Source organism: Barbus barbus, assembly GCF_936440315.1.
Source record: "Barbus barbus genome assembly, chromosome: 48".
Taxonomy (NCBI): domain Eukaryota; kingdom Metazoa; phylum Chordata; class Actinopteri; order Cypriniformes; family Cyprinidae; genus Barbus; species Barbus barbus.
In genome coordinates this window covers 9,794,142-9,911,604 of record NC_136726.1, presented here as the reverse complement: position 1 = coordinate 9,911,604, position 117,463 = coordinate 9,794,142, and the positions used below count along the sequence as shown (strand labels likewise).

The window sequence follows — 117,463 nt, the reverse complement described above, 5'->3', positions numbered from 1 at the left end:
CTTCTGAGACCGTATGAAAAAGGGAGATGTCTTAGATCTTCTTTTAAAGAATTGCTGGCAGTTCCAAGAACTAGATATAAAACCAACGGAGATCTAGCCAGCGAGGTCTCCAAAATTAAGGAATAGTTTGCCGTGGATATTAGAGCATCTGAATGTTCGTCTTTTTAAATGTTGACTGAAAATGTACTTGTATAGACGTGCCTTTAGTGTTTTGTGATGTCTTTTGTGTATTTTGGGTTTGATCTGTTTCGTTCCCTCATATATTGTGTATCTCTTCATGAATGTATTTTCAATGATTGTGTTTTTATATTGTGTAAAGCACTTTGTGCGTTGTAGCTTAAAAGTGCTATATAAATAACATTTTACTTACTTCATGGAACCAATGACAATAAAGAACCTTTAATATTTTAGGAGTGAGCTGATGTCCACAACAACCACAAAGTATCACAATACCTTTTCTCTACTTTGCACCATATATTTCTTGATTTATCTTTTTAAACCAACACATTTTTTTTTTTGTTCATTAAAAAAAAAAAAAAAATTTTTTCATTCTACTATCTATTTGAATATTTTATCCAATGGTCACATCTCATTTTGGCAGTAATAAAAGTTCTAGATTCTCACTGAAACTGTGAAAATGTCAAAGATTGTGACTTATATCGTGGAAATATCAGAAATATCATGCGGTAAAGCAACAGACAACTTCATTTCAAGTTTTTTTCAAATCAATTTTTGTACATTATTCATTCACTACATTCAGTGCTCTTCCAGCACATTTATTGGCAGGTCGGAATGTCATGTGACATATGCTTTTTTTCTAGTTCGGTTCAGGTAATAAGGTGTCTTTGACACCATTAATGGTCTTTTCTGTGTGTCTCAGTCTCTGTGATAGAAGGATAGGCAACTCAGGTAACTAGGTAACTAGGACTTCCATTGTATGGACAAAAGCAGTTGATGGTCACAGAATGTTGATTTTGGGGTGAACGATTACTTTAAATGCCACCTTCACTTGTATATACTATATGCGTACCAGATTTCCCTTGCCCACCCAGTATCCAAATAGCTTTACACTATACCCCTATACAACCTAGGGCCATAAGTTTGTTTTGAATTGCATATAGTTATCACCTATAAGAATTTTTTTAAATAATTTTGATATAAGGAAAGACGTCATTTCAGTTCTGTAAAGGTTAAAACACTTGCATAAAAGCTCATGTAAAACTAAAACCTATGTTCATAATGTATGAAATTAGGCACATGGTCAATAAGGGGGTAACATTTATATTTGCATTAAAAGCTTTAGCTGCTACTAAATTAAAAAACAAACACTTTCAAAGTGAGATCATGGTTACAACGCACTCAAACTGTAATACTGAGGCTGTCATGAATTATTCAGCATCACTGCAATAATATGGAGGCCTACTGTATATGTTATAAAATATATTTATGCTCTGTGTTGATTTGCACTGGCTACTAATAGCTGCTCGCATTAAATTCAAGGCATTAATGTTTGCCTACAGAAGCACCACTGGCTCTGCACCCCTTTACCTAAATTCATTACTTCAGACTTATATGCCCTCTAGAAGCTGCATTCTTCAAGTGAACGACGCATTATTGTGCCATCCCAAAGACACACAAAAACACTTTCACAGACTTTTTCATTAACTGTTCCCATCTGGTGGAATGACCTGCCCAACTCAATCCGAGCAGCCGAATCCTTACCCATCTTCAAGAAACGGCTAAAAACTCATCTGTTCCATCTTTACTTGACCCTCTAACTCTAGCATTCTCTATTCTAATTTTATTTGATCTATATGTCTTATTTAAAAATAATAATAATAATAATTATCTGTACTGCGTTAGGCTAACCAAGACTTGTAATAGCACTTGCACATTGTTGCTCTTTCGTTGGTTTTGATTGCTTCTTATGTCCTCATTTGTAAGTCGCTTTGGATAAAAGCGTCTGCTAAATTACTAAATAAATAAATACATTTGTTTACATTTTAATTTTAATTCTGCTGTTTTCTGGTATTTTGATGTTGTTAGACATAATTTTACTCTTACATTTAAATAAAAAGTAAGTAAGTTGAATAATTGTCAAATTAAGACATATAAAATTATTAAAAGATATTTATTATAAATAATAATTATAAAAATACATTTAGAATGCTATATTCCATGGAATATCACATTTAAAAACAACAACAACAAAAAAAACACACATTTTATTATTATTATTAGAATTAGTAGTAGTAACATTTCATTCTTGCACTTTCATTAAAATGTGATTATTAAGACATGTTGGCTGGTCTTCACTGTAGGCAATTTAAGGGGATAATTCACCCAAAAATGAAAACTAACATCCCTTTGATTTCCGTGGTATGGATACAATACTATGGAAGTCAGTTAGGTAAGTTGGAAGTCAAATTATTATTTTTTTTTATATATGCATACATACAGTATGCTGTTTTCAATATAAAAGCAATTGTAAAGATACTTAGGACAGAGTTCTCCTATAGCTGGAATGTTGCTGCACTTCCGACAAGCCCTTCTGTCCTAAACAGAGAATTAGAGAGGTCTGGATAAAAAAATGAACAAAATGCACAGACACAACTCTGTCCAATTTAAGGAAAACATGAAAGACATAACATACTGCTGATATAATCAAATATATAGCCTACAAAACAATACATGGGCATAGTGAATGCATTAAGTCTGAATTCAGATCCTTTGAATCTTCAAATGAAGCCATATCACTCCAGCAGTGGTTATACTTACGCCTCTCTTATGAACGTCTCTTGTGATATTCTGTCATCACTGCCTCCTTCTGGGAACTCATTGAAATTCTTGATGCCAAGTGTCTTCAGTGCTTTTGGGAACCATGTTGTGCGTATACAGAGTCAGACCATTAGTAATTCTTATACTCATGAATTGTAACAAAATAACTAAAAGGGATTGTTCACCCAAAAAGGAAAATTCTGTCATCATTTACTCACCCTCAAGTACTTTCAAAGCTGTGTGAATGTCTTTGTTCTGCTGAACACAAAGGAAGATATTCTGAAGAATGTGGGAAACCAGAGCAGTTCTGGGGCACCACTGACTTCCATAGTTTTTTTTTTTCCTACTATGGAAGTCAGTGGTGTCCCAAAACAGCCTGGTTACAAACTTTCTTCAAAATATCTTGCTTTGTGTTCAGCAGAACAAAGAAATTCATACAGGTTTGGAACTACTTGAGGGTGAGTAAATGATGACAGAAGTATTGAGTGAAATGTACTGTAAAAGTAGCAGTGCATTCGGGTCATTATCAGGGTCAGTTGTTTCCCCATGACTTAGTACTTATACAATAAATCGGATACTTAACATGGTCACATTATTTGATAGATTTAAAGGAATAGTTCACCCAAAAATTAAAATTAGCTGAAAATTCAGTGACAAAATTCATTTTTTCACTAAAGGAAGTGTTATTATGGATTACGGACTGGAATTTTGGCCAGAAGTAACAGGTTATCATTAAAATGCCATAATGATGGATTTGTTTCTTAGAAACACGCTGTTTGGACTCTCATTCTGACGGCACCCATTCATGGCAGAGGACCCATTGCTGAGCAAATAACGTAATGCTAAATTTCTCCAAATCTGATCTGATGAAGACACACATTCATCTACATCTTGAATGGGCTGAGGGTGAATACATTTTCATTGTTGGGTGAACTGTTCTTTAACTTTATATAAGTAACGTAGAACAAAAATTTAAATAAAACATTCTTTTTATTTTTAAATTTGTTCATTTGAATATACACCGATGCTCAAGTCCATATTTGATGCCATTACATTTAAATAGGATATTTATTTGTAGAAACAATTGCTATTTTTAAAATGAAAACTATCATGTTTTCACTGCCTGTAGTGATGATGCACAGATTATGTATGCATTTGCCACTCTGTAATCATTTAATTTAAGAAATTAAAAACTTTAATAAAATGTCTTTTTTTTTTAAATCCTTACATTTCTATGGATACAATTTGCCTCAATCAGCATTTGTATAATATTTATAATATAATATAATAATCAGTGAAATTCTCAATTCAAAAACATTTTTTGTTGATAGTTTTTACATGTATGTACATGCATATGACAAACACTTTTATTCAAATAGGGTGCGCAGTGCGCATGCGCAGTGGAGGTGGCAAAAGTCAGCGCCCTGCTGTAGCAAGAGTTACAGAGGAATTTTATTCATTATCATGAATTATTAATAATATCCTAATAAAACTGAAGTTGTAATGAAGGAAATAGTCGTAAAAGACGGAAGCAAATTATTATTGAATTTCACCTCACTTTAATACCAAGTTACTTTTAACGGAATCAATCGACCAAAAATGTATCAAGTATGAGTTTTACAAACTGTAGGATGTAAGCTGGGAAAACGAACCATATGATAAAGATCCTTTTTTATTTTTTGCATGGTGTGTTTCTTTTAATTCCTACGCATATGAAAACGAGTCTAAAACGAGCACAGTAGCTTGCATTGCTTGTGGAAAAAAAGTTTCTGAGTATAATTTGCCTTGTTTAACCACTAGAGGGAAGTGTTTCTTCAGACCTGCATGGGATAAGTTGATCTAATGGTAGAGCTTGTAAAGGGGAAGTAGGCTACACGAAAGTGTACATTGCAGAAACTGAGCATTTCTCCCTTTATTCAAAGGTATTGATATATTATATTATATTATATCAGTATTATTTATTTATTTATTGCATGCTTTAAGTTATGAATTTTCAGGGTGTAAGAGGCACTGAAGTAGGGGGAAAAAACACCCTTAGTAAATAATTAGAAAATGCAGTTTATTCACCTACACAGAAATTAATATTAATAAACAGTTACATACAAAGCTGTGTGTATAAAAGCAATGTACATAAAAAAACAACATTATTGCTATGTTAAAGTAAATGAGGTGCCTACTTTCAGATAAATGAGGCCTACAATTAATCAGATGCACATAGAACACAAAACCAGCCCTAAATGAAAGAAAACAAGTTGACAAAAAGATTGAATCCAATCTGATAATATAACAAAATGAGAGATTTATAAGCACTTTTTGAGGCCGGGTCATTTTTGACCCGGAACACCACAGGGTGTGACTTTTTGAAATTTTGTACAAAATAAAAGCATTTAAAAGCAAACCTCATGATTAAACATTAAAGTACACTAGTGTGATAAACAGTGCAATTTTTTTTTTTTTTTTTTTTTAATATTGTGAAAATTATTCATAAAAAATTATTTTTCACTCAAAAAACGAGGTAAATGAGGCCTACGATTAATCAGATGCACATAGAAACACAAAACCAGCCCTAAATGACAGATAACAAGTTGACAAAAAGATTCAATCCAATCTGATAATATAACAAAATGAGTGATTTATAAGCACTTTTTGACCCGGAACACCACAGGGTGTGACAGGAATACAGCAAAAACTACTGGGCATGCGCACATCAATATAGCGTAATTGTTCTCACACTGTATTTTTGAGGTTTAGGGTCGGGGTAGGTGTAGACAGTAATAAAACACAATCTACTAGGTAGACAATTCAGTGTATCGTTAGCTTCCGGTTTTTGCTGTATCCCTTCTAGCCACAACCCCCATATTGGCACCAAACTGTCATCGTTACCCCTAGTTAACCACACCACATTAATTTGAGAGCAGCACCACTTAATGGTCAAAAGTAATAAATCATTAAATAATATTTCTAATAATTTAATAAAAAAATATTTTTAGCCTTTTTGGGTAAAATCATCTTAAAATGTCTATATATGCTTATATGCTATATATGTCTATATATAGGTCTTAAAACACAGTCTTGAACCGCATTAATTGCAGCTATATTTGTTAATGATTTCTTAACAGGGGAAAACAGTTGAAATACAGTTAACAGTTTAGCAGCTAAAAACACTTTTTATCAGTGGAAACAGTATGCATGCAAAATATATGCATCCATAATACATCTTACAACAAAAATAGGTCAAGTAATTAGTAGCCAACATCAATAACAGAGATGGCTTTACTGTTGTTCTTTATAGAAGTGAAAAATGCTCTAAAATAGTCTAATTCTTGGAACAACTGACATATTTTAGATTGTATTGTCAATCCAACTGATATCACAAACCATTGTATCAGATATTTAAATATTTTGTGGACAAACCTCGAAAATAATTAATGAAATTTGAGACCAAAATGATTTAGTATACATTGAACCGAAATTAAAACATTAAAAATGGTTTCTGACTTCTCTTAACAAATGATTTGAAGTTTCTACAGGTCGGGTAACAAGCTGGATGAGTGACATCATCAGGCAGCGACTCTGTACTGCGCATGCGTAAAGCGACGAGTCCTTGGACACAGCGAGTGCTGTAGGTGAAGCTGTCTCGGGAGGGACGTACAGTCAAAATGCAGACCTGGAACCATCTATACCGCACACTCGCCACGGTAAGGACTGTTTATGTTGTTCAGGACATTGTACTTTGGATATATCCATACTACGTTAGAATGAAAAGAAAACACTAGACAGAAATGCAATGTTATTACTGCGTAACTTAGGCCCAACATACTCTCATGTCACCGTGCACAGTTGTCAGTCCATAAACACCAACAAAGAGGGCTGAGTTTGTGTTTAGCTACATGAATGTACTTGTATTTATATATTTAATCTATCGAAATGCATATTTACACAACTACGAATTTGATCTGTGATCTCTGGTTGAACTTGCACTTCATTCTGATTTAGGTACACACTAAGCCTTTTTAGACATCATAAGTATGTTCAAATACAATACTTAATAAGCCGCCTACATAGAATATGCCAGTGATGCCCAAAAGTGCAGTCTAGGTAACGTTAGACAGAACACTAGATTTTAAGACAAAGCCACATTTAGGGAACATTTAGTTTGGAAAAAGAAGTGAAAACATATTTTAAAATAACATTCTTGGTTATGCATTTGCTGTCTTGGTTTTTACTAACTGTACTAGACTGTGCAAAAGTAACCAGCAAATTAGATCAAATAAATATTCCTTGTGCCTTTTGTCATTGAATGCTCACTGTTAGTGATTCTTAGTCTAAAAAACTAAATTGTGAAAAAAATGTCTAGATTTTATTTTTCAATTTTTTATATATATATAAAAGTTTTATTTCAATTTTAGTTATTATAATACTTCAACTTATTTTATTTCAGTTAGTGGCCAAATTTTATTTTTTTTATAATTTTCAACTTTTTTTTTAACCTAATATCTATTTGGAGACATTTAAGGCCTGCCTTTATTGCAACATAATTATGCAACTGTTTAATATCTGTGATTAACTTTCTTTTGCCCTTTATACAGTGGCCGAGAGAGCTCAATGCGCTGCAAATAGAAAAAAAAGAACTTCGTCAATTTTACAACACACGTGCTACAAATGCTCACAACACAAACAAAGAAAGAAACGCACTGCATATAGAAGAAAACAACTTCATCCGTTTGACAGCAGGTGCTGCAAATACTCACAACACAACCAAACAAAGAAACGCGCAGATAATGTTTTTTGTTTTTGTTTGTGTTGTGAGCATTTGCAGCACCTGCTGTCAAATTGTTGTTTTCTTGATTTGTGGTGCTCTTTCTATTTGCATTTGTTTTCTGAAGTTGCAGCGCATTTTATCCCTTTAAATGCTAACAATTATTTTTCTATTTTTGTCTCTTTCTCCTTGGATTATTTATTTTATTTTAAAGTGTATTCAAATATTTTGTTTGTCATTTGTAATCATTACAATAGAGTATGGAGAAGCAATATCTGTATAATAAATATATAATTTTTGTACAATACAGCGAGGTCAGCATCTCCCCTCCAAGCTGCATGGAGCCACAGTCTTGTCGTTGAGAACGTATGCTGATAATGCACCAAGTGAGACGACTTATAATCATTATATTTATAAACATTTAGTGATGACCTTTAACAATAGACAAGCTAAATGATATGAAATGCACTAATATGTAAATCTATATTGAAACAATCATTTGTTCTGTCAAAGTTGATGCTGATGTCACAGTTGTGGGCTCTGGGCCTGGAGGATACGTCGCCGCCATCAAAGCAGCTCAGCTTGGCTTTAAGGTACCATTTTGACACCCAGATCACAGATACCATCAGCTTTTCTTTGACTGCGTTGGTAACATGCAAACTTCTTTCACAGACAGTATGTGTGGAAAAGAACGCGACCCTCGGAGGAACGTGCTTGAACGTGGGCTGCATCCCGTCAAAGGTTTGTGAATTTAAAAATGCTTTTCCAAAATGCTTTTAACTTTTGCTTAACTTGATTTTTGTTTGTTTTTGCTTATTTAAGGCTCTGCTAAACAACTCGTACCTGTATCACTTGGCACACGGGAACGATTTAGAAAGCAGAGGCATTGAAAGTAAGTTCAAGTGTAAACATGTGATATGGGACCACATATCGCATGTTATTGTGTCAAGGATATGCAGAAGCCAACAGATTTGAATGAGGCCATTTAATAAATTTGAGAGGATTTTGGGGCATTTTTATTTTAAGTCTGTTAGTAAATCTGTTTCATCATGATTTCTTCTACATTAGTTCAGGGGATCTCGTTGAACCTGGAGAAGATGATGGCACAGAAGAGCGGGGCTGTCAAAGCTCTGACCGGAGGAATCGCACACTTATTCAAACAGAACAAAGTGAGATTCAGTATTTCGTTTTCTATTTGTTTTAGCTGTATATCCAATGGTAACGTGGTTGTAGATCAATACACTTTTTAGAGCCATACTACATTTTTTGCAATCCCTAGGTAACTCACGTCAACGGTTTTGGAACGGTAACAGGCAAGAATCAAGTTACCGCAAAGACTGCAGATGGAGAACAGGTCATAAACACTAAGAACATCCTCATCGCTACTGGATCAGAGGTCACCCCCTTCCCAGGCATTGAGGTACATCAGCGATAAACAAGAACATAAGCTGCTGATGATTCATGGGCAGTGGCGGCTCGTGGGTTTTAAAACAGAGGAGGCACACTAATCAGCCTGGGGATCCCTGCCGATTAATATTATTAACATATTTGCGTAACCACTTTAAAATGGCTTTTTGGTTGCTTTTAGTCAGAAAACGTAAAGAAAAGGACTCGTACAGCAAAATAATATAATTGCACTTACCTGGCCTATCACTTGAAGCAAACATCCATCCCTTCTTAAAAGTCTGTATTATGCCATTTAATTAAGCCACGACTGCTGTAGCCTATATCCATCTTAGGCGCGTTCTCCCTTTATTTTTAATTTGTATACACTGTTTGAAAGACAGCTTGGTAAATTCAATATCGCTACTCATCATAAGTAACTTACTTCGTACATTATCAACGCAGCGGGAGACGTTCAAACTAGTGCTGTCAAAATGTGTGCGTTAACGCAGACAATTAATTTTTTCAGATTAACGCGTAGCCTAGGGTTGGCCACCCCACTCATAACTGCTGTTTCTGTCTGTTTTTTTCTTGACAAGAAGTCCATTTATTCAGTCGCAGAATGTCTTTATGATCAGATCAATCCGGAGACGTTTCAGACGTGCGCTCCAGCTTCACTTCAGCTGCAGGCGCGAGTCAAACAAGCGTGGAAACGGCGTATGCTGTAGTCTGTGTCAATTCAGATCAAAGCGCGAAATAAACTACGTGCATGCAATGTTGTGGTCAGTTAAGGCATGAAGTTACCAAAAAGACGATTAAAACTACCTGCCTTAAAACTGTGCGTGCATATAATATGTTATATGAGTTACATTAAGAACATGTCTCAGAAATGGTTTTCAAAACTGTCCTGGAGAATCCCAGCACTGTCTCCCTCATCTAACACACTCGATTCAACTTGTCAGCTCATTAGAAGAGACTGAAATGGGTCAGAAAAGGTGATGAGAATTTAGAGAAAATACGATGCGTGTCAGATCCCCGTCACGTTCAGCAGCAATGGTTAAATATTAGGGGAATTTTTTTTTTATAGGGAAATCAGTATTACTTGGTATCAGTGATGCTGGCCTTCAGTCATAAAAAAAAAGATGCGTTAAACAAATATAAAAATGTTGTTTGTACAATTTGAATGTGAAATTATTGCAATATAAAAGTATATTTTAAAAACTTTAATGTTATGTGGGATTAATCGCAGAGAAAATGTGCGCTTAATTAGTAAAACATTTTTAATCGATTGACAGCACTAGTTCAAACTAATATCACGTCATTTATGTCTCTATGGTGATTGGTTGATACCAGAAGAGAGGCTAGCCTCCCTTGCGAGGTTTCTTTTCTCAACACTCCTCAGCGCTGAAAGTGAACACTCGATGGGGATTGGCTATTTTTTTTTTATCCCAACGGAGGCACGAGAACTCGGCGCTACCCCGACTTTTTTTAAACAATGTTGGTCAGGTGTGTTTGATTAGGGTTGGAGCTAAACTCGAGGACCTCGAGGGCCAGAGTTGAGGACCCCTGCTCTACATGTCCCACCCACAGAAACCTCAAATCACATGTGATTTCTAGGGATGCACCGAAATGAAAATACTTGGCTGAAAAAACGAACAAAATGAAACCCTGGAAAACGTTTTTTTGCATTTTCTCCCCCCATGTATTTTGTATTTTTTTTTCACCATTGTATAAATTAAATAGCCAAAATGTGCTTTTTACTGTTTTGTCTTGATTTTCAAAGAAAATATCGATTACAAAACAACAATTTAAATTGTGAAATACTTGACATTTTAGCAGACATTATACCAACAAAGCACAATTTAACTTAAAATTAATTATTTATTACTGTACAAATAAATGCAGCCTTGCTGAGCAGAAGAGACTTCTTTTAAAATATTAGAATATATTACAGATCCCAATTTGAACCCTGGCGCTGCAAGCTCACGCAGCGCTGTTTGAATACATGCAATCCGTGCATGTATTATAAAACATAACAGAATGCAGTTTATTTAATTGTTTAAGGCCATTTCACAATTTCAGTCATCATACAGTAACCAGCAACAACCACACTTTCCTCTTCTCATCGAAGACATGTGATGCAGCACTTAACAGTCTCTCGCTGTCGTTGCTTGTAAGGATTTTTGCATCTCAGTTTTAAATGCTTCCACACTGCCGACATGTTTGCTGCATTAGTGCGTGCCTCTATTTGATCACGTCACGCCATTGTTCGGTACAATTTAATCTGTGTTTTCGCTTGTTTGGCTGAACACCGAAAGAGCTTTTTTTGCTATTTGTGGCCAAATAATTTCGTTTGCTGAACATTCGGTGCATCCCTAGTAATTTCAGATGTCAAACTGGACGTGTCAATAAGCACTTCTGTTTGTCCTGCACGACAATGCATCATGTGAATTTGCCACTCGAGTTGAAAGATGCGAACGAGGCAAATATCTCATGTTCGTTGCAATCACATCGCCCAATTCGCATCTATGCATTACATCATGTGTACTCTATTTGCACAAATAATTAAATTTGCTTTTTGTGTGCACACACCTTTTAAAGGGTTAGTTCACCCAAAAATGAAAATTCTGTCAATAATTACTCACCCTCATGTCAGTTCCAAACCCATAAGACCTTCATTCATCTTCGAAACACAAATTAAGATATTTTGATTAAATCTGAGAGCTTTCTGACCCTCTGTAGGCAGTAATGCAACTGTAATGTTCCTGGGAAAAGCATTGTAAGCTTAAGTTGATCGTAGCTCCATTGGTTTCAATGGGTCTACGCTGTACTTAAGCTTACGATGCTTTTGGGAAACGCAGCCTAGAAACGTAGCAAGGACATCGGTAAAATAGTCTATGTGCCATCAGTGGTTCAATCGTAATTTTACGAAGCTACGAGAATACTTTTTGTGTGCAAAGAAATCAATAATAACATAATTTATTCAACAATTCTTCTCCCCGAGTTACCGTCTTCTGTCATTTTGGAGAGTACTCCAGAACGCAATCAGAGTTGTTTACGTTCAGTAGAGAGTGCGCACATGCTGAACGGAGGGTCAGAGAGCTCTCAGATTTGTGTTCTGAAGATGAACGAAGGTCTTACAGGTTTAGAATGAATTTTCATTTTTGGGTGAACTAACCCTTAAAGCTTCTCTTGTGTTGACAGCAGCCGGTTTATAAGCGCTTCTTCTCATTAATTAAATTTGAGTCTTGCAATGAGGCTTGATAATTGCAATAAGCCATTGTCGTTTCAGGTTTTTACTTAGTGGAAAAAATTATTTGTAACCAACCGTTTTCTTGCTTGGTATGCTGTCTTGTATAATTATGATCCTCTTTTGATAGGTTGATGAAGACACCATTGTCTCGTCCACCGGCGCTTTGTCCCTTAAGAAGGTTCCAGAGGAGCTCATCGTGATTGGAGCTGGAGTCATTGGCGTAGAGTTGGTGAGTCGATGATTGAGGTGTATCATTCCATAATCAGCATAACACTGATCTAAATTGCTTGTTTGTAACATTTGCAGTCTGATGATGCTTCTAAATAGGGTTACTGGATAATGGAGATCCATTCTGTTTGTTTCCAGGGGTCCGTATGGCAGAGGCTTGGTGCCAAAGTCACAGCGGTGGAGTTCCTCGGCCACGTCGGCGGAATGGGCATCGACATGGAGATCTCCAAGAACTTCCATCGAATTCTCCAGAAGCAGGGGTTGAAGTTCAAACTGAGCACCAAGGTCATGGGCGCCACCAAGAGACCTGATGGCAAGATCGATGTGGCGTGAGTGCAGCATTTATTCATCTGCTGTGTAGAACTAATTCATCTAGTGCATTTGCCCATTTTGATGTTTCCGTTGGTTAGTGTGGAAGCTGCAGCTGGTGGCAAGAGCGAGACGCTCACCTGTGACGTTCTGCTGGTGTGCATTGGCCGCCGTCCCTTCACCAGTAACCTCGGCCTTGAGGCTGTCGGTATTGAACTGGATAACCGTGGGAGAATCCCTGTCAATGGTCGTTTCCAGACCAAAGTGCCCAGGTATGGAGATTTAAAAATGAGTTTTCTTGTATGCGTAGCGACCGAGAAGTCCTAATATGCTTTGCAAATCTCTTCTAGTATCTATGCCATTGGAGATGTTATAGCTGGACCCATGTTGGCCCATAAAGCAGAAGATGAAGGTATCATTTGTGTCGAGGGAATGGCAGGAGGAGCCGTCCATATCGACTACAACTGTGTGCCCTCTGTTATATACACACACCCTGAGGTCGCCTGGATCGGCAAGACTGAGGAACTGCTCAAAGAGGAAGTGAGTAGACTCATTATTTTTAGCACACCTTTCTATTTAAATTGCATGTCATATCAAACATTTTCTTCTAATATACATCCAATAATTGCCTATTTTCCAGGGCGTGCCGTATAAGGTGGGCAAATTCCCCTTCGCAGCCAACAGCAGAGCCAAGACGAATGCTGATACAGATGGACTGGTAAAGATCCTCAGCCACAAGGACACAGACAGGATGCTGGGAGCACACATTCTGGGAACGGTAATGATGCTTTTGCTTTTCCTCTGTAGGAGGTCATTTTTATTTTCAAGTACATAATTCATGTATTCAATTTTCATTTTACAGGGGGCAGGAGAGATGATTAATGAGGCTGCATTAGCTATGGAATATGGAGCATCATGTGAGGATGTTGCAAGAGTGTGCCATGCCCATCCTGTAAGTGTCCTGAATATAGTCTACGGATTTCATTCTACTTTATTTTTTCTTCTTTTTCTCATAGATTCCTGTAATTAATAGACATTCTGAGGAATGAGCACATTAACCTTGACCAATGTTTTTTTGTTTATTGTAAAATATTAAAAATAAAATATCAACATTAATAATTAAATAATTACAATATTGTTTATATATAAAACAATTTTGCATAATATATACAATTTGTTTTATAAAAATATTTATTATTATTATTATATATGTATTTAGAGACACTAGGGCTGTCAAAAAAACAATGCATATTTGTCGCATTTTCTTGAGGGACATCTATCACCGTTGCACTCGCATGTCGCACAAGAAAGCCGCATGTTTAGAAACCCATGTAAGATTAATGTAAGTTCAACTTTTAGAAAACATGTCTCGAGACTTTATGGCGGTTTTTCTGCATCCCACTGCGTCTCATGTTTTTAAATGAAAAAATTTTGTGATTCGTTTTCGGTCCTTAGTTTTAAACTATGCATACATTCATGATGCTTTTTGTTTCTAATTGTTTAAGCAACGTAATTATATATGGTTTATAAACATTATTTTAAATCTTATTTTTTTTCCCAAAGATAGTCATGTTTTTTTATTGCTATGAAGAAACATGCATTAGTAATATTTTGCTCTGTGCCCTCTTGTGGCCTTAGGAGAGAAGCCAAAAGCTTTTTTTCCCCCTAACAGAAATTATTCCTTTTAAATTCGAATATTGGTAATATTTTAGTACAAAATTCGAATTTAGTTTTTCAGCCAATTTGACAGCCCTAAGAGACACATGCAAAAGCAATGCACAAAAATGTATATTATTATTAATTGTAACATTATTCTTTTTTTTTCCATGTTAACCAAACTTTCTCTTTTGCCCAAAAATTGTCTTTTATATAATAATTTTATTTTTTTTACATTTATATTAATCAAGCTTTTCCTCTTTTCCCAGACTGTATCAGAGGCCTTCAGAGAAGCTAACCTTGCTGCTTCGTTTGGAAAAGCTATCAACTTCTAGATTTTCTTCATATGCATTTGTATATAAAATAATCTTCTGCAATTTTTTTCCAAAAAGTCCGCACAATCTAGAGTTCTTCAGTCTCTGGGCTTTCAAATGTACCCTTTATGCATACATCCACAATAACCCTGTAAATCACTTAGTCTCTTATTTAAATGTCCTAATAAAGGAGTTTGGGTCTTGTGTTGAACTTCGCCTGACTGAGAAGAACATGATTTGGATTTTATAAATCAGTGTTGTTCACTGTTGGGTTATGTGTAACACATCTCATGCTGGTGGTCATAAATAGTCTCCTGAACACCAAAGCAATAAAATGGACTTTGGCTGTATTGAAACACACAGGAGATGAATAAAGAGGAACATCTTTATGCAGTGTTAATTCTTGCTTTCATTAGGGAGATATGCTTTGAGCACAGTCTAAGATGTATGAGGATTTGAAAAGATAATTTAATGCACTTTGTGATGGGTAGTTGAAGGAATGGTCTGGGTTCAAAATATCTAAAGAATTTGTGGTATGTTTGAACATTTTTGAGCACAATTTGAGCCATACAAAACAAAAATCCCCTTACCAGTGACTGCAAGTACATATAATTTAGTAATAGAATTTCCATTTTCGGACTGTGTGAAGAACTGAACTTTTCAGATGATTAACTGCAGAAGTCATTTTTTATAGGGAAGTAAACGTCTATAACTGTATTCTTCAGGTTTACGGTAGTTCCCATAAAAAAATACAAATTTTGCCTTTTTTTTAGCATTTGCATCAGCCAGTGTCAGCAAATAATCACATATAGTTTACTTATTAAGACGAGCATATGTTAAGGCAAGATTTGAGGGAACACTATGCTAATTATAAAATGAACATATATAATAATTATTTAGCCTGTATAAATTCAAAACTCCTTCAGGCCACCAGAGGTCAATGTCTCCTGCACATGGAGTAACCAATTATGGTCTATGCATGTTGAACATTTCTTTGAGTACGACAACCAGATAGTGGCCAAAACTTGTCATCTTTTCAACAGTTCATTCTTGTATAATTTCAAACCTACATGAATTGTGCTTGTGCTATATTTCCTAAGAATAAATGCTAATGGGTTTGTCATTTTCCCTCCCTAATTTCAAATTTGTTTTAAGTTTCTAAATACATTCTGGGGACAATGAGTATGTGTCTACTTCAGATACATCATAATAAATTAATGAAGAAGGGGCCACAAAAGTGGTCACTAATGGCTTCAATCAGTTTGGATGAACACACTAAATCACGTCCGCTCAGACCTTTGTTGTCACAAAGTGAAAGCTGTTGTGACCGAAAGCAGAAAGGATGGGAGGCTTTCGGATGTATTGCCTGCTGTACCTGTTATTCCTGAAAACTATTCTCTTTGTTCCTTTTGTGATCTAAAAAATAAACAGATTGGGTTAGAAACTGAAGTTATCCTTAAAGGAATAGTTCACCTGAAAACAAAAATCTGCTGACAATTTACTCACCCTCAGGCCTTTCAAAGTGCAGATGGGTGCCGTCAGAATGAGACTCCAAACAGCTGATAAAAACATCACAATAACCCACATAACTGCAGTCCATCAGTTATTGTCTTGTGAAGTGAAAAGCTGCATGTTTGTAAGAAACAAATCCATCAAGACATTTTAAACCATTACTTGTGGCTAAAATACGAGTCCTCTTGTTGCTTTCTCCAGTGAAACAAGGATTATTGAAACTTGACACTGTTTAACAGATGGCGATAAAACCTGTTTTAAAAACACTTCATTTGACACATTTCTACGGAAGTTCTAAGCGGCCATGCATTATTATAATTTTTCTGTCTTGTTTTCTCGTGATCTCGACATAACGAAAGTTGTTTTGTGGTTATCACGACTTAATTTTCTCGTGATCTCGACATAACGAAAGTTGTTTTGTGGTTATCATGACTTAATTTTCTCGTGATCTCGACATAACGAAAGTTGTTTTGTGGTTATCACGACTTAATTTTCTCTGTGTATTCGGCATGAGAAAATGCTATAGAAGCAGCATCATCGCAGCATCACTGATGATCGTATTCGCTTTTACTTTGATCAGGGACTCACTCAAACTGAAATAATAAAAATAAAAATATGGTATAAGTACCATCCCAAATATTGAAGGTGTCGTGTGTGTGACCGACTACATTGATCCATGATAGAATACTTTTCATGCATATTCATACTCGGACATTTTAGCTCTGTGTCTGTCAGTGATTGACGACTTACACATAAGTGTTCGACGCTTGAGAAGGAGGCTGTCGGGTCTGCAACTTTATCGTCGAAGACAATATAGCGACCCTGATTTTCTCTCGATACCTACAATTACGTCGTGAGAAAAAGTTTTTTACGTTGAGATCAACAACTTTCGTTATGTCCAGATAACCACAAAATAACTTTCGTTATGTCGAGATCACGAGAAAGTTAAGTCGTGATAACGACAAAACAACTTTCGTTATGTCCAGATAACCACAAAATAACTTTCGTTATGTCGAGATCACGAGAAAATTAAGTCGTGATAACGACAAAACAACTTTCGTTATGTCGTGATCACGAGAAAACAAGACAGAAAAATTATAATAATGCATGGCCGCTTAGAACTTCCGTACATTTCAGTGCCCATCCTTCCGGTTTCATTATATCGTGAGTTCATAACTTATTTTAGTTTTCTGCAGGGGCTCATAAGTTGGTATAAAGTGCATAATTATACTGAATATAAAATGAAAATAAATAAACGGGGTTGCATAAAAGTCACTATAAAGCTTTGGACAATTATCAAATCAAACACTGCAATTTAATTAAATGCATATTTTGTTGCACTGTGCTTCAGAGTGAAGTGTGGCACTGTGTTTAGCACATCCATGCACAGCCAATGTTTTCAGCATCTCGGTTCTCAGTAAATGTAGTGAAATTCTTCTCAAATTCATCATGTAATGTGCATTTGTGGACCCAACTTGCGCTGTTTTCACTTTATTTACACACTTGTAAAATTTCCAACATTTTTCAACAGAACTTTACAGCATTTCATCAGGATTCTGTCAAAATAAAAGCTTGATCATTAAAATTGTTGAAATGCTGAGGGTTTGAACATTTAAACGTTTGAAAGCGAAGAATTTAGGACATAAATATCATATCTAGACTGCCTTTACATCACATTAATTGTGTAAGCAGCTTATAACTATTAAGCTCTATTAAAATTTGAGTTTTTCCATCCCACTGATTTCAAGCGTCCACACAAAGCTATAAAAGGTTTCAGGAAGTGGTCTAGTTAGTGGTCTTCATGTAGCCTACATATTGCTCTGTGGTCTGATTTCATTTCTGAAAATATTCATGAGCAAACCATCAATGTAAAGTGAATTATTATGTGCTATAGTCAGGGTTTAAATTGGGCCGGGGCCGTCCGGGGCCTCCAGGACTCGACTTTAACGCTTCATTAATGCCAGACAAGTAACGATTAAAATATCACTAACCTCATTTGTATGTCACTTTGGATAAAAGTGTGTGCTAAATTACTAAATGTAAATTATATATATATATAAGCTCGATACCATAGAGCCCCCCCCCCCCCCCCCCCCCCCCCCCCCATAATAAATCCCAATTTAACTCCTGGCTATAGTGTACAAGTGTACATCTAATGGCAACATGATGGTATCTAAGAGCTGTAAAGCTCACACACTACTTTCAGATGATGGGAGGGTATTAAACTCTAAAGAAACTCAAGTCAATAAGCTAATTGCAGATAAACATGTGAAATATGTCACCTCCTGTTAAAGTTCAATTTAATTCAGCTGCTTTTAGCTACTCTATTTTGCTCGTTGGTTTATTTTTAAACCAGTTTCAGTTTCCTAAATTATGTTGAACATCAGACCAGACCAGCTTTTGAGGATTTTCCAGTCACACAAAACAGGTTAATCTTAATGTTTTCCACATACATGACCATTCAGTAGCAGAATTAGAATTTTAGTCATGGCAAAGGCTACTTAATGGGGTCCACAGGACAATTAGTGTGTAGAGATGGGACACAACCTAACACTTAGCCTTCTCTCATTTTTGTGTGCGTACATTCACTTGGGGGTTCAGAATATTAATTTTGTCTAGTACAAATATGGGGTCTTGTTTCATAAAATACAGTGTACACTTTTTTTCACCCTGAAAGAATGGAACACGTGAGGGACACGTTATAACATGACAAAACACATCTATACAGCATAGTTAAAAACAATGTGAACAAATAGACAAAGATTACACAGTTAGAAAAATGCAGAGCTGCACACACACACACACACACACACCCTTCCCTCTACGCACAGGAGATACAAGCCAGTACATTTCTGATTATTCAAGTTCTAACGTTTTTTTCCCCCTCTATATAGTGTTGATTTGGCAACAATAAAAAAGTTGAGTATATTCAGTCCTTATGGTTTCCGCACACCCTGTTCATGCAGACGTGATACGTCATGGACGACTTTATTACTGTAATAATATCCACTGTACTGTACTGTTTTCTCACTGGTGAATGAAACGTGCGGTAATCTGACACCGTTGCATTCAATCCTCTACCAACGCCATCTTTCATCGAGTCAATGGTTAGCCTCTGGTCTGTCGCGTTCGTGTGTTTTGGAGGAGGTGGGGCTTTGGAGAGTGATTTGCAGGGAGGGTGAGATCTTATGCTTTCAAAGCTGGCTTGCTAGCCTCTCTGAAATGGCCTACCCTACCTTTAACGGTGCATTCACACAAAGCATCGGCGCTAATACACTTCTCATTAGGTGTGTTTGAATCCATGCGGCGAGAGCAGAATTGAAAGTGGAGATCTTAAGTCGGACACTTTATGCTTCCTCTAATGGTATTTAAATAGTATACAGTAGGCAAATGTTGAACTTTATTCTTGTACAGATGGTGCTATTGCTTTATGAAAATGTCTCTGAAACGTGTTTAATTCACCTCATCTGTGATAAAGTATGCAAACACAGCGCAAGCATAATGAGACCGTAGATTCTGGAAACAGGACCTGTGCTGATAAGAGACACTTACTAAAAAGTAGTATACTTCAAGTTTATTTTATTAAAGTATACTTAAGTAAAATTCTAATATATTTTAAAGTATTCTTTATGTAGTAAGTATACAACTATCAGTGTACTAGTAAGTGTACTGTTTCAATACTTCTTGGGACTAAATTGGCCCACTTTCTAGTATATAAATGTATACTTTTAAGTATACTTTAAGTATAACAGTAGTAAACTTTGAGTGCACAACTAGTTTACATCAATGTTTTTAGCTTGTACTGCAACTATACTAAAAGTGCACTTATAGGTATACTGATAGGCTAGTTTACTAATTAAATACTTGTAGTAGCATTTTTAGTTCACTTTGAAGTATAGTCTCAGTAAACTACTAGTTTAGCAGTTTTATACTGCAAGTATACTAGTAAGTTTTCTTTAAGTGAACTTTACATCATACTTTAAGAGTACTACTATGTTTCTATTTAGGTATTAATTTGTATATATTTTGTTATATGAATATCTGAACATACAAAACATCAAAATAAAGAACAGGGTATCTGCTTCTAAACAAAAACATTGTATTCTATCTTCATGCATTCTTTTTTTAAACACTTGAATGTGAGTAAGTTTCATAAATAAAAAATAAAGAAATGAACAACATTTTGAACAAAAAGCTGAAAAAAAGATTATGAATTTGTAGATGGAGTCGATCAACACCCCAAAGCTTGACAGTCATTATTACCTCTTCATTGGTCGACATTTTATTCCATAACGTTACACAGTTTCGATGCTGTTTTAACATGTGGAAGCATCTGTTTTGGTTTCTTCTTCACTTGTTTTATTTATTTATTCTGTACAGAAGATGTGTACTAGCGCCCCCCACCATATAACAATGAAAACACGGATTCTCGGATTAACTCAAATATATTTGAACTTTTTCTACGTATGTCAAGTATACTTAAATGTCATTTTAAGTATATTTCTGAAAAGTAGACTAAAAGTATACTGTCCTATTTTTTTGTTTAAAAGTAGTATACTAATAGCACACTTGAATGAACTTCTTTTTCGTAAGGGCGATAGAAGTGATAATTCACATAACCACTAGTTTAATGTGGCAAATGTAGCATACTGAGAGTATACTGTGTGTATTACTAGCACAGAAGTGTGTTAGGCTAAATTTGGAATGATCTTTCTAATCTGATTAAATGAAATGAAGCAAAATGTCTAACATTTATACAGTGACTCACCTTTCGTAGAAGTTGTTCAGGAAACCTAAACCAGAGGATAAACACCCTATACTTAAAATATGATGCATAACAGATTAAAAGCTCCACGCATGGTCTCACATTCAAGTCAAGAGTCCAACATTTAATCATTTTACAGGCAAAAAGTTCACTTTAAGAATGAAAATAAGGGTGTTGATGAGCACTCTTCCAGCCTAGTGTGAAGTCATTACGTGCATTAACAATGATGTGAAACAAGTCTAATGTGCTTCTCGTGCAATGTGTGATCACCTTTGGACTTATTCTTCTGTATCTTGGTAATATTTATAAAATGGAGAGCATGTCAAAACAAATACCTCTTTCTCAAGAGCTGAAATGAAATGCCAATCATCAAACTGCCAGCAGCGAATTAAAATTTGGGGTGACACCCAGGGAGGCCACTCAGATGCCAGTGGTGTCAAGTGCCACCCAGGACACCCCTCTGGCTCTGCTAGTATGACCAACTATGTAAAAACTAAAACGTTCAGGTTTTGAATACAGCTGCTAAATGTACAGAAGTTAAAATACCAAAACACTGTGGAAATGAATCATATCTGGAACAAAATGCTTAAACTTAATTACACAATAGAGCGGACACCAAAAATAATATAGTACACCACTGTCTAGACATATTAAAAATGTCATACGAAAACACCCTTTTCAAGTCACATGAAACGAGCCATGGCCACAAACAATGGTAATATTTTCCAGAGTTTTTCCAGATATTTTACATGTTTTTTGTTTTTTTACAGTGTTCAGGTTAGAGTCTTGACAACAAGTGACTACATGTGACATGTAAGGACATTTCTGTGGTTTAAAAACAACCACAAGAGTATTTTGTGTTTTCTGTGGAAACTCGAAGCAGCATGCAAGTAAACACAAGGCACAATGAGTCATGCAAATGCAAAGATTTGGGAGGGTCGTCTTTTCAAGAACTTGTCTAAACTTAATTAAACAATACAAATATCACTTATGAATAATATTTTAAAAGAAGTGTCTTAATAACCAGTTATAGCCCCCCCCCCCCCCCCCCCCCCCCCCCGAAACATCTGTACGAATAGTCCATAGCCCCACCCACAATGCACGCCATAGCCCCACCCACAATGCACGCCATTGGTCGATTCAGCCCGCTAGTTTTATGTAGATGCTTGTCATTTAGCAAGTAATATTAATGTATATTATTACTTTAATAATTATAATATATTTTCTTTAAATTATTATAACATTATGGAAGTTTTTCTTTTACAAAATATTTGTTTACTGATTGACATTTTCAGCTAATGGTGGTCTGCAGGAGTTAAAAGACTGGCTCAGTCTCTTGCTCCAGATGTCAAAGGTGCTCCAAAAGCAGCGAGAGACCAAACCTGGAGCATTGCGATTGGCTTGAGATAAAGAAAATATTCCCCTTTCTGGATTCCTGTGTCTCCCTGTGTCTTTCTGTTCCTAAAACCCTTTTCAGAACATTTATTAATGGAATTATTGGTAAAGTCCATAAATGAAGTGGGTTTTTTGTGTGAATCTTTCACTGTTTGTATTGTTACCAGTGAACCATTAAATTTAAGTGTCTTCCAAGCGTGCGTAGCTGTGTTTGTGCATAAAAATAACAGAGATTTCAAGTGCTATACAAATTTAATTACATTAGTTTTGCTTATTTAAAGGAAATACATGTGCACAAAAATAAATATAAAGTACAACATAACCGAGCAATTCATATCTAGGCTTAAAAGTCACACACTGGGAGGTATTTAACTGTAGGTGAACATGATTCAGAGAGTGCACAAAAATATTAATAATAAAATATTACTTAAAGCAACAAAGTGTCCCTTGTATAATATGATAAAGAATTAAATTTTACATTGACATGAACCATGTGTTATAGAATTAAATAAAAAATAAAGAGACATTTCATGCTATAAATGGCAATATTAAATGTCTGCAAGACAAATATGTGGTTTTGCATAAAACGACATAGCTGCAGAAACATATTTGAGTGAACTTGTTAAGTGACCTTGTGTTTGCCCACCACTCCCAGAATTCCTCAAGTCTAATTACCACCCACAATTTCTCAGACTTCCTGAACAACTGTATGGATATGAAAACTTAAAATATTTTCTCTTTCTGTTTCTCAATTCTTGGACAACTAGCACTATGCAGTTTGGGGGAAAAGTGCTTAAAACAATACAAATAGCAGAAAATAATTATGAAAGTAAGCAAGTGCTAACATGAGTGCAAGACATAATCATTAATAAACAGACACAATCTCTCAAATTAATCTACACGAATGCGAGGAAGTCGCAGTTTTCCAGTAAACAAACACTGCATAAATTACTGTAAAAACATGACCACTGTGCCCATTCACAGATCTAGAATAGTATGTTTAGTGTGCACCTAATTACATCACATACTGTATGGGACTGTGCAGACTACAGTCCTTGAACGCAGTGCTGAACCAGTTAAATTACATTAATAATAATAATAATATGTTACATTTATATAGCGCTTTTCTAGGCACTCAAAGCGCTTTACATACAAGGGGGGAATCTCGACAACCACCACCAGTGTGCAGCATCCACCTGGATGATGCGACGGCAGCCATAGTGCGCCAGAACGCCCACCACACACCAGCTTATTGGTGGAGAGGAGACAGGGTGATGAAGCCAATCATTGTATGGGGATGATTAGGAGGCCATGATGGTCAGAGGCCAATAGGCAAATTTGGCTAGGATGCCGGGGTAACACCCCTACTCTTTTTCAAAGGACATCCTGGGATTTTTAATGACCACAGAGAGTCAGGACCTCGGTTTAATGTCTCATCCGAAGGATGGTGCTTTTTACAGTATAGTGTCCCCTTCACTATCCTGGGGCATTAGGACCTACACAGACTACAGGGTGAGCACCCCTTACTAATACCTCTTCCAGCAGCAACCTAGTTTTTCCCAGGAGGTCTCCCATCCAGGTACTGACCAGGCTCAACCCTGCTTAGCTTCAGTGGGCAATCGGTCTTGGGCTACAGGGTGATATGGCTGTGATTAAGCCATTTAGTGCACAAATCAGAGCAATTTAAGGAGCAAGTGTAAGCACTTTAAAGTGCACGTCTGCAAGTGTGTAATTGATTTTATACAACAATCCGATAAACAAGTTTAAGCAGTTTTGCTCCACAAATGAAAAAGTTTGAAACAAAGTTCTGAACACAAAATTGTTGCTCGTCCCTGAGCAACACAGAGTACTGGCGTTTCATTCCTCAATAAAGAACATTTTTGAATATTTTGAGCATGTTTGAATGAATCAGTCATTGTTCTGTTTCTGAAAGAATTAGCATTTTTTAACAAATTGGTTGAATGACTGATTCAATGGCTCACTCATGATAACAGTCACTTGTTGCCATCTATTGGCCTATTATATTATATAACAATATTGGTGAATGTTTTAAAAAGCATCTTGTGACCTAGAAGTAGTGCAACATCTGACATATTTCGTCTTTATTTTACTTCTCAAGCTTTTGTTTGTTATTACAATTCTAAATCCTAAAACTGTCACGAGTATTTCCAATTTCTAAAGATAAAAGTCCAAATTTTCATTGTGGTCTCAGACTTTGAACCGCACTGTATACTTTCAACAGCCACTCAACAGATAGCAAGCATATAATTGCGAGTTCTAGGACAGATGCTTTCTTTTACTTCAGTGTTATCTTGCCTATAAACTTCACTTGATAAGACCAACCACTGGCACCTGGCAACGTGTGACTGATGGTTTTAATAAGCTTACAGGTCATCAGAAAAGCTTGAAGACAGAAGCACTGACTTTTATATAACTACCTTGACCTTAAAGTGAGCGCAGATAGAAGGCACTAGTGACAAATGCGGCCATTAACCAGTCCTGGGCTCTCAGCTTGAAAGCACCATTAGAAGGCTCGGAGAGGTTGTATTCTCTTACAGTTTTGGTGTAATCGAGTTCGTGGGATGTACATTTGTAGTTGCCATACTTGTCATTCATCATGGCTGGAATGAGGTGGAGACATTCTGATTGGGTCTGTTGGCATGGGAGGCTCTTTTGATTATGTTCCCATTTGTAAGTGGCATGATTGGAATCGACAGGACAAGAGAGGTAGAAGGGAACGCCAGTGTGCACAGAGTGTTGAATCCTTAATGGAGCTGCCAATGATTGTTTCACTTCTCTTGTGAATCTTCCCCCTTAAAAGACATTCGTTAAAGATACATGAGACAGTTTTGTCTTTTGTCTTAAAAATCAAGCAAAAACTGATACGCAAAACAATTGGATTGATCTTATACCTGATTTTTGGTGACATACTTTAGTGAGTCCTTCAGCAATGTTTTGTATTCCTCCTCTGAAACACAATCCAAACAGAAAAATCGATTAAAAAATGCTAGAGTATACAATAATCAAAAAGCCACAATATATAAAAATAATATAGTATTCCTGAACTAAAACACGTAAAACCCTACCTAGTTTGTGATGTGCAGCCTTGTTCAGTCCAAGCGCAGTATGGATCACGGGAAAGGACACATTCTTCACAGGAAGCATTGTAGTCTCGACATCTCTGCAGGTCTAACACGGACATCTGACCAGGATATCCTACAAACAGCTTCCTCTGCAGACAAAATCAACAGTATTTGAGCGTGCAACAGAAACTGCAGACACTTTCTGAAATGTCAACGTGATCAACGATACACAAGGCTGCTTGATTACCTTCTCAGAGTCGAGTTTCATTGAATGTACGGGAGCTGAACCATTGCACAGATGCGTTTCAGAGATGATGAATGCTTTGGAGCCATCTTCCAGTATCTTAAGGATCACTCCATCGTCTAAGAAGAACCAAGACATCAAATGGCTAAGTAAGACTAAGGTGTCTGACAGAGCTAACGGGAGCATTTGCAGTACAATACTAAGTGCAAATAATAGAAAACATCAACTCACATGGTGTATGATAGGCACTTTAGACTGTTTTCATCAAACATGCTTGATATTTTGAGCCAATCAGCAAGTGCATGATGCCTAGCGTTTAGAAATCTGTTCAGAATTTATAGTCATGTAGTGTATTCGTAGTAATATAAAGCTTATAGTATATCTCACTCTAAAGTGATCATATCATTAGAAAACAAATTTATCTTGATCTTTTGAAATAAAATTACTCATTATTCTCTGAAAGTACGATGTTTCAGTTCGTTTCAGAACTTAAAACTTCCTCCGGAGTCCAAAAAGACTGTGGTTTCTGGTTGTGTGTAGCACCTACTGCTCTGCATATCCTTCTGACGGATCACATTGTTATAAAATTTATAAACATTTCAGCATAGGTTGCTGAAACAGCAACTATTCAGTAGCTTGTAGTTTAATTTTAAGCGTCAGAAAAAATTTGGAAAATTGTTGAAAATTAACTGTTTTTTCCTTTTTTTAATGCAAAAAAAAAAAAAAAACTTTACTATTGTTATAAGCAGACTTCAGTGAGAAAATAAAACAGAACAAAAGCCGGTAACAAGGGAAGGGTTTCTTTCATCAGGAGTATTGTTATTGTCTCTGGTATGAAGGAAGTCACAAAGCAAACATCAATATGCAGACATCTGAATCAATACATCACATGCAAATTAGTGCTGTCATACGATTAATTGCATCCAAAATAAACGTTTTTGTTTACATAATATATGTGTGTGTACTGTGTAAATTAATTATATATATATATATATATATATATATATATATATATATATATATAAATACACACACATGTATATATTTAAAAAATATATTTTACATTTATATATTAAATATATTTATATATGATATAAATATATACATGTAAATATTTTCAAAATATATGCAGTATGTGTGTGTCTTTATATATACAGTACATAATAAATATACACCGTACACACACACACACATATGTAAACAAAAACTTTTATTTTGGATGCGATTAATCGTTTGACAGCAATAATGCAAATATACCTGTTGCAAGCAGAAGCACATTGTGCATGCTGTCATCTGAAGCTTGGACTCGGTCAATGGCTATCTTGGTGAAGTTCTTATTGCTTGTGAAGAAAGGTGTTTCTTTTTCAATGGGATGAATCCAGTTATTCATCTCTGGATGGTCTTTAATGAATTGAAGGGTAGCAATAGGAATGGAATAGCTTTTTTTGTCACACTGGAAAAGAGGGAGATATATCTGTTATAATATAATTTCAGTCAGTATTGTTTGAGGTCACAAGTTACAATACAAAACAAAAGAGGTTACAGCATTGCTATCAAGGCCATGGCAAAAATAACTGCTCATTTACTCAACTAGAAGAGGAGATTTAAAATAGCTATTGTGAGGAAACAATAGCCTTTGTTTCCCAACAATGGCTATAATAATATGAGCAATTCACCTTTGGCTTAAATGAGTAAAATGATTGAGGAAGTTGTCGGGCATAAACAATACACAAAAATAAAGCTCGGAAAAAATGTGTATTGAATGTAATTGTGAATTGAATACATTTACATTTACATTTTACTGAATAGGCTTCAGCTGAATCAGATGTTACTCAGATTTTTTTTTTTTTTTACATTTTAATGCAAAAATATGATGATCCCAGTGCGTCAATGTCAAATTTGAGTAATTCTAATTATTATTTAATTATTTATCCATTGTCATTTTTATTTTTATTTAATTTTTATTTATATTAAATAAATAATTATCTTAACATTTATTGTTACTATTTATTTATTTTAATTAAGAATTTATTTATTTAAATTATTTTTAGAATTAAGTTTTTCTCTGAACTTCAACAGACCCCAGTTTGATACAGAACATGGTTATTTTAAAAATGGTACCACAGCACCAGTGGAGCTACTCAACTCATGCTCAAGGAAGTCTTTTTGTGGTGTATGTGAATACTGGGAAACCCAGAAAACTTCCGTACATTGTTTTACCACAGTGGTCAACCAGTAAGCATAATGGTCAATGGATCATAGTATAAAACAAAAAGATACCAAACAAAGAAAACAGTGATTTTTTTTCTACCCAAACAAAATGAATATTTGATAAGACAAGAAGTTTATTTGGATTATTCCGTGTATGTTTTTGCTCACAGTTCCTGGTCTCGGGGTGGGAATGGCCTCAGCAGCACCTCTGAAGATGGAATGCTCAAAAACATCATCAAGCTTTGCCAACGAGTACATGCACACAGCAGTAGAGTTCCTATAACAACATTAAAAAATGGGTGAGATAATGCATTTAATTTCTGAGCAATCAGTGGCACCAAGCAATTGCAAAAACAATATGAAGTAACTAACACTTGAGTAAAGTTTGTGAACAAACTTAAGCTTCAAGTTCAAAAGTTTAGATAGATTACATAGATGTTGATATAGCATGTTGCTATCATGATTTAACATGTCGCTAACATGTTTTAACATGATTAGCTAGCATGTTTCTAGCATGATTATCATGTTGCTAGAACATAGTGTGACGAGTCGGCTGCCTCCCCCCTTATTATCATCACCACCCCGTCCCGTATTCGCCGCCCTTCACCAGGCTCCCGACGAGAGTGGGTGTGTGAGAGAGGAGGGGCGCTGAACAGCCAGGGCTGGCGGCGTGTGATGAGGCGCACCTGATGTGAATAGAGGCTCATTACCGCCGCTGTTTAAATGCCGAGCTCGCCTCTCCTCGAGAGACCGGTCTCTTCCCCGTGCATGCACGCTGGTGTCCTCGTGGGTCCAGGAAGGGAGCGTTGAGGGATTCCCGCACCACCGGAGACGTGAGCTGCCGGACCCGTAGAGTATGGATGGAATTCCGCACCCGTTTGACGGCTGACGGGCTAGGATGCCGGGCCGTTCTATCCCCCGGAAGCGCCGCGGGCAAAGGATGGATGATGCCGCTCAGAAGAAGCCGCCGACCCACGTGACCCGGTCCCGAGAGGGGAGTGCGTGCGGCCACCAGACTCCGCCCCTTACCTGGACCCTTCCTTCCCGAACACTGCCCTCCTTCACAAGCCCGTAGCACGACGAGAACACCAGATTCCCTGTTTTATTTTGGACACTTTACCCCCTTTGGACACTTTATTTTGATTGTTTAATAAAAACCTCTCCGAGGCCTGACGCCACGCCCACTGTGTCTGTCGTATGCTCCTCCCGCCACAATAGTTATCATTTTTAATGTTGGTAAAACATGATTTAGCATGTTGCTAGCATGATTATCAAGTTTAGGATGTTGCTAACATGATTTAACACGATTAACATGTTGTTAACGTGTTTCTAACATGGTTACCATGTTTTAGCATGTTGTTAAAATGAATTAGTATGTGTTAGCATGATTACATTGTTGCTAGCACATTTCTAACATGATTTAGCATGTTTCTAACATGATCTAACACACTGTCAGCATGTTTTAGCATTATTTTGTTAGGCACATCCCAAATTGCGTACTTATGCACTATTCTATGACGTTTTGTAATATAAATACTGTGAGTAGTGTGTTCACACTGAAAATTCCAAAAAGAAAAAGTGCACTTTAAATACCAGGTTGATGCGCTTAAATAATGGAAAAAACAAAGTGTGGAATGTTGAACACTTCATGCACTCAACTGTCACAGCTTTAATTACATAGTGAAGGGGGCTCTAAGGCTCTGATTATGAATGACAAAATAACCTTATATAATTCATACACTACATGGTTGAGTTCATAGTGTATAGTACGTCAGTTTTTGTTAGTGTAATTTAGCACACATTTAGCATGTTTATCAATAACATATTTTAGCACATTGATAACATGATTTCTCAAGTCAACCTAATTATTTCCTTTTTAAATCTCAGAAGATAATGCAGTGTTTACCAGCTGCTGGAGAAAAGTGCATACACTCGTGAATCCCTCCAGTCATCAGCATGCTGGATGAAAACGTCCTGTAGGCGGTTGAAGTACAACGACTCTCTAGGAATCCCACACACAAGTCGTGCCTTCAGAAAGGAGGTCCAGATGTTCTGGAGCAACAGCTTGGGACCACCCTCGTCGACCTACAAGAGATTGACGTTTTTACAGGTGGACAGTGTTCTGCCATCAACAGCAGGTTAATGTTCATCCACAAGCCCTGGAAGGTGTCTTTATTTCGTGGCACTTCACACAAAGAGCACAATTTCTGTGACTCAAGCTTTGTTTCTAGAATCTGATTCTTTCCTGCAGTCATGTTTTCTGCTGTAGATGCTTTCATCTAAATTTGCTGATAACAATGGTGCTGACAGAACTGTGATAACTTCTTATCGAGTTGGATGCCAGGAAGGCTCGAAAGTGCTAAATTTGAACCACTACGTGAGTCCTCACATTTTCACCTCCTGAATAATTAATTCATGGAAACCAATCCGTGACAATCCCATGACTTTATAAGATAGATCCATTCATCTTCCTTGAAGCCTTGAATCATGTGTAGGATGATAAAATCAATGTTGAAGGTCACTTTTCCACAACAATGGTTCTCTAAGACTCGGTGGGTTCGTGTAGGAAGCCTCACAAAGAACATCTTTCATACCTAAATGAGGAACATACCTTACACACTCTGGCCACTCTAGATATCCAAGGATCAGCCTCTGGACTCGTGTCCGAGTTTTTCTCACGGAACAAGACGTATATCTTCTCATTCATGGAGTCATTCTTGCGCTGTGCCAGAAAACTGGAAATAAAAGTGGGTTCTGTGGGAAAATATGAATGAGTCATGAATTATTTCCTTACTCATTCCACATTTTTAGTCATATCACTGAACCCCAACTTTATTTTCATACGAGAAGCCTGATTTACGAGAGAAACAAGGGCTGTATTTTGATAGCTGCAGCTTGGGAGGCAAAATGTTCATTAGTCAGCAACTGAGCCACTTGCTTGCTCAGCCCACACTGTCCACAAACATACTTCACAGTCACTAAAGTGATTACTAAAGCGAGCTTACTAATTAAAGCATTAGACTTAAGATGTCGATTAAGCAGAGCAAGATCTGGGTGATAATTCACCCAAAATGAAAAACTGGTCATCATTTACTTGCTTTCAATTTGTTCCAAACCTGTATGAGTAGCTTTCTTCTGTTGAACACAAAAGAAGTTATCTTGAAGAATGTTGGTATCCAAACAGTTTCTGACAGCCACTGACTGACTTCCATAGTATTTTTTCCTTCCTATGGAAGTCAATGGGGACCTGCCACTATTTGGTTACCAAAACTATTTATACATAAAATAAGTATTCGTATATATAAATTGAATGTTTTCTTCTAGTAATTTTAGTGAAAATTGTGTGATTCAACCAACCTGAGACCCATTGATCATACATCCATACGCTGGTTCGTTTTCCAGCTTTTCTGCGAAACTGCAGCAGGGTTCCATCGCTGTATAGAGGAGCTGCTGCATAGAGATCTCCATCTTTATATAACCAAAGAAAGCCTTGGTGTTACGCTAAATAAGCAACTACAATCCTCCAGCTGATTCACAAAGCCTAAGCAGATCAAAACATTAAGCAGCTTGTGCTCCCACATACCTGCCACCAGCGACAAGGAGTTTTGTGAACTTGTATGAGGTGAGATGCCCGTGCCGTCTACAATCTCTGTGGAATGATTGCTTTCTCTGGGAAACTTCAGGAAAGAGACATTATTAGATATCAGAAATATGGCAAGCCATTTGAACATTTATTCATTTGCAGGATATTAATTCTAGATAATATAGATTATTCTAGACTATAAAATTTTTTGATGAGATGAAACAAATTTTTTGCTATCAAGAATTTGTATATCTGTGATTAATAATGCAATTGTTTATATCAAGAATTACTGTTTTAATATAGGAAATGTAATTACCGATATCAAAAAGGTGTTTTGATATAACTGAAAATCAAACTGTTAATTTTCAAAATTCATATCCTGGGAATGATTAAAAGTAAATTGTCTTGCCATCCAGTGATAAAGATTCTCATTCACATATTTCGCCATACAAATGAGAATCGTCACACATAAATGACTATTTATCACTGTTTTCATAAAATTTCATTCTAAACTTACATTAAATTTACAATATGAGACCACACGGCTGCAAAAATGCAACTTTTAAAGTCAGCAAATGTGAGGTCTGAAACACGATTGCATATAGTCTAATAATGTATAAAAACGGTTTGCTGTGTTTTAATCTGTTTTGAGAAAATGCTAATTTTTGAGAATTTTCTGTACTGAATTTTCTCATATGGTGTTTTACCCATATTTTGAATTTTGCATTGCAGTTTTTGTGTTGTTAGGTTAAAAGAAATATCTGTAAACTTAATGTCATGACAGAATAGTACCAATACCTTTTCAGTTTTCTTTCTTGCAGTGTGAGTTTCATATGAGCACATGCTTCAGTTGTCAATCTAGTGACAATTTGGCATGTGCACGTAAATTTGTAAATTGTATGAAATTTAATAGAAAATGAGGCATATTGTGAGCAATAACAAACTGCATGTCATTCAAAATTATACAAGCAAGTTAAAACTCAAATAGAGAACTACACTTATTTCTCAGTATTCTCTTACTAAAAAAAGTATTTAAGTGAAGTGAAGTGAAGTGACATTCAGCCAAGTATGGTGACCCATACTCGGAATTCGTGCTCTGCATTTAACCCATCCAACGTGCACACACACAGCAGTGAACACACACACCGTGAACACACACCCGGAGCAGTGGGCAGCCATTTTATGCTGCAGCGCCCGGGGAGCAGTTGGAGGTTCGGTGCCTTGCTCAAGGGCACCTCAGTCGTGGTATTGAGGGTGGAGAGAGAGCGCAGGACATTCACTCCCCCCACCTACAATCCCTGCCAGCCCGAGACTCGAACCCGCAACCTTTGGATTACAAGTCCGACTCTCTAACCATTAGGCCACGCCTTCCCCGTAAACCACAGGCAAACCACAAGGCAACATTAAGCAGAAGCTTTGCGTTTCTAAATATGTTCTAGAGACCATGCCAAAAATGTTGCTCTGTATATTTATCTCTTACCAGTTTCCAACACGATGGCTGTTCTCCATTCGTCCCACATACAAATGTGAAGTCTTCAAATCTTTCAATTACTGTCACTATATTTTCACAGGAGCCCTGTATAGATGGAGCAATATCAGTAAGACTGTCAAACTACAAAACTTTTTTTTTTTTTCTTTTTTTCAACAGAATTATTAAACTCACCTCACATCTTGGATTCAGAGTAAAGTTCTAAAAAACAATAAATACATTTTATGAAAAATTCAAGAGATAAGACTGTGTGCACAATTATGTACCTAAATGTGTATAAAGCAACCATGGGGATTATTTTTTCACTAATCAATCACACAATTAACATTTAAATTATTTATTGCAACCATAGCAACAGACTGGACTTGTTGTTTATGGAAATAAATCTTTCATGAACACCAGAAACAGGTCTTTTCATTCGCTGGCACATTAAATATGGACACAGCTGTCTGTGTGCATCATTGAAATCTATCCACAATATATAATTTAATTTACTAAATACAACCACTGCCAAAAGTCAGAACTCTAAATTTAATCTTAAATTTAATTTTGAGTTACTTCTCCAATTTATGATATTCAACCGTGCTTTATATTCCATATATTATATTATTTTATATAAATGTATTTTTTTTATAAATGTACAATTATTTGAATAATTTCAACAAAAATGTCATAATTCTACAGTAATTATAAATACACTGTAAAATGTCACATATCATTTAAATATTAATGACCAGTTCCAGTTTAGTAATCACCTCCAAAATCTGACGGTTGTCTACATCAAAATATAGAACATGATTTATTCCTCCTACAATCAGACTCTTTGATCCTTCCTGGTGGAATAAGACTGTATGACTATAATTTCTGTTGTATGAAAGAGGAGCATCATCTGGGGGGGAAAATGAACAAATCTGGGTTAAATTATGTTCTCTAGTAAAATATAATATGTTTAGATATGGTCTCATGTTAAAACAATTCAAGTGCATTACGGAATAGACTACGTGTGCAAATGTCTAGTGTAAATAATTAGTCTGATTACAGAGGAAAGATGTAGGCTATTTTAACTTACCTTGTTTTAGAGTTAATCTGGGATTATAAGAGCAAAACACGCAATGAAAGCACGCTCCATAGACAAGCAAATGACACGCTAAATTTCCCTTGATGTGGACCGAGAAATATTGCCGTTTTAGGTTCATAGTCCGACCGTCCTACACAATCTCTCCGCTCCACGAGGACTTCTCATCTCCGCCGGTCTCCAAGTGAACAAGTAATGAGTGGGCGTTGGCCACTAGGGGACGGCCGCGGAAATGCATGATAAAGCTGGTTTACAGAAGAACACGTAATGTGTCAAAATGGTATTATTTACTTATTTCTTATTGAACGATAGCTCGGTTTATTCTAGTTATGGTTTCATGTTTGAAAGCATCACAGTTATAATATGTGTCCGCTGCGATTTGTGGACGGTTAATTACATTTCTGTTTTCCATGTAACGTTATAGCGAATGCTAATCTTTTAGAGTACTTTTTAAAGGCTAAGCAATAGACGTACACATTCATAATAGACTCATTTTGATGATTTCTTTTATTTCAGAGGTTCCGATTTTGTGGAGATCTGGACTGTCCAGACTGGGTCCTTGCAGAAATGAGCACTTTAGCTAGAATAGTAAGTCTAACGTTAGGTGTTATGTTGTCTGTCTTAACAATTTCTGCTCAAAACTTACCAGAAGTGATTTTCTTCATTGCTGTTCTTCACAGTCGAGCGTCAAGATGAAGCTTCTGTGTGTGCAAGTCATTAAAGACCTGCTTGATGAAGGCATCGATGTAAGACAGCACTGGACACAGCAGTCATGTTAGAATGGCTACTAAATAGATATTCCTCTAACTACTATATAATTATCTGTTTTCAGTATGACAGAGTTTCAAAACTAACCTCAGATGCAAAGTTTGGTGAGTAAAACCTGGTTTCTGTGTCATGTGATCTCAGCAATAATAGTAAAGTGTGAAATGAAAATGATTATAAATCAAGTTAGGTGCACTTAATATAATTCTGGCCAGTACTGATTGCTTATTTTTTCCTACGTTATGGCTATAATGTATATTAAATATAAAAACTAAAATGAGTCCGTCTAATACTTAAACATGCTTTTTAGTAGAGTGTCCTGCTTTAAATGATTCTAGGATACTCCGAAAGTACATTAATAGACATGTTTAAATATAATTTTTATCCTGGGAAAATATTAGAATTTTTATCAAGTATAATTTTGAAAGATTTTATATGATTTTGTTTGTAAAAATGATATCGTTCAACTTAATTTATAAAATTAAGTATTGTTATTAAGACTATTCTAAAATGTATTATTCTTGAGTTTGCCATGAATGATTTGATGCTGATATGGCAAATAAATAAATAATAGTTTTAAATTATAGCCTACAAGTGAATTTAGGCTTCACAACATTATAATATATCTGTAATCTGTTGAAAATTAATATTTGAGATTTGCTGAAGATATTAGTGTTTTTTTTAAATGAATTGTAAGTGAACATTAGATAATGTTAAAGGTAATCTTCTAAATGTAAAAACTGAAGAAATGAGCAGCACAATGAAATATCCATTATATGCCTTTTTAAAAGGGCTTTTTAAATAATTTACTGATATTTATTGTAACTTATTCAATATTAATTCAATATTATGCAACCTACATAAATGCATTGTCTGTCTATTTTTATTGTATTTTTTCCCCCCAGAAAGTGGAGACATTAAAGCCAGCATAGCAGTGCTGAGTTTTATTCTGTCTAGTGCTGCTAAGCATGACGTGGACAGTGAATCTCTCTCCAGTGAACTACAGCAGCTTGGCCTGCCTAAAGGTAAGGATATATGCTTTATCAACTTTTTCCGAAGTTATACTTAAAACTCAACACATTTACATGTCCGTTTATAGAGCACACCACCAGCTTGTGTAAATCATATGAGGATAAACACATCGCTCTACAGGAAAAGCTGAGGGAGAGCAGCCTGCGCTGTGAGTATTACCAAAAAATAGAAGAAAAATAGAAATACAGTCCAGATCGTGTAATATCCTGATGCGTGTCATGTGTCAGTGGGTCGTCTGGAAGCGGTGAACTGGCGGGTCGATTACACCCTGAGCTCCAGTGAACTGAAGCAAGTGAATGAACCCACAGTCCAGCTCAGACTTCAGTCTCGGGACCCCGAGACAGACTCCACACAGACCACCACTGCCTCCATCACTGCGGACAAGTTCAGAGTACTGCTAACAGGTGACTGAGCCGTAAAATGAATGTATTTGAATTGCATATAACATTTCCATCCTTTCAGTTTAAAGTAATGAACGCAATGTGATGAATATTTATCAGTCATACATTAAACTAGTAACAGTTCTGTAATAGTACTAATAAACTGAATGTGTTGTAAAGCAATAGTTCACTAAGAAATTAAAATTAGATACATTTTCTCACTCTCAGAGTTTGATTATCAGATCAGATTTGGAGAAATTTAGCATTACATCACTTGCTCACCAATGGATCCTCTGTAGTGAATGGGTGCCGTCAGAATGAGAGTCCAAACAGCTGTTAAAAACATCACAATAATCCACAATTAAATCAACACGACTCCAGTCCATCAATTAACATCTTGTGATGTGAAAAGCTGCTTGTTTGGATGGAAATGTTATGCAATCCAAATGCATCTTTAATTTAGAGTTAAGCATTTTTAAGTGTAGGCTGTATTGTATTATGCAATTGTTGTAAATTTCCTTGTTTTCTTTTCCAGAACTCAAACAAGCACAGACTATGATGAATGCACTACAGTGAAGCAGTCAGCGTTTGTTGAATAATATCGCGGAAATGTGCACAGAAATCTGTGCTTCTGAGAAAGAAAAGAAAATGGTTTTTCTAACAATGTATTTTGTATAGCTTTTCATGTTCTGATTAGTCAAATGTGGACTGATGTTGCTCAAATTGAGCACAAACTTCAAAAAGCGTCTCAATCAGATTTATTCATTGTTTTTGGACCAAAAGTCACTTGGAAACTTAATTAGTCACTTGTTGATCAGTGTTATCCAGAGAATCAACAGCCCTTAGTTATTTATCTCACCTCATGTATTTGTCTACGTTAATGTCATTTGTTAATGTATTGTTTCTTTTTCATTAAAAAAAAATTGAGAGAATAAACAAGATAATACCAACAGTTCAGTATCATTGCTGCATATTCAGAACCCTTAAAAATACTTAAAGAATTTATTTTGTTTTGTTTTTTGTTACGAATAAATGGGCATATTATGGGGATGGCGTGAATTTAAGTTGTGAATGCATGCCATTTAGAGTTTATTCCAGTTTAATTCTTAAATATTCATTGTTATGGATATGTTGTGTGTGATCTTTGCGAGAGAATGCAAAAGATTTGAAAAATATTTTTTCCTCCCACCCGGAATTTTTCTCACCCACCCCGAAATCTTTCCACCACCATGAGCTTTTAGGGTCTCCATAGAATGCCCACAAGCTCCCAGAGTAAGAAAAAAAATAAAAATAAACTAGAAATAAACTACAACTCCCATGATCCTCCCGTGTCCGTTTCATAAGCAGTAGCATACCGCGCCCGCGTCAGTTTCCTGATTTTATATCAAGCTTGAGGAGCAAAGGTGGGTTGGTGCACGATTCGCTTAAATTAATTTAATCATCGATTTGCTGAACATGATCCGACTTTGCTTTTGAGCACGTAACTTAGCTATGCGACAATTCAAACTTTGCATTTAGCAATGCATATAAGTTGCTTAGCACTAACAGCACACTTTCATAATCTTGAGCATCGTTCAGCATGAGGGAAATATTTCCTCAAAACTAGCAGAGAACGCTGGTCAGATGCTTTCTTTTTCATTAGTGTACACATTCATATAGGAGTATGAATGCTATTATTGTCTATGCTGTAATTATGCTTGCTTATTATTTGCTGTTTACTTTAGTGTGTCTTAATACTTTATTTCCTGAAGTTATTTCCTGATGGTTACTGAAGTATTTCCGCCTATTCGATTTTTTTAGACAAATTGTAGTTACAGAGTTGCTAAAATCACAAGATATTTAGTTCAAACTTGGATTGAAAACAATTTAGTTTGACTTCCTGAAGGTTAAGCACCTCTTATGTATCACAGTTTTTTGTTTAGGCCTTTTTGTGTTCCTGGTTCTCTGTAACAACATCTGAAACCTTGCTGTCTCACGTTTAGGTTTCTGACACCCCATCTTCATTTCCTGCTCAATAATGCCGGAAGGCCCTGAACTCCATTTGGCCAGCCTGTATGTCAACAGGAAGTGCGAAGGGCTTGTGTTTAGTGGAGCCGTAGAAAAATCTGACGTGAATAAAAATCCTGAGGTCCCATTCTGCTGCGATGCCTACTGCATCAAAGCCCGGTCCAGAGGAAAAGAGGTCATGCTCACCCTTACGCCCATTAAAAATGATGACGACGGTAAACGCAAGGTCGCCAAGCATCAGTCCCAGCAGTCGATGGATGTGGTTATCAGATTTGGGATGTCAGGGTTTTTCCGCTTCACCTCAGTCGACGATCTTCCAAAACACGCCCACCTGCGCTTCTACACGAATGAAAACCCACGCAGGGTGTTGAGTTTTGAAGACACCCGCCGATTTGGCAGCTGGCATCCAAATGGGACCTGGCAAAAAGACAGAGGGCCTTGTGTCATGACTGAATACGAGAGCTTTAGGTGAGAGAGAAAAATTAATTGACAGCATTTCACAAAACATTAAACTGTAATGGTGCGGTCATATTTACCATTATTAGGTCAATTCAATAGGGATTGGGAGTTTCCCATCAGTGCAAAAAGACTCCCCTCCTTTAAGATTTCGCCCATTTTCACTTGAATTCACCACCCTGACCAACAAAACGCTACTTTGTTCGAAAGTGAATTCGTCATGTGCTGTGCTATATATACATTGCTGCACTGCAGAGACAATGGACCTTTTTTTGCATGCAAAATTCTGCTTAAATATTGCTTATGTGATCACACTTAATAGTCATATTGTACACATTAAATATTCAATAGAAATTAGTAAAAAAAAAAAAAAAAGTTACGTGTTTAAATATTGTGCTGTACAATTTGATTAGTCTCCTGTTCTGGTTTGACCAGCACAGCTCGTATAATGTTACGTCATGGAAATTAAGGTCAATGCTGATATTGGGCAAAATGCGATACTGGTTTCGTATTTTTATCCTGTTAACGGCAGAGTTGCAATTCATATGAAAAGGTTGGTTTACAGTGTTGTCAGCTTAAACTGTGTATTTAAATATTTCAGGGAGAAAGTTCTTTCAAATCTGTCTAACAAGGCATTTGACAAACCCATCTGTGAGGTGCTCTTAAATCAGAAGTATTTCAACGGGATTGGGAACTATCTTCGAGCAGAGATTTTGTTCAGGTAACACACTTTCTAATGTTTCCCAGATTTGAATTACTAGAGATGCACTGGTCAGCTGGCCATCAGTTGGAACCAACAGTTTTTTGCTCCTAACATTGCATTCGATAAGTCTTTTTCTCTCTTTTTTTGGCCAATCTATGTCATTTCCCAAAATTGCAAGCTGTCACATCTGAAAAGTGAAAGTTAATTGCGAAGGAAGTGTAAATACATTCAGCACAACAAATTCCATTTTGTTTAGGATTGTCATTTAATTTTATCGTAAAATTACACATAATTTGATTTCAAATAAAACAGCTGCTATAGAATGGAGGACCCAACCTGCAGAAATAAATAAATGTAATGACAGAAAAATAAATAAATGACTTGATAGCAACAAATATAGTAATAATGTAATCTTGAATTTATTTCTTACTACTTTTTCCCTTTATGTATAATCTTCTGAATTTTTACATTTATTTTTATTCATTTTAACTTATTTACTTATTCTTTCATATATTTTTATATTTTATTTGTTTTAGTGCTGTCAAATGATTAATCGCGATTAATCGCATCCAAAATAAAAGTTTTTGTTTAGATAATGTGTGTCTACTTAGTATATTTATTATGTATGTATAAATACACACACATGCATGTATAGATTTAAGAAAAATGTTTATATATTAAATATATTTATATATAATAAAATATAAGAATATGAATATATAAATGTATAAACGTAAATATTTTCTAAATATATATTGTATGTGTGTATGTATGTGTATATATACACACACACACACACACACACACGCATAAATATACACAGTACACTTACATATATAATATAAAACTAACAAAAACTTATTTTGGATGCGATTAATCGTTTGACAGCACTAATTTGTTTATTATTTATTTTTAGCTTCTGCAGCTTTGGTCCTCCATACTATAACACCTTTATGTTTTACTCATTACATAAATTGATTGCATAAGATATTTTAAAGGATTTTATATATCTAGATTTTATGTAATATTACCAAGCTGAAGTCAAACCATTGTTTTTGCTAAATTTTAAAACAACAAAAACAACTTCTTATTCTATATTGCATTTCTTGTTCATATACACTTTCATTCTTTCTTGTCTGTTGCTTGAAAAAAAAAAAAAAAAGTGCAGTCGCTATCGCAATCAGCCCAATTTGCTTGTTAAATGTGAATGGCAATCGGACTCTACAGGTACATCTAAAAAAATTAGTTATTTCCAAAAGGGAAACTTTCATATATTTTAGATTCATTACATGTAAAGTAAAACATTTCAAAAGTTTTTTTGTTTTGATTTTGATAATTAGAGCTTACAGCTCATGAAAGTCAAAAATCAGTATCTCAAAATATTAGAATATTTACATTTGAGTTTCAATTAATGACCATCCCTACAGTATAAACTCTGGGTGTCTCTTGTTCTCTGAAACCACAATAATGGGGAAGACTGCTGACTTGGCAATGATCCAGAAGACGAACATTGACACCCTCCACAAAGAGGGTAAGTCACAGAGGGTCATTACTGAAAGGGGTGGCTGTTTACAGAGTGCTGTATCAAAGCATATTAAATGCAAAGTTGACTGGAAGGAAGAATTTGGGTAGGAAAAGGTGCACAATCAACAGGGATGACCGCAAGCTTGAGAATACTGTCAAGCAAAGCTGATTCAAACACTTGGGAGAGCTTCACAAGGAGTGGACTGAAGCTGGAGTCAGTGCATCAAGAGTCACCAAGCTCAGACAAAGGGCTACCAAGCCACTTCTGAACCAGAGACAAGAGTAAGATGAGAGACACCAGACCCAACAATGCAGATGACCTGAAGGCCGCTATCTAAGCAACCTGGGCTTCCATTACACCTGAGCAGTGCCACAGGCTGATTGCCTCCATGCCACGCCGCATTGATGCAGTAATTCATGCAAAAGGAAGCCCAACCAAGTATTGAGTGCATAGAAATGAACATACTTTTCAGAAGTCTGACATTTCTGTTTAAAATATCCTTTTTTTATTGATCTTTATGTAATATTCAAATTTTCGAAGACACTGAATTTTGGGTTTTCATTATCTGTAAGCCATAATCGTCAAAATTTCAAGAAATAAAGGCTTGAAATATTTCACTCTACACAAAATATTGACCTTTTTCATGATATTCAATTTTTTTTAGATGTACCTGTACCATGTAAAAATCATAAACTGCATTTCTAAATCTCAACTTTAAGAATAAAACCACATTGTTTAGTTGAAAAATCCGTCATTGTTTTACTTAATTGTACATGAAACCTTTGAACTTTTCCTCTCTTTGATGGCTAATCTAATTATGAGGAAAAATAACCGACCCCCCCCCCCCCCCCCCCCCCTATTTCTTTTCAGATTACAAATCCCTCCGTTTGTTAAGGCACGGACAGTTCTAGAGGGACTTGTGCTAAAAGACGAGGATAAAAAGGAGGTCAAAAAGGTGCTTACAGTTGTAGAGGTTAAGGAATTTGAACTACTTGTCTGTGTCAGTGTATTAATTGGCACTTTGTTTGGCATAAATCATCGCTTGGTTCTGTTTCATTTAGTCAACAGATAAAACCAGGAAGAAAGGGGTGAAGGCTGAGACCCCAGACCTTCTTTCTTTGTGTCGCACTGTTCCCTTGGAGGTGGTGCAATTGGGTGGGCTTACAATGCAATCCATTGTGATTTATTAACTGATTTTGCACAGTTTCATGCAAAGATGTGTGTATCATCATGATACTTACATACGTTTTACAAAATCCCACTGTCAGTGACATTTAATTTTTAGTTTTAGATCAGTATCCATGCATCTGCTTTTTTACTTCATGTTTTATACCTTAAGGTGAAAATGGTTATGCTCCAGCAAAGAGGAAGTATGCTGTGCTTCAAGCTTGGATGCAATGTTACTGTGTGGATGGAATGAACTCATTAGGTGACCACAATGGACGGACAATTTGGTTCAAAGTATGTCCGTGTAATTCTCTGCAAATCTTAATTCTAATCCTAGAGACACATTTAGAGTTCAATCGGATTCATTGCTTGCTTTGTTTTAGGGGGATCCTGGTCCTATGGTGCCCAAAGGTAAAATCCCGCTATAATATAAACAGATGATTGAATGTTAAAGTCACGTGTACCTAAAAATATTCCTCCATTAGGTGCCAAATCTCGCAAAATTGTATGGAAAAGGCAGATAGATGATCACGATTACACTGATTCCAAAGTGAGATGTCATTACTTTGCATTTCTGACACTTGAGTTCATGAACAGATGCAAGAACTTTAAACATCATCTGTTTCACTCTAGAAAGCCAAAAAGACACACACTGACAGCACAGCAAAAGCAAAACCTGCTAAGAAAAAGGACAACATAAAGGTAAAGAAAGAAAATGCAACCTCCAAAACACAAAATGCTTCAAAAAGACAGAAAAAAACCACGAAAAAGGTCAACGCAGCACCTGCAGATGAGAACAAGAAGCCAAAAACTAGAGGAAAGAGAAGCTCAAAAGGTCAGAATCTCACATTCACTATTTATTTGGCTACTTTCAGTATTAGTATTCAGATCCTGATTATACTGCAACGTTGTCCTTTCTTAAGTTCCTCCAAAGACTGGAACTAATACAATCAAAAGCCAACGTGTGGAGGAAGTGATTAAAACTAAAAGGAATTCTGCAACCTGCAGGAAAAGCGCAACAAAAGGTATGACTTCGGTCTTTTAATACAGAGATCGACTGTGCTCTAAGAGTTGTTGTACCTTCTGATGTTAATCATTCTCTGGATTTTATTTTAGCAAAGCCACAGCGGAAAACAAGTGGCACACGAGGAGGCTGTTCCAAATGATTTTGCTCAGACTAAATCATCAGAATGATTTTGAGCAAGAGGTGAAGTCAGCAAGCTACTGTAATGGACCAACCAGACTTTTTATATTCAGTAATGATTTCATAATCCTTTTTTAAAGTAAACAAGAAATATATGTAATCAAATATATAAAAAATATATATATTTTGTTGTGTAAAATGCCTGCTTGGGGCCTTATCTTTTACTTACTTACTTACTTTTTCTTAAGATTTCATAAACAAAGAGTTGACGGGGGGGGGATGAACCAAGTAATCCATGTTAAATCTTACACTGAAATGTAGTTATTTTTTATAAAAAATAAAGATTGTGTGAAAAAACTTGAGAGTTTAAAACGTCAAAGTGTGTATGAATATCATAAACCACAATTTTCCAAAGTGATATCAGATACTTGGGGAAAACAAGTGATTCAAGTACCATCATAATCGATATGCAATTAAATGGATCACTGTATAATTAAGAGAAGAGATCTGATCTGAAAGGGTTTGAATGTTAAGGATATTCTAGAGGACATAGGAATACTGGAATCAGGACGCTCCAGGAGATCACAACTGTAAAGACAATAACCTATGAGAATAGTGTTCTTAACAATACAGCAATGTTAGTATTAATTGTTTACTCACTGCCACGCTTCTTGGATTGGAAGGGAAGTTGACAAAGAGACGCACAGAGGCGAATAAGTAGGGCATTTTCTCTGCTTTCCGCCTGCATGCGACAAAAAGGAAACTGTTTGTACTGAACACAGTGGGCAAAATCTGTTAGGAGAGGTCACTGACAGGAAATTTCATGAATGGGCACCTGTTTTATGGTCTCCAGGATGACAGCAGGAGAGTTTACAGAGAATGCACTCCAGGGTTCAGCAATGACGCCATGAAAGGCGTAGAGCGGGAAGTTCAGGTTGTAGGCGTACTGGATAACTGAAGCATCCTGAAAGAGGCCTTTTCACATGCATTGGTGTTATTCATGGTTGTCTGAAAATGATTTACAATGGTTTTTAGATCCAAGAAGATAAACCAACCTGTGTGTGTCATCAAGGCGTAGGTAAAATCATGACTACCCATATCTGCGTTGGCATCTGGTGCTTTTGGAGCACGTAATCTGTGGAAAAATGGTGATATTAGTCAAAACATAACACATTTTAATGACCTGTCTGTACTTGTGTTTGAAAGATACTGCTGTGTTTGTTCATTCTGTGCGGGTAGCTTTCAGGGACAAGGTCATGATGTTTTCATGGATCGAGTATCCATATTTTGAGTCATTAAGAAGAGCCACGCCAAAGCCATGCTCAGAGAGATCAGCCCATTTGTGTCCCCACACCTATAAATTAAAACATAAGTTCATACATTATGTAAAGTTTTCCAAAAGAACATAAAACCACAGTTGTTAGGAGGAGACATGGCTGGGAAACATGGGAGAAACTGCAGTGTTCACCACACGGGAGTATTGGGAAGTACAGTCTATTGAATTAAAAGAGACAATTGTCCTATTGGCTGGTGTTTTTGGCCTAGAACGTGCATGGGCATTCATTGAACCAACTAAACAAAATGCAGTTTTTAGCCTGATTTGAACTAAAGAATCAATGTTTATCATGTGTTTTTATCAGTGGACAAGTTACTGAAATGTACACTTGGCAAAATGTGTCCCAAACAGAGTACTTGTGGACTTTAGCTTTAGCTACACTAAGGGTGCTTTCACATCTGAAGTTCGGTTCATTTGTTCCGGACCAAAGGCAAAAAATTATACATTGTAGCTATTTTTAGCCGTTTTGGTTCCTTTTCACACCACACTGTTTGCTCTGGTCCGAACCAGCTGAAACAAGCCAAAATGCAGTCACGTGACAATATCCGCTTCACTTGTTGGCTAGATGTGTCTTTGAACGCATTCCCTAAACTGCTTTTCGATTGGTCAGAAAGAGCGTGCGGGAAAATTCCAACGGTGCTCCCGGAAGTAAACAAAGACAGGAGTAAAATGCAGCAGACAGCACACTGCTATTACATTATTATTACAAATTTCTATGAGGCTCCCCACCTCCTCACAACCCCAAGTTTGTCCGCGACCTGTCATGCTAAACTGTCAACAAACACTTCCTCATCCCATAATGCACAGTGCAGCTGACTACGGCAGCTGGTTTAGTCCAAAAATGTGCAGTTCTTTTTGCAGTTGGGTCTGTTTGAGGTCGGATCGCGTTCTCACCACAAATGAACCGCTCCAGGGTTCGTTTGAAAGCGTGCCGAGACCACCTCTTCAAGGAGGTCTCTGTACGCTTTTGGTGCGCACTCGAGTGCGATTTCTGCATTCTCACCTGCCCAAACGAACCACACCAAGAGGGAAAATGAACTCTAGTGCGATTCAACCGAACTAAATGAGGCAGGTTTGAAAGCACCCTAAGTCCATCTTTGTGGCCACCATGTTCCATTCCCAGCCCACAGTATGCCCACGCTTGCCCCAGTGTGCCCACACCTAGTCCACAGTGTAGACACACTAGGGCTTTCACACCACATACAGTAGTTCTAGGAACTAGCCAGCAGGATGGTTCCTAGAGAACCAATTTCCTTCTCAGGCCATTTTCCTGGTTGCATTCGCAGTGGCAGCAGGAACACTGAAGTGGCTGACAGCGACGTCTTTATTCATGCCATTTACAAACATCAACAACCAGTGAACCATTGGGGGCCCACACAAACCAGAGTGGGCCCCCAATAGTTCACTGGATGTTGATGTTTGTAAATGGCACACTCAGCCCCCATTTTAGGCTGTCCCACCCTGGCCCACAGTGTGGGGCCCACACAAGCCCTGTATTTCATGCCGGTATCAGGGCCCAGAGCGGGCTGCCCATATGTGGCTCAATTCTCTGCACGCAGTGGGCCCACATGGGCCCCAAAGGGGCATGTTTGCTAGGTTGTTGTGCCCTTTGCCACGCCCACAGTGGTGAGGACACAGTAGACTATAACTTGACTACTACTACGATGACAAGAACTACAAGGATTGAGGGTAAAATTTGTATAAAAAGGATTAAACCAAGTACACACTACCTCAAAGCGAGCCCAGTCCCAGGATGTGTTTCTATGAGTGGGCCTCTGCAAGTGTCCAAACTGGATCTCATAAGTAGCATTTGGGCTGCGCACCTGCACAGGGAACTCCACCTTCTGAAACTTATGTGACTCTTCCCAGTCCACCTGGAAACAAGATATCCGTTATGCTTCACCAAGTTTCTTGAGCAATCGGTAGATTAAATATCAAGCATAAGATGACAATCTTTGCTACCTGCGTGTTGAATTTGATACAGGGGCAGCAAACATCCAGAAGAATCTCCTGTCTAATAGTGCTTTTTCCGCTAATTCTTAGCGAGAAAGCGACGCAGCCCTGAAGTCCCCCTGGTCTCACCACTTTGGCAGGCTCAATGACCTCAACTGCAGGCTTCCTAGTAAAGTAGTATTATTGCCATCAAGATTATTACATTAATTTGGGTTCATACGGAGTTCATACACACATGGTCAGAATTGTTGGTACCCTTGGTAAAAATGATCAAAGAAGGCTGTGGAAATAAATCTGCATTGTTAATCCTTTTGATCTATTATTTAAAAATTCACAAAAATCTAACCTTTCATTGGAGAATAAGAATTTGAAATGGGGGGAAATTTCATTATGAAATAAATGTTTCTCTCTAATACACATTGGACACAAACTTTTATTCAATACTTTTTTAAACCTCCATTTACCAAAATAGTATAGGAGTTTTCTTCTATAATGACTGCTGAGGTTAGAGAACATCTGACAAGAGATCAGAGACAATTCCTTCATCCAGAATCACTCCAGACTCTTTAGATTCCCAGCTCCATGACAGAGCTTCTTCTCTTCAGTTCACCCCACTCATTTTCTTTAGGGTGCAGGTCAAGGAACTGAAATGGCCATAGCAGAAGCTTGGTTTTGTACACTGTGCCATTTTTGTGTTGTTTTTGGATTATTGTCCGGTTGGAAGATCCAAACATTGCCCATTATAAGATTTCTAACAGAGTCAGTCACATTTTGATTTTTGATGCTGGACAAACAACATGTAGTGATATAGGTGCTGTTTGATAATATTTTTAAAGGTTTTCTGACCCCAAAGCTCAACCTTTTTCTGCAATTCTCTAGCTGTGATACTTAAAGAGTCTTTAGCCACTCAAACTCCCCTTCTCACTGTGCATTAGGACGATATAGACACACGTCCTCTTCCAGGCAGATTCATAACATTTTATATTGATTGGAACTTCTTAATTATTGCTCTGATGGTGGAATTTTCACTGCTTTAGCTCTTTTCTTAAAGCCACTTTCTAATTTGTTAAGCTCAATTATCTTATTCTTTGGTTTTTCTCATTGTGATGGCTGATTAATTTGGAATTTGGCCTTTGTTTTCCCTCCTATTTATATTTCTGTGAAACAGGAAGCCATGGCTGGATAATTTCATGTTCACAATCACGCTGGTGTGCTCAAAATTGTGAATATGAATGGGAATATACTTAAGAGATATTTTACTCATAATAATTTCTAGGGGTACCAGTAATTATGTCCAATATGTATTTGAGAAAAAAAACATTTATTTCATAATGATATTTCCCCCCCATTTTAAATTCGTATTCTCCAATGAAAGGTTAGATTTTTGTGATTTTTTTAATAAAAGATCAAAATGATTAACAATGCACATTTATTTTCACAGCCTTCTTTGATCATATTTACCAAGGGTACCAACAATTCCGACCATGTGTGTAGCTGGTTTCATACTGGATCTGATCCCACCCACTGCAGGGACAAGAAACAGGCTCACCTTGTCTGAAGGTAGTAGTCCATTACATCCCAGGCATCCCAATACAGACACACATCATCAAACAATGCAAACTGGTTCCCGAGGCAAGCATCAGAAATGGTTTCCCTGGAGTCATAGCATAGGTTCTTGCAGTAAGAACTGTAAACAACTTTATAAGATTTTGCACTTTTCATGAAGGCCCTACATTATGACTCAGCTGTTTGCTTGAAGCAAAAGCAGAGACATCAAACGACCCGTTTGGTCTATTGTGGCCTTCAAAAGACCATTCTCCATAATAATAGTCCCATCGACCTGTATCACACAGAGAACCCACAGAATGATGAAAGTGTGTGGGTTGAAGATAAACATGGAATGATGGAATATTTTGCAAGGGAATCAAGTACCATCATTGTGACAGAAACAGAGTCCTTAGGCTCTGCCGTCTCGGTGACTTGAGCTACGCCCACGCTAGGTACTTTCACCAAGGCTGCAGGACACAGGTAGGGACCATAATTGGGGATGTGGTTCAAAGAGCCTTTCTCTACTGTAATGCAATCTTACCCTATTATTAGATGAGTAGGAAATTTCTTTGAGGTTGACCCAAAATAAGGTCATTTGAACAATGTTATGCTTTGTCTGTGGGAAGTACCTAATCTTGTTTGAGTGTCCTCTGTTGGCAGTGATATGACTTCAGTTCTTTCCCAAGGTAAAGTATTCAAAACAGCTATACTGGATCCTGCACCCTTCCCAGTAGAGGATTCCAGTGATTCACAAGCAGCAAGAAGAAGTCTTGACCCTGTGGTGCGTATCTCTGAAAATATGAAGTTCATTAGATCATCTGATGATGCGGTCCATGAGGCATACCACAGGCATGTGGCGATCTTATAAATAATATCCAATACAACTCATGTTTGATTTTTCATACTTTGTGGTTTTTCAGCATATTATCAGTCTTTTGTAATCATTTACTCATCCTCATGTCGTTCCAAACCCAGCATGAAGGGATGGGATGACAGGCAGAATGTTTACACATCTGTATTCCATATGCACTATATTCCAAATCTTCTCAAGCCATACAACTTTAGTTATGCTTCCTTCCAAAGTTGCATAGGCGCAAAGTATCAATAATAAAAATAGAAGTTGTTGCAACCGGGGAAGCCATTGTCACTGTTTTTCCTACATGATAAATTACTTGTGCTTCAGAGCATGCAGACAAATTCCAAAAATTATCGGTTATAGTCTAGTGATTTGTTGAGGCAAATTAAAGGCATAGTTCACCCAGAAATTAAAATATTGTCATTACTCACCTTCATGTTGTTCCAAATTTGTAAGCCCTTCGTTCATCTTCGTTCACTATTTTTGATTAAATCCAAAAGTTTTCTGACCCTGCATAGACAGCAATGCAACTGACACATTCAAAGCCCAGAAAAATAGCAAGAACATCGTTAAAAATAATTTGTGACTTGAGGTTCAACCATAATTTTATAAAGCTATGAGAATACTTTGTGTGTGCAACGAAAACAAAAATAATGACTTTATTCAACAATTTGTTATCTTCCGTGTCAGTCTTCAGTTCTGATGTAGAACCCAGATGCGCTGTGGCTTGTTTGAAAGCAGAGGAATGCACACGTATGCATCGTGGTACTGTTGTGAACGTGTGTTAAAAACTAATGCGGGAGAGAAGAAATTGTTGAATGAAGTCATTATTTTTGTTTTCTTTGCATACGAAAAGTATTCTTGTAGCTTCATAACATTACAGATGAACCACTGATGTCACATGGACTATTTTAACAATGTCCTTACTACCTTTCTGGGCCTTGAATATCGTAGTTGCAGTGCTGTCTATGCATGGTCAGAAAGCTCTCGGATTTCATCAAAAATATATTTTTGTTAATATTTCATTTTTGGGTGAAATATCCCTTTAGTACAAGTTTTTTATTTTATTTTTTTTGCACATTAAGGAATTTATTCAGTAAATGTGTTTCACTGAATTTTATGTGCATGTCTTATTGGATAAAAACAAAACAAAAAAACATCTGCCTCATTTGAGGACATGTGTTTTTTTGTTTTTGTATTAATGTGTATTTTACAATTTTACGCACATAGCAATATCTGCAAGTATTGTGAGATGAACAGTTCATAATTTAAGTTCTTATTCCTCCACCATAGTTCTCAAATATCCCATATGAGGATGCATTACACTCATTTCGCTGTCAGCAATACTGAGTGCCACTGGTTCTCATGAGTCTCAAATTTGAGTTTGCAGAAGTGTGTTTGAGATTGCTGAAGGGCAACACTTTTAATGGCTTAAATTTCAATATATCCATCAAATGACATCAGAAGACCAGGGACCTGTTCTTCGTACGTTGCTAACTCAGCTGGATTTGATTGTTGCCGATTTCACTTGATCTTGGATCATTTGGTTCTTTGAAGCTCATCCTGGACTTGCTGTAATAGCAACAGGTCCATAAGCTTAAACCTGCTCGGGAGCAGTCTTATTTCATATAAACAGGATTAGATTGCATCTTTTTAAGCAGAATTGATACTTAATATCTGTCCCAGCCACCACTACTTTATTACAAGAGTACCCTACTGGTCCAGGAACAATAATTTTAAATAATAATAAGAATATAATAATGTTGTGTAGTCTATAAAACTATAGAGACTATAGTTTTACTAATTGAAAGATTTTTTGTCATAAAATAATTACTTCATAATTGTATTAGAGACTACACACATGCTATACAGTTAATCGGAGTCGTGCATTAATTTGAGTGGTGACAGATATTATGGGAGTGGCTTGATGGAGCGCAGGAGATACAGATAACATGATCTTGACCCTTAAGAAGCATTAATTAATGCGGTCACATGGAGTCACGTGACGTGCTCATGAATCTAGTCGCACTTGAGTAGAGCTCCGTTCGTTTTGTTTTAAGTTTTATTCATTGGTGGTGCTTTACCTGATGGCATGCAGTCATAAACAGCAGGAGTTGTCCCCGTCGGCTTCTCTCATTAAGAAGAAATCCAAGTCACCAACCCCGAGCGATATGATGGACAAGATGGTGAACACTGTTACACACTTTGAGGACAGTCTAAGAACCGAGTTGACAGCGAAGCGGAACGAGTTCGCTTCTCACATGTCAGTTGTTCAGTCGCTATGCTCTAAACTGAATCTTCTTACAGGGGAGATGAGAGAACAAAAGAAAGTCGTCGCAGATCTCGATAGACGCGTTGCCGTGCTCGAGCAACAGGTTGTGGACTTACAGGATCGCAATAGGTTAAGGACGACCCTATGGGCTTTTTGAAAAGATCGCTACCGACGTGGCTCCCGTCTCTCGCGGGCAAAGAGATTGAAGTGGAGCAAGTGCATCGCATGTACACAAGGCTCTCTTCACAATTTTCTTCTTTATCCTGCAATGCTGAAGGTCATTCTCAATCAAGGTGAACCTAAAATGCTATACTCCCCAGAAGAAGCAAGAGATTTTCTCAGATCCCATTCATCCACCAACTCTCAGTGAACTTCAGCTGGACATTTGCTGTCTAATCGGAGAAGAGATGCTCTAAATGGTTAGGTGACTGTGTCTTTCACTGTTCACTTCTTAATTCATAGTTTATTGCTTACTGATTATGATATTGTATTTGTTTTAGTTGTATTCTGCATCTTTCTTTTCTTTCCATCTTTTCTTTATTTTATTAATTGTTTTTAAATAGAAATACTACCTAGTCAATATGTAACTATGGGACCAAATGTTGGTGCTACAGTAATGTGCAGGTTTTTGTTGACGCCACGGACCATATTAAGGGGTTTGATCTGCCATAGTTCATGGGAATGTGTTTATTTTTTTTTTAATGGTAAGAGAGGGTGGGGCGTGGTTTAATGGTAGACTCAACTGGTTTTATTTTCAAACTTGTATTTTGTCTTATTATGCAGCAATTTTGTTTGATACCTATGACTAACCTTAATATTCTGAGTTGTAATATTAATGGGCTAAATGGCCCTCACAAACGTACAGGTTTTCTGGATTTTTTGCGAAGAAAGATAGATTGATATAGTGTTAGTTCAAGAATCCCATTTCAAAGAGGAGGATATACACAGGTGTAATAATAAGTTTTATGAAGTGGTATCTCACTCATCTTCGGATACTAAAACCAAGGGTCCGGAGGACTTTAAATATTACTATTTTAGATAAAGGTGGTGATACAGATGGTAGAATAACACATATAAAAACAATAGTGGAGAATAGGAATATTGTATTTCTCTTAGTTTATGCCTCTTGTACTCCTGACCCTACTTCTTTCTCTGTTTTGTCAACCTATCTCTTGAAGTTTTCAGATTTTGAATTTTTAGTGAGTGAAGTGAAGTGACATTCAGCCAAGTATGGTGACCCATACTCGGAATTCGTGCTCTGCATTTAACCCATCCAACGTGCACACACACAGCAGTGAACACACACACAGACACCGTGAACACACACCCGGAGCAGTGGGCAGCCATTTATGCTGCGGCGCCCGGAGAGCAGTTGGGGGTTCGGTGCCTTGCTCAAGGGCACCTCAGTCGTGGTATTGAGGGTGGAGAGAGCGCTGGACATCCACCTACAATTCCTGCCGGCCGGAGACTCGAACCCGCAACCTTTGGATTACAAGTCCGACTCTCTAACCATTAGGCCACGACTTCCCCGACTTTTTATTGGGTGCAGATACGAATTCTGTAATGTTGCATATCCTAGATAGATCTGGACCAAAGGAATCACACTCTCAAGCTTTGTGTTCTGACAAACTTCGGCAATGTGTAACCTCATCCTCGTTGGTGGATAGTTGGCGTTTATTAAACCCTTCTGCTAAGTCTTTCACTTTCTTTTCTGCTACTCATAAATCCTATTCGCGAATTGACTATATTTTCATTTCCACTTCTTTATCTTCAGCTGTTTGTGATGCCGATATCTGTTCCTTATCTTTGTCGGATCATGATGGAAATTTGTGCAGATTATTTTTGATCCCTTGGCCATCTCGTGCCACTAGATGGCGATTTAACCCTAAATTGTTAAAGGATGAACATTTTTGCAGTCAATTCAGAAATAAATTTGCTGGGTTTATTGAAATTAACCAAGGTTCAGTGGATGATCCTCGAACACTTCGGAATGCAGTTAAAGCGCTTATAAGGAATAACTAAATTTCATATGCCTCTTTCCTTCAGAAAAACAGACACAAAAAGACAGTTGAACTGGAATCACAGCTCCAGAATCTGACTAGAGATAATCAGCGTTGTTTCTCAGACATCATGGCGGTTAGGTCCGAACTCAATTCATTACTGAGATCCAGGGCAGAATTCCTGATCCAAAGATCCAGGCAGAATTATTATTTTCAAGGGAGTAGACCAAGCCACCTTTTAGCCCTAAGATTACGCAAAAGAGAAAAGTTTGCTAATATTTCAGCAGTGAATCCCAATCTGGGCTCATTATGACAGACCCAAAAGACATTAATATCGCCTTTCACTCTTTTTACTCGAACCTCTATACTACTTCTGCTGATGGTGACCCTGACTCTTTTGCACTGTTTCTGTCCAACCTTGATTTACTTAGGCTGTCAGATTCAGATTCAGAATACCTGGCTGAACCGATCTCTCTTCAGGAGCTGGAGTCAGCAATTCGATCTATGAACAAGGGGAAATCCCCAGGTATAGATGGCATTGTATACTACTTTTTGGTCGGATTTAGGCCCCTTCATGTTAGATATGATACATTTTTCAGTTACTCAAGGCTCATTTCACCCATCTATTAATATAGCTATTATTTCTCTCTTGTTAAAAAAAGATAAAGATCCGACTTCCTGTTCTAGTTACCGGCCACTTTCTTTGATAGGGACTGATGTTAAATTATATGCTAAAGTACTATCTCGTCGTCTAGATAAATTTATGAATCACTAGTTCATCATGACCAAACAAGATTCATTAAATCTCACTCAGCTTCAGATAACTTGCGCAGGTTATATCATATTATTAATTCAAATAATAGTTTATCCTCCCCTTGCGCAGTATTATCTCTAGATGGGATGAAAGCTTTACTTCCCCTCAATTCTAAAATTGATTCCATGTCCCTTTCTATATCTATTCCATTGGTTCAAAACTTTAAGTACTTGGGGATAGATGTTTCTCCTTCCCTATAATGGTATTCTAGCCAAAGTATCCTCAGATTTGGAAAATTGGTCTCGTCTTCTTACTTCTTTTCAGGCCCATATATCGGTGTTTATTATTATTATTATATAATATATATTTTTTAAGTCTACCAAGGGGTGAGATGGGTTGGGGTGGGTTTTAAATTTGTACAGCTGCTTTTTGTTTTGTGCTACTGTTCCACCACAAAACTAAATTCAATAAACAGTTGTTAACAAAAATGAATGCTGTCACATAGCAAATACTAGAAATTGTGAAAATAAATAAGTGGGAATCATGAACCAACCCATGAACACGCAATTCTCTCAAATAACTCAATCCAGCCATACTAATCATCAAGAACAGGTATGTTCCAAGAACCGAATTAGCCAGATCCAGATCCTTGGATGTGTCATTTGGATCTCGGATTTAATAAGCGACGTACGACGAAAGGGCCCCTGGAATACAATGCATGAATTGTATGGACAACTTTTTGGTATTTTATGATATTGATACCCCTACCCCATATTTAAAGCTAGACATGGACAGTCCCCATTCACTTTGATTTGTATGGAAAAGAACATCTTCTATTTTCCACTATGAAAATTAAAATAACGAAGAGTTGGAACAACAAAGGTGAGTAATAAAATAACTGGATTTTAAACCATTCATTTTATAATACTACTTATTCTTCAAAAATCAATGGTTAGAAGAAAATATACAGACAGTAGTACAGGCAGATGAATTACCGTCATAGTACTGTAGAGCATCCTCAACAACCATCTCAATACAGCTGCCAGGAATCACGTCATGGAACTGATTGAGTAGAAGCAATCTAAAAAACACCAGCGAGTCACTTGAGATCTCAGCTATGCGATTATCACAAGGATCTTTGATGCATTAGTACTTGCCTCCACAGCTCTTGAAGTTTGCATGCTGGGTATTTGAAGCTATCTTCAAATACCCAGACAGCTATCTCCAGACAGCTAGCCACCTCAATGTTATGAAGCAAAGCTTCACATTGGCGGTTTCCCAATTTTATAAACAGAAAAAGAATTTAATGGAGTCATGAGCATTCAGACACTGACATAGTGTTTATATTGGAACACTAGGCATATTAATAAATAATCACTCCCTTTTTATATCTGGGCTGGGTTTCTCAAAACCATCATGACTCAAGTTGATTATAGAGACCATAGATGGCAATGGTTGTTACGATGAAATTAGGTTCGCAATGCTTTTGGGAAACCCACCCACGATGAATAATGTTGTGAACTACACTTTCAAGAGGAGGTTAGCCAATCATCATTGAGGTAATCTAAACACTCTTAAAGATACAGTAAACAAAAAAACCCTGTTATGTCAGAGAAATGGAAAATGGTCATGTGAAACAAAAGTAAATGCTTTAAATGCAAAATCTTGACTATTTATTTTAAAAAGCGTATTATATGCCCCTTTATCAAATCATGCACTGAACAATGAAAATGAATGCAGGTGCAATTTCACAAATTTTATAAATTTGGAAGAGCACCATTGGGTTTTGAGAGATGGAAACACACCTTTGCTTGTGTGGTGTAAGTGCCATTATGTAGCTCAAGGAAGAGCTCTCCAACCCACGTACACAGGAGGGATGAGTCTGCTTCCAGCTGAGAGAACAGGACATCAGGACTTGACATCTGGACCATTGATGACACAATCACGATCATCTCAAATCGTTACTAAATAAAGACCACTGATTCTGGTAATCAATCATCACTGACGTGACGTCATGCTTTTGTGTCACAGGCTAAGTTCATTTAAATGTTAGTTTTATTATATTATCTGATCTAAACAGCAGGAAATGGGTGTTTTGTGTTACACCCTCAGACAGATGAAAAGGAAACTAACTTTGGCAGACAATCAGTGTCCAACATTAGCTGTGTGGGGCCACCTCCCCCGTCTCCGAAACCAAACAATACCGCGCTGTGATTGGCTCGTCCCTTGTCTTTATTGTTCTTCACTGTATTAATCAGCTGTGTTGAGCCAAAGTAAGGAGAAATGAGACGGGCGCTCAAAGAAAGCTCTCAAATAATACATCACATGATGACAGACTTACATCTTCCACTTTTCCCTTCATCTCATAAGAGTTACCCGGAGGAAAATGAGTGAGAACCTGTGACCCATCAATACCTTCCCAAAAGAATGTGAATGTGGGAAAGAATTATGTGCTCTTAAACATCAAAACAACCATAATAAGGGGGTTTCACGTGCACAAATGTGGTAGGTACATACCGGGAATTTGTTAACAAGGTTCCAACTTAGCTCCTGAGTAAACGAGAAATCCCATTTCCTTTCATGATTTGAGGCAGCTGTGCTGAGTAACCAAATGTGTCTGGCAGCCAGAACTGTGTGAGATACAGTAGACAGTGATTTAATACAGGAAGCGGGTGTGTGTGTGTGTGTGTGTGTTTGTGTTTTAGAACAGTGACTAGAATAATACATGAATCTGTAGAATCTGTGTATGTATTACTTAACAATCACTAGATCTAAGCCGCAGATGCCAGCTACAGTGCTTTGCTCTTCAGTGTTTGTACTGTTTTTTGTTTCTCAAACACGATCTGTTTTACCAGGGATGACCTGCTGAACATTCGGCAGAACACACCACAAAATCTTTTAGGATTTAGATTATTCGGACGTTTTGCTGGACATTGTAGTTGGCGGATCCATAGCTCTGGTCAAACGCTTCAGGATGCACAGACGGGGGAAGCGAGCTGGTTTTGGAACGGCGTTGCCTAGCATCCATCTAGAATCTCCGCACTCTACCCAACAAAATGGACGAACTCCTTCTGCTCTCCTGGACAAACAAGGATTTTTCTAACTCTGCTGCTCTGTGTTTGACCACAAACCTGGCTGAATGACACCATACCGGACAGCGTGCTACATCTGCCTAACTTCCGGCTGATCAGAGCAGATCGCGACGCAGAATCAACGGGGAAATCGTGCAGTGGTGGGGTGTGCTTTTACATCAATGAGAGGTGGTGTACAGATGTAACAGTGTTAAAGTAGATGTGTTGTTCTGATCTAGAAACGCTCTTCATCAACTGTAAACCTTTCTACTCGCCGCGGGAGTTTTGCTTGTTCATTCTTGTGAGTGTCTTCATTCCACCGCAAGCGCACGTGAGCTCGTAATAAAGCAAATCTCTCCCGTGAACTGCCAAAATACAGACAGTACATCACGTGTCCCACCAGAGGTCTGATGATATCTTATTGTTTTTGGAGAAGCCGTCACATTCTATTCCTCATGTGCTGAATTTATTTGACCATTTTGGATCTCTCTCAGGGTTTAAAATTAATTGGAGTAAGTAATGTTTGCTTCCCCTCAATTATAAAATTGATTCCATGTCTCTTTCTATATCTATTCCATTGGTTCAAAACTTTAAGTACTTGGGGATAGATGTTTTTCCTTCCCTGCAGGAAGTCTCAAAGAACTATAATGGTATTCTAGCCATTTGAAGTATCCTCAGATTTGGAAAATTGGTCTCGTCTTCCTACTTCTTTTCAGGCTCATATATCGGTGATTAAAATTAATGTTCTCCCACATATTAATTTATTTTCTTTAAGATTCCTCTCGCTCCACCGGTTGGCTACTGGAATAAACTAGATGCAAGTGTTTCACGTATATACAGTATGGGATGGGAAACGTCCTCGTATTAAACTGACTACCTTACAACGATGTAGATTACATGGAGGTCATTCTTTCCCTAATTTTAGGCTGTATGCTCAAGCCTTTTCCCTCCGCCCTTTAGCAGTTTGGTTTGATCCTGACGCTTCTGTGTCTTAGAGGGAAATTGAGGAATCTATTGTTTATCCGTATAAATTGATGCATCTTGTTTTTTCGGGAGTTCCACTTAGGCAGTGTAAATCTCGGATTGGTCCCATTGTAGCCTACCTCCTCTCCACATGGAGGGATGTTGAAAGATGTTCACAACTAGCTACAAAATGGCATTGGCATTCGCCTATTTTCCACAATAATAACCTTTTGTCAGGCAGTACTCCATTTCATTGTCCGCAATGGACTCATAATAAAGTAAACACTCTGGGAGATATCTATGATGATAGTGGTTTAAAATCCTTCCAGAATCTTAAAACCCAATATAATCTGCCAGGCACCTCCTTTTTTATGTATTTGCGCATTAGATCGGCCCTACAGGCATATGGGGTGCCTTGGAACGCTCAACTGCCTGTTCAACCTTTGCGCAAACTAATCCTTCCTTCTGAGGAATCTCCCTCCACTGCTTCAGTCATCTATCTCTTTCTTCTTGAGCATTCATACAAACCTTTACCTATTACAACTGGACCTATCATATTCTTTGGGTACTGAGATATGTTTGACTCCACGCCATTTTTTCATGAATGACTTTTGGGACTTCACCTTGTCCGTCCAACAAAGATCTTTACTGTTAGCTGCAAAAAAATTGCTTGTCAACCGTTGGAATCCTCCTCACATAATGGACAGACGAACCTGGACTGTGTATTTGTTGGACATTATCTCGATGGAACTCTCTACTTCTCGTATACATGGATCTAACGTGAAAACTGTTAATTCATGGCATTCAGCTTTTAATGTTGTCTTCTTTTCTAAAATCTTTGTAAAAATTATTTTACTGTTATTTGTTTATCTATTAATATTACTTAATATATTTTTATTATTATTATTATTATTTTTTTAAGTCTACCACGGGGTGGGTTCTAAATTTGTACAGCTGCTTTTTGTTTTGTACTACTGTTCCACAGAATAAAATTCAATAAACAGTTGTTAACAAAAAACAACTGGCAGACGACCTGAATGAGTTTTACTGCAAGTTTAAAAAAACACCACACACCCGCTCTGAACACCTCTCCACACAACCAATAACACCTCCAGCAAGCCCCCTCTCCCCCACACCTGAACTGCAGATAAGAGAAGATGATGTGTGCCAGGTCTTCAGAAAGAACAAGGTAAGGAGGACACCAGGCCCAGACGGTGTGTCACCAGCCTGCCTAAAATTCTGTGCTGACCAGCTGGCCCCATCTTCACACAGATCTTCAACAGATCACTGGAGCTGAGCGAAATCCCCTCATGCTTCAAACAATCCACCATCATCCCGGTCCCAAAGAAACCCAAAATTACTGGACTTAATGGCTATAGACGTGTGGCTCTAAAGTCTGTGGTCATGAAATAATTTGAAAGACTGGTTTTGGCTTATCTGAAGGCCTCCACTGGAGCCTTACTGGACCCCCTGCAGTTTGCCTACAGAGCAAACAGGTCTGTGGATGATGCAGTCAACATGGGACTGCTCTTCATCCTGCAGCATCAGGACAGACCAGGGACTTATGTGAGGATCCTGTTTGTAGACTTCAGCTCCGCTTTTAACACCATCATCCCGGACACCCTTCAGAATAAGACAGCTAGTGAGGCTGGGAAAATTCTCATCCAGCACCCGCACCATCAGCACTGGAGGGCTGCGTTCTCTCCCCACTGCTCTTCTCTCTGTACACCAATGACTGCACATCTAAAGACTCCTCTGTCAAGCTCCTGAAGTTTGCAGACGACACCACACTGATCGGCCTCATCCAGGACGGTGACGAGTCTGCCTACAGACAGGAGGTTAAGGAGCTGGCTGTCTGGTGCAGTCTTAACAACCTGGAGCTGAACACGCTCAAAACTATGGAGATGATCGTGGACTTCAGGAGAAACCCCCCTGCTCTCCCCCCACTCACCATCATGAACAGCACTGTGACTGCAGTGGAGTCATTCAGATTCCTGGGCACCACCATCCCTCAGGACCTGAAGTGGAACAATCACATTGACTCTATTGTGAAAAAGGCCCAGCAGAGGTTGTACTTCCTTCGCTAGCTGAGGAAGTTCAACCTGCCACAGGACTTACTGAAACAGTTCTACTCTGCCATCATTGAATCCATCCTCTGCACTTCAATGACTGTCTGGTTCAGCTCAGCTACCAAATCTGACCTCAGAAGACTACAGAAGGTAGTCCAGACTGCTGAGCGAATCATTGGTACAACCATCCCCAGTCTTCAAGAACTGTACTCATCCAGAGTGAGCAAAAGGGCTGGAAAAATCACTCTGGACCCCTCACATCCAGCCCACTCCCTCTTTGAACTGTTACCGTCTGGTCGACGATACAGAGCTCTGAGCACCAGAACGACCAGACACAGAAACAGCTTCTTCCCTCAAGCAATCCATCTCATGAACACTTGACATTAAACGTGGAACACACAACACTATTATACATTATTTATTCACCACACATACCTTTTTTTATTTTTTTTATTTCAAATTTGCACATATCAGACCTGTACACACATAATTGTCTATATTATATATTGTGTTTTTGCTATTTTTTACATTGCCTATTGGATTGGATTCAATTTATTGTCATTGCACATGTAGGTACAAGGCAACGAAATGCAATAAAGAAGAAGAATACAGCACAACATGAGGAAAGAGAGGAGAATTTTTTTTTTTTTTTTTCTATTTATCTATTATTCTTTTATTATCTGTGTCCTGTCCTGTTGCACTGTGGAGCTTATGTCACTATAACAAATTCCTCGTATGAGTAAACATACCTGGCCAATAAAGCTCATTCTGATTCTGATTCTTAATTTTAATTACACACATAATCTGATTACATAATATGCGATCAGATTCTACAAATTAAATCACTGTAATCAGATTACAATTTAAAATACTCATCAGATTACTGTTACAATTACTGATCACATGTTATTCACACAGTGGTAATAAATTATTCCTTATTTTTTAATTCTCCTTAATTATTATTTTTATATGTTTGGAAAATCTTTCAGTTTTGTGGAACTGCACACGCCGGTGGTTATAATTACACTCATACATCCTAATTAACGATGTATTGCTTTGTCTTTTGATTAAAATACACAAATTATTAATCTAATAAATTCACATGAAATACCTCCTGAGATTTTAAGATAACATTTCAATAAATTAACAACACATTTGCATGGCCAGGGCTCTCTTATGTCTGTTCATTCTCACTTGACATGCAGGTAAACAAAATATTTCATCTTAATTTAATTAATTAATTTATTTGTAATATTTTTATAATTTAAATAAGTATTAGTCTTTCCCAATGTAGGGAAATCCTGACAACGTAATGTTTAATGCACTTCATGTTGTTGGTAAGATAGAATGGAATATATTTTCTTTCTCTTTCTATTTTTACATCGACACAGTTCAAGATGATCCTTTTTAAATCAATGTAATAAAAGAGACAGAAGTAATCAAAAATAGTTTAGTTTCATTATCTCTTCTCAAGGCCCATGTGTGGGTTGTGTCTAACAGATATACAGCCTCATGTGCCCTCCTTTCAGGTTCTCAAGACCTCCTCAGCCTTGGCAGGGTAAAGATGTGCACTGTTTTTCTTTCTTAATCTGTTCTTTCCTAGTAAACTGCAGATTTATTTTAAAAAGATATCAAGACATGGTCAACCGCGTCAAGTTTCTGCACGCACCTGCATCAACACTGATAACAAAGTAGAGAAGATATATGAACTGTATTGAGTCATAGGAAGTGAATGTCATTTTTTTTTTTTTAGATAAATAGAAGTACCTCTTAACAATAATGTCCAAACTCTTCCTTGAAGAAGTTCTGTCCGTGTAGAAACTGTCTGACCATAGATTCCCCAGACGGCAAGTTGCCATCCTGATACAAAGAAATTTTACAGATATTTTAACTAGTTTTGAACAGAATGAGGTGAAGAAACGTGCACAAATATTTTCATCCTACCATTTCCACCTATGTGCCTCCGACCGGAATAAACTGGCCTTTCTGCACAAATTGCTTTATCTCTGAGAACAGGCTTGGTACCAGCTCTTCACCCACTGGAACTGCTGTGCCTGAACATACACGTTTGTTTTGTACCCTAACCTTAAAAAAACCTTTTTACATGTGAATTAACAATATTTAGTAAGTTTATTAAGCATTTTCCATTGCCTTATGCCCATGGTGAAGGGGGTTCTTTCTCACTGTGCCTAAAAAAAAAAAGAAAGAAAATCTGTAAGCATGGTCAGAAACGTACTTGTGAGCATGTAAAGACAAACTCTGGGTTCTTCTCCATCAGTCTGATCACAGTGACCCAGCTGCGAGCACACTTCCTGATGGTCTCTTCATATGGCCACAACCAAGCTGAGGAGGGGATTGAAAAAATTCATATTATAATAATATATATATTTTATATATATAAAATATATTTTATATATATATAATATGCACATATTTCACCAAAATAATAATAATAATAATATATAACAGAATTCTTTGATGAATAAAAAGTAAGTTAATGCATCCTTGCTGGAAAAAAAGTAATAATTTCTTTAAAAAAAAAATTATAATTGAAAGCTAGTGTACATTTTAACATACCAGCAGCTGTATAAATGAAACATAAAACTACCTTTTTGTGTCATAAATAGTGAAGTGATCTAACATTTATTAAATATTACCCGAGTCAATATGGCAGTGACCCATGGCATGCACCACGTGTTGACTCTCCCCATTTTTCTGGGCAAAACACTTCTGGGCTAGACTCCGAGCAGCAGCAAATGAACTGGGATCGCATAGATTCACCATCTCATTGGCTGAAAACAAGGCCTGGAATCCACGCTACTCTCCTTCTCCTAGTATCTGTCCAAACACCACGTAAAACAGACCAGGAACATGTATTTAGTGTGTATATTTTTGATTCCCTGCAAACGTTACCATCACAGTGTGACAATACCTTGACAATATCCACAAGCATCTCAAAGTCAGTGAGAAGCTCTCTGACATCTCGATTGAAAACAACAAGCTCGGCCTTCTGGAGAGTGAACTTCCTGTTTGGGTCGGGAGCGGCGATCATAGAACCTTGTCCGGCTCCAAAAAGTCCATTACATGCACGTTCCACGTATAGGGTAATGCTGAAAATTGAGATTAAAACATGAAGATTGAACCAAATGCATCTCAATTCAGGCTATTCAGTTAGATTTCCAATTATCCATGAGGTTCACTGTCCTTCAAGCACTCGGTCAGAACATAACTGGTCTTCTCACCTTTGGTCAAACCCTAAAAAATAATTCACATTGAATGCATTCGTAAACATTCTGCAATTCGTTGATGAGATCCTGATGTGGGCTTTGGTTTCCAGACATGGACTGGTTGTTGATCCAAACCATTCCTTCTCCATCGCTCTCCCATCTCAGGTGCACCTCCTTCCCTCTCCAGATCTCTGGGATCTTCAAGACCACTTTGAACCAGGACGTCCACCATCTGTCAAACATTTACAGGCAATGTACTACTATAAACAGTTTGTTAGAAAGTAAACCTTTTACGCAACTTAAGTGGGCCCGAATGAGTCACCAACTTTACAAGGCTGGACGTTTTGCTGGATGGCTTCTGAATAAGGAATACGCTTCTCTGACAGGAACACAGAGATGGATTCAAGCGGATGAGTGTCTCCAAACAGTCTGCAGGGAATGAGAGTGTTTAAATCAGTGCTCCTAACAAACCATCAACCACAGTAAACAAGGTCAAAGGTCAACGAAATAACTACTAAATAATAATCAAGGATATGTATTTATTATTAATAATTATTTAACGATAAGGTTAACCTGAAAAAGGTCCTGTGAATTTGCATAAACATGAATAATTAAATAACCAAACAATTGCATAGAAATAAAAAGTGTGCATAAAAGTGCACTGGCTTCCCTTCCTCTAAGATTGCAGTCTGTGAAATATATATCGGAGATGAGCTTCTCGCTCCAGTAGAGTCCGTCTGTTTTTCAGCAAGGGTTGGTGGTACATGATTAAAAACTATAGTGGTTATGAATGAAGAGATCAGCAGCAGACGCGTCTGGGCACTTCTACCCGGAAATACATTGACAATAATAACAATCAGCTGTAAATCCGAGTGTTTCGGTCTATGAACACTAGAGGAGGCCATTGCATCAAGTTTTACAGCAACAAAAACTACAGCACCATGATATTCAGTCACTTCTGTTGCATGCTGTTATTGTCAAAAATATAATGCACATGCATTTATTTTGAGTTTCCGGTGGATTATTATTATTTATAGTTTTTTTCCTCCCCTTTTTGTTCGTTATATGAAGATCTCATAATAATAATAATAATAATATTACATCATCTCATTAATCTAATGATATAACTTGGAAACATTTCATGCCTTTATGGTTTGTTTTTGCTACTTTTCAAATGTATTTGATTTATATAGCCTAATTATACTGTTTTATGCTCGCATTGTTTTACCCAATTCAGATTTTAAAATGCATAATCACAAAACTATGTTTATTAAAATTGTGATGAGCTATGATAATCAAAAAAGGTAAATTACCACGAACCCTCTCGGCATTTAATTGTTTATTTGCCCTACAGTCATGGCACAATTTTACCCCTGTTAAGTTTTTGTTTAAAAGTTATAGTTTATATAAGATCTTGAGGTGAAATATTAGACGTGATGTCAAACCCAAGGTAAATATAAAAAAAAATGTGTCCAATTGTTTTTATTGTTATTTAATTTTCACGTGTTAAAATGTTATTTAATTATAAGTATGGGTCACATTAATACTATTAAATTTATATTGTACTGTATTTAATTTATTATATATCATCAGATATAATCTCATGTAGTTTGTAAATTTAAGATTAATATGTAAACTAAAATATATTATAGTATATTAAATTATATTAGCTTATATAATTAGTAAACTTGTTTAAAATGACCATTTAGTAAACATATAGGCCTATAATAATATTATATATAATATTATTTATGATTGAGGTCTATAGCTGGTGTAACAATTAACAAAACATTGAAAAGGAGCTGAGGATCCAACATCCATATAAACCAATCAAGCATATTTGATTACAAATACCCCTGCCTACCTTTTGTTAATCATCCACTTACCAGTTTTGCACTAATTTCCTCTCATAATACCTTTATATTTATTGTTATACCTATATTTATTGTTAATTTCGAGACTTGCTGATTATTTTAGACGAAGTATGAAATTAGTTGAGTTTTTGTGATGTAATCAATTAATTTCTGACATAATCATGATCTGATCATCAGATGCTTTGGAGATTAACTCCTAACCTGTAACTTTTAACCTGTGCTTTATCATGTCAATTTAATGCCAGCACAAAAAAACAAACAAAAAAAGCATCACAACACAAAGATTCACTTCACCAAATGTTTTTTAAGACGCAAAATGAGGGAAAAATACAATGAAAAATAATACCTCAAAATTCACAGTGTTCATCACAAATATATGCAGTGCAAAACAAGCAGAATAAATCAAAATCACATTCTGTTTGCCTTTCATTATCATTTTCCATCTGAGGAGAGTCTATTTCAAGATTCAACAACTGCTGGATTGAAATAAAGGGCTCTTAACTAGCTTAACCACCAAGGCTCTTCAGTCAATCATCTTCAGCAGAGATGGTTTACCAGCTTTACCAGAAAAAAAACAGCCTGGAACATCATGGAAACTGGTCTTTTGAGCAGGATCTCCCAAAACTGACCTATGGTGTTATTCAGAATTCACAGCTTCAATCTCTCCAAAGTCAAACATAATCATTATGATCGTTGCACACACTCATGATTTTTATCATTATTTTGCCATTACCTAGAACTCAAACCCCCAGGAAATCAACTTCCTGTGGAGTCGGCTCAAATCAAACAGCTAATCAAGATCGTTCATCACTTGAAAATGACAGGCAAGTGAAGGTGGATGTTGAAAATCAGGAACGAGCCCTCCGTTCATCAAGCTAATCACTCGAGTCATTATGCATTCTGGGAAAGCCTGAGCATTCCAGTTCATCATATTTGTATGGGTTACAGGGTTTGCATGGGCGTTTAGTCTCATGATTGCTCAGGCAACAAGAGGTCAAAGGTCAACCTACATGCAAGCTGGGGAACAATAGGCCAGTTCAGTGGGAACCGAGAGAGCGGCTCTGCACGTACCCTTTCATTACTCTGATCGGTCCAACAGCACAATAGTAAATACAGGGTGGGGACATCATAACTACCCATCTTAGACCACCACATATCCACTCTGAACCAGAACGTCCTCGTTGCCTCGGGCAGGAGCTGCGTTTCCCACGTCTGCTTGGCACTGCGCAGAGAGATGTCACATGCCAGCGGACAGCAAAGGAAGGCTACCCTGGCATTGTATGATGGTTCCTGCTTCACAAAGACATATTTTTACATTTACATTTTATATGGTTCCTGCTTGAAAACGACATATTTTTACTCTCCTCTCGTGTCATCATAGGATTTTTTAAGGTCCTGCTGGATTAGAATGTGGTTGAAGAAGAACAGACCTCAAATAGACAGAGTTCCTTGAACATTGTTGATCTAAATATTGCATGCAACCAGATGGTTTCTTAGCGACTATAGGTCCATGAGTTAAGGACAGAAACGTGAATGATGGAAAAACGGATTGACTGCAAGTGTAATTTGCTCAGGTTTCATCAGATGTTGAGAGGTTATACTTTGGAGATGTTTTCTTCTTTCTCAGCCAGCTTGTACCCATTGGTTTTCTCTTTTTGTTCTTCCGTGTTAGATCTAGTGAACAGAACAGAAGACAAGCAGTTTAATGTGGAAAAATAAAATAATGTTATTATTAATTTTTCATAACTAAGCGGTAATTTTATTATTAATTTATTATTAATTTGTGGAACAATAAAATTGGTAAACTTGCAATAAGATGTGGCCACATCAGCAAAATTTCACAGACAAAAATATCGTCAATGGTGTAGGAATGCACAAAGCACCATTTAAAGGGATAGTTCACCCAAAAATGAAAATTACCCCATGATTTACTCACCCTCAAGCCATCCTAGGTGTATATGACTTCCTTTTTTCAGATGAATACAAAAAAAATGTATCCATACATCATAAAAAGTGCTCCACACGGATCCAGGGTGTTAATAAAGGCATTCTGAAGTGAATCAATGTGTTTATGTAAGAAAAATCATCATCCGCTGGAACGCCATTCTCTTGTGAACGTGCATACGACAGTTAGTAGAAGCTAGAGATTACAGCTTATAAGGTGTTAAATATGGATATTTTATCATACAAAAATACATCAGTTCACTTTAGAAGGCCTTCATTAACCCCTCAGAGCCATGTGGAGCACTTTTATGATGGATGGATGCACTTTTATAGGACTTTAAAAAATCTTAAACCCCTTTCACTGCCATTATAAAGCTTCGTAGAGCCGGAACAATTTTTAATATAACTCTGAATGTATTCGTCTGAAAGAAGAAAGTTATATACATTTTAAGATGGCTTGAGGGTGAGATCATGTTAAAACAATCATCGTGTAGTTGGATTTCAACCATTTTATACTGAAGATAACTTATCCAACTGGCATGTGCCTGAAGCTCCATAAATTAATGTTGGTTAATTCTGATGGGATTTTTGCAGTGCCGTTACAACATTACATTGTACTCTTTTATGGCATGGGATCTTCACAAATAGTGCAATTATTTATAATTCACTCAATTTGTATGGCTTCAAAAGAGATATAACATATAAATTCAAAGAAGAGGCATGAATTTCATTAGATGTAGTTGACAATTCACTATAGTGGCAAGGAGTTCATTGCAATGGTTTCCAAAGATCTTTCCTCAAATATTTTTTTTTTCCTTGTACTTTTGTTGTTACATCTGTGTTTTAAAATATTTAACAAGACCAAGAGATAAAGTATGCGGTATACAGACATGTTTGCAAGGAAAATGAGTTATTGTCTTTGTGCAAAAGACACTGTTCAGTGCAGTCACATTAGCCAAATTTTGGCAAAATTTTGCAGGGAAAAAGGTCTATTATCAATAGTGTTGCAATGTATGAGGCACAGCTCAAACTAAATTCACAGCAAATTTGCATGGCTAAAAATAAGGTGCTGTCGTATATTGAAATTTAGTCGGCAAGAAAGTCCATTGTCTATTGTCAACAGTGTAGCGATATATGAAGCACAGTTACTTTCAAACCAAACAGTGTACCAAACAATCTAGTGACCAACTTTAACCTGTTGTGAAATCTGCATGGGGAAATCTTTTACCCGCAAGTAAAATTCCTCATTGCACTGATTCCTGTTAAAATGATTTGGATCTTTCTGATAAATGTGGCCATTTTGATACATGTGACCACATCTTTATTTAATTTTGGGGTGAATTTAACACTTACCTTTTTCTCAAAAGACACCAAACCAGTGTTATGATCAGTAGCAGTCCTAGCATAGAGGCCACTGTTATTGTTGCTAGAATACCTGAAAGGAGAATTAACCTCATAATTATCAGTATGTTTAATTGTCTCAACTGTGTTTTTAATGCAGCATGCCTTGTATTTGTTCTGTATGACTTTGAAAATGTAAGTTTACAAAGTGACATTTTTCATGTAATATATAAAGAATATGATCACAACCTGGTTTAAAATAAATTTTAACATTAATGTCAACATGAAATGGCATTTGCAACCCATTTTGTTTCCATAACGTGATGGTTTCAGAGTGAAACAAGATATTCAATAAGACAAAAATGCAGGACTTGATTTTATCCATTGTGAATTGCTGAATTATGTTACGTTTTTTTCTTTACATTATTGCATTAATGTTCACTTATGAATCACACATGTGAATGTGAATGCGAATGCATGAAGAAAGTTTTGGGGAAATCTGATTTCACGTTGACTCAACAGAAGTTCAAAATAAATAGTAACTCCTCAAAAAAGCCCAGATTAGCTTCTTTGGTTAGCAGTTCTCAATATGATTAGCAGTCATCACACACTAAAGTTACACAACTGACATAATGCACAAAAATACACAAATGTGGCTATGATTACACGTGGTGACAAAATGGGACACGCATGCATGCACATGTATAGGGCGCAGTGGTTTTTTGGCACTGTGCTGCAACACTACAATTAGAACTAAACCATAGTCAATGATAAGGTCCTAAAGTCATGCTAAGTGCACAAACATGCCCTCTCCATATGTTCAATCTTATGTCAACAACAATTATGTTGTGGCCAAAGACAGTGGTGACGCAACACTGCAGCTACACGTCACTGCATGGCCACCAGCTCATCGCCTCGCATGAGTGTCATAACATAAGGTGTCACGTCTGTTAGCCAGGGGTGAGAAAGTGTCTGACATCACAAACACACATGCACACACAACTGTTTGTTTTACTATAACATACCCCAGCTCATCCAAGTAAAGTCTCCTTGAAGGAAAGAAAAGAAAACTATGAATTGAAAGGAAAGTTTTGTGTATATATTGCACATTCAAATGATGTGGGATTATTTGAGAAACACACACACACACACACACACACACAAGATATATTAATAGATATATTAGTGTTTTAACAGTTTTTGTTCATAATGAAAGTCAACGGGGTCCAAAACAATATTGGACACCATTGGCTTCCATTATTGGGACAAACAACTATCTTCTGTGCTCAGTAGAAGAAAAAAAGTCAAACAGGATTGGAATGACATGATGGTAAATATATGATGGCAGAATTTGTGGATAAAATCAGAAAATGCACTACTGCGGATCATACAAGCTCCAAAGACAATACAAATACAAATAGAAACTTACGCCATTGCACTTTATAATATTCAGACATCACTTCTGAACACCATTTAGAATATAAACAGTGTTTGTCCTTTACAAGTGGAAAAAGTGATACATTTTTAATTGACGTTATGCTTTTATTTTACAATACATGATCTAGACATTTCACAAAGAATTTTATAGACCAAAATCTGAGTCAGTGTCCAAAAAAAAGGTCACAATGTCTGCTGTCTCTCTGGGTTCAGAGCACACCCAAAAAACAGTACCACACAGCGATCGAGAACTTGAGAATGTTAAAATACTTTAAGTGCTGATTTTGCCCCTTTGTCGCTTTTAATTTGCACTTGACTCTTTTCAACCACAGAATACAATTACTGCTCAACTTTTCCCAATAAAATTTAAAAATATGGCCTCACCATGATGGTCTTCTGTCTTTTTGTGCATTGCATATCATTATTAAAATGGTTTGAGCCGTATTCTCCCACAAAAACCTTGCTAATGATTAAAACAGACCAGCTTTTAGTCTAGACTAATCATTAGATAGTTCATCTGGATACTGAAGGCTGGACATTTTGTGGTCCTGTCGACATCCATCTAGCAAAAGCATACTGTCCAGTTCATAGGAAAGTAACTACAAAGTTTTCATAACCAGCGGCGTAAAATATCATGAACACTATTTGAGTCTCAGAGTCAGTGTTAGAGGGGTACCATCCAACTAAATAAATATTACTCGAATGACATGCTAGCCTTAGGAGCTGACTTGAATATATGAATATTGTGCGTGACAGCGTACTGCAGAAATTTAGACCCTCAGGGAGGTCCGTGGCTCTCGCTGGGTCTAATCTTCCCATTCAACACGTTGAGGTCTGTGGTAAATCAAGGCTGAGTTCAAGTCCTTCGGGATTGTGGCTTGAGGATGCCCTATGGTGGTTTTCATGTTTGGGTTTCTATGCTGGTTGATTTGCCTCCTCATCTTCTTCAGCATGGCTTCAGCCAGTGATTGTTCGAGCTCGGCGGCTTCGTCCCGAGATCTTCCTTGAATGAGTTTTCTTATGGTTTGAAGGTCTAGATCAGACCGGCAGTGCAAGTAACTCCTGAGGTTCAACTCCGGGAAGACGATCTCTCTCAGAGCTTCAACCATCAGACCCCTTGCGTGGTATCTCTCGAGTTCGTGCACAACGCTCTCCTCCAGGGATACAAAGCATATCCCTTTATCCGTATCAAATGCTCCCATATACCATGGGGTTGGTATGTTCTTCCCAACAGAAGAGGAGTAGCCAGTATTGCTTTGCGCCTTGTTCTTTGACCATTGCTCTTTCTGAGTTGCCTGGCTCCAGTGTCCCTGCGTCTTGGTCTTCTTGAACTTCTTATCCATTCCCGGTTGGGTACTCAACTTTGCCAGAAGTTGGTAGAGTCCCTCATCCGCCAAATCCGCAAGGTCACCCACCAGAAGCTTCTGGATGACTTGCTTCCTCTGAATGGGGGATGCCGCTGAAAGAATACCATGCAGTCCTGCACCAGACACAATGTAGAGAGGTGTTCAAGCTTAGCAACGGAGGACTGCTAGGCTAAAACTTTACTAGTGCAGGGGCTGGAAGGAAAATTGAAGCTTTCTTCTACATAATTTAGCTTCTTAAAAAGCATTGCCATGCAGTAAAGAACGCAGCAAGTGGTATCGATGAATTTAGCCTTCATGCAAGGATGTTAGCAACCAGCAAGACTGAAGCAGATCACAAGCCTCCGGTAAAGACAGCAAACCCAGACTTCTCTCATAGTAACAAAATGCCTGACATTTAGAAGTAAACTCTGTGGTGCACCAACTCTAAAACCAGGTTCAGAGGGAAAGATTTATGCCAGTTGAAGCATCTAATTTAAAACCCAGCATTTGTTTCGAAGGAGCCTGCAGCAGCAAAGGTCTTTCATTCAGGAAAAAAGGTAACAGTGCATAAATGGAGGCCTTGCGCAGATGTTGAAAGAGAGACAAAGCCAACTTGAAAGTTCATATTCCTATCAGTTCTTTGATAGGAAACCATGGCACTCATATAAAGCTTCTCTTCAAGCATTGCAGCAGATATTTTAACACTTAGGCTTCCTGGCCATATCATACAAAATCAAATTGCAATCTATAGACACTACTTACCATCCTTGAAGGAAACCAGTACCACTCTGTTATCTGCGAGTTGTGGTTTCCGGTAATTTCCGTGAAGTGGCACAGTAGTAGACTCTTGGGCATAAGAAGCATACAGAGCTGTGGCCAATGCCAAAAACTGTAAAGACACAACAGTAACATTACTACACACAATATAGACAGCTGAGACTATTGCCTCATAGTTGCAAGTCACATACAAAGAGCCAAGGTTTGGCTAGTTAGGTGTTTGCAGTTATGCCATGCACTACATCTATTGACAACCATTCAAAAGTAGCTGTGTATTCTGATGAAATAAACTTTTTTCCAAGCAACATGTGAATCATGTCTGCTGCTAATGGATAGCTTTGCCCCAGTTATTATAGACCTACTTGATCATACGTACAAGCTGATTAGTTTGCAGTGAAGATGAAGTGTATATTTAATAACAGTTGCCCGATTTGATTTCTACTAAACCACCTTTTCTCGAAAGCAAAGCATAACTGTTGACATATCAAGTACATATTTTCGTGAAATACCTGTTTTCTTGAAATGGTGACCGGTCTCCTAAAGACGGTCCATAGTACACTGGGATAGCAAGGCGGTGTGGTCAGAGAACCATCGTAGCGGTAATACTCATCCAAATGGGCTGGTAGCAGCACATGGATGTTAAATGCTGGGACCTGTATTTTCTGATCTGTCAGTTCACAGGTTAGCAATGGGAGAGTGTTACCATACTTGTGTTGTGCACATCCCAATCACAGATATTTGAAACTATATGAAAGTAACGTACCTCTGTACTTTATCCCATTCATGAATTTGAAGAATTTGTCGAAAGCAGGGTTGAACTCTCCAATCTAAATAATATAAAACACTGACTCATTAGAAAATAAGAGTTATGCTGGAAAATTTGTTCATGTAACTTTTAAGCACTTATTACAAGAACTTATTATAGGGACAATCACCCTAAATTATAGAGAGTTAAATGACTTGTGGTGATGGCTCATTGCTCAGTTCTTGCGGGAATAAAACCAGCAAACGTCCGAGCATCATCCCTGAGCCTTAACCACTGCACCACATCAGTCACAGTGGTTTGAGGCCTGGACTCACCTCAATGAAAACTCCCAGCACAGCCAGTCCATCATGCTTGTCCACTGCCATTGAGATGTTGGGGTATTTGTCAGAATTGAAGTGTACTACATGCATCTGGATACAACAGAAAAAAACTTAGCTTTAAAGAGGAATCTTAAGTAAATCAATCAATCAATCAATCAATCAATCAATCAATCTATCTATCATGATTTATAAGAAAGCCATAAATTATATTCTATTTAGGGCAATTCACAGCATGTGCCCTCTGGCCTCTGGAAGGAGAGGAAACAGGCAAATATAAAAGGGCAGAGGTCTGAACTACAGAGCCACAATGACTATAAATCCTATCTTTGGGAGCACATTTATGTGTGTTCTATGAACACAAACTGTGCAGGCATTTTCCCTGTCCTAATGTGATAAACAGAGATAGAGTGATTATTATTTGGGACACCTCCATACATGTTACTGAACATTGCATCATGCACTGTTGAGTCCTGATTTCAGGACTTTCTTTTCAAATACTCTATTATGGGCTTATGCAATCGAAAGCAGTTTGATCCAGCACTAAAGGTGTTCACAGTAATGGACGAGGTCTCCTCTTTGGGGTGTGTGTGTACATTGTGTGTATATTTTACCTCTCCAGCAAACTGTTTGCCATTAACAGTGTGTTCTGATCCAGTCAGCAGATTGGAAGAGCCCCAGTGGAAGTGGAGCTGAGCTGCTGAATATCTGTGAGGGAGGCTGGAGATGTACATGTGAGACGGCAAAGACAACTGCACTGTGGGTACAAAGGAAAGAAATCATGCATTTCACTTTTAAGGTATGGTCACTTGCAAGACCAAAAAGGTCTATTGTGGTGAATGCATCGATGCAACCTGATGCAAAATCTGCATGGGGAAATGTTTTGCTGAGTCAAAAGAGACAATGCCCCAAGTCAGGTCCATCTTTCAATGTAAAACTATGTTTTTTTCCTGGGTTTAGTTTGTCAGGCATACAAATCTTAAATCTGGCTACTGCTACAAGTAATATCACATGCTTCCTCAACAAGCCATATGATTTCCAGTGTCCGCAGCAGAAACGGTACAAGGGAAGTTAAATATTTAAAGGATTAGTTCATTTCAAGAATAAAAATTTCCTGATAATTTACTCACCTCAATGTCATCCAAGATGTTCATGTCTTTCTTTCTTCAGTCAAAAAGAAATTAAGGTTTTTGAGGAAAACATTCCGGGATTTTTCTTCATATACTGGATTTCAATGGGAGCAACGGATTGAAGCTCCAAATTGCAGTTTCAATGCAGCTTCAAATGGCTCTACACGATCCCAGACGAGGAATAAGGGTCTTATCTAGTGAAACAATCGTTCATTTTCAAAAAAAAAATTTCATCTGACATCGCTCTTTAACCTGCAATTTGGACTTTCAATCCATTGGATCCTATTGAAGTCCACTATATGGAAAATTTAAAAAAAAATGTGTCCTCAAAAACCTTAATTTCTTTTCGACTGAAGAAAAAAAGACATGAACATCTTGAATGACTTGGGGGTGATATCGAGGAGCATATCGAGATTTCCATTTGACAAATTCTGCAAGCTTTTCAACTAATAATTCTGTCTAACTTTTTCCAGGCTAAGTCTGAAATGGCTCTGAAACCCCAAACACAGTGGTACACTGTCAGGAAACCTCATTTGTATTCATCCTCGTGGCAGGACCTCTGTGGCATCAATGCACACTTGCTGTAGTTAACTATACATTTCCCTTTCTTTCGGACCAGACATGGCTCTTTGGAGTGAGAGTGGATAAAATAAAAGAGTGTTGTTAAGTAAACAATCACAGCTGAGAAATGGTAGATGGAACTACTTCAGCCTGTTTAATGCACATTTGACCAAAAATATAGCCGAAAACACCCATTACCTAGAAAAGTAGCACTTGTGATGTTGTTTAAGACATTACCTCGAATCACAACTTTGCCATATTTTCCAGACTAATATACAAACAGGTTTGTTTAATCATAATAAGCAGGTGATTATGGGTTTGGCAGACATGCAAAATAGATCCTTCTATCATTTTCTCCACATTGACCTAGAAATTAAGCTTGAGAAGAAAGACTGTTTTACCTTTATGTGTGACGCATGGTCTCATTAGTTTAACAACCACAAATACTTTAATCTATTGTAGTGAAAGAAAGGTCTATGTTTTCGTTCAGACATTACAATATGAAATGTAATATCTAAAAATGTACGTTTAAAAGGTACACAATGTGACAATAGTTATTAGTCGTCTTTAAAAAACAAAATGCTCTATAATCATACTACACCAACCAGAGTGTCCGTTGTTGCTGAGAGTGAGCTGTTCATTGGTCGACAGGTTGTAATTCTGGACCTGGATGGGTGGCAGGTTTGGATCGTATCTCAGCAGCTGTGTTTGGAAGTCGATGGGTGACTGGAATGCTCCTCCACAAAATGGGTAGTTCCTGGACCAGTTGTGTTCTCCATCAGGTCCTGAATGCAAAAGTAAAAAAAAAAAAGCTGTGGTTAACGTTTCAACATATGATGTGGCCAGAATTGGACTGCATTAAAGTTTTGCTAAGACACAGGCTAAGGTCAGCGGTCACAGAACACTGCCTTACAAAATGAATGCCCTTCATGAATACCACACCCAACAATAAAAGATAATGTTTTGCTTTGGGGGAGGCTTCGAAGTCATTCCAACAGAGTATAAATTTGTCTAAGAGACATTTCTAGTGCATTGTAGAGAAGAGGGTATGGAAAAGGGTAATTTTTGAATAATATGGCGAAGTTTTGAATTAAATTAATAATTATTAGGTTTTTTAAATGCAATTGTCATTGTTTTCTGCTACTGAAACAGTGGCAGTAAAAGTGGTTTCCTGTCGCTGTGGGCTTAAAGCATCACATTAGGGCTTGTGTATTCTTTGTCAATGATGATCATGGTTTTGTGGGCAGCTTTTGTTTTCTGGACTGCCGTAACTGCGAGACTTCAACACAGTGTTTCTTTTAGTAGCTTAACATGTTCCTCCCTTGCGGTTGGAATTACTCACTGCTCAGTTCATTTCTAATCTGGACTAGCCTCTCCATCATAATCACATCAGATGCCTGTGGCCGGCCCTAAGAGATTCATAACCCTAATTCTATGCAGTCATAATAACCGTGAGGGAAAGTTGAAAAGAACTTTGAAGAGATGAACAAAGGTCTTATGAGTAATTAATGACAGAATTTTCATTTTTGGGTGAACCATACCTTAGCGGTATTGCCCTTATATTGAAATAAGTTATTCATTATATACATTCAAATAATCAAAATAATTAAATAAATTCTAATTAAATGAAAAAATATTAAAGATAATTTGGGGTTTGTTACAACTTGTCATTTTTGGTCAGTTAAATGTCCTTGCTTAATAAAAGTTTGAATTTCTTTAAAACAATCTTACAATCACCAAACTTTTGCCAATTTTAGTAAAATATTAGTTAACATATATATTCAAAATGCCACACAGATACAAACAGAGTCCTAGTTTTTGACCAAATGTGCTTGAGGTGGAGACTTATTGTTACTTATTTACACATGACATGGAATTATCTATACTCTGGAAAATTTCGGTGTCCAAAATATCTGAGTCCAAATCTGAGTGCCAACTCTAGTTGTTAGGGTGTTCTGGATGTTCATTACTGATTCAAGTCAAAAAAGACTCATCCTAAGTCTCTGAGATATTCTCTGCTCAACAAGCCGCATGATTGAAGTATCATTCATGTCTGTCTGGGATAAATTATGCTAAGAGAATAATCTCATCTAACTTTTTTGAGCATTTGTGCATCTGTTTTCATCTAAGACCTCAGGCAGAGATGTGTTTGATGTCATTATGTCCCTGTACATGATTGCAAACCGCCTTGACTCAGCGGAATTAATTCAGACTTCGAATGTCAAGAGCTCTCAGTGTTAGCCGGCACAAAGGACAACACTCATCTGAGCTCTTTCTGATGGGCAAGATAACATCTACACAACAGCACAAGCACTGCAGTGTTTCTCGTTGAGCTATTCATCATGGTATTTCAAACAGTGGTCAGTTGGACACTTCACTCAATTGTCACATTGTCCGCATCTCAAAATATATACATTAACATTTTAATGGGCAAAACTTACATTTTGGGCCACTCAGACCAGTATTCAACTCAAAACACTTCAGCGTCCTATCTCTGACTTCTGCATGAGCACCACTCATGTTTTCTTCAGAAAATGCAAAGATCTAGTTTTAGTAGCAACTAAACTTAGCAATTTGCTTAACGGGGGTGGTTGGTTTGATAATCACATTATCTAAAATTTTTAGCCTATGAGCCTAAATACAGCACATTACAAGGTAGTCAGACTTTGTAGGCACTGTAAATTTGCATGCAGAAGTGAAAATTATTTCACAAGTTTAACTGAAGAGATTCAGCTTGTAAATTGCAATGTGCCACACACAAAGACAGAATAATATTATGCATTGTTCTTTCCTAAGTATAGGGAGCTATGAAATTTCACAGCCAAGCAATTAGCCGAACAATCTCCTCCCAAAATAAAGCCATTATAACAGCTCTGTTTTGAAGTCGAGGTCCCTTAAGTCGCCTTATATCGTCAAAGCAGCCATAAAATAAATCAAAACAAGACATGTAATGTAATTACATAAAAGTGTATAATTCAATTCTGTGTTACTCAATGATTCAACAAGTCTCCTTTCAAAGTCAGTGAGAACACGTGAGTGACAGCGGCATGAGGAGAGAGCTTGGTGGGATGACACGAGAGCCGTGAGAGCAAATAGGGGTCAAAACGGGGTCATCTTTGCACCACGAGATGTCATTTTCCAGGAGCAACATGTTCTTTGATACCTCATTCATGGCTGCCAGAGGGTCTCCATGTGCACACTGGTATGGCATACTGGGATTGTTAGAGATAACGGTGAAAAAGCCTGCCCAGGAATAGTCTTGACTCATGAGGATGGTAACCAGAAGCCTGTTTGGTTCCCTAGGTGCAGGCAATAGAGCAGAACACTGCCACAGCGGCCGTGATTAAGCATGTTTATTTTAAAGCTCTTCAGTGTGTAAAGAGCACGTTTTGCTGGTCTCTATGACCTTTTCTACTGAGGTGAAAATGACTCCATCTGGTCATTGTAAGAGAAGGCATTACAACTCAATTACTTAGATGATAACCTAAGCTAAAAGTTTCATGATTCCTCCATCTTGCATTTGATACGATGAAATAAACATGATCAACATTTCATATACATTTTTAGTCAAATTATTGATTTAAAGGAGTCTCTGATAGCGTCTCTCAGTATTGAAAATGGTGTAAGATTTGATTCGATTCACTTCAGGGTGTTATTTGTTTGGATGAATCAAATAAAAAAAATCATCCAAAGATTCCTTTGCTTCATTAAAACAGAACAGTTCACTCTATGTGTGGCATTTTCTATGTATTAAAATGTTTTAGTAAAAATATTCAAAAGTTCAGTGATTTTTTTTTTTAAAGATATTAAAACTTCGGTAACACTTTACAATAAGGTTCCATTTATTAACATTAGTTAACAACATTAGTAAACATGAACTAAGAATGCATTTATTAATGTTAATTTCAGCATTTACTGATGCATTATTAAAATCACAAGTTGTGTTTGTTAACATTAGTTAATGTAGTGTGAACTAACATGAGTAAACAATCAACAACTGTATTTTCATTAACTAACATTAACAAAGTTTAATAAATAGTGTAATAAATGCATTGTTCATTGTTTGTTCATGTTAGTTTATACATTAATGTTAATAAATGGAACCTTATTCTAAAGTGTTACCAAAACTTCTATTAAGCAAGGACACACTGAATTGATCAGAAATGACAGTAAGGAATTCATCTAATTTGGCTAATTTAAAATCGATTTCAAAATGCAGTTCTTTTGAACTTTACATTTGTCAAAAAAAAACAACAACTAATAATAATAACAATAATAAAAAATCCTGAAAAATGCATCACAGTTTCCTCAACAATATTTTTTATTTATTTATTTATTATTTTAGTCATTTAGTAGACACTTTTATCCAAAGCGACTTACAAATGAGGACAACAGAAGCAATCAATTGTAGTATTAAAACAACTAAAAACAGATCCAAAACTAAAGGCTAAAACTTTATAAATACTACCTATGCACATTTTAAAAATAAAGAAAGAAAATAAAATGACAAATGCATGCATACAACAAAATTTCAAAACTTAACATTTAAATGAAAAACAAAAAATAAAGCTAAAAGCAATTCAAAATATTAAAGAACAAAAGGTTCTTTACACACACACACACACACACACACACACATATATATATATATATACTGAACAAAATTACAAAACACAACACCTCTGCTTTTACTGTATTTTTGAACAAATAAATGCAGCCTTAGTGAGCATGAGAGACTTACAGTAATTTAGTTATATAGTTACTGCTGTTCATATCTATATATTGATACATTGGTGCATATATTTAACTACATATATACACACATTCTTTTTTTGTCTTCATTTAGAATGGAAAGCCTGCCATTCTTATATTAAATATTTTGAATTGCAACAATGTTTTTTTTTTTAAATAAACACATAAATAAATAAATGAAGGGTTTACTTGCCATTATAGGTCCATTTGGTCTCTGAAAAAGAGACAGAAACAATGATTAAATGCTTTTACAGTTTCACTCAATTCAGTCATAAATCAGTCAGATAATGCATTCCACTGCAGCTGGACTTTATTCTGGTTGCAACCTGCTGCTTTGGTCATTGCTGGCTACTCTCAGTCAATCTGACTGGCAGGCTGAGCCAGTCTCTTGCTGGTCTTTCCCAGAGATTTCTGGTTGACAATGAGATTCCCCCGGAGCATGTATAATCCGTCACTGCTTAAAATTCTAAAGAGCAAGGTCATTGGAAATCAAGACATTCCTCTGATTAAAGTTCATAAGTTTAATGTAAACTGATGTTGACACAGAGTCTATAATGAAACGTAAAGCATTTTTGCACAACTATAATGCACCATGCATTAACTGTACAGTAATGGAAATTATTATATTTTCTCAATATGAGATTTAGAGTCCAAACAGGAAGCCGCAAAAATGTACTGAGCAATTTGGTCATCATTTTTATTCACAAAAGTTAATCTACCTTGCTACTGGACCACAGGTTTTTCCTGACCTGACCCTTTGGGGAAGATCTACAGAAAAGATATTAACAGCACAGTTAAGTCGGCACCTGAGCGCTAATTTGGCGTGACAAATGTGTCACCTGTGGTTTTCAATACACACTGAGGTCATTCGAGGTCATCTGTCAGATCTGCAGACACAGCCTTACTAATTCAAAGCATTTCGGGGTTCTGTATTTATAATTACACATTATGATTTCACATGTTCTTACTTTACTCCCAAGGTTGTTCATTTATGGAAACAGCATTCACCCACTCATTATGTTAACAACTTAAATGACCTTCCAGGAATCTATATTTGATGTTCAATTTTCTTCCAAATTACTGCTTCTACGCCAATATGAGACCATATCGTCCATTTAAAGCGATGCAAAATGTTTTTACAAAAGGTTTTTACTGAGTACTTTGAAAAAATACAAACATTCACAAATATGCATAAGAAATTCATTTTCTGAAAGTGTTTAAAAAGAAAGTTTTTCTGCAGTATAAAACGCAAACGTCACATCTATGATCCATTATCCAACAAACAAAAAGTATAAAGTAAGGTAACACATAACGTATTAGCCAACATTTCAACATAATATAATGTTGAACATATTATTAATAGCCTAATTAACATTTTTCTATTTTTTTTATTTTTATATGTAGGCTACAATTTTGAATACACATGTAGTACAGACCTGTGAAGTGATTATCATGTTTCTGACCAGTCATCGGAAGTTAGGTTATTATAACGTGAGTTCTGCAAGACTTACCTGTGGACTCCAGGGGACACGCGATCAAGATGATGAATATGAGTGTAAGTGTCATTGCAGAGAGGTACCGGCTGCTTCTCAAGTGCCCTCAGAAGTCGCCTCAGAAGAGAGTAACGTTGACATAGCTGTCGGAACCGGCTCTTATATCAAGCATGCTGCGCTCGCGAGTTAAACAAACATGACTTCACGCGATGTTCACAAATCTGCGGCTGTGTCTCGAGCGAGTGCACTGCCCACCCAGACAGCATCAGAGGAGCACAGCTTTGTCTTAACTCCGATAAATAGCTATTAGCCACACGCAAACAAGGTACAATAGAGCGTCATCTGATATGAGAAAAAATTACAGCTTATATGACAGAGATTATATCTCCATATTGCAGCATTTGCTCGGTGTTTACTGTGCCCGCAAATAACATAGTGCGTTATTATAGGTGTCTAGCCTATGTATATTGTGCAACTGTATAGGCCCTATACATTCTCTTTGACTGGTTTTGCTGCTATTGTACCATAATTTATGATCTATCTATAGGCTATTTATCTATCAGTCCATGAGCACTAAACGCCACTCAGCCAATCAAATTACTTGTTGCAGGCCTATACCATCATCATCATAATTATTATTATTAGCCTATTATTATTATTACAAGCCTATAGATATAATATTATACAGAAGCACAACAATAATTTAGCTTATACACAAACAGCAGGCTAATTTAAATGAATAGGCTACATCATAAAAACTTGCAGTTCTTAGGTAAAAAATGGACTGAACTAATGCTGGGTTAAAGCAAAGACTATAGAAGGGACTCTGGTTATATATATTGTTGGGGGTAACGCATAAACAGATTACTTTTCTAAAGTAACTAAAGTAACGCAATACTTTTTAATTTAGAGGGAAATATCTGAAGTTACTTTTTCAAAAAAGTTACTTGTTTCCCATGTATTGACTGACAGCTCTCGTGTTTCCATGTTGAGAGAAATCGGGAGTAAGTGCAGAGCGTTGTGTGTGAATATACTGTATATTGTAGACCAAATATGAACATGTATTTACTCATCTCACCTGCACAAAAACAGATTCAGTATTCCTCAAAATGAATAAAAACAGCCAAATGCAAACTCAGAATATTATACAAATCTGCAGTAATTAAATATGTTAAATAAGACAAATATCATTTATGTATTTTATTAATAGTCTTTGCTACTGACCTTCGACTATCCAATTCAACCATACTAATAAGCAAAAATGACACATTTGTGTTTCATTTTTGTTATTGCTGAATAATGTTGAACTTTCTTCTCCTGCGTTATATTCTTAATGCAATTTGTTTGAGCGGCGCCCTCTACTTTACATTTCCTTCAGCCTAAGGTGTATTCATTTTGAAAGGGCTTTTACATTTGTAAAATAATAACTTTTTTATGTTAAAAACAAACAAGCAAGCCTTGGCCAGATTTAAAAAGTAACTCAAAAGTAGCGTGACACATTACTTTTCATAAAAACTTACTTTTTTAGGGAGTAACGCAATATTGTAATGCATTACTTTTAAAAGTAACTTTCCCCAACACTGTACACACATATATATATAGACCAGGAAAAACATTTCAGTTATTTTGACACACATTGACCTTTTGTGACAACATTCCCCAATAGCCTTCACTATGTACAGCCTATTGGGTAATTTGACACAGATCAATTCATAAAACACACAAAAAATGTAATTTATGACATACTATCAAAATGTACAATAACGTAATTTCAAAACTTTTAGTTGATTCTGTAAAGCTTCATCCCTTTAAAGATGTAATGCATAGGTCTGCGGTGTTGTATTTTCCCAATAGGAACAGGAAAAGTGTTTCCCCCCTGCTGGTGACCTTTGACATTGATGAGACAACTTCAAATTAACATTTGTTTTGGTTTTCTATTTTTCTCTAACTTATTTTAGCTTTGAGAAGAAAAAAAAAAAAAAATCAAGATAGAAATATATGGGGCAAAGAATGAAAAAAATAAAAATAAAATTGAACAAAATATATAATAATTCCTAAATTAAAGGTTTGTGTTTCATTCTTGTTTTCCTATTGTTTAAATTTTGTTGAAAAGTAATTTTAAATAATTTTAAAAACACACGTTGCAAATGATGCTGTTTCTTTATATAGTATTACAAATAAATCACTGTCAATAAATAGCAGGTTCTTATTTCAACTTAATATGTCCTGCTGTAGAGGCACGTTAGCACAAATAAATACTCACTTTAGGTGAAAAGTGTGATAAGTAGCTTTTCGTCTTTTTAATTTGTTGTAATATTATGTCAAAAATTGTCTTAACCAATACCTGCTTTAATTTGAAGGAAAAAACCCAGCTGTAAAAAAGGTTCTTGAGATTTTGTTTTTTATACACTGATATACTTTATAATGTCACTACGAGCTAAATCTATCACATACGTGTGTCACACACTATGTGAATCACCCACTGGAGACACATGGATGATCTTTCAGTGAACCGAAGGTCAAATGAGGAGAATCCCTCAGTAATTTACCATCTGAGCCACTCAATATATCCAACATTTTTAAAAGCCTACTTATATACATAATGGGACTGAGGAATAATAGAGTTAAATTATGTTTTAATTTATGTTATATGAGTGACAGCCAATGCTGAAACCTGAATCTCTACGCACATCATTTGTGGGGCCTCTTACTGGCACCGTGCTGGATACTATTTTCATCTGTAACCTGTGAAGAATTCTCCCATAGTAAAGTGCACAAAAATGGTCATTATTATATTATATTATAAATGCCTTCTGCTATATCTATAAACTTTGAACTTGCGCTTTAATTCTGCACTAGATCAATGCTAATTGTGTTTAAAGAAACAGTTCAACCAAAAATTAAAATTTTCTGAAAATGTTCTCACCCTCAGGCCATGAAGATGTAGCATTAAATCACTTGCTCATCAATGGATCATCTGCAGTGAATGGGTGCCGTCAGAATGAGAGTTCAAACACAAGTAATCCACACCACTCCAGTTCATTAATTAATCAGTTAATGTCTGTTGAAATTAAAAAGTTGTCGTCTGAATCAGGAGAGAAATATGCACAGATCATGCAAACAAGCAAAATGTTGTTATGTATTATGGACCTATATTTTAGCTGGAAGTCATGATTTAAATTAAAAGATAAAAAAAGTGTAACATTTGTGTGGATTACTTGTGGATTATTGTGATGATTTTATCAGCTGTTTGGACTCTGGATTCTGACGGCACCCATTCACTGCAGAGGATCCACTGGTGAGCAAGTGACAGAATGTTACATTTTCCAAATCTTATGAAGAAACAAACTCATTAACATCTTGGATGGCCTGTGGATGAGTACATTTTCAACAAATTTTCATTTTTGTGTGAACTATGTAATTTTACTGATTACTGCTTGTGAAGAAATAATGCAGAACAATACACATTTATTAGACTGCTGTCCCTTGGAATAACAGTCTCTGTCAATCAAGTTATTTGTAACAATGCTGCTACAGTAACATAGGTTTGTTGTGTTTGTGACTTTTTTCTGTCAAAATATAAGTAACGTAAAAGTATATTGCTTTTTAAATTCAAATTCCTAAATGAATTGAGGTAGTAAACAGAAATCCAACTCAAATTTGAATTGAGGAAGTAGAATTAAAATGAGTTCAAAGATGTATAGTAAGTTTATTTTTAATTATAAAGAAAGATTCATCAAGACAACTAAATGAAGTTTAAGTAGCATATTTATTTTTTACTTGTGGAAGTGCATCTTTTCCAAAATAACAATTTCTAAATAAAGATCGGAAACAGGACAAACAGGTGAATGAAACCAATGACTCGTCATGATTTTGTAGGCTACAATTAATCACCAGTTTCCCAAGTGTACAATTCTAGGAAACCATTAACATCTATAGAGAAGCTTTTCACCAAATTTGAGAGATTTAGTGAGATTTGATTTTGATGCAAGAGACTTCTTGTGATATGAATAGATGGGCTTCACTTCATCTGTCTATAGCTGGGAAGTTCAATGTATTGAACTCTTTTTTGAAGTTCTTCTTTCTCTCATTGGAATGGTAAACAACCGCAGTTACATCTTCAGCTTTTCAGGTATTTACAGCTTCAGCATTTACTTAAGTCTTGATGAAAAAGACTTAACAGCATTAATGAAAAAAAGATCCTAACTTGATATTAGAAGATGACGAATGATATACAGAATTTAAGAAGTTTTAAACCTGTAAAATCCTGTTAGTTTTACAGTAAAACACTGGCAGCTGGGGTTGCCAGAATAATTCTGTAGCAACTTTACAAAATAAACTGTAAATGTTATTTTAAAACGGTTGCAATTCACAAAACCAATTTTAAACCAGTAAATCCAACCATCACTTTCTGCTGAATTAGCATAACCACGCTGCTACCAAAATATGTTTTGATCCTTTAACATATACTGACAACCACCATAATAACACAGGTGGTAAAGAGAAAGATGGTTCATCATGAGCTTTTCCACAAGCTGAGGTAAATCCTAATATATAGAAGATGAACAGTGTCATATGCACAACCACAAAAGAGTTGATAACATGTAAAAACTAACTTGAATGCAATGTAAGTCGCTTTGGATAAAAGCGTCTGCTAAATGCATAAATGAAAATGTAAAACACCATGGTAACACACAACACTAAAATAATACAATAAACATTCATTTAACAACATAAGATATATAAACTGTAATGAACTTATAACAAAACCTAAAACACAATTATTTACATGAAATACCATCAAATGTGAAATGTTACACAGGGAATTTCAATTATAAGTTGACTTGTTCTTTGTATTTCCCAAACCTGTAAAATTCAGTATTTTTTGGTAAAATTACATTTGATGTTCTGATAGATCAGTTTTTCACCATATTTATTAAGTGAACATACTGTTAAGCAAATAACAGGTTTTTACTGTAGCATTTTTTTTTTTACCATTATACTACAATAATTTTTAAATGGGTCTTGACATGGATTTTTTTTTTTTACTTATGTTCCTTGAGGTTTTGCACAAAAAACTAATAAATATGTGGAAAAATTATTATTTTCAAACCTCTCTCTAAAATGACCTGCTTTAAGGGGCGGGTCCTTTAAGGCTTGTCAGTAATCAGCCACTGTTATGATTGGCTAAGGCCATTGCATAGGAAACTCTATCTTTGACAACATAATCAAAATAAAATGGTCATTTCCAGACAAAAATTATGAAATCATTTACTTGCGGTTTTTGATGCAGCTGCAGTCAAATCTAGTACCGCTTCATCTTTCAACAAATGTTTCTTTGTGAACTCTCCATGACACTGTTCCTCATTTACAAAACAAAAAGCTCTGAACAATCCTCTGACACAATACAGGATGCCATTAAAAATAAACTATCCAATTGTTCCTTACGCTGGGATCCTTCTGATATCTGTACAAAGACATCAACGCATTTTTTGTAAAACCTTTTCAGTTTCAGTGACAACATGTTTCTATCACTTTTGCATAATTTAGGATACATGGTGTAGATTTTTAAAAATTCAGAGGCTTGCAAAACCAAATGGGGGACGGGATACAATGTTAGGGTAATATGTACTACGATGCAGAAGAAGACAGCTGTTATCCTTTCCGATATTCGGGGAGTGGTGGAAGTGCAAACTGCTTCATACGGTGGCCCAATAGTGCACAACACAACGCAATTAAAAAAGCAAACATAAGCTCACAACACAACGACATTAAGCCACAACACAACGGAAATGCACATAGGGGACCCATCCAAGATGTCGGCCGCGCTGATATGTCAGCTCCAATAGGCAGCATCAGTCTATGAGGCGTCTGTGTATATTATGTCTATGGGGCAGTTAGTCTGCAGAAACGGGCAATGGAGACTATGCATGGCACGCAGCCTATGTATTTCCGGTGAAATCTCAGGGCTTATAAAAGGTTCCGATGCCCAATCTTTCGTCAATGAACGATTAATATAAAATAATATTTATATATTTTATTGCTATGATATAACAAATTAAGTATAGCACAGTAATATAATTGTTTAATGAAGTGTTCCATGTCCCGTTTTGTGAGGCTTCTCAAAGGTTTTTCCCACTTCTCCCCTGGATGAAGAAACTTTTAACATCACTTCTGATACTTCAAGAATGACGACAGCATGCGGTTCTACACCAGGTAAGATCTATCCCTCATGTACTTTACTATATTGCAGAGCACAGTGTAGGTCTATTGTGAATTTCTTTGTCGCTTTGGTTGCCTGTTTGTTTAAAAAGTTCTTAAAAAGTTTAAAAAGTATTAACGAGTTAACAGATGATTCACCCAAAAATAAAAATAAAGCTGTCATCATATACTCACCTTTATGTCGTTGTAAACCCACACGGTGCGTTAAGAGCCGGGGGTGAAAACTTTTGAACAGAATGAAGATGTCCAAATTTTTCTTATTTTGTAGAAATTCTGCCCTTCGGAAGCAACAGAAGCTACTTGCATGTTTCCTAGAAGACAAATTAAGTACAATTTACCTTGATCTTCAAATTCAAAAAGTTTTCACCCACGGCTCTTAATGCATCGTGTTTCCTTCAGGAGCATCAGTGGATGTTTGAACCTTTTTTAATTGTTGTGTTTGAGTCCCTCAATCGTCCTCAGTGTGAAAAGATGGATCTCAAAATCATACAGTCACTGCTGGAAAGGGTTCAAATATGCAAAAGATGCTGGAAAACTGAAGATTCTGCAGGACCTGGAGGATTTTTCTGAAGAACAGAGCTCAGTTGAACTGTTCAGAACAAACAAGGGACTCATGAACAACCATCACAAAACATCGTAGATCATCCAGGTAACCACACACAGTATTAAGAACCAAGGGTTCCCAAACTTTTGAATGTGGTTATTTTAATAATTTCAGCTATTTTTTTGTCTTGTGGACTATATGTAAACATCTTTTATGGACAATATCTTACTCAGGACAGCACTAAATAAAAAATAACATGCATTTTGTATGATCTCTCTTATTTTGGTAAAATTATCCACATTTTCACAGATTCTGCAAGGGGTTCCAAAACTTTCGCATGCAACTGTATATAAGAAACAAATCCATCATTAAAACATGAAATCATTGCTTTTTCAGTGAAGTCATCTTGTCTGAATCGGGAGAGGAATATGCACAGATCAAGCACTGTTTACAAACGAAAACTGTCCAAAACATTCCTTTAACAAAAATGTTGGTGGATTTTGATAAGAGAGGACAACAGGGGATGGACTTTTTTACTGGAGGAAGTGTGATTAAGGGTTATGGATTACAAACACACAGCTTTTTTACAGTGTTTAAATGCCATTTATTAATTTCCACTTTTAAATAAAGAATGCCAAATAATAAAGATTCATTTTACTGCTGTATAACAGTCTTGAAACAAATCTATTAATCCGCAGTAACAGAAGTCCATTGTTCCCTCCTTAGAGTTTATTACTCTTATCTTGAAAAAGTACAAAGTGCAAATCATCCTTACCTTTCTGATCATAATTTGCAAACGTTCATCTAGACCAGTGTTCACGACTATGTGGCTCACTATGAGGGAATCTGGCATAATTTTGTTAATTTTTGCTCTAAACCACAACGTTCAGGCCCAAGCAACAAAATCAGGTAAGATTTAAAAATTGTGTTATGAGTGATAAAGGGGTTTATGTCTGGTTTGGTCTTTCTTTTTACCTCATTCCTCGAATTCAGTAAATGTTGAATGTAGAAAATAATATTCTCAAGGTCAAAGAAATGACCAAATCACACAAAACACAACCATATTTTATTCGATGAAATGAGGTATAGTGAAAAAATATATACAAATGCGCAAAGGTTCTTCCATGACGTTTCTATGGACGGTCACACCTTGGAAAGTCATTTCCATTGGCAGCGAATGGGAGGAAATATATACATATATATATTCTTCTAAAATGGCCATTTTTCTCAGGCTCCTATATTTATGTTCAGTTATTTCACTTAAATGGCCTATTCAGTACCATTAAAGTGAAATTACTGAACCTACACATGAGAGCCTGAGAAAAATGCTCATTATAGATTAAAAGATGCATCTGAACTCTTCCTATATAGATAGATATGAGAAGTATGGATCTGTTTAAAATATTACCAATAGAAATATGTACTTCATTTGCTTGAACATCTTCATATTTAATAAATTAACATATTTTATGGACTGAAGTGTAATCATGCTCCATTTGAAATAGTTTGAATTGTAATTATGTAAATTCCACTTCCTGTCATTCCAAGTCAGCTTCCTGTGGGGTGTGGCCAGTTTAATTCAAATTCACACTCATGAATCAAGAGAACCAATTATAAATTCTGAATTTTGCTCGACCCTGTTGTATTTATACAACCATTTTTTTTTTTACTCTATATAAAGTGTTGTATTAAAAAAAAGTTTTTGCAAAATTGTGATGACAAATAAGACTTATGAAACTGAATTGACATAATATTTACTGGAAGTAAAACCTGTAACATAAATAGTGGAGAAAGTGTAATAGAGCTACAACAGCATGTATAATTAACAGAACCAGAACACACTACGGGTTGGGATGGGCAAGTCTGAATAGATTTCACTCATAAAAACTAACATAAACTAACAAGTATAACATTAGCCAGTGAGTCTACACCTTTCATGACACTGGGCATTGCAACTGATGTTATTACTGAGAATCAGGCAACTGATATTTCTGTTTGTTTACAATTGCAAATTTATTTGGACCTACAACTTTATATATTCAAAGAGAATATTTTTAACTGTACAAACAGGTACAAATGAAGCCGTTGTCTTGAGGTTTTATAGGACACGTTGGCTGTCCATGTCTAATACCCTAGAAATCATTAACATACTGTAAAAAAAAAAAAAAAAATACAATATTTACAATCATCATAAAAACTAGGTGTGGACTGTGCCAGATTAGTTACATATTACTCATTCAAGATACAAAGATCACTCCCATTTCCATGGTTGTTTCTATCATTGTTGCATAATGTAGCAAATGTAATGTTTTGTTTGTTTATTTTTAATTGTGATTCTCTAAATCTTGTACAAATCACTTTCTGTCTTTTTTTTCTCCAAAAATGTAGCGGCCTGCAGTCTAGCAGCAGATACAGGGACGGGATCTGAGGCCGAGGTTAGGGTTTATATGTTCTATGATGCAGAAAAAGACAACTGTTTTCCGTTCCGATACTCTGGGAATGGTGGAAATGCAAACCGTTTCATAACAGAGAGGCAGTGCATGAGAAACTGTTCACAAAGAGCCGATGAACTCTTTCCTAAGGACGGTAATAACATCATTTATATATGAAATGCACATTATTATGGACTGATTCATTCATTTGTTAATCCAAACAATGCTTGATTTAAGATAATACTGCCACCCTGTGGTAGACACCATTTTTGTTATAATTTTTTTTCCACTGTTTTTAACAGAAAGACAAGCTTGCTATCTTCCAAAAAAGCCAGGGGAATGTATCGGTAACTATCTCCGTTATTACTACAGTCCTGAACATCACACATGCAAGTCTTTCTTCTGGAGCGGCTGTGTGGGCAATGGAAACCGATTCCTCACAATGAACTGGTGCAATGCCACATGTTTCAATGCAGCAGGTATGTGGCCATGATTTTACCCAGAGATATATATGCAAAAGTGCATGCTAATGTGTATTTGTTTGAATAGATGAAGGTCTTGAAGACCATTCTGGTGAATCAGATGTACCAGTCGGTAAGTGAAACTTAAATATGTTTTCAACTCGTTTGAATTTTTTATTCAATTATATTAACATGTTATTATCCCATCAGGAATTATCTTGGGCGTTGTGTTTGGTCTTATTGGTGCCGTTATTCTCATTGTGGTGATTGTCTTCGCTGTCAAGAATAAGTATGGCATTACATTTTTGTGTTTGGCTTTATTGGTTTTTACTGGCAATTTGTTTTTTTGTAGTTACATGTTAACATGGATTTTTCTAGGCCTAGCTCGAAGAAACGTGGGAAAAAAGATGAAAAGACTGCAGAGAAACCGCTGAAAGAGCAGTCCATTGAGATGGGAGAAGGAGAAGCACAGCCAGCAACTCTCGAAGTCTCTACAATCCAATCCTAAATTTTAAACCACAAATGTACATTGAAACTTTTGGCCAATCATTGTTTGCATTTTTTTTTAAGATGTACAGGTAAAAATGACTTTAATAAAAAGGTACATACATAATATTCCTGTTGCTTATTTACTTGTACTTTATACTTGTGTCTATATATTTGAAAGTCCATTTCTAATTTGCATTGTTTTATATGTCCGCTAAACTGGTCATATCACAACAAACATATAAAGTAGAAATGTGTGTATGGTCTTAAATGCCTTGAAGTGTGGCACTGTTTGCCTGTCAATGCTTGGAAAATGAATCATGGGACATGTAACTGTATATATAATTTCATAGCGACACAACATCAGTGCATGATTATAAAGCAGAGGTTTTCAAAGAAAATAATAGCATAAAATTGTAAAAATAATAAATATATATAAATAAGTTGATCAAATTATATTATATGTATTATTATATTGATATTTGTAGTTTTATGTTTCTCTATAAAATGGATAATTGCAATAATAAACATGAAATAAGATAAGTGAACATTTACAGAAATGATTATGTTGCTGTTAGTCAGTTTTATGAGTTCAGAAATAAAATAATGAAAAAGTAAAAATAAAAATAAGATGAATAATTATTATAATACATATTTTTTTATTTTCTTTCTACTAAATAAATTAATACAAGTTTATATTTACAGAACATGTTTTGTTATTATATTGCTATCAATAGTTTTATTCACAGCATCAAAAAGTTTCAGAACATCTCCAATATAATATTGACTTGGAAAATAGTTAAACTATGAAGCATCTCGTCCTGAGGCTCAACATTTGCTCGTATTTCCACCACTTCCTCTCTCTGTGTTTATCACTGCTCTGCCTATGAAGGTTTATTCGCCTTATATAGCCCTTGTTCTGAATGAATTATGTCTTTTTGTCGATTAATACACACGCTTGAGTAAACATCCCATTAAAGGAAAAGTTAAGCAAACTCAAGACAATAATCTGAGTGAAGACTGTTTAGTACGCTCTGTATTTTGCTGTCTAGGTAGGGCTCTCAGTAGGTTTTGAGCCAGTCCTAGTGTGTGCATGCATGTCTGCTCTCTTAAACCATAACAACTGACTTCACAAGCAGAGCAACATCACTCCTCACGCATTTAAACGTTTAAGAATCCACCAACTGGAAAGCGAAAACACATTTTTAGAGTTTAAACTACCACAGAAATCACCCAGAAGAGGACAGACTGGGTTAGCTAGTGATTTAGCTAGCACACAGACTCATGGAGTGCCCTCACCTCAACTCCAGTGTCTGTATAACGGTGGATCCGACCCGGTTCCCCAACGGTTCCCCTTCCTCATGGTGCTGCTCTGGTGAGTTACATGCGAATCATAATTCACTAATTAGGAGTAATAATTCAGTCAGTTACCTCTGAGAGCTAACTTAGCTCGAGCTAGCCCAACCGGCTAAGTGCCTCATTGCTCTCAGCAGCTCGCGCTAGGAGACTTTTGTGTTTTTGTACTAATAAAACGTTTAAACATCTAATATGATGAGAAATGCGCTTTATTGAATATTAAACCCACAAACAGAGTAGTTGTAGCTTCACGCAGCAGTCAAACTTGCTAATTTGAGTTTGAAAGGCGAAAAGCTTATTGTTCTATGAAGGCATTTCAAGGAAATGTGTTGTTTTAAAACAATACTAAACGATTGTCACCGTTTTCCTTTCGCCTGTTAATTTCACCCTTTCAGAGACTTGAGTGAGGCTTTCTTTGCTTAGTGACTTTTAATTTGATTGTGGTTGGCTCTTTTATTTGCTTTATATTGAACTGTTCATTTAAGATACAAACCGATTTCCTATGCAATGCAGACCTCAAAATAAACCGGAAATAATATCTACCAATGTTTTTACAACATTAGTGTAATGTTTATACATTCATGGCTTTACATGTGTAAGAAAGCACTGAAATACAAAGGATCTGAAAGCGTTTTGTAACTTTTTTTTCTCTCCTTTTTGGATTTTGACATTTGCTGTTGGTAGGAAAGTAGCCATTTAAAAGCAAGATATTGTAGATGTAATTATTGGCTTAGTGTGGGCCTGCTTTTACAGGGGCTGGAAAAAATGTTCCCGAGAACATTCGAGGAAGCCATTAAAGGCTGGAGAGAGCTTTAAAGTAACCCATTAGGTCTCATGGCAATGAACTTGTGGAAAGAAGAGCAGGATCTCCTGTGTGTTTGTATTATCATCATCAGAATCTCCTTGAAATGCATAGATTTAATCTATAAATAAAAGTTTATTAGAGATATTATTTATTGGGGTGCACAATATCAAATTTTAGTTTTATATTATGGCCAATATTCCAAATATGGCCTAGTACCACCATGCAAAAGTTTGAGGTCGACACAATTAAAAAAAAATGTTTTTGAAAAGAGTTTCTTATGCTTACAAAGGCTGTAGAAACAGCAATGTTATAAATTATTATTATTATCACAATATAAATGTTTTCTATTTTAATACATTTAAAAATGTAATTATTCCTGTGATGTCAAAGTTGAATTTTCAGCATCATTACTGTCACATGATCCTTCAGAAATCATTCTAATATGCTGCTTTACTGCTAAAGAAACATTTATAATCATTATAAATAAAAGGCTTGAAAGAACAGCGTTTATTTTTTATTAATAAACCTAAATGTCTTGAGTATAAACAACTAGTGAAATAAGTGTTTATTTAAATGTAACCATTTTGTGTACATCTTATTTGATGTCGTAAATATTTCAGGTATTCCACTCTGTAGATATTAGCATTGATGATTAAAAAACAATTTCAGACGGCGGTTGTAAATATTGCTTTCATACTAACTGACATACATCAAATGAATATAATGCTAGTTATACTTTTATACCAGTAACATTACCAACAAGTCATGCGTCCATAAGTATTACATAATAGGTTGTGAAGATGTGTATTTTTGACCAGACCAGAGTGAAGATGAATTGACATTAAATTACACTGAAAACCCATGAACATTTAGGGTGTGACGCCCAGTGGCCCCTCAGCACATGAGTAATGCCCCATATCTCTTGTTTAACACATTTCACACTTATGAAACATGTCAATCATTAGTACTGCTAAAAAAAATGTATTACCTAAATGACTGAACTAGTAAAACAGAACTATGGCCCACCTTCAATACCATATAAATTAATACGACTTTATGGCAGATTCTTTGGGAAAATCGTATACGAGTCATGACATACCTGTTTATATGGCTTTGGTCCTCATAACAGTGTGATTTTGTTAGAACGTCGCTTCTTTTGTGTGAAGCACATTATATAAAGCATTGGCGCTTTCTTAATCAGTGCACAGGCGGTCAGCAGGTACGAGGAGATGGACGGGGTCTATTGACTTTTTCCACATTTGTTAGGTCGTGCACAGACCAGCATTCACGAGAATCGACTGTTCCTTAGCAACGGCTAATTCAGATGCTTGTTGTGCGCTCGGAGGGAAGGTGATCAAGGCAATTAGAACAAAGCGCTCTCTCCCAGCAGGCCACAGCCAGAGATTACATTCGCATGAGGTTAACATGCCACCTTATCTCTGCTTATTACAGAGGTCTTTATTATACACTAGGTTTCCTGTCTTGAGTATGTGGGTCTGCTTTCATGCATCTGTAAAATACAAAATTACGTTTGTAAAGTTATATATATACAAAAAAAAGATAATTTAAAAATATTTAAAGCATGATATAAATGTTATAAAGAAAAATATATGGTATAAAATATTTTATTTATTATTATTTTTAATCCCAAGATTAAAAATATGCTTATGCTTTTTTATATTTTATTATATGTATGCTATATATTACTTATTTCATTTTTTTAAGCATTGTAAGCCCAAGAGAAGCTGCCAATTTGACACGTCTAGGCAAAATAATCAATAAAAAAAGTATTAAAATGGTCTTGTTTTATACATTTGTAAAATGCCAAATCATACCATGCTGTATATTTTGATATTTTGTAGTTTGCCGGTCAAACAAAAGCCCGTGGGTTTGCCTGACGTGTTTGAACGTGCATTGTGGAAGGTGAGTGCTTACATTGATATTTTTAGTGGTTTTGTTTCTTTATATATGACTTACAGTAAATATTACATGTAAATTCATAGTTTCTTGATTGTTTAAAATTATATTTAAGCTGTATTATAATATTAAAACGTACAAAATATAAAACTTATTTTAGTACATAAAAGTGAATTAAAATGAAATGCGTTCTAATTATTAAAATATTAAATTTCACACATTAAATGACCTTGCATCTGTTTCCTGTGGCAGGTATGTAAATGGCCATGCAAAAAAGCATTTTGAGGAGATTCAGGCACCAGGAGGCGGTCAAAGGAAGCCAGAGCGCGAAAAGTCGAGCGAGAAGGGTCAGCAGCACTCTGTGTGTATGGACTGTAACAGTTATAGCACGTTCTGGTTAGTTTCTTCCATATTCTTCCCCTATTTTTCTCTCCAGAAATATTTTTAAATGGACAGTAGTAAGATGAGTGTTAAAGGGACAGTACATACAGTATTTTTCCTGAACAGTGTTATGTGTTAATCTTTCATGTTTTTTTTTAACCTTCATGCCATTTTCTTTCCTGTAGTTACAGATGTGATGAATTTGTGGTGAACGACACAAAACTAGGGCATGTGCAGAGGGTCAGAGAACATCTGCAGAGTTTGGAAAAGTACGTCTGGTGTTTGTCAATGTGCATCTATCCATTATCAATCATCATCACTTAAATACATTGATTATATTGTTGTTTTTGAACTGATTCATTCTCTTTTTTTTCAGCTCTGTGTCTAATACCGACAGACAGAGGAAGAGAAAACTGTCAGACAGTTCCTCTCCTGACAGCAAGCTGAAGAAAGACAGCGTGAGTTTAATTGGATTTTAGATAAGTGTGTAAGATATGGTGTGCTAAGATATGGTTAAGAAAAACTAGATATGTCCATCCACATATCTCACCACATATTTAATTGTTAATAATTACTGGAAGGTAAAAACTTCCCCATGCAGTGCAGATGACTCACTATGTTTTATATAAACATATAAAAAATCTTAATATTTTATACTAGTTTATATTTGTAGTTAAAATAGTTAATGAATTGTTTTTATTTTATTTATATATAATGAAAATAATGCTTTTGAGGGCAAAATAATTAACATTATACAAATATATCTATCTATCGATCTATCTATTGATAGAGAGTATAAAGTGTTAGTATTAAATATTGACACATTCAGTATAAGTTACAGTTGCAGTATAAGGTGACAACACCCAGATTTACCCAGAAGTATCCAGATTTTTGCTTTGTAAATTTAATTAGCGAAGTGCATACTTTTGAATTACAATTTAATTTAATTACAATTTTGTATGCATCATTTGTCAAATGTGTTCTGGATCCATAATTTTTCTTAATGTCACCACACAGGACGGCACCATAGCACAGTGTGCCACGGGCCTCCGAAACCTGGGCAACACCTGCTTCATGAACGCCATTCTCCAGTCCCTGAGGTAAGAGCAACCCTCACGACCCCGAGCCAAGGGCAGCCGGCGATGCGTGGCCTGGCAGGGTGTCGGTGGCCCGGCTGGTGGAGGCTGAAAGTCTCTGCTGGAGCCTCTAGTATGTGCTGGCAGGTAACGGTGCCTCTGTGGCCTGTGAGCTGGCTGGAGGAGAGCTTGGTGGGCAGCCAGGGGATGAATTAGGCCGTCTGCCTGCTCACCGCAGCCAACCTTACGCTGGCCGGGCTGATGGTTAAACCGCAGCGAACAGCTCGTGCCAAATATCACTTAAACCATTCAGCCTACATTATCACAAACTACTGAGGAAAACATTCATTTCACTGAAGTACACTACCATACACATCAAACATTTGTCGACAGTAAGATTAAACAAAATAATATATTTATTTAGAAAAGATTAATTAAATTGATTTAAAAATCTATTTCAAAGAAATGCTGTCATTCTGGACTTTACATTTATCAAAAATCCTGAACAAAATGTACAGTTTCCACAAAAATATTACAGTAGCACAACTGTAATAGCAAGTAAAAGGTAATAGTAAGAAATGTTTGTGGGATAAATCATGCTATTGCTAATTAATGTTAGAATATGCTATCAATGCATTAAATCATGCTAGCAACATGTTTAAACATATTAGCAATGTTGTAAATAATGCCAGAAACATGCTAGCAACGAAAAAAAATGGTATCAGCACGATAAACATGTTAGCGGTGTGCTAAAATCATGTTAGAAACATTCTATCAATGTATTAAGTCATGTTAACAATGTATTGCTTTTTAATAAGTTTTGTACGCAAAATGATTTAACATGCTTGCAACATGTTAATGTGCTAAATCATGCTAGCAATGTGCTAAGTCATGCTAGCAACATTCTTAAACATTCTAGTAATGTTAAATCATGTTAACAACATGTTAAAACATTAGCATATTAGTATGTTGTTAACATGTTAACAAAATGCTAAATCATGCTAGTGACATGTTAAAAACCCTAGGAACATGCTAGCAACACGTTAATCAAGCTAGATATGTTACCAACATACTAAAACATGCTAGCAGTATGTAAAATCATGTTAAATCATGCTAGCAAGATGCTAAAAAGTGTTTGCAACATTTGATTGACTTTGACAAATAAAAACCTTCAAACTTTAAGCTTTTCTAAGTTATTTAAAACTTTCAGACAAGGCTTTGACAAGTCTATATCAAAGTTTGTCATCAAACTGCACTATAATTTTAATGACAATTTTAATTATTTTTCATCTTTCATGGGTCTTTTATTGCTGAGCTGTTATCGTTTTTTTAAGGCCTGGATAAAACACTAAATCTACCTAAAAAAAACATTTCTATTTGCGCACTTTTGCTGGCCATGATCCATGGAAAAGGAAGCCTTGGCAAGGTTACCATAGTATTCTGGCATACTGTCGATGTTTAATTTGCGTTTGGAAAGATATACCAAGTCATGTTTAAGACATCTTTGTTTGGTTAAACACTGGTTTTTGTTTCCTGTCTCCAGCAACATCCAGGTGTTCAGTTGTTATTTTAAGGAGCTGCCCTCGGTGGCCTTACGAAGCGGGAAAACAGCAGGAAGGAGAATGTACCACACCAGAAGTCAGGGGGACAGCAGTGTGTAAGGTCCTCTCCACTGAATGGCAAGGGGGGGGTAGATATTATATATGCCATATCATATACAATGCCATACCATACTAGTCTGAATGTTTGTGGAATGGTTATAGTTTTTGTTTCTTAAAGAATTATTATACCTTGACAAACATCTACTGTGAAAATGGTGATCTTACAAAAATAATTATAAATTATAACATATCAAACTATATAAAATCTAAAAATATATATAAAATGTGATTCTGATATTTTAGATGCATGTTTAATTAAAAATAAATGAAAATATACTTTTTATTAACTTTAAATAAAATTTTTAATTAACTTTTTTATTTGAGTTATATGTAATTATTTGGTCAATTATAAACATGATAAAGTCTTAAAAGGGAAAAATGGAAAAATTCAGCTCTCAAAACACACTGTGGTTGATCGTTGACACAATCCATGTTTATCCTTACTACAACCCGTATTTAATAGGCTGAGTGTTTTTGTTGTTGCTTTGTTTTGTAATTTGTTTATGGTTTTTGAGGATGAGGGAAGCCTATTTATTTTGTTACCCTAAACACAAAATTATATGACGAGTTACATTGTGTTATTTGGTTTAAGCAGTTTTTTCTCTGCAATCTGTCACCCTAAGAACAGGCCTGATCTATAAGTTTATAAGAACTGTCCTGGTGTCTCTGATATACTAGAGTCCCTGTGATGTCCATTAACATACCTCTATTTCTCTGCTCTGTTGTGCAGGTCTCTGGTTGAGGAGTTCAGGAAAACACTCTGTTCACTTTGGCAGGGGAGTCAGACTGCCTTCAGTCCAGACGCTCTCTTTTATGTCATCTGGAAAATTATGCCAAGTTTCAGGTATCATAAAAATCAAACAGTTAAACAATGTGTTGCAGTTTTTCCTTGAATTTGTCATCCTGAGCTTTTAAAATTTCACCAAAATTCAGTTGCATTTTTCATTATTCAAGCACTTAGAAAAATATTTAGTCTGTTTTGTCTATTTTTAGTGAACATTGGTTGGCCGATATGGATTTTTTTTTATGGCCGAATGTCACCAGATAGATAGATAGATGTCAGACTGTTTAATTTAAAGATGCATGTAAACACATGCATAAGTACACATGCATACAACACTTTACCCAATTAAATATTATAATTAGAAAGAAATAATTAGAAAATTAATACATTTGAAGAGGAAATTTAAATAAACTGATTTATACTTTAGAAGCGTTGTGATTTTATAATCTTATTTTAGTATTTTTTACAAAAAAAAACATGAAAATAAAAAGTGCACTCAATAATCTAGTAAATATGTGCGCATTGAGAATCATATTTTCTCATATAAGGACCAGTTTATCAGCTCTGTTTCCTAGCTTCCCGCACTTTGTCCAAAAAAGAAAAATGTATTGGGCAAATGTATCAATAATTTAAAAATGCCAAAAATTCACAGATATATCAGCCTTAGCAATATATATTGTTCTATTACTAATGTTTGTTCTGTTTGTGTACTAAATGTATTTAATATTACAATATTAAAAGTCAAATGTTTAAATTTTACTACTATATTATTATCTGCAATAATATTGCACAATACAGTATTAAACAGTAAAAATGTAATGTAAAGTTACCTTTATTTAACCAGGAAGAAACTCGTTGAGATTAAAAATCTCTTTTTCAAGAGTGTCCTGTCCAAGATAGGCAGAGTACAACCATACATACATACAGACACAAAATACACAAAAATAATAATAACATAATACAACTGAAAAAGCAAATCCTTTAAAGTCAACCACAATCCATAACACATCAGGCAAAACATCTACAGCCAGATGTGGCTGTCTCCAAGTCAGCCAACATCCTCTTAAAAGCTTCATGTTGCCATGAATATAGCAATTGTTGCTGATATGGTGTTAAAACATGGACGGATGGATGGAAAGACAGATAGACAGACAGATTATATTGCCAAAAGTATTGGGTCACCCCCTTCTAATGAACAGGTTTGACTACTTTAGTAATTTCCATGAGTACAAATCTTAATGTTTAAACATATAATGATAGTCTAGGGAATTGTGTTTCTAATTTTATAGCAACAGTTTAGACAGGACCCTTTTCTATTCTAACATGACAATGCCTCTGTGTATAAGGCAAGGTTAAAAAAGAAATGATCCCAGCTGAACACGTCTGGTGTGACTTTAAATGCAGACCTTGAGCCAAAAACTCATCACCAAACAGCAATGACTTGTGCATCAGAGTACATTCATTTTAGACACTTCTAAAACAGTTGCAACAGAGATGGAAATACAATTTCTAAATACATGAATTATGTTTCTATCTTTGTTGCCACAGTTTTGTTTGTGCCTTTTTCTGTTCTAAAGAAGGGGGTGTCCCAATACTTTTGTCCATATAGTGTAGATAGATAGATCAAACAATTTAGAAATCAATCAAACAATAGATAGATCAAACTTTTTTTTTTCTTTAAAGTAACGTGTTGACGAATCATTCAAAATAACACCAGCAATCTCTTTAGGAAGTACATTTTTGACTTGACTGTCTGGTGTATTTTGCAGGGGTTACCAGCAACAGGATGCTCACGAGTTCCTACGTTACCTTCTGGATCATCTCCACCGAGAGATGCAGGGGAGCAAGAACGGGTCGCCCAGTCCCACCCTGTCCCCGGACCGAGCCAAACACGCCTGCGAGAGCAAATGCTGCATGTACGATCACACACATTCATCATTTGTACCCCCCCAATCCACCTTTGTTTGAACAAACAGGTCATCCTTTCCAAAACGTACACCACTCGATGAGTAAGCAACCCTTCAAACACAAACCAGGCGCCACAAAAATAAATGCACAACTTATCTTCAGTGAACTACACAGATGGTTCGGGGCAATTTCTAATTCGAGGTAGGTCTATCTCAGCAGGCCGTCCCTCGTTCCATATCTTCCCTACTAGTTTAGTGAGTACGTGGGCAGCAATGATAAAGATAACTCTTTACGCCACACAGAGGGAAGTCTTTTTTGTACACAGACACGGCTGTTCCCACATTTGCCTGCTGCTAGAGCCAGAGCCACCCTGTTGTGTTTGTATTAATAGCTGCAGACAAGTGAGGAAGCCCGAGGGTGACCTGAGTGGATTTGCCGGGGTTATTGAAAAGGAAGTGCAGTGTTGTGGCGTGCTCAGTGGATTGTGCTCAACAAAATGGCAGGTTAATCCTGCTGTGAATAGATGAACTAGATGTGCTTTCACAAAGTCCTGATTCCGTCGAATGCTCTCGTGATCGGACTTGTATGGGTTTATTTAATAATGTAGAGTGGTTTTGTGCTTTTTTTTTCAGAAATGGGACCTCCACTATCGTTACATCTGTGTTTGGTGGCATCCTGCAGAACGAGGTGTACTGCTTGATATGTGGCACAGAGTCTCGAAAATTTGATCCATTCCTTGGTAAGCTGTCAATTCGGTCTATAAAAGCTTTGAAGGCCTCTGTCGCTATGGTTACGCTAAATCTCGCTCTCCTCCAGATCTCTCATTGGACATTCCCAGCCAATTTCGAATTAAGACCACAAAAGACCAAGAGCCAGGGCCGACGTGCACTTTAAATGGTAAGAGATGTTATTAGATACTATTACATAGTCAACAAAATCAACCAAAATGCAGCCAAGTCAGTATGAGCTGTCTCTCAGATTGCCTTCGGAGTTTCACAGACCTCGAGGAGCTGGATGAAACGGAGCTCTACATGTGTCACAAGTGCAAAAAGCGACAAAAGTCCACCAAGAAATTCTGGATCCAGAAACTGGCCAAGGTGACGTGTAGAAAATCAGATTTTTAAATAAATGGTGTTTTATGTCTTTTGTAATAGTTATACAATGTCTAATCCGTGTGTAGGTGCTTTGTTTGCATCTGAAGAGGTTTCACTGGACAGCGTTTCTGAGGAATAAGATTGACACCTATGTAGAGTTTCCAATGCGTGGCCTTGACATGAAAAGCTACTTGCTAGAGGTGAGTGAACCACTTGTTTTTTAATTATAGTTTTGTAATAAGTTATGTTATTTAATTAGTTTTTAATGCTTAAATAACTATAATATTTAATTATTTTATATAAAATAGTAAATAGTATTCATATTACGGTTTATTAAATAACTAATTTAATATTTATTAATTTTATTTGAAAGATATTAAATAATAGTACGGTAATAATGCAATGTGTGTATTTATATATCTTTTCTTTATTAATATTAAATTAAATATAATTATGTAAAATTAAGATTTGTTTTATATTTAAATAAAAAGCTGTAAATTTAATTATTTAATAAAGTAGTGAAATAATAACATTAATTGAATAACTACATATTCATTTAATATTTAATAATTTTATTTTTAAAGATAATATTAAGTACTAATACAGCAATAATGTAATGTTTATTTGTCACTTAAATAATAAGTAAAATACACAAAATAAATGAATAAATTGCAGAAACTCATTAAAAATGTTTTTATATTTAAATAAATTACAAATTTGTGCACTATAATATATTAAAGTATAACAAATACAATATATAAGTTATTTTACTTCAATATAGTAATTATTTTAACTATCACAAAATTAGATTTACAATTAATTGTATAATTTATTGTAAATATTAATTATATACCTTTTATATAAAGCATATTACAATATTATATAAATATAATTTTTTTGTTATATTATATGGTATCTTGTTTGATGTATTATTGATTTCATAACAATTATGTAATTCTGCTCAGCCTGAAAACAGCTTGCCAGAGAGATGCCTGTATGATCTTGCTGCAGTAGTGGTGCATCATGGATCTGGGTAAGTAAACGCTAGCCTTGTTCTGGTAATAACAGTATAACACTGTTTCTCACTTCCCACAACTGTAATGGAGAAATGTTTCATTTGTAGCACACATCTCATTTACTGCACCAGCCTGAAGTTGGGTTTCTTTGTCCTCCACTAGGGGGTGATGTTATATCAGTAGCTCTGCTGATCTTTCCTATTAGTCAATTCACACACTGAGGACAGATAATCAGATCTCTGTCCTCTCCCACAGCATCGGCTCAGGACATTACACAGCATACGGGCTTCACGAGGGCCGATGGTACCACTTCAATGACAGCACGGTCACTCTGGTCAGTGAGGAGGCTGTGCTGAAAGCCAAGGCCTACATTCTGTTCTACACAGAGCACACCGATCAAGAGAGTCCAGCCAAGCTTTAAGACTTCCTCCAGATCAGTTATCGGACCTTCATGCGTGTGCAGTCATCTGTCTCATGTCTTATGCTATCCAGTTATGATTTTTTGAGTCACAAAACCTCAATACAAACCGAATTGCTGCTTGCGTTTCGACTTGATGACTTTTCCGTTTAATAGACTGTCCCAGTTTTTTGTCTTCATACGCCACCAGTGTGAAATGAGATTCCAAAGGCAATTCTTCAGGGGGATTTTTGTCTGCCGAATGAACTCAAATTGACTGTAGAAACAAAATGCTTTACAATTGATTTTTTCCTTTCCTCACTGAGTGTTTTTCCGTCGTCTGAAATGATGACAGCTGTCACGTTTCTGTGTCAGACACTGACGTCTCCTACTCACGCCAACGATCTGCTTGCTGCTCCAGGAAAAACTGTTTCTGTTAGGCTCGGAAATTCATTCTCGTCTCCTGAGCCTGCTGTTCATTGATCTAGGTTGATATGGAGGTATTTCCGAACTAAAACTTGAAATGTTAGATTTTACGTGACAAAACAAAATGTCATCTGATCACCTCACTAATGTGAAAATGACTTTTGAAGGGTCCAGTAGCTCACTTGTCTCATTTCCTTTACGCTTGAAAGTGTTTGACCAGATGTACACTTTCTGTCCTTTTAGAATTAAACGGATGCAGATTGTGCAAAAGTTGGTTTGTTTATTATATTATTCTCAAAATTTAAACGTATGCTATAAATTATTGTATTTATTGGTCCATTTCGCAGCTTAGGTTGGCCAATACCTCACTTCACAAGTTCTGACCAGTATTATTTTAGTAAGTATAGTTTTTATGAATATTTGTTGAATTATTTTATTCTTAGTCATTTTCTGTTTTAGTTTTCGTTATTTTAGTACATCAAGTTAAATGAGAAATGTCTGCACAAATAGCAGAATTAAAATAAGATTAAAGGTTTTATTTCAGTTAAATATTATTTCAAGTAACAAAAGTTCTGGTTCTGATTGACACAAAGGACCAACCATGGTTAATTTTTTTACATAACATTTAGGAACAGTTGCAGCTGAAATCCAGTGATTCGTTCTTCCTCACAATTGTTAATAGGTGCAACCTTGTACCTTTTTAAACTTGATTTTGTTTCCTTAAAAGTTGTTCAAAATGAGCCAATCAGATTATAGCTTGCCAAATAGAGGAAGTGCATGCCATTTGTGTGTGTGTGTACAAATATGCATCAGATGGTCCGTGGGTGTGCCGTCTGAGGCTGAGACTAGCTGTGCCCCACTTCTGTATTACACAATGCAAATAGGGTAAAAAAACGAAGCAAAAAAAAAAAATACAAGTTGAGGAAGTAACACTAAAAATGTGCCACATTTGAATATATTAGGTGTCAGTTCAATGCCTTGCACAGCCAATATCGTGCCTTTTCTGTTATCAATTCTATGACCTAATTAAATTACATTAATATTTTATTGGTGTATATATATATATATATATATATATATATATATATATATATATATATATAAGCTTCATTGTTCTAACAGAAATAGTTTGAATTTATAATATTAGAGGTGTGTTCTATTACATACCTTGGATTCTGCACAATATACATTGCTAACTTGGGTGTATTTTGCATACAAAAGAACACGCTGTTGCTCAATTTGAAGTGCTGACACTGAATTGAATGTTTCTGTACACGCTGTTCTCAAACACGGGTGTGGGTTCAGTCAGTGTGTCACAACCGCATGCATTTCCTCTGTTCTGCCCATGTAATCGCTGCAGGTGGAGTACCGTTCTCCTCCACCTCGCTTGAAACAGTGGCAAGTACGCTCGGCTCTCTAATCTTTTTCAAAGGACTACTTCCAGAGTCACCCACTGTGAAATGTGAACGCTGAATGGTTTTTAATGACGTAAACCGCTCCAAAACAAGAGCGTAAGGGCGTGCTTCGTTCTCTTTGTGAGTTCCCTCGCTCTTTCTATTAATTTCTGCCACCCACACGCTCGCTCTTGCACGAGCTCCCAGGGGTAAAACAAACACCGGGGCTCCCCACGTGCCAGAGAGGCAGGAAGAGGAGAGGAGGAACAGGTGTATGAAGCGCCATACTTTAGAAAGGACAACAGAGTTCATTCTCTCTCTCCCTCCCGATAGGTCACAGCTGCCAGTAACATCACGTTGCTTGTATGTTATCAAGTATCACTGAGTCAATCGCGGTTATTACTCAAACAGTACAAGCTGCAATCGCACTTGACCCGAGAAAGATCCGCTTTGAGTCATCAGGTGCCATATCTAGACTAGATATTGTGTAGAATAATTCCAGTAAGGTGGGAGGAATGCTAGCCTAGTACATTTTGTTCGGTGAGCACAAGTCGTGCAGAGCAGCTCACCCTGTTCCTTATTCACAATTTAACAAGCTGCCAGAAATGAATGCCTTCCTTACTGCCAAAACATTGCTCTGTTTGTTTGAGTGTTCTCCTGACTTGCTTGACACAACAATGTAAGCTCAACCAATGGTGTGAGATTGGGGCGTGGCTATCTGTTTAGCTGACCAATGGCAGATGAGGGAATGTCATAATTTTTGTAATTCTGTTTGATGCTGCTAGCAACATTACTTTACCTGTAATCAGTGTTGGGGGAAGATACTTTTAAAAGTAATGCTTTACAATATTGTGTTACACCATAAAAGTAACTAATTGTGGTAATTACTTTTTATGAAAAGTAATGCATTATTGCGTTACTTTTTGTCTCCTGGGTTGGGCTTGCTTATTTGTTTTTAAAAAAAAAATTTGGTAACACTGTAAAGGCTCTTTTACACCAAAAGTGAAATTAATAAGCCTTCGGCTGAAGCAAGTGCATCTGCACTTAGTTTCAACATGGGACAGGAGAGCTGTCAGTGAATAAATGGGAAAGCAAAGTAAGTTACTTTGAAAAAGTCAGATATTTTGTTGTAAATATACAAGTTATGCATTACTAGTTATTTGAGTACTCTGATTACACAACTCGCGTATCTTGTAATGTGTTAACCCCAACACTGCCTGTAACATTGCAAGAAATGTATTCATTTCATCAGGTAAGTTCAAACTTTAAACTGGAAAAATTGTAAGCAAGGCAACTTAAGCCATACATTACTCAACTTTTAAAACCTGAACAGATTTTTAAAACACGAGGCATCATACACTTGTTAATGGTTACAGACAAAATCACTGAATGACTGAGAATCAAGTCATTCCCAACAGAAACTCATGGAGAAACGCTATTTTAAAGTAATTCTAAATTGTCAAACAAGTTTGATATCCTCCGATATGGAATTAATCATAAGCTTCACCAGAGAAAAACAAGCTCGAAAAAGGCTTTAGAGATTGCATTTGTCTGTTGCATACATAATCAAGCATATATGATAAAAAAAAAATCCTTCTGAGGTTTAAATAATGTAGTTATTATGCATTTTCTGGAGGGCACAGTCTTCAAAATAAGACACGGAAGCTAAAAAGTCCGAAGCTAAAAAGTTGGAATCTATGCCCATCATACACTATGCCATTTTCCATGAAACCCCAACTCACCAAAATCTGCAGACTGACAATGGATTTGATTCTGGAAAATTGGCAGAGAGCCTTTTGTGTAAACGCAAGGTGGAAACATAAGGCAGGAAAACTGGATCGCAGCTGGAGCCATAACCTTGTGGGCTGTACTCACAATTAGTTGCAACTTAATGTCCCTATCAAACTCCTTTTCTGATCCCAGTCCCCTCTTCTATCACTTCCAGTCTCTACTTAGCTAAGGCAAAAACATCCCCAAAAAGTATGTATAAAAAATGATCCCAGCATCAGACCATAGTAACATCACCGGGATTAGTACTATCCCAGCAGGCACAGGACGTCAATATAAAGTCAGGTTGACGCTGGACATGACGTCAGTATTTGATGCCAATTTGACATTGACTTAATGCTGGATTTTGGTTACACAACCTAAAACAACAAATATCAATGTCAGCTGACGTCGGTATTGGACATCAAATTAACATTGACATTAGACATTGAATTGACATTAAATTTTGGTCACCCGGTGTCGCAACCAAAATGTAACCAAATATCAACATCCTATGACGTTGTGTGCCTGCTGGGATAAGATCCGATGCTGTGAAACGTGTGCCGTAACAAAATGCTCCTCTCGAGAAGCCCCGCTCTTTATTTATTGTGTTATTATCTTATAAACATTTGCATATGGTACCACTAAACTGATGGATAATTTGGTTTGTATGCATGGCGGGTAGCTTAATATCATTCCAATTAGAAGCCAATGTTATCATCTTTTTTGTATTTTTATCTGTATATAAATGTTCTTCTTTGCCAGTTAGCTATGTTGATCTTTATGTAAATCTCCATTAAATGTGTGTCCGTGAATTCAGGTAAGCTCTGGCAGTCCAAACAAGCAAAATCCAACTATTTTGAGTCTCAGTTGCCAGAAAAATCTGAATCTCTGGCCCATTTATACCTGGTATTAAGATACATTTTGGTTGATCCAATCACAAGTCAGCAACAGGCTAAATACAGGAGTAAACCAAATCCAAACTGATTTGCGCTTGTCCACTTTCAAGTGCATTCGAAGGTGGTTGAAAATTCAAGTGTCCACATTGCATTTGTAGTGCCACATTTGAACTGAGAACAACCACTAAAATAAGAGTTTAATCTTTACCCGTTATGTCAAGTTTAAACAAGTATCCAAAAGAATAAACTGTATTTTTTCTCCCATTTTTGTTTTTCTTGTATGCTTTACCAACACACAGTAACAGTGAGATAGTCTGCAGATCAGAGACCCTGCCCTCAACATCCAATCACAAGTGGTCAGAAAACACGCATTTGAAATACATTTACTGCCAGGTGTAAATGGAAATGTGTCTCCCTTGACCATTTGTGATCAGATCAACCAAAACGCAAGCAAAACCAGGTGTAAAGGGGCCTCAGTGTGGAAGACCGTCTCACTATTCGCCATCCCCCCAAGATGCAGGGCGCTGAGTGAAGCCTCTTGCGAGTGATAAACAGAAGTCGCCACACTCTAAACGTCCCTCACACTGCCTCCTGTTCAGGCGTCAGAGACAGATGGACCGGGAGAGTCCATGTGCCTCACACATTTCCATTTTTGACCGGGCCTGCAGCGGTCCTCCCAAAATAACCCCCATTCCTCACGACCTTATATGTGCAAGGCCTCAGCGAGGCTACAGTCTGGGGGAGAATCAATAATCCAGGCCACACGAGACACGCCGTTGTCCCATCATTGCTTTGTGGTCATTGTGGTTGTCTCCCATCTTGCTATGCATCTCACAGAACTAGATCAGGAGTGTTTGCTACACCTTTTTTCGTACCTAGACAAGGACAGCCGCCGCAGCCTGTCCCTGACCTGCATACGACTAAGACAGGTCTTCCTGGACCCACAGCTATGGACGCTACTTCACTTCAGGTCTCCGTGCGAGCTGAGGAGGGACAACTATGTTCTGGGCACTTCGCTAAGGTACCTGGCTGTATGCTGGCACTCGAGCAGGGTCAAAGTGTGCAACATTGAGGACTGGATGAAGACCACATTCCAGAAGGTCCTCTGCAGGAAGCACGAGAGCCTCGTCAGTGACTTCCTGGAGCGTGTTTGCCACATGTGAGTATTTCTGTTTGTCTTGGCCTCAACATTCATTTTGTCATTGGTTTGATCTAGGACAAGCAGATGTTGCTACCCTGATATATTTAGACAGATGAAGTAATCTTAATGAATCCCATCTCCACTTTTATTTTTAAAAGTATAGTAATGGCACCAATATTAAGTTTCCGTGATCGTTTACTGACCCTTGCGTTTTCCAAACTGTCAAAGAATAACGTTTGCACATATCCCATTTTAAACAACAGTATCCAATGTCTTTCAAATGGTAAAAAATACAAATTATTATTAGTATAATCTTTGTCCAAAAGCAATATGACCAATTTGTGACAAATTCAAAATTGAGTAGTTTAGTGCTTAGTGCATTAAGTGCTTAGTGCATATTTTCAAACTTAGTGCATAAAGCTGTGTTGACCCTTGGTTTTACATCAGTGACACCAAATCACATTTGATTTTTGTTTCATAACTGATCACGACCTGTCAAGTTTGATATGCATAAGAGCAAATTAGATTTGAAAGCTATGGTGGAGGGAATGATTGTCTGTAAACAATAACTTGAAGTCACCGTGAAATCAAAATGGACATTGCTTATATTTCGGGTAATGCTGTGTGATGTGTTTATTATAAATGTGCATATAATTTATTTTTTTTAATCTCTTTAATCAAAAACATGCTTATCCAACAATGTCTCTTCTCCGATAACTTGTAAACTGGCATGTTTTTCCGACAGCCAGACGTGTTTCAATCTATAACCTCCAGCAACCTGTTACTCACATGAGATCGCAGCGATTTGCAAATAAATAAATTCCCAATGGATGAATGATTTTTTTTCTCATTTGAGAAAAGACTCACATTTTCCTCTTCATGCTGACTTATTTTTGTACTGTTCCTACTGACTACTTTTTTGAAGCTTTTATAGTGTTTTAGTTTTTTCTTTTTTGGACCTGGAAAACATCTAATAACTGCTTTTGTTGTATGGAAAAGAGCAGCTGGAACATTCTTTGAAATATCAGCTTTTGTGTTCCCCATTTGAAATAAGTCAAATGGGTTTGGAACAACATGAGGGTGAGTAAATGAAGACATTTTTGTAAGAACTAACTCTTCAAGTCACAAAATCATCAAAATATTTTAAACGCATGGTAAAACAAGTCACAATTTAATGTTTATGAACTCTATCTGGCTTAGGAAGGAAATAAATTAAATCCCTATATGAAAGATTGTAAATGGAAGCAAAGGCACTGCAATTTTAAACATTGTCTACAACAACTGGCCCATCAGACCACAGCTGCAGGCACACCAGAGACCCTTTAGTCAACAGGAAGCTGTGGGACCGTCACCCAAAGCATGGACTCAGAGTATGTTTTACCACAGTTATTTACATACTTTTGTTTTTGTGTGTTAATTTGCAGCATTACTCATTTACCAGGTTCTGTTATGAGTTGAGAAGGTTTACATGAGTACAGAATGTTCAGCAATTAGAAACGTCTGTTTTCTAGGAACACAGATACTTTAGGACGTAGCATGATATTTTTTTAAGGAACAGACGTCAGTGGTGGGAAGCTGAAAAGTATTTCAGCATGAGCGTTCCTCACGTAGCCATTTAATTCCGTCAGTGTTAGACTAATGGGGATCTGCTCAAACCTCCGTTCCTTAAACATTCATCAGAAACACATTTAAGCTTCAAGCAAGCACGTCATCACAGTCTTCCACTGATAGACGCGGCTTGTGTTCGAAGCGTGCTGTGGCTGGGAATGCAGTTTGCCTCAAGTTTTGAGTGACATGAGGTCTGTGGAGTAGCACGCAGTGCACAGCTGAATTACCCTCTGGAGTTTTAAGGGAAGATCTGTACAGCCTCTTCCAGGCAGGCAATAATAACGGGAGACATGATGGAGCTCTGCGGTCTCTCCTGCTGCTGTTTTGCACAGTAAACTCACTTATGAGGAAAAAAGAAACTTTGTGATTTGGCAAAACACTCTTAAAATAATAATAAAAAAGGTTTCTTCAGAGGTTATTTGCATCATCCTCAGATAGGAGCCAAACTTTACAGTTATTGATCTGAAGAACGTAGTATGAAACATTAAGAACTTTTTAATCTCTAAAGAACCATTTAGATTAGAAGGTTTTGAATTTTTTTAATGTTATATTATAGTTTCCTCAGGTCAGTGTTGTGGTTGGTTCTTTAAGGTTTCCTCAAGAACAAGATGATAAATGTTTATAGAACACAAAACACCTTTAATTTGAACTATTAAGGAGTGTGAAGACGGTTGTTTTTTTGACCAGAGATCTGGAACAACTCATGATGAAATCAGTAAGCTTCTTGAGCTTGTTACATTGTAAACTCTTCAAAATAATGGTTCCAAAAAGGGGTTTTCACAGCAATGATATTAAGAACCATTTTGGTTCCCTCAAAACCTGTCAGTGAACAGTTCTTAAAATAACAATTTTTTCCCTTTCTGTGAAGAATATTTGATTAATCTTTTTTTTTTGTTGCACAATTAAATAACCTTTTGTGTAATTGAAAGGTTCCATGGATGTTAAAAGTTCTTAATGGAACCACAGAACCTTTATTTTAAAGAGTATATGGTTGGTTTTGAAGAATAAAATTCTTTATGTTCATTAAAGGCTCTTCAAATCAGCATGCCAGTTTCTGATCTGGCTCAAGAATCAAGATCTGAAGTGTACAAAGATCTTTGAAGAGGTTCTCACACTAGGGTGCAAAATTCTCCAAAGAACCAAGGCCAACTCAAGATGGTTATTGAGGGTTCTTAAAAGGGTTCTTTTGTGGTTAAGAAGTTTTTGATGTTACATTGTGGGTTCATCGGTGCAGTGTCAGTTGTTCTTTGACCAGAGCAAATTGGAGCCACACATGATGAAATTGGAGAGAAGCAGAAATACATTCCTCTGAGTGAAGTCCCTCCCATGTGAGCTGTCCTCTCGTGATTTGCATTGGCAGGTGGAGCCTACAATCAGTTCTTTGTTGATGAGGGTGGAATGCACATGTGCGTCGCAGTCACTGTGCGCTGTGTGTGTGTGTGTCTTTGTAGGAAAGTGCGTGAGACACACACACACACACACACACACACACACACTTGCTGACGCCATTGTGGCAATGCATATAATTTGCAGGAAAATGTATAAAACACTAAGCGCATGGGGAAGAGGCAGTCTCAGATGGTGTCATTAAGTTCAAGTAGGGATCTACTTTTATTCTTCAAATAAAACTTTTATTTTCTTTCTCTTTCTTGAACACCTTTTACTCTTGGCATTCAGAATTCAGAACCAAATTCAGATGAAATTGTCACAGTCAAAAATGAACACACAAATAATAATGGTTTCCTACCTAGAATATTTGGTAACACTTTAGTTTTGGGACTAATTCTCACTATCAACTAGTTGCTTATTAGCATACCCATTATTAACATATTGGCTGTTTATTAGTACTTATAAAGCACATATTCTGCATGACCATATTCTACATCCTACCCAATACCTAAACTTAACCTAACCTTACTAACTATTATTAAGCAGCAAATTAGGAGTTTGAGGCAAAATTCGTAGTTAATGGTTTGTTAATAGAAAAAATTGTACCTTAATATAAAGTGTGACCAAATATTTATCAGATTTTCTGATAAAAAATATCTAAACATCCTTAAAATTGTAAATTTACCCAATAATTATATTAATGTAGAAAGAGTTCAAATAAAACCTCTCTTGAATTAGTAGGAAATGCTGATCATCACAATATGCCATCACTTTAAATGGCCTGTAACTCTCAAAAAGACGATTTGACTGCTTTGATGTCCTGTAGACATTTGGCTCCAAAACAAGAAACTGAATGCATTTGTTATGGATATTGCACATGATGAATATCACCATTTCTCAAAACAGGCTATTAGAAACCAAAAAAATGAAGAATGCAACTACATTTGACCACATCCATCTGCTGTGTGGGACTTTTCTGTTGGCGTTCTTGGCATAGACCGGTCATTAGGGCCGCTTCAGGGAAAAGAAGTCTCTAGCCTCAGTCCTACAGCCCTAGACACACCCTCCACAGCGTCCCGAGAGTGACATTAGTCTCTTGAAAGACTACCGGCACTGTGATGGCTCTACGAGTTCAAAGAAAAAGCACTGAATCAAATTCCTGGTAAATTACAGTCGTGCCACGTGTGGGATGTCTACAAAGGCCGTATCCACAAGGGGAAAGTTCACGGTTTGTGATATGGAAAATATTAGTAGGGTTTTGGCCCCCCACACCCAGCCTCATTCTCAGAAGCAAAGTAAAATAAGACTTAGTGAAGTCTTTGTTAGTTTTTCATTAAGCCTGTTTGGAAATGCCTTTAAAAAAACCAAAGCAAACAAAACAAAACATCTGCACAAGAGAAGGGCGGAGCTACCAGAGGAAGGCATGCTTATGTAACCGGGGATGATGCGATGCATATATCTGGCGTGTTTACTTCATCTGGCCAGCTCTGAAAGCTCCTCCCGTTCAAACACAATGGCTGAAAGCTGCTTCAGCAGAAACTATCCAACCAACCGATCCCCGAGGCTTTGAATTCTTGGGAGCCTCGCTCATCCTTCCTCTCCAGCTGATCCCTTTATCAGACCGTCTGTGTCACTGTGTCTGCTATATTAAAAGCAATGACACGTGTAGTGTGAGATCTGCCCCATGACCAGAGTTATTGGAACAGTGCTCATAACACTTACAGGCGGCTGGAATGTGCCGGGCTCACATGTGGTTAAGGGGTAAGATTATGTAAGAGTTTATATAATCTGCATCAGTAAACGTGAATGACATCTCAAAGCTACAGCCATTAACTCGCTCTGTGTGAGCGTGTGTGACCCTGTGTGAGTCCACCAGCAGGCTGCAGCAGAGGAGAATTACGGACATGCAGAAGGGCGACTCGCCAGTAGCCGGTGCAGAACGGTCCTGCTGCCCGAGCTCGCTGGTGTGGGCATGAGAAACGGCTCGGCTTTCAGCTGGTGCTATTTAGCAAGAGCACCAGCTGTGTTTATGTGGCAAAAACAGCTGATACAGCAAACACTGACTTAGGGAATAGTTTTTGTTATGCTATGCTTAGTATAATACCATGCAAATGCATGATGGGGCTAAATAAATCATTGCTTAAAGTCTTGGGTTACAGTTACTATGTTGCAATATGTGTCAATTACTGTCTATTGACAACACGTTTATTATACAGTCTACCATTTTATGTGTCCCCCGAGGAGTGAAAAGCATTAGTAATGCAGTAAGCTAGTGTGTTTTCCAACCAGTTCATTTCTGGCCAGTTCATTCATATCCTATTTTTCCACTGTCTCATCACTTAAAGGTGTCTCTCTTGATAAAAATACTTTCTTTGATACTAGATTAATATGATGAGACAAGTATAAGCTGTTTGTGAATGATTTTCCAAAAAAGAAACTAAAAATAAAGTCTAAACATTGTATTTCTATGGCATTTTCAAAATGTTTTTCTGTTGTTTGATAATTGACCATTCACACAGAGCTTTGATTGACAGGTGATCTGACCAATCACAACGCCGAATCCGCTATCTTGCCCTGACAAACAAATCAGACAGGAGAATAGATTAACTCTGGTGGACTTAAACTTGAAAAATTGTGTTTATTGACATCTTTCCGAGGTTGAAATAAAATACGTTTTGATGTTTATTCATGTTTATTTTGTGCTATAACTAGTAAATGGGAAAAGACGATCGGTTCACGTGTGCTGCTAGAACAGAGGTGTTACAATGATCTGTCACGACTCATTAAAGAGTATTTCCTAAAAAAATGACAAAATCTGAAAGCTGAGACCGTCTCAACCTAAAGTAACCTGATCTGTCTTGTCTGTCACCGCGTTGTCAGTTTTTTCTTTGTTCCGCAATGTATTTTTCACTGCATGAGAACATGATGTGTAGTGTAAGAGCAGCATTGTTTGTCAGACATAGCAACAGGAAATAAGGAGGCGGGTTTTTGCGAAGGGTCAATTCCGATCAGCCTGACAGCAACACGGGCTTAACCACTGGGGTGAGTTTGGGGCGGAGCTATGTGTTTGTTTGACCAATAGCAGATTGCTGAGTATTCACGAAACCTGTTTGAATGTTGTTGATTCTATTAGTGCATTTAATAAAATATTAAATAATTTAATAATTTTCTTACATTTTTAAGTGCGTGGTTTTGGTTAAAGAAGAAAAGATTTTTCTTCGATGCAAATGTAATATGCAGAGACAAGTCTAAGTCATTGTTGATTCCAAACACTGTCTCTGTGGCATTTTCAAAACATTTCTCTATTGTTTGAGAATTCTGACGAGCATTACACAGCAACACAGGCTCAACCAATGGGGTGAGTTGGGGGCAGAGCTGTATTTGTTTGACCAATAGCAAACAGGAGAGCATTCGTGAAACCTGTTTGAATGGTTTTGATTGTATTGTCACGTTTAATATGATCTTTACAAATTAAATGAACAATTCAATTAAGTTCTATGTCACTTAATGTAGTTTTGAATGTGTGTATTTTTTTTTTAATTACATTATTCTATTCAAGTCTAAAATGCAAAGACAACAGTAAGTTAGTTGCTTGTAAATTGAATCCCACAATGTGTAAACACTGTCTTTCAAAACATTGTTCTTTGTTTGAAAATCCTGACCGGCCTGCATAGTGAAAGTGAAAGTGACGTGACATGGCCAAGTATGGTTACCCATACTCGGAATTTGTGCTCTGCAGTTAACCCATCCTAAGTGCGCACACACACAGCAGTGAACACACACCGTGAACACACAGCCGGAGCAGTGGCTTGGTGCCTTGCTCTTACCTCAGTCGTGGTATTGAAGGTGGAAGAGAGCGCTGTACATTCACCCCCCCACCCACAATTCCTGCCGGACCTGAGACTCAAACCCATGACCTTTAGGTCACGAGTCTGACTCTCTAACCATTAGGCCATGACTTTCCTAGTACTATAGCAACACTGACTCAACCAATGGCATGAGTTTGGGGGTGTGGCTATCAGTATAATCGTCTATCAGCATGACAAAATAATTTTTTGTTTTTGTTTTAGGTGTCCGAATCTACTCTCGCTGACTCTGTCTGGATGTGGGCACATTACGGACCATGATGTTATTAACGTGCTAAAAAGCTGCAGGAGGCTACGCAGCCTTAGTCTAGAAAACTGCGCTCGGATGACTGACTCTGTCCTTCAGGCTGTTGTGGACCACGGCCACAGTCTCACCGACGTGAGGGTGGACTTCTGTCGCAACGTGACCCAGGCAGGGCTGCAGGAGGTCAGGGACAAGAGACCAGAAGTGCGCCTGAGCGCGTTACACAGTGCTGATATGATTCCAGACAGCAAGCCTGAGGAGAAAACACAGATCAAGAGAGCTCTGCAGAACTTCTTGATCTTCTCCTGACAGCTAGAGGCTACCTAGAGACCTCATGTCAAAATTCAGGTTCACAGCACTGTCCAGTGCAATTATGGTCCAGTTTAATTTTGTCACTGTTTCTTTTGTCATTTAAAAAGTTTCTATGAGAGTAAGTCTTCATTCCAATTTCATTTTCCTTGTTTACATTCAGTCTTCCAAAATGTATACTATTTTATTTAATCAGCTAATTCATTTTCCTTTCAAATTCATTCTTTGTTTCTTCTCTGGGTTGTTTTTCATTTGTTTGTTTGTCCATTTGACTCCCTGTAATGACTCAGCGGTCAAGTACAAAGTACAAAGACTAAGTATTCAATATGCAGGGCAGTGGCCCAGTACAAAACTTTCAACCAAATCTTAGGTTTTGCTAATAAAATATTTGCGAACTCTGTGAAAGACAGTATTTATTAAAAGCACAGCATGTTTTGGTTGCATAATCTAGGTTAGTTCTGCAACAACTCGTAGCTGGTTATCCTCATTGTGGGTTTTGGACTTCCTCCTAGTTATGCAAGAACAATATTTGACAGAGCACAGGTTTACATACAGCCTTTCTGCATGACATTTATTAAGCAATAAGTTACAAGAGGCCATACATTGTGAATATAATATATATATATATATATATATATACAGTATATATGAATAACACACCAGAGGTACAATATTCACAATACACCATGGCATTAAGTGCCTTATTGCATTTATGCATTTTTTATTTATGCATTTAGTGGATGCTTTTATACAAAAGAGGAGCTAAGCATTGTTATCACTTCCGTAAAACCATATTTCATTAAGAAAATTAATTCATTCATCTTGTATTATAAAACAGTTGGTTGCTGATTCGTCAAAGCAGCATTTCAGCCATACT

General features: G+C 36.7%; 7 protein-coding genes and 1 pseudogene across 10 annotated transcripts; 5 read left to right on the top strand and 3 right to left on the bottom strand.

Moving 5' to 3' along the window:
* Positions 1–6,340: 6,340 nt before the first annotated feature.
* LOC306867102 (dihydrolipoyl dehydrogenase, mitochondrial-like) lies at positions 6,341–16,121 on the top strand. Its single transcript, XM_079412623.1, has 14 exons — positions 6,341–6,476; positions 7,848–7,923; positions 8,051–8,130; positions 8,210–8,278; positions 8,360–8,429; positions 8,606–8,706; positions 8,817–8,957; positions 12,301–12,402; positions 12,540–12,730; positions 12,812–12,982; positions 13,061–13,250; positions 13,351–13,488; positions 13,573–13,662; positions 14,636–16,121. The coding sequence occupies exons 1-14, from the start codon at positions 6,438–6,440 to the stop codon at positions 14,699–14,701; spliced, it is 1,524 nt and encodes a 507-aa protein (XP_079268749.1). The 5' UTR covers positions 6,341–6,437; the 3' UTR covers positions 14,702–16,121.
* Positions 16,122–22,588: 6,467 nt separating this feature from the next.
* LOC306866702 (semaphorin-7A-like) lies at positions 22,589–34,223 on the bottom strand. Of its 2 annotated transcripts, XM_079411984.1 has the most exons (14): positions 34,032–34,223; positions 33,718–33,851; positions 33,137–33,163; positions 32,954–33,049; positions 31,474–31,567; positions 31,248–31,358; positions 30,502–30,644; positions 29,797–29,975; positions 28,059–28,167; positions 26,937–27,132; positions 25,683–25,798; positions 25,439–25,584; positions 25,265–25,320; positions 22,589–25,165 (listed from the first exon to the last, which is right to left on the bottom strand). In XM_079411984.1, the coding sequence occupies exons 1-14, from the start codon at positions 34,156–34,158 to the stop codon at positions 24,798–24,800; spliced, it is 1,902 nt and encodes a 633-aa protein (XP_079268110.1). In that variant the 5' UTR covers positions 34,159–34,223; the 3' UTR covers positions 22,589–24,797. The 2 variants fall into 2 exon arrangements, with proteins under 2 accessions (XP_079268110.1, XP_079268111.1); XM_079411985.1 differs by lacking the exon at positions 33,137–33,163 and having other exon boundaries at positions 34,032–34,161.
* Positions 34,040–37,488, top strand: LOC306866703 (COMM domain-containing protein 4-like). Its single transcript, XM_079411986.1, has 8 exons — positions 34,040–34,317; positions 34,554–34,625; positions 34,718–34,783; positions 34,870–34,909; positions 35,708–35,827; positions 35,902–35,982; positions 36,062–36,238; positions 36,750–37,488. Exons 1-8 carry the CDS (start codon positions 34,315–34,317, stop codon positions 36,788–36,790), a joined length of 600 nt encoding a protein of 199 aa, XP_079268112.1. The 5' UTR covers positions 34,040–34,314; the 3' UTR covers positions 36,791–37,488.
* A 49-nt stretch (positions 37,489–37,537) lies between these two features.
* Positions 37,538–43,592, top strand: LOC306866701 (endonuclease 8-like 1). 2 transcript variants are annotated; one of them, XM_079411983.1, is made up of 11 exons: positions 37,538–37,617; positions 38,197–38,689; positions 39,279–39,398; positions 41,776–41,860; positions 41,967–42,060; positions 42,245–42,366; positions 42,456–42,483; positions 42,558–42,622; positions 42,706–42,907; positions 42,996–43,097; positions 43,189–43,592. In XM_079411983.1, the coding sequence occupies exons 2-11, from the start codon at positions 38,232–38,234 to the stop codon at positions 43,236–43,238; spliced, it is 1,326 nt and encodes a 441-aa protein (XP_079268109.1). In that variant the 5' UTR covers positions 37,538–37,617; positions 38,197–38,231; the 3' UTR covers positions 43,239–43,592. The 2 variants fall into 2 exon arrangements, with proteins under 2 accessions (XP_079268109.1, XP_079268108.1); XM_079411982.1 differs by having other exon boundaries at positions 37,549–37,617; positions 41,776–41,878.
* Positions 43,593–43,698: 106 nt separating this feature from the next.
* Positions 43,699–64,031, bottom strand: LOC306866638 (alpha-mannosidase 2C1-like; annotated as a pseudogene). Its single transcript has 26 exons — positions 63,936–64,031; positions 63,569–63,694; positions 63,374–63,497; positions 63,226–63,293; positions 62,971–63,148; positions 62,696–62,876; positions 62,275–62,381; positions 61,983–62,092; positions 61,806–61,898; positions 56,449–56,565; positions 56,277–56,368; positions 56,062–56,193; positions 55,741–55,857; positions 55,093–55,223; positions 54,931–55,016; positions 48,683–48,844; positions 48,438–48,520; positions 48,251–48,345; positions 48,055–48,159; positions 46,515–46,671; positions 46,283–46,426; positions 44,467–44,570; positions 44,272–44,351; positions 44,052–44,191; positions 43,877–43,958; positions 43,699–43,804 (listed from the first exon to the last, which is right to left on the bottom strand). The product of its transcript is annotated as an alpha-mannosidase 2C1-like (transcript).
* A 1,394-nt stretch (positions 64,032–65,425) lies between these two features.
* Positions 65,426–81,249, bottom strand: LOC306866442 (carbonic anhydrase 12-like). The gene is made up of 11 exons (XM_079411661.1): positions 81,022–81,249; positions 79,704–79,724; positions 75,364–75,543; positions 73,682–73,824; positions 73,065–73,160; positions 72,748–72,811; positions 72,494–72,651; positions 71,970–72,096; positions 69,450–69,473; positions 68,437–68,518; positions 65,426–66,813 (listed from the first exon to the last, which is right to left on the bottom strand). The coding sequence occupies exons 1-11, from the start codon at positions 81,074–81,076 to the stop codon at positions 66,735–66,737; spliced, it is 1,029 nt and encodes a 342-aa protein (XP_079267787.1). The 5' UTR covers positions 81,077–81,249; the 3' UTR covers positions 65,426–66,734.
* A 10,759-nt stretch (positions 81,250–92,008) lies between these two features.
* On the top strand, positions 92,009–104,242 carry LOC306866752 (ubiquitin carboxyl-terminal hydrolase 3-like). Its single transcript, XM_079412081.1, has 15 exons — positions 92,009–92,523; positions 95,172–95,232; positions 95,479–95,622; positions 95,793–95,876; positions 95,984–96,065; positions 96,625–96,707; positions 98,227–98,340; positions 99,075–99,188; positions 100,898–101,044; positions 101,669–101,775; positions 101,853–101,933; positions 102,015–102,133; positions 102,217–102,330; positions 103,096–103,163; positions 103,402–104,242. Exons 1-15 carry the CDS (start codon positions 92,433–92,435, stop codon positions 103,565–103,567), a joined length of 1,575 nt encoding a protein of 524 aa, XP_079268207.1. The 5' UTR covers positions 92,009–92,432; the 3' UTR covers positions 103,568–104,242.
* A 4,525-nt stretch (positions 104,243–108,767) lies between these two features.
* On the top strand, positions 108,768–116,986 carry LOC306866336 (F-box and leucine-rich protein 22-like). Its single transcript, XM_079411461.1, has 2 exons — positions 108,768–109,188; positions 116,238–116,986. Exons 1-2 carry the CDS (start codon positions 108,854–108,856, stop codon positions 116,584–116,586), a joined length of 684 nt encoding a protein of 227 aa, XP_079267587.1. The 5' UTR covers positions 108,768–108,853; the 3' UTR covers positions 116,587–116,986.
* Positions 116,987–117,463: the final 477 nt, after the last annotated feature.

Bases quoted from the DNA above. Each gene is read 5' to 3' on its own strand.
- LOC306867102 (XM_079412623.1), top strand. From the start codon at position 6,438: ATGCAGACCTGGAACCATCTATACCGCACACTCGCCACG. The intron at 12,403-12,539 runs GTGAGTCGATGA...GTTTGTTTCCAG, and splicing joins GAGTCATTGGCGTAGAGTTG to GGGTCCGTATGGCAGAGGCT. The intron at 13,489-13,572 runs GTAATGATGCTT...TTCATTTTACAG, and splicing joins GAGCACACATTCTGGGAACG to GGGGCAGGAGAGATGATTAA.
- LOC306866702 (XM_079411984.1), bottom strand. From the start codon at position 34,158: ATGAACCTAAAACGGCAATATTTCTCGGTCCACATCAAGGGAAATTTA. The intron at 33,164-33,717 runs GTGATTACTAAA...ATTGTTTTTTAG, and splicing joins ACAACCGTCAGATTTTGGAG to AACTTTACTCTGAATCCAAG. The intron at 28,168-29,796 runs GTAAACACTGCA...ATGTTGTTATAG, and splicing joins GCACTTTTCTCCAGCAGCTG to GAACTCTACTGCTGTGTGCA.
- LOC306866703 (XM_079411986.1), top strand. The intron at 34,626-34,717 runs GTAAGTCTAACG...TGTTCTTCACAG, and splicing joins TGAGCACTTTAGCTAGAATA to TCGAGCGTCAAGATGAAGCT. The intron at 34,910-35,707 runs GTGAGTAAAACC...TTTTCCCCCCAG, and splicing joins AACCTCAGATGCAAAGTTTG to AAAGTGGAGACATTAAAGCC.
- LOC306866701 (XM_079411982.1), top strand. From the start codon at position 38,232: ATGCCGGAAGGCCCTGAACTCCATTTGGCCAGCCTGTATGTCAACAGG. The intron at 39,399-41,775 runs GTAACACACTTT...ATTTCTTTTCAG, and splicing joins CGAGCAGAGATTTTGTTCAG to ATTACAAATCCCTCCGTTTG. The intron at 42,367-42,455 runs GTATGTCCGTGT...GCTTTGTTTTAG, and splicing joins GACGGACAATTTGGTTCAAA to GGGGATCCTGGTCCTATGGT.
- LOC306866442 (XM_079411661.1), bottom strand. From the start codon at position 81,076: ATGACACTTACACTCATATTCATCATCTTGATCGCGTGTCCCCTGGAG. The intron at 72,652-72,747 runs GTACGTTACTTT...GTGAACTGACAG, and splicing joins GAATGGGATAAAGTACAGAG to ATCAGAAAATACAGGTCCCA. The intron at 69,474-71,969 runs GTAAGTAGTGTC...CTTTCCTTCAAG, and splicing joins ACTGGTTTCCTTCAAGGATG to GAGACTTTACTTGGATGAGC.
- LOC306866752 (XM_079412081.1), top strand. From the start codon at position 92,433: ATGGAGTGCCCTCACCTCAACTCCAGTGTCTGTATAACGGTGGATCCG. The intron at 95,877-95,983 runs GTACGTCTGGTG...CTTTTTTTTCAG, and splicing joins CATCTGCAGAGTTTGGAAAA to CTCTGTGTCTAATACCGACA. The intron at 98,341-99,074 runs GTAAGGTCCTCT...TCTGTTGTGCAG, and splicing joins AGTCAGGGGGACAGCAGTGT to GTCTCTGGTTGAGGAGTTCA.
- LOC306866336 (XM_079411461.1), top strand. From the start codon at position 108,854: ATGCATCTCACAGAACTAGATCAGGAGTGTTTGCTACACCTTTTTTCG. The intron at 109,189-116,237 runs GTGAGTATTTCT...TTTTTGTTTTAG, and splicing joins CTGGAGCGTGTTTGCCACAT to GTGTCCGAATCTACTCTCGC.